Source organism: Neolamprologus multifasciatus, chromosome 14 (genome assembly GCF_963576455.1).
Source record: "Neolamprologus multifasciatus chromosome 14, fNeoMul1.2, whole genome shotgun sequence".
Taxonomy (NCBI): Eukaryota; Metazoa; Chordata; class Actinopteri; order Cichliformes; family Cichlidae; genus Neolamprologus; species Neolamprologus multifasciatus.
Genome location: NC_140452.1, coordinates 16654681 through 16798859, shown reverse-complemented (window position 1 = coordinate 16798859; position 144179 = coordinate 16654681). Strand labels below are relative to the sequence as shown.

The window sequence follows — 144179 nt, the reverse complement described above, 5'->3', positions numbered from 1 at the left end:
TGCGAAGTTGACTGTCACATGTAGACACAACACAGGTTCATCACTGGAGTTTGGTTCTTGTAAAAATGTTTTAATGATTCATTGGTTAGCGTGCATTGGCTTAACGAACAAAACAACAAAACAACATTCCCCTGGAAATTGTCAGGTACAAGGACTGGACTGAAAATGAGTGAACAAGCAGCCAAATGTCTAAACAACTATTATTCAAGAGCAGTTTAAGACTGAGGAGAAAGTCTGGCCCCTTGGAGGCAAAATGTAAAGAAATGAGGGGTGGCTTGAGAACTTTGGACAGAACTGTAAGGTGTTTATAATAACAAAACAATTTCAAACCTGGCTCACTATTTAATATGAATATTCACTCTAGTAACAATATAAAGATAACAGAAAATAAGGAAAAGCTTGATAAAATAACTTTAAATGGAAATAGGTCATCTAAAAGCTTCAGTAATGTTCATATCTGTTCCCAGATTTTAGGATTTGTCTGTTTTCATGCAACTGACAGATATTGAGCTGCTGTTTGTTTAGCTTTAATTATCACCTTACAATGATTTCATACTGCCTTTAAGGTCTAAAGATAAAGACTGTCTGCAGGCTTATTAGCTTAAAGCTAATACATAAAGGGTGCCGAGGTGTGTACGTTGGCAGATGCTCACTTAATTCTCTCTCGTGGTGATGTAATGTAAGAAAATACATTTAAAGCTAATAATAAATCCGTTTAAATAACCAGCGTCTGTCTGATATGCGCACTAATATTAGCAGGAAGCCCAGCTGGAAGCTTGTAGTTTCATTTTGATTTGTGGGATGACATCACTCTGGTGATACAGGCGAGGACAGCAGCACCGTTTTAGGATGTTGTTCATCAGATGTTTACAGATGTTGGCGCTCTGTGGCTCTGCGTGACAGCGGGTGGTGTTCATCACATCTGGAGCAGATTAGCAGACATGAGGTCGAGACGCTCGCTGCTCACAGACACACCACAAGTGTTTACAGTGATTATCAATGCAACAATCTGACACAAGATCAGGACTGAAATACGTACGCAGGCACATGTTTGGGGGCTTCTAAAGAGGCCATGTGTGACTCCTCTGTCATTTAATGTTTACTCTGAGATATTGATAACAGATTCTCTATCTCATTTACTTCATCAGTTATCAGTTTTAGGATTGTTTGCTGTGTGGTTGATTCATTTTTAAAAATGTAATAAAGTGCAATTTTTCTCTAGACTTTCTCTTCAGTGCAGTGTTGATGTAACGGGCTAGCTTTAGTTAAAGAAGAGTGTGTAAACTCAGTGCATGAGAAAAATAAAAGCCATTTTATTTATAGAAACCTTATTTTATTTAACCATTATTTAAGTCATATTTAAAGACAAAGGAAAAATAAAATAAGAGACAACACATCCATCTGATTTCTGGGCGCTGGAGCCTCTCCTGGCTCTCTGTATGTTAGTCCTTGTGATTGGCTGGCGGCCTGTCCAGGCTGTATTCACCTGGACTGGGATAGCTCATGTGGTAGGTGCTACATTAGGGCTGTTGGTCCACAACAGTTGGTTTCAGATCCACTGTTCAGTTTGTTTGTTTGTTCCCTGTGTGCACTCCAGCTTCCTCCCACAGTCTAAAGACATGCAATTAACTGCTAAAAGAGTTCTGGTGAGCCTTTACACTGTTCTCAGCCACACTAACACTGGAAGCCACGATGACTGAAACAATGTTTATGACACTCCTAATTATTGATTTAAGCGTAATTCTTTATATTTCCGTGAATCTTTTGGCAAAGTTTCATATTCAGATAACAAATTCAGAAAATTCAGTGTACACAAACACAACAATAATAACTGCATCAGTGATACTGAGCAAGGAGGTTGTTTCAAGTTTCAAGTCTAATGAAAAATATAAAGATGCTTGTATTAAACACGACCAGTTCGAAGTAATGATTTCAGCGTATGACGTACCACATTTTTCTGTTAAATCAAGATATTTTAAGGTTGTTAAGCCGTCCTGTGGAACATTAGGACATGTTTCATCAATTTCTGAGACTAAATGGATAATATATATATATATATATTTGGGCGATTAACTGGAATTAGAAATTACTGTTAGTTGGAGCCTTGATACATTTTACATAATCCACAAAAACTGCTGAGCTCACACACACACACACACACACACACACACACACACACACACTGTCTGTTACTGAGTCAACAGGCAGCACTGGAACTAGATAGCCTCACTAAAACTGCTCAGCACAAAGAGCCAATCATTTAGCTCTGAGAGTAAAACTCGGGATGTGATTGGCTGCCACAATAGGCACTTGGTTTTTGCTGCTAAGTGGAGGGAGGCCGAAACAGAGAGAGTGACCACACAGCAGGAGCACCGGGCTGGGATTTAACTGTCTGTGTGTGTGTGTGTGTGTGTGTGTGGGGGGGGGGGGGGGGGGGGGGGGGGGGGGGGGGGGGGGGGGGGGGGGGGGGAGGAGAAGAAGGAGAAGAAGAAAAAGAAGAAAAAGAAGAAGGGGGAGGAGGAGGAGGAGGAGAGGACAGAAAAAGGAGGCTGAGAGAAGAAGGGGATGGAGAGAAAGAGATAAAGTGCAGTGGAGTCAGCATGTAGTCCTGAGAGCACGGAGAGTGAAATGAATGTGTGTGTTGGTAGATAAGAGTTTAGGTTTAATTAAAGGGGCAGAATGAGCTTAAAGGGACCTTCCATAATTAATCTGCTTTGCTAATCCCAGGAAAAGAGCAGCACCCCGTGCTGCCTAATCGCCCCTCTGGTTTCATCACAAGGCTCGGCTTGTTTTGGTGCTCTAGCCTCAATCAGACAAAAACACGACACCACTCAAAAGTACACGGAGTTACTCCACATGTGGGTATTTTTCCGCACCCGGACTCAACCTCGTTCTCTTTTCATTCTCCTCGTTCTGCGTTGAACTTGCAGTGAACCCCGTGTGTGAATAGACCCGGTCCCATCTTAATTTAAAAATATGTTCATTTCTGGAGCCAAGAACAAGTGTGAGTCAAGGGATAGAAATATCTCAGTCTTGAGTTGTGACAGAATCAGACTAATACCAATTTGACATGACGGCTTTTATGTGGGGAAAGTTACAGCTGCCCGAGATTCTTGTTTACTTTTTCATAAAACCCCTTTGAATGAGTGTAGAGCTGTTCTACAAACGCAGATACAAGTCCCACATTAGTCTCACTGTAAAATACCTTCAAAATACACTTTCCTTTACAGGATTTGTGTAAATCTTACACAACAAATTACAGTGAACTCGGTGGTTTAAAAGTTTGGATGTTCAGCCACAACATTAACTCTTTACCCATTGAAGCTTTCCTTTAAGACCTTCCCACAAAATGACTGGGTTCACATCAGACGTTAGTGAGGCCGATCTCTACGATTCTAATAGTCATCAAACCACAACTTCAATGATATATGATAAGGTATCAAAACTCATCTTTAAGAGTACAACAGAGGTTGTCAGATGTCGTCTTTATGTGCGAAAGAGTATTTTGGGTATTTTACAGGAAAGGAGACACAAATGAAACTGTAAATAATTTTAAGTAGTGTTTTGCAGAAAAACACCATTTCCCAATCTTACATCATAAGTGTGCTGTGCCTTTTTGGGGTGCAGGCCATATTGAGTGAATTACCCTTTTATTGTTTTTAAACCTTTATTTATTTATTTTTTACACAATAGATTTTCTATTATTTAGTTGAGGTTAGACAAGGTTAAGACACTCCATAACACAACCCACGTCTCAAAAAGTACTTTACAGCATACTGCAAGATGAGGAAATATTGTTTGTTTTTCCTGCTAAATTACCTTAAAAATATTTAAGATATAATTATTTGTTTGTTTTCTGTAAAAACCTGACTTGTTATTCCCTTGTTCTAATGTACCTATCTTTAGGTATTTGTATGTAATTTCAAATAAAATACACTGGAATTCTTTTTAATTACTGAGGAATTATGCCCCTTAGTCAGAGGCTGTATTAGAAAGACGAGGACGAGCCTGACGTAACTTTCACTCTTTATGATTTAAACAAGACTTTACATTATATTTGCTTTAAAATAAGAAAGGTCATGTATCGCAGACCATGTCTGACAGCCTCGTTTGCATGCAAAGTTTCACAGTATCATGATGATGTGCACTTATCTGGTGAACGTGCTGCATCAGTTATAATCTGCACTGCTTTCAGAGATCACCGACATGCAGCAGTCAGCACTCGCCGAGGTGAGCCAAGATCAAAACATAGGTCACTTTTTCCACTGAGCATCAGGTTTCACAGGTATGAGGGCAGCAACATAAACACCACACCTGATGTAATGATGCTGCCTTTCTGTGCTAATGCTGTTGTTGCTGCCCTGTTTTGGGGCACAAGAGAGGAAATGCTGTGATGCTGTTTATGTCACGTCTCATTTGAATGGCAGCCACCGCCCTTTCCTATTTCTTTGCTGATGAGTCACATGTCAGGTGATGGGAGGCTATGACCAAATACAGTCATACACTCTGCAAGACATCATGTGTTGTTGGTTGTCTCTCCCCTTCAGATAAACCACACTGATATCAGCCCTGAATCTAGCCTGCGTGTGATTTCTCTCTCACTGAAACACTGCAGCTCAAGTCTGGACTTTAAAATGTCCCCAGCAGCAAAGGAAGGAGAATCATCAGTACAGTTTGGTGGAAGATTTAATAAAAAGCAGACACGAGAAGCTGAAACATTTTACTACACAATGTTTTATTAACAAATGTAAAAAAAACAAAAAAACTTCCGGCTGTTCTTGTATCAGATTTTGGGGCGAAATGGATCCAACTGTGAAAAAAAAAAAAGAAAGAAAGAAAAGAAACTGAACGAGTAGAACAAGCGCTGCCATAAATAATCAGACAGGACAAACTGAAGTTTGCCTGTAAGCCGGCGTAGCCTGACACGTTCAGTTTGGTCCAAAGTAGTCCACCACGCCGTTGCCTTTACGACCATCGAAGAAGAAGAAGTTGCGGTGAGGAGCGTCTCTCTGAGAGAGAGCCTGAAGACAAAGAGGGGAGAAAAATGTTATGTTATTTAAAGAGGAACTACAGTGGCTGCTTGTAAAAGTTTGGCCTCTCGTCGAATCTGTGAGAAATAAAACCTCCACGTGCTTCGTCAGCAGGATGAAATACTCTACTGCAGCTAACCAAGTTTCAATGCCGGAGTTTAACTTGACTAGAGCCTGTCACACTTCTGTCAGTTCATAAATGGACTTAATGTTTCTGTGTACAAGAGAAATCAGTCAGATTCACTGTGAGAGACATCAGTCTGGCTGTTGCAGCAGGTTTCATCATCATCATCATCATCCAGACAGCAGGTTGGCCTTGTGCCAATATAACGCAGCCTGATTCTGAACTGTCTGTCCTCTCTTCCCCCCCCGGCCTGTCTCACACACTCACCCTGAAATGAACTCGCCCATTTGTGTCAGCCGGAGGTCGCCCTGCGCTCACCCCAGAAAAAAAAAAAAAAAAACAGGTTTCTAATCTTAACTGCGCCTATCCGAAATGTTTTTAGGTCAAAAAACAGGCAACATGTTGACTGCTGGGTTTAACCACAAGAGTTGCTGGTAAGCAAAAATCACACTAAAGACTTAGAAAGCTCCCTGACTTCACTTATAAAAAATAAAATACAATATCAATTGAAATCCAGCTGATCTTCCCTTAAAGGCTGTCGCTTTGAGCAGCCCTGCAACTCTTTCGGCTGTCCTTCCCTCCATGCCCCGGATTTGCTTTTTGCGTTTGATCTCCTCCCAGGCGTCAAAATGGGGATTCTCTGAGTCGACTTTTGAGTTTGGGAATAGGACAAAGTCACAGAGAGTCAAATCTGGCAACTAGGGCATCTGACGAGTGGAGACTGACACAGTTCAGGAGCTTTAGCCTGAACGTCACCATCGGGATGTGACAGCAGAACTCCCAGATTCTGATCTGGATGTTATATTAGAAAGATGCAGGCATCAAATCACAATAGCATCATTCACTATAACATTATTCCCATAATCCCTCCAAATTATGGAGGAAGTATGGGAGTTTGACCATCCAATCTACACATTTTTTGGGAACTTCAGGAATGCTGAAAACTGGGCGACCCCTGGGACACTTGTGGGCTGTACTGTACGAAGTTTGAGAGCTGATCCGAATTTGTTACGAGCCGTTGGGTCCCTGTATACTCAAAGTGAGAGCTGAGAACATCTGGTGCACAGTCAAGCACATTTTCAGTGAGTTTTGGACTCCTTGAGCTGCCCTTTGTCCTCAGATTTGTTCGTTATATATATGGACAGGACCTTAAGGCGTAGCTTGAGTGATCAGTGTGTGTAGTACTTCAGCTTGTGTTCTGTTGATTAATTCTGAAGGTCACTGTCTGGATGAGTCTGCATCTCCACATCTGGCGGCATGGTTCTCTGTCAAAAAACTCACTGTTCTGTCAGAGAGTGGGTTACAGAGGAAGGTGGACCAGTGTGATGTCAGCAGAGAAACATGAAAGTCAGGTCAGTTTCCAATATTCCATAAATTTTTTCCACATATCCAATTCTGGGGCAGGAGGACTAGATCCTATCCCAGCTGCCATAGGGCGAGAAGCGCGGTACACCCTGGACAGATGGGCAGTCTGACTCAGGGCGAACACAGAGAGACAGACAACCATTCCCAGCTCTGGGCAATTTAGAATCACCTATGAAGCTAACCTCACCAACTGCATGTCTTTGGACTGTGGATGGGAGCCAGAGCACCTCAGTGCTGCAGTTTGAGGTTGAAGTCTGAGAGTTCACAGAACAAGACTTCCACAGACGGATCTAAACATGGAGGCTGTACTGCCCAAGGAGGAGGGGTTGAAGAGGAGATCAGCTGAATTTATGTTAAGTATTGTTGATTATCAGCAAACTGATTCATGTAGAAACAAAGAAAAGAGTGATTGCTCTCTAAGATATTTCGCTGCATAGATTTTGGTACAATTTCAAGGAGCTTTTATTATTTTTAATAAACTGATTAGCCTGAGGGAATTAAAACAACAGAACAGGTTTGATTGTTACCCTGAGATTACAGCATGTAGGAAAGGTGTTGGTGTCACCGTTCAGTCGCTTTTCTTCCCATTAACAGCTTTCATTAGGCTCTTTTATGAATGGGGTTATTACGGCGTTCAGCTTGAGAACAGTACAAATCATCTCTCCATTTAAACGGCTGCTGCCAGAGCGTCACGCCGAGCTGCACCGTGGTCACAGCGAAAATCGCTTCTGCTCCGAGCAGAGCTGCCGCCGCTTCTCTGGATCCAACCCAGCGACCAGCCGAGTGGCCACATGTCAGCTGACACACCAGACCTGCCGTCTTCATCACAAAGTCACCGACTGAATACCGTTAGACGCTTCAGAGGGGATGACATCAGCCCTTTCACGACGTTTCCTGAAGCTGCAAGATTCATACAATTCTGTGTGCAATTTGCACACTGCCCCAAAAATCTTCATGTTTACATCCTCACCTTAACAACTTCCTGTCCCAGAACTCCTCCCACGACTGCACACACTGGAGACATCTCAGAGAAGCAGTAGCTGAGGATAAACAGTGCAAGGAAACATTAACCACTAAATAGAAAGTGTAACGCTAAGGAAGTGACTAACTTAAGTAACTAAAAAAAGAGCACAAGAGCCACAAAACAAAGAAAAAAAAAAGTTCCATAGTCTCATCTGCCAGCTGATTTATTTGTCTTGCTGGCTGATGTGAACTAAATAAACGTCTTTTCACTGACACTAGAAGCACGTGTGTTTGGGTAAATCGGTTTGCCATCGCCTCCTCACCCAGGTGATGTTATTTTGTCTCAAAACACTGGTGAGAAATTGATTAGAGAGACTTTGAGAAAAGCTAACATTAATGTGCTTCTTCCTGCCATCAGGGTGGATGTGAGGGTGTAGTAGTGGATTAATGAGCTTGTGTTCATAAGCCAAAAACTGGCAACCCACCGTGTCGAAAATCAAAAGCAGTGAAGGTGAAATTACAGCCAGGAAACTCATCTGCAGACTGAGAGCAGCTAACAGTCGGCCTTTAATCAGAGCCAGCTGCTGAGTCTTGATCGGCCCTCGTGCCCGTGTGTGCTACGTTTTTTAAAGTTGAATTTTCCTGTTAGAACAGCTGATAACAGCCATGCAAGCCATCAACAAGACCTGACATTAAAATCACTGCTGTGTGTGTACATGTATGCTGTCTGGGATTGTCTGGGTTGGAGTCTGAAGACTTTGAAAGCTTGGCTAACACTTCAGACTTTTTTCTGGGATCAGTAACGTGAACTTCTTATTGCGATTTCCAGCTCAGTAATTTTATCCTTGAACTACTAGACTAGCTTCTCATGAACACTGGGCCTTGGTGGCTTCTGAAAAGCATTTTTTATAGCAGACAAATTTCACAGGGATTCTACATACAGTGAGCTCATTATTTGAAATTTTGATCATCTTTAATATGAACATCCACCCATGTGGCAGCAAATATGGAAAAGCAAACACCTTCAACGTTATTCAGACATTTTATGTTGTGGTAGATCGCTGTTTATGCTGACATTAAACTGCACCTAGTGCCTCAAATTCTCTGATCTCTGCAGAGATCACACATTACTGTAAAGGAATAAAGGAATAAATAAATAAAGGAATAAAGGCTGCATGCGCAGTTATGGTCCTGTTTAAAGATTTAACTTTCCTTAAGGTCACAGAAGAGATGCATGGAGAGGCATTATGGCCAACAAGAGGGTCAAAGTGAGGAAGGTGGCTTCGACCTTCTAAAAAAGTACATTCATCTTGATTATATAAAATAATGTCTATCAGGGGAAGTTTGGTGTGTTTGTGTTTGAAAGAGCAGATGATCTATTCTGAATCGACGAGTGTAAATTTAAAGTCACCTGATGAAGTCGTCATTCAGGAGGTCGCTGTTCAATGACAGGGACTCGAGGACGTCGTCACGGATTTGCCTCAAGAGTTGACTGTCTTCTGGAAAGGACTGCGGGTCGGGGTCACGGCCTTTGTCTGTACGAAACTTCAGCAGAACTGTGGAGAGCAGCAGACGGGAGGAAAGAAATGACAGTTGAGACGCAGGAAAGAAGTTTAAACCATTTAACTAAGGCAATATTTTCCACATAATCTATTGCACTATTGCCATTTATAATTACATCACGCTTTTAAGTGACTTCCACAGTGAATTATCATCTTATGGAAAGACAACATCTCCCCTGCTGCTCCCTTTGAACCAGGATAACATCAGTATGTGGTTGCACCATCAACCATTTCATCCGATTAGGCCCACGTTTCCCCCACATCAAATTAAGAGCGCAGTCACAGACTCCTGCGTGCAACACACATCCACCTGCACAGGATCACAGAGGAAGTATTAAGTCTGCCTCTCAGAGCGAGAAAGATGAAAAAAAAAAACCTCAAACCTTTCCTGTGTCGGCTTCAGGACCGATTGAGAAATTAAAAATCAAAAGCACAAACTATTTGGTCATGTGCAATATTTCAAACAACAACCGACTTCTCCAGCTGCACCACACAGATGCACACATCAACACCTCGCCCCCATATTTCCTGTTCGTCCATTAACTTAAAACCACATGAGGAAGTCAAGTCCTCCCACGGCCATTTCCACCAGCGTGGCACACCGCGCACACAGTACATGCTCACATGTAGCAGCGATGAATCATTCTCACACCTCGGCTCTGCCCTTTATCAGTGAAACTTTGTTAGTAGAAAGTTACAGGCTGGTACAAATGGCATCACGCTCGGGAAGGAAATCAAACTGAATTTCATAACACGATATAATAATGTGAACATGGATGGAACAAAGATACCATCTCTGAACATGCACAGGCAGCGGTGATATCATCGCAGATTAGAGTGGAGGGGAAATGCTCGAGATGGTCCTTAATGCCAAATCCTGCACATTCAGATCAAAAACAATGGACAGAGTGAGAATCATATTCATCTTGCAGAGGTAGGCAGGTGGATATTTATTAGCACAACTAAATCTTTCCTTTATTACATGTACACCTTAGATTTAAGACACGTAAAATGTGTGTTATCTCCATATTAGCACCTACAACTAAACCTGTTTGTGTCCACGCCACACCAAACACATTAAAACAAAATATCGGTCGCATTATCTACGTAAAACAGCCTCGACATTGTCCAACAAGCTCTTCTTTTATTCATTGGATTTTACTTTTGCAGCAAGTGAAAGTGAAAAATAACATTTCCACTCTGAAATTGACTAAAACAAATAAATTAGACTGTTTTAACAAACAAACCACAAACAGAGCACATCAGTTTAGTTTACATGAAACTCCAGAAATCCCTCCATCATCAGGACCTCTAACACAAAAACTGGTGAGGTTTGATTGTAACATCCATGTAGGTATTCTAATACCCTCAGACAGTTTCTCAGCAGGAAAAGGCTGAAGTGCTCACTAGGGCTGCACGATTAATCGTTAGAAAATCGCGATCTCAATTCATACTTATGTGCGATCTCATTTCCAAATGACAACGATTTAAAAAAAAAAAAAAAAAAAAAAAAAAGACGACGATTGCACCGCATTTTGATCCGGGACGTAATCTGCATGAAAACAAGCGCTCACTCTTCCTGCTCAACAAATGACAAGGGCGGAGCCTTATACCACGTGATACAGAAGCTGGCTGCTAAAATTGGCAGGGAAAAAACAACGGAGAACACATCAGGGATGACGAGAAAGTGACTGGAGAAAATCCGTCCCGGTCAACCACCCGAACATCAATAACGTGAACCTTATACAGCGCTTCCCTATACCCGTCGAACTCCCGCAGGCACAAAGAAATTACAGAGGCTATTACTTATCACCTGACCAAAGATATGGCTCCCATCAACACTGTGCAAAACGAGGGATTTAGGAAAATGATCAACACCCTAGACAAACGCTACACAGAGCCGTCCCGCAACTATTTTTCTATTGTTGCACTACCTGCTCTATACACGCAGTGTCGAGCAACGGTGGAGACGGAATTTCAAGCAGTACAACATTTTGCGGCAACGACAAAATGTGAGACATTTGTTGTTTTTATGTTTATTTATTGTTTTTATGTTCAGTCTCAACTGTTACGAAGTTGATGTGCAGTTAATAAGCGCAATAAATATTTATACTGGAAAAGAAAATCGTGAGAGAATCGTGATCTCAATTCTAAGCAAAAAAATCGTGCAGCCCTAGTGCTCACGTTGACTCAGGGATGAGTTGCTGCCCTAAGTGGAGGACTTCATAAGTGAGGGGAGCAGGATACCGACAGGTGGGGAGCGTCAACAGTGATGAGGATGTTGTGGTGAAAACAGAGCTGGAAAAAAAGTAAAAGCAAAGCTGCTGATTGGTCGGCAGTCTACGTTACTTTCCTGACCACGAGCTCTGGGTAGTGACCGAAGACAGGGACCACGGAAACGAGCTTTCTGATTGGTTTGGGCCTCTCCCGAATAGATAGGGTGATGAGGAGATCACATTAAAGAGAGCTAGCTGAGGTGGTTCTGGGGATGTCTCCTGGGCACCTAAGGTGTTTGAGGCATATCTTACCACACATGGAGGACACACTGGGGTGATTATCTGTCAAGTGTGGATAGATGGTGGTTTTCTAATGGTGCTAAATCAAACAGCACTCTGCAGAAGGAAAAGTACTTGTATTTATTTATTTATCTTTTGCACCCACACCACTAATATATTCTTTGCCTCCTGTGAAATCTCTTGAAAACGTCCTCTTATAAGGGGCATTTGGTTTCCACGTGCCTCTTTACCTTGATTGACACATTGTTTTGCATTAGCTAATGATCCAACAGACAACATACTTGGGTGGAGCGCTACTGACATCCTTGCTTCAGCTGAAATCATAAGACATTTAGAATTTATGACACATTTTCTATTGTCTTTAGTTTGCTCATCACAAGAAAGCAATGCCTTTTCCCGTTATTAACCTCCCTGCTGTCAGTTGGGGCCTTTGATGTGTCACACAGTCGACAGTTGTGCAAACCGACAAGTTCTCGATGACAGGAGCTTTTTAAAGGATTGCGTTAGAGTACTTTGTATGAGTCCATATAAAGTACTGATACCCTTTGTGCTGTTATGTTGTGCATTCACGATGCACCGCTGTCACAAAATTCCACGGCACAGTCTCTATTTGAGAACCACTGAGCTAACTTAATGAAACAGCTTACACTGGAGCTTGAATTTAAAATTGCATCCTTTGAAGTCTGAAATACTTTCTGCACAAAATACAAAATGCCTCACACACATTTGTAGTACAAGTTTCAGCCATGTTGCAAAAATCTTGGCTGAATGCCCAATTTTATTTGAATTTATGCTTCTCCCAGTTCTTGGATGCATGGGGCTGATATTTAAATGATAATTTTAGGAAAGAAAAACAATTCAGAAATCTCTGTGAGGCTGATTTTAATAGTAATTAAAGTCTTAGTTTCAGATAAAAAAATTTTTTTAAAAGGGAGGAAACGCTTGTGTTCAAGTGTCATCTTCTCTTCTGCTGGTCATTTTTTTCCCTCTGACTACATCTTAAATAAAAAGAGGAATTAAAGAGATCATAAAAGCAAAGACAAAGGCATACACCCTACACACGGTTCACATCTCTTGACTGTTCCTAGTGAGACAGGAAGCAGTTATAACAGAGGAAGAGCCACTTCCTCATTGGTGGTACCAAACAACCACCACAACTTCCAATTATAGCAACAGCAGACGAATAATAACACTACCTCCCATCTCGCCTTCACAAAACAAAAAAAACAACAACTAGGTGGTGTTTCCACTCAGAAATTAGCCTGAAACTCAGCAGACTGAAGACAGGGTGAGGCTGCAGCAGGTAGGTGGGTTTCAGATGGGGTGTTATTGGACTAAAGGCCATGACGGCTGGCAAAAATTAAAATTAACCAGACAAGACTGCCTCAATGTAAAATCCACTGGAACGAGATGAGAAACTGAGGAGCACGTTGACTGTTTAGTAAGCAAATAAAGCAGACAGCCATTGCACATGACTGCATCTGGCTGCTGTGAGTGGGTGTGAAACCGTCTTAAAGGAATACTCTAATGATCTTTTTCAGAATTTTATTTTTATTTTTGGGCTCTAACAGAGTAGCTTTGCATGATTCACTGATCAAAGTAGTTATCCTATACCAGTCCTTAGTGTCGGCTTGGCCAACTTCAGGCCTCGAGGGCCGGTGTCCTCCAGGTCGTAGATCTCACCCTGGGTCTACACACCTGAATCAAATGATTAGTTCATTACCAGCCTCTGGAGAGCTGCAAGATATGTTGAGGAGGTAAATTAGCCATTTAAATCAGCTGTGATGGACACATCGAAAACCTGCAGGACACCAGCCCTCGAGGCCTGGGTTTGGACACCACTGCCTTAGAGGATGCGTTGAGGAGCTGCACTGCCTGAAACGAGCCACTTTAGCCCCTCCCTCTTTAAGTCAACTTTCTTCTGATTGGCTGTCCAACACAAGGTGGTGGAGCTTTTGCACTCACGGTCAGAACTGTGTGCCTGAGATGATCAAATTAGAGATTATGATCTTTGAAACAATAGATCATGAGCTCAAATCCCAGCCAGGCTATGCATCCAGTAAAGATCCCCAAGCTGAGATGCAGTGCTAAAGTCTACCTCAGAACATGAGCAAGATATACATAACTGAAGCAGCTCAGATATCATCCAACTTAAAGTCTGCGTCAGGTTTTGAGGTACCTACATATCGATGTAGGGCGGGCTACTGGACAAAGGTATGCACAGATGAGGCCTGATGATTCAACAACTACAAAGGCCAGAGCTCCCCAACCCCCGACAGTAACCTCAAACTCCAGAGGAGCTCTTTGCTTGGTTTGAGACCTCCCCTCCCCCTTCACCCACCTCACCACCCCCTCCCTAAAGGAACATGAGGTCAGGAGGAGACTGAACGCGGTGAACCCCAGGAGAGGTTTCTCAGAGGGTGTGGTTAAAGCCTGTGCACACAAACTGGCAGGGATCCTCACCAGGCTGTTCAGCCTCTCCCTGATTCACCCTTCCTACCTGTCTGTAGGCCTCCATCACACACAAAAAGACAGGTATAGACAATGCCTACAGACCTGTAGCCCTCACGTCTGTAGTCATGAAGTATTTCGAGCAGATAGTGTCTCAGCCCCCCTCGGCCCTCACCAGTTTGCTTACAGTGCAAATCGGTCAACAGTTGATGGCAACACCATCACCCTTCACAGAACGCTGAGGAAGAACTACGTGAGGATACTCTTTGTGGACTACAGCTCAGCGTTCAACACCATAATCCCAGACATCTTCACCACCAAACTGGACCACCTTCAGATCGCACCCTGCCGCTTGCTCCCGGATCAAAGACTTCCTCACATACCGGCGTCAATCGGTCTGACTCAGCCCCCGTCAATTCCATCAAAATGGAACTGATGTAATGAGAGGGGTTAATAATAGGTTTGTCCTTTATGCTTTGAGTAAAACTGTTCTACAGCTTGAATATGAAAGCATTATGTGTGTATTCCACTTAAAAACGTCTTTGATTAAAACACACTTAGATGTTTAAACTCTGAAATCATTCCAGGTCAGTATTTAAAAGCTTATCAATAAAATACCAGTTGTATTAATTTTATTTAGTCTATGACAGCATTAGTCAACAATGTTAACTGACTTGTGCAAAAAATAAAATGAATACAAATAAAATGCTGATAATAGAGGGTAACTGCAAACTCTATAACTCTCAGCAGCTCCCTTATTCACAGGGGATCTCCACAGCAGGTAGCTCAGCATATTTGATTTGGCACATTTTTAACGCTGCATGCCCTTATCGACGCAGCCCCATGGGGAAATTCTACGAAGCGTTTTGAACGTAGCGCATTGTGGTTAATATTTGTGATCAGTTCATCCAGTGAAATTTACCATAAACTGTGGTTTAGCGTATTTATGCACACAAGTGTTTTCTGAGTTAACACCTTTAATAGTTGTCTTTGCATTTCCTGTTCTGATATGCTTGCTGTCGTGCGGTGTAGGTGTCGGGCCGCTCTCTGTTCTACGCTCAGTGCACATGACTGGCCATGGACAGCTTGTGATGGAAACTAGCGTGCAGAGTGTGGGAATGGTGCAGGGCCAGGTGACAGGAGGGACAATAACAACTCTGTGGAGAAGGTCATCAGACACACATAAATAACCTGAAAAACAGGAAGGTAAATTTATCTCATGGATCAAAATTTGGGCCCACGGTTACGGAGCATTTAACAGAAATGATTCCAATATATCATTTGGAGCAGTATACCATCGCTGTGTTTTAAGAATACTCTTTATTTTCCAACAGTTACCGAATATATTTGACAAAATCTAAAGCTACTGTGTTTTATCTAGAAGACAATCTTGCTCAAATCCCACTGGCGTTTATATTTAGATGACATTTACCACGCTTTACGGACATGACTTTCCACGCGTGTGCGGTGATATTTCATCAGCTAAACTGGAACAGTGATTTTTGCATGTTCATGGTATGTGTTTCAGTCTAGCTGCAGGACCCTACGCTTTTTCAGTTTCCATTTTCTATACTTTTTTTTTTTTTTTTTTGAAAATATTTTTATTGAAAAAAGAAAACAACAGTACTTGCAGTTACCGAAATACAATCAACCTTTCTTCATTTTTCTAAGTAAATAAACTTATATATATATATATATGAAAAAAAACAACGCATTCTAAAAGAAAGACCCCCCCCCCCCCCCCCCGTCCCACACAGATCAACACAACCATCAAACATATTAGAGGAATATAACAGTGACAGAAGTACATTTAAACAGGCAATACCTCTAGACTAGCAAAATAAGAGATAAAGGGTTGCCACTTGTGAAAAAATTTGGCTGTGCAACCTCTCAACGTATATTTAATTTTTTCAAGTTTTAAAAAAAACATGACATCTTTAAGCCACCGGGTAATAGTAGGATACTTAACAGACTTCCAATGCAACAATATTAGACGTCTGGCTAATAGGGATGTGAAGGCTATAATATCCTTTTGTGTGGAATCAAGTGTAAGTGAGCGAACAGGAATCCCAAATACAGCAATCAGAGGACAAGGACGAAGAGTTACCCCAAGAACAGTTGACATAATAGCAAAATACCCTGTCCAGAAACCTTGTAGCTCAGGACATAGAAAAAACATGTGGCTAAGGTGACAAGGAGAACCATGGCATTTATCACATTTATTTTCCACTTCTGGATACAATTCAGAAAGTCTAGACTTAGAGAAATGCACCCTGTGTATGACCTTAAATTGAATAAGTCCAAGACGAGCACAGGAGGTGGAAGATCGTACCCTCGCTATAGCCTGTTCCCAAGACTCCTCATGTATTTGAATTCCTAGTTCTCCTTCCCACGTACACTTAAGCTTAACATTAGAGTGGTTACTAAAAGACAGAATAGCATCATAGAGTTTCGAAATGGTTCCTCTGTGATGAGGAATAAATGATAACGTAGTTTCCCACTGCTGTTCTGGAGGTAAAGAGGGGAAATTTGGGAAACACTTGGCAACAAAATTTCGAATTTGAAAATAGCGAAACAAATGGGTAATAGGGAGATCATAACGAGAGGACAAGTTGGGAAAACTATCGAAAACACCATCCACATATAAATGTTTGAACTGTTTTATACCCTTGTCACACCACACTGAGAATGTCGAGTCCAAAAGTGAAGGGGGAAACAAATGGTTGTCACTTAGAGGACCCGAGGAAGACGGCATTACAAAATTAAAGTGACGTCTAAACTGAAACCAGATTTTGAGTGTGTTAAGAACCACCTGATTATCAGTGTACAGAGAGGGTTTTACGGGTAAAGAGGAATAGAGCAAAGCCGGTAAAGAAGAGCCCTTACATGATGATAGCTCCAATTTACACCACGAGGAACCAGAAGATTTTAGCCAGTAGCAAAGTTTATGGATGTGAGCGGCCCAGTAGTAGGCTAAAAAATTAGGTAATGCAAGTCCTCCACTAAATCTGCATCGCTGCAGCAAAGTTTTAGAAACCCTAGGTGGCTTCCCTCCCCAAATGAAGGAACCAATAATCTTGTCCAGTGAAACAAAAAAATGTTTCGGCAAAAATAAGGGAATTGACTGAAATAAAAATAAAAATTTTGGTAAGATGTTCATTTTAACAACATTAATCTTACCGATTAAAGAAAGGGGGAGATTACCCCATCTTTGAATATCAGATGTGATCCTTGATATAAGAGGAGACAAATTTGCTGATTTAAGGCCAGCTAGAGAGCGAGTCACGTTAATCCCTAAGTACTTAAACCCAGATGGACTGAGACGAAAGGGTAGATCGGACTGTTGAAGTCGACGTGCTGCCGTATTAACAGGAAAACACTCACTTTTCCCCAAATTTAATTTATAACCTGAAAACGAACTGAAGTTCTCCAGAATACTTAAAACAGCAGGGATGGAGCATGCAGGGTCAGTCACATATAATAACAATAATAATAATGATTCCCCTGAATACAGAAGAAGATCTCAATGTAATAGACAGAGGCTCGATGGCAATGGCAAAGAGTAAGGGAGACAAAGGGCAACCTTGACGACAACCACGACCCAGCGCAAAATAATCAGAGTAAACATCATTAGTATGAACACTAGCTTTAGGGGACGAATAAAGAAGCCGAATCCAGGAAATAAATTTATCGCCAAAACCAAATTTCTCTAAAACTGCAAACAAGTACTCCCACTCCACCCTATCAAAAGCCTTTTCAGCATCTAAAGAAATCACAAGTTCAGGAAGTTCAGATAGACGCTTTGAGTAAATAACATTAAAGAGTGTACGGGTATTAAAAAACAATTGCCGTCCCTTTATAAAGCCATTCTGCTCTTCAGATATACATTTTCTATACTTTTTTAAACCCTTCAGGATTCTTTATGTTATTTGCCCAAATCGATGCATGGGAAATCTTGCCTGCAACAAATATTCAGCTCTTTTATGCAATTCACATGTATAAAAGCTAATGAAACAACATCACCTAAAGGAGAATTAAAATTAAATTAAATTTTAAAAAAAAGTTTGCAACTTCTTCACAAACTCTTTAAAGGCTAAAACTTAAAAAAAGTATTCATACACATGAGAAATAATTATACAGAATTAAAATGGTCATTTTTAAAGACAAAGTTTAAAAGTAGTACATGCCAGAAATGGTTAAACAGACTTCGAAAAAATCTTTATAATTTTCTGTTGATATTCTGCTCCTCCGTGAATCGCAACCTTATCGTGGTGGAGGGGTTTGTGTGTCCCAGGGATCCCAGGGGCTATGTTGTCTGGGGGCTTTTGCCCCCTGGTAGGGTCTCCCATGGCAAATTGGTCCTGGGTGAGGGACCAGACAAAGAGCGATTCAGAAGACCCTTATGAAAAGAACACCGAGGGAACAGTTTACCCTGCCCGGGATAGGGTTACCGGGGCCCCGCCCTGGAGCCAGGCCCGGGAAGGGTGCCCGAGGGCGAGCGTCTGGTGGCCGGGCCTTAGTCCATGGGGCCCGGCCGGGCACAGCCCGAAGAGGAGACATGGGCCCATCCTCCCGCAGGCCCACCACCCGCAGGAGGTGCCATAGGGGTCGGGTGCATTGTGTGCCGGGTGGCGGCCAGGAGCGGAGGCCCTGGCGGACTGACCCCCGGCTGCCAAGACTGGCAATAGGGACATGGAATGTCACCTCTCTGGTGGGGAAGGAGCCTGAGTTAGTGCGTGAGGTTGAGAGGTACCAGCTAGATATAGTCGGGCTCACCTCTACGCATGGCTCGGGCTCTGGAACCAGTCTCCTGGAGAGGGGCTGGACTCTGTCTCAGTCTGGAGTTGCCCCTGGTGAGAGGCGGCGGGCTGGGGTGGGTATTCTAATATCCCCTCGGCTTGCTGCCGGTACGTTGGGGTTTTTCCCGGTGGACGAGAGGGTTTGTTCCCTGCGCCTTAGGGTCGGGGAACGGGTCCTGACTGTCATGTGCGCTTATGTGCCGAGTGGCAGTTCGGAGTACCCAGCCTTCTTAGAGTCCCTGGGGGGGGTGCTGGAAGGTGCTCCACCTGGAGACTCTGTTGTCCTGCTGGGAGACTTCAATGCTCACGTGGGTAACGACAGCGAGACCTGGAGGGGCGTGATTGGGAGGAACGGCCTCCCTGATCTGAACCCGAGTGGTGCTTTGTTATTGGACTTCTGTGCTAATCACAGTTTGGCCATAACGAACACCTTGTTCGAACATAAGAGTGTCCATAAGTGCACGTGGCACCAGGACGCTCTAGGCCGTAGGTCGATGATCGATTTTGTAATCGTATCACCAGACCTGCGACCATATGTTCTGGACACTCGGGTAAAGAGAGGGGCTGAGCTGTCAACTGATCACCACCTGGTGGTGAGTTGGATCAGGTGGCGGGGGAGGACGCTGGACAGACCTGGTGCACCTAAACGCGTAGTGAGGGTGTGCTGGGAACGACTAGCAGAGGCCCCAGTCCGCGAGATCTTCAACGCACACCTCCGGCAGAGCTTCAACAGCATTCCGAGGGAGGCGGGGGACATTGAGTCCGAATGGACCATGTTCAGCGTCTCCATTGCCGAAGCTGCTGCATTGAGCTGCGGCCGCAAGGTGGTTGGTGCCTGCCGTGGTGGTAATCCCCGAACCAAATGGTGGACACCAGAGGTGAAGGGAGCCACCAGGCTGAAGAAGGAGTCCTATCGGGCTTGGTTAGCCTGTGGGACTCCGGAGGCAACCGACAGGTATCGACAGGCCAAGCGGAATGCGGCTCGGGCAGTGGCTGAAGCAAAATCTCGGGTGTGGGAGGAGTTCGGAAAGGCCATGGAAAAAGACTTTCGGACTGCCTTGAAGAGATTCTGGCAAACCGTCAGGCGTCTCAGGAGGGGAAAGCGGTGCTCTACCTGCACTGTGTATAGTGCTGGCGGAGCACTGCTGACGTCGACTGAGAAAATTGTCAGGCGGTGGAAGGAATACTTCGAGGACCTCCTTAATCCCACTGACGCGTCTTCCGAGGAGGAAGCAGAGTCTGGGGATGAGGGGAATGACCCGCCAATTTCCGGGGGCGAGGTCACTGAGGCAGTTAAACAACTCCTTGGTGGCAGAGCCCCTGGTGTTGATGAGGTCCAGCCGAGTTCCTGAAGGCTCTGGACGTTGTAGGGCTGTCCTGGTTGACACGCCTCTGCAATGTTGTGTGGAGATCAGGGGCAGTACCCGTGGACTGGCAGACCGGGGTGGTGGTCCCCATCTTTAAGAAGGGGGACCGGAGGGTGTGTTCCAACTACAGGGGGATCACACTCCTCAGCCTCCCCGGGAAAGTCTATGCCAGAGTGCTGGAAAGGAGAGTTCATCCGCTAGTCGAACCTCGGATACAGGAGGAACAATGCAGTTTTCGTCCTGGTCGCGGAACACTGGACCAGCTCTTCATCCTCTCGAGGATACTTGAGGGTGCATGGGAGTTTGCCCAACCAGTCTACATGTGTTTTGTGGACTTGGAGAAGGCATTCGACCGTGTCCCTCGGGGTGTCCTGTGGGAGGTGTTGCGGGAGTATGGGGTGTCTGGCCCATTGCTACGGGCCATTCGATCCCTATACAACCGTTGCAAGAGCTTGGTTCGCATTGCCGGCAATAAGTCGGACTCGTTCCCGGTGGGTGATGGGCTCCGCCAGGGCTGCCCTTTGTCTCCGGTTCTGTTCATAATTTTCATGGACAGGATTTCTAGGCGCAGCCAAGTGGCGGAGGGCTTTCGATTTGGTGGCCTCAGAATCTCATCTCTGATTTTTGCGGATGATGTGGTTCTGTTGGCTTCATCGGGTGAGGGCCTCCAGCTCGCACTGAAGCGGTTCGCAGCCGAGTGTGAAGCAGCGGGAATGAGGATCAGCACCTCCAAATCTGAGGCCATGGTTCTCAGCCGGAAAAGGGTGGAGTGCCCACTCCGGGTCGGGATGAGTTACTGCCCCAAGTGGAGGAGTTCAAGTATCTCGGGGTCTTGTTCGCGAGTGATGGGAGAAGGGAGCCGGAGATCGACAGACGGATTGGGGCTGCAGCTGCAGTAATGCAGACGCTGCACCGGTCCGTCGTGGTGAAGAGGGAGCTGAGTGTAAAAGCGAAGCTCTCAATTTACCGGTCAATCTACGTCCCTACCCTCACCTATGGCCACGAGCTGTGGGTAGTGACCGAAAGAACGAGATCGCGGATACAAGCGGCGGAAATGAGCTTCCTCCGAAGGGTGGCTGGCCTTTCCCTTAGAGATAGGGTGAGAAGTTCGGCCATCCGGGAGGGGCTCAGAGTAGAGCCGCTGCTGCTCCACATCGAAAGGAGCCAGCTGAGGTGGTTTGGGCATCTGACAAGGATGCCCCCTGGGCGCCTCCTGGGTGAGGTGTTCCAGGCATGTCCCACCGGGAGGAGGCCCCGGGGCAGACCCAGGACATGCTGGAGAGATTATATCTCTCGGCTGGCCTGGGAACGCCTTGGTGTTCCCCCGGATAAGCTGGAGGAGGTGGCTGGGGAGAGGGAGGTCTGGGCCTCTTTGCTTAGGATGCTGCCCCCGCGACCCGGCCTCGGATAAAGCGGATGAAGATGGATGGATGGATGGATGTTGATATTCTGATTATAATTTCACTTAATTCACAAACTGAAAAATTATCAGCTGTTACTACAACAGATTTTCTAAAAATCAGGGCTCGCAAAATCGCTAGCCTGACGTCCCGGGGCTAGCGATTTTTCCAGTCGGGCTACCAAAATCTAACTCAGCCCTGCCATTCGGGCTATCGTAGGAAGGAAAATATATGTCTATGCTTTTGCATTCTTTCGCCAATGTAGCTGAGTAATTATGTCATTGGCATTGATGAGCCACTGTCAATATGTGACATATTGAAATCGCGTTTGAATTTGCGCTTGCTTTTTGCTTTCACTTTCATTTTGCGATTGCACGAACGGTGTGTAGAGAGCAGCAGCACTGATTGGTGAGTGACGATTAATTGCGCACCAATTCCTCTGACATTGTCTTATCACTCATTAGCTTACTATTCAAACGCGACAAGTGAAATCTCTCGCAGCAAGCTTAAACATGTGAGAGGTTGAGTGCGCAAAGAATCGCTGACCGTTATGTGAGTGTGTGTGTAAAAGCAGCAGGATTTAAGCCGGTATTTTAGTTCTGCTCAGCCAAATTAGACAGGTCATGGTGAAGAAGGGGCAGCCAAAGAAAAGCCTACCGCAAAACGGAAAAGTTATGACAAATCAGATTATGAGGCAAAAAGAAAGCGCAGCTTTTTTGGTTTCATGGACAAAAGAATTTCTGTGGCTGGAATATGACGAGCTAAAGAACATGATGTTCTGCCAGGTGTGTTGTGAGTTTCATTTGATTTCTGAGTCGACAAGCGCCTTTGTTACTGGGACCAGTAATTTTAAGAAAGACCCCATCAGAACCCATGAGAAATGCATTATTGCCCAGTCTGCAGTATCTTTCCCAGAACAAACAGCAATTGCAGAAAAAAAAAAAACTAAAAATAAACCAAGCACAACAAGAACTCCTGAAAAAGCTGTTTAGAACAGCGTGCTATATTGCAAAGAGTGAACTACCTTTGGCAAAATTTATCAGTCTTTGCAAACTTCAAAAAGCAAATGGCCTAGATCTTGGTTCCACTTGCCTCTTACCCGTGACTTCAGTGGAAATTTCAGATTCAGGATCTGACACAGACTGATTCATGTCCTACACAGTTCTTACAAGTTCATAGAAATTTCTGTTCAAGTTGAACCAAGTATTTGAGTTGATGGTTGTAATTTTTATACAGTTGTTGTGATTTGTATTTTAACAATTTTTTTGATTAACTTTTGTTTCCGTTACAATATTATACTTTAATGTATAATGTATAATACAATATTATACTTTAATGTATAATATTGTAAAGGAAACAAAACATAAAAAAATAGCTTTCTTTTTTATTCGGGCTACTTAAATTTATTTTGGGCTACCAAAAACTGAAGAATGCCTGCCCAAAGGGCTACCAGAGATTTTGAAATTTTGCGAGCCTTGAAAATGATGCTGGAAAGTTTATTTTTACATTCAAAAACTCAATCATCCCATATTTGGAAACAAAAAATGGCTTTATGTACCTTGGAGCAGGAAGTAGTCCACTGGTGTTCGCTTGAGACTGGCTTTGGCCTTCTCGCTTGTCCAGTCGACCGCCAGAGCCTCCTTCAGAGTGCAAAAACTGGCCGTCTGATTGGTTGGAGAAGATCAATATGGAGTGAATAGGTTTTGAACTGATTTGTTCGTTCCTTGATTTTAGGACAAATAAAAAGCAATTTATATCTGACATTTATATATATATATGACATTTTGTCAGGAAAAGCCATTTATTTGCATTTGTTATTATTAAAGCCAAATAAAGACAAACCGTAAACGCTTTAAAATGGGACTGTGATGACAACCTCCTATTTAATAGAACACTGATTTTAAACATTTAACATCAATAATGTGCCAGTAATAGAAATATCATCTCATAAGTGACTATTAAATAGCGTATAACAGTTCTTTTTCTATGTTTTTTTCCAGTTACAAGTTTAATTCCTCAAAAAACAAGTAATGAATTTGTCTGATACTGTTATTGCTAATGTGATATCATAAAAGCCCTTTCTAAAAACATAAATTAGAAAGAGAATACAAAAGAAAGATCGATTTTAGTTTGAACCTTTGAGAAAGAAAGAACTAAAAATGAGTGCTGTTATATTCAATATTCCTTCTCTTCACTAAAGGCAAGATTGCTAATACATCTCCTTGTTTAAGTTAAAAAATATCTTTGTTTATGTCAGTTCTTTCAGTCTACACAGTTAGACGAATAAACCTGTGATACGGTGAAAGCTGATAATTGCGCACGTACTTTTTTCACCATGGTGGTCTCGTTGGGGTCGACTTTGGCTTTCTTTGCCTTCGGGCCGTCGTTGGACTCACCACTGGGTTTTACTACTTTGGGTTTCTCCCTTTAAAGAAGAAACAAGAAGAAGAAAGTAAAAATGAAGGTTTCTTAATATCTCTGAGGCTGTGTTACAATACACAAAACACACAACGACCAGCTTTATTCTCAACAACTGGGAATATAACCTGCCCCCATCGCACTTACTCGACATAGTTGTGTGCCTGTCCCAGGTTGCAGAACATGTAACCGTAGTAACCGTGGACATCTCCACAGAACACTTTGATGTTGTGTTTGGAGCAGAGCTGGTCAACGCGTATCATCAGGTCTCTGGAGCAGCCTGTCAGACACACCTGAGGGACAAAAAATTCCCAAACAAACACAAAAACAAAGTGTTAAAGGCTCGTTAGGGATTCAGATATTGAAATAATTTAATTCAATTCAATTCAGTTGTATTTATACAGCACCAAATCACAACAACAGTCGTGTTAAGGCGCTTTATATTGTAAGTTAATCATATGACCCCCTATGAGCAAGCACTTTGGTGACAGTGGGAAGGAAAAACTCCCTTTTAACAGGAAGAAACCTCCGGCAGAACCAGGCTCAGGGAGGGGCGGGGCCATCTGCCGGGACCGGTTGGGGTGAGAGAAGGAAGACAGGATAAAGACATGCTCTGGAAGAGAGCCATAATGAGATCAACATATGTACAATTAATCCCAGTGAGTAAAAAGGTTTATCTAAATGCTCTGTTTCAGACAGTTTTTTCTACCCATGGCTCTGTGTGATGACACTGAGTGCAGATATCCCTAATAAGGTCATCTCGAGCATATTTAAACCATCTGTTTGTGAGGGGCAGCCAATCAGAATAGAGGTTGTTTAAAGGGGAAGGAGTTGGAACAGATTGTTTTAGACAGACAACTGGAGGCTGCACCAGTATAAGGATTAGGATTATTATGATCTTTGAGTCATGCAAAGATACTTTAGTAAACATACTGCAGTGGAAATGAGCATGATAGGTCCCCTTTAATACAAATCCTACAGTTTGCAAACATGAGGTTGAAAGTGTAGACTCCTTTTCATGTGACCTTTTATTATTATTATTTTTAAATCCCGTTCTACTAATATCAAGTCTTTTCTCCCACTCAAAAAAATTCTCGTTTTCCCAGTCTTATCTTTATCTCAATCATCCAAACCTGAAGGCTAACGAGCAAATCTTTCCAGCTACAGATAACAAAGCAGTTTTTCTTCAGGGCCGACTGAGCAGTTTCGTAACACTCTCAGACGGAGACACAAACAACTTTCAAGTCGTATGATCATGGTTACTGTTATATTTTATTGAAAATTTGACATTTACTCTAAAATCTCGACACTTTTTTTGCACTGGTTGAAACATATGACTTTAACTCCCACTCCTCAGTCGTTGGGAGTTTTGTCTTTGCACTGTTAATTATTTTTATTCCGTCCTAGAAAAGCTCCTCTGTGACGGTATACCTTTAAACAAACGTGAATATTTATGAGAGATTAAAGAAAATATTTGTTTTATTAAAATGAGACACACAGGCTGAGCAGAATAAAGGAAAATTCTTAAAGTTACTTTATATTCAGCATGAACTTCTACCCTCTTTTGCATCCTGTTTGGCTGTTTTTGTTTTTTGTGCACTTCTTTCCTTAACGGGTGCAACTTGCACACCATAAATTCAGACTTATGCCCCAGTAAGCTGCTCTGGAAAAAACATGACACCACGTCAGCTGCTTATTCCTTTCTACACCGGGCTTTCAAAAGAAATACGCTGGATTTCCCATTGATATAAACATTCTATGAAAAACATCTAATAATCCCAGAATTAAAAGATTCTTTGTGTACAAGACTGTCACTATATTTAATTAATTTGTGTCAAATTTGACCTTCATACTATAAATACTTTCTGAGGTTCAGGCTCTTGAAGAACACAGGGGTGCGTGGAAATTTTTGTCGTAAGTCATCTTATTTTCTTCCTCATTTTTTAGGCTTCATAAGCCCACACAACTTCATCTCTATGTCAGACATTAAATTACTGTAGTTGTAGATAAAATCTTACAGTAATTCGATTGTGACACTTGGAGCAAGTTAAAAAACGTTAATTAAGAAACTAAATTCTGACCCAACCATATGCACTTCAAGGGTTTACAACTCTCGCAATTTTCATTGTGTGAAGGTAAAATTTAAATGATGAAGCTGTTATACAATAAATAAATTAAATAAAATCAGCTGATTCTGAGGACATTTCTCAGATTTACTGGTTTTACGTGGAAAGACTCAACTGCTTAGAAACGTTTGGTCCCAAAAGAAGTTATTTTACTTTTACTCTAATCTCCCTTTAAAAAACAAAAAAAGCAAAAAACTGAAACTTTCACTGCATGATCATTCTTGGAACAACAGAGATGCTGAACAGCAGCTGGTGAGCTGCCAAAACACTCGAGACACACCTACTGCAGCAGTTTAATCTCGTTTCACTCGGTGGTAAAGTCATTAAAGTGACACAGTGTACTATATTAAAGCCAGGCTGACTGATGGTGTTTTTGATGTCTTTGTGTCGGTGTTGCTACGGGATCATCGCTGAACTGACCAATCACGTTGATGCGACACCACAGAGGCATCCTTAGGGAAAAAAATACTAAAGCAGGCACTTACCTGCACTTTATAGTAATAATATCCAGCACCACCTTTAATACTGAATGAATATAAAACACTGCATGTAACTCAAGCCCTGGTTGTTTGTTTGGCGTATTTTTTTATTTATTTAGTCATTAATTTTTTTTATGGTTAACTGGATTTTATGTTTTAGGCACCTCATTATTTGAGTCTTGTGGCTACTCTTGCAGCAGAGAAAGTGTAGGTTGTGGTGGGTGAAAGGGTTAAACAAATGATTTTCACCCACAACACTTGAGTTGGTGTCCCTTGTGAAACCAGAAGCAAAATCAGAATTATTATTTTAGACCCAGTGGAATCATAAAAAATATTTTCAGTTTTAGGTTTTGGTTTGGGTGGCTCAAAAAACAAAAACACCACCTTTTTACAGTGTTAATCATGTATTAAAATGTCTTTTTGTGTTTGAAGCACCAAAGCCAAACTTTCTGCAGCGATGATGATATGAAGTTGCTGAAGTTGTAGAAAAAACACCAACATGAGGATATGTGTGGCGAGAGACGCAGTGGGCTATGATATAACCAGAGTGGGCTCATGTATGACTGTAAACAACTGACCGGTGGGCAGGGTCTACCTTATCCAACTGACCCAGTCCAGAACACCCAAAACACCCTAAACCCACAGATAAGACAGCTGCCGACACCCCCCCATCGCACCGGGCAGACCGGGGCTCCAGGACCAGTGTTTTTAAAACACTCTCTGGAGATTTGAGGAGTCTCGAGATAACAAATAATTGTTATCATTTACACACCCACACTATGACAAGCTGTACAGTACAACACATTATCTGCGAGACAGCCGATAGCTGAAAACACAACCCAGCAATTAAAACGAAATGTCCCCATTTCACCTCTAATAGAAAGAGCAACAACAGACGCGAGCAGCTGCACAAACTGCTTTCATAATGGGAATCTTCGTATGAGTAACCTGGCATGTTAGTCAAATGTTAATCAAGAAACCTGCCGAGTCTTCTAGATATTCGGTGTAGTGTTGTGTCAAAAAACGGAGGTGAAAATAAACGAACGTAGTCAGAAAATATGCAAAAACTTCAGCTTCAAACTGCAAAAAAACAAAAACAATTTCAATAAACCTGAGAAAAAAAAGAGACAAAAGCGCCCCCTGGGGGTCGAGCCATAGACAAACAAAATCAAACCCAAACACACACACGCTCTCGTGAGCCATTGTATGGAAACATACAGCGTTTTTGAATACTTCCAGCATTAATTACTTTTCAGTGTTTAACTGAGGCATAATGATAGCAGTTATACATTTCACAGTATGCACTGTTGCACAGGTCAGAGTGCTTTTACAAAGTGAAACGCCCCACACTAGCCTGGATATCCTTTTCAGGATAAATGGCAGATAAATTCTGAGGAGCTAAAGAAAAGTTAAATCAAATGCCAACGATAGCTGGTGGTTTCCAGGTTTCAGCAAATGCACGACCTCTTACTGCTCACAAACAAGCTGCATGCAACCAAACCAGTGTCCAAAGAAGACGTTTATGTTTTTCATATTAGATAACCACGGTTATTTTAATGTGTGTCTGTGTTTTCACTGTAACAGCATCATTTAAGAGGACCTTTGTTCACATCCAAATACAGAAAATGTAGAAAAATGAAGTTACGAGCAGAGACGCATGCAGGACCAAACACATAGCTATTAAAAGCGTCTTTGTGGAATAATAACAGGGAGGTAAAAATAAGAACTTCTGACAACACGACTGGGTTTGTTCTGCCTCGTAATTGGCCTTTGGGAAATGAAGCATGATTCATTGGCATACAGATTAGGCAGTGAGTCTAAGCCAGTGTTTTACCTTTACATTAATCAAAGACCATTTCACGCTTAAGTACATTTAAGTCCACTTAAATAAAAAATAAAATAGTTACAGATTCTCCTTTGAGTTACATATAAAGTTACATACAAACATATAAATGTTTTATATATAAGAGCAGCTTCAGAAATAACCACGAGAGGCTCGCTGCAGCCAGATGTTTCAGTTCGGCTGAACACTGAAGAGTTTGAGCCACTGGGAGAGGAAACACCCCAAAGAAAAACCTCTTGCACGCTTGGAAAACCTTGGATTACATTTCAAAGGTCAGTGTTTGAGGAGGTTTTTTAAAGCAAGAAACTTTGGTGAATTTTGGTGCCTGCCCCAAACCGAGCCAGAGGGAAATGACCAGCATCTATCTTTTAACCATTCTGTTAATTGTGAGTTTTATTTAGTCGTGCACAACGCTGCGTTTTATTGATCAAACTGTCAGATATAACAGGAAAACCCTGTAAAATTAGCAGCACAGATTTATTGTCTTTAAAGGAAAAAAATGCAGATAATTATATTTTTTTAGCAATACATAAATAAAAAAAGGGGTAAAAGGATACATTTCAGATTTATCAGCGTGTTTGTTAGTTATGACGTGCAATTTTTTCCTTTTCTTTCCTACTTGAAACCAAAGAGTCTGAATTGTAAACACTGTCGGCAGCTCTCTGCAGGCACACAGATGGACACTGTGTGCTTTTCTATTGTATTCATCCCTCAGTAATTGGGCTTCTCAGATGAAAACTGCAACCACACTCCAACTGCTTCGCTTTAATCACCCTCCATCTTCCCGCTGAGCCACACACAGACACATCAGTGGAAGCAGATAAAAGCAGCAGAGACCCCCTTCTGTTTTCCACCTCTTTTTAATCATTTCTTTCTATTTTTTGTTTCACCTTCTCTTCTTTAAAAGTTTCGTCCTCCCTCCATTTGTCCTACTAACATCCTTCTCAACCTGTCCTCACTCTTTTTTGTCTTACTGCTCCCACCCTCGTCTTCCTCCTGTACTACTTTCCCTCCTCCTGACACTCTTTTAGCACCCCCAGAGGGAGGAAGACTGCCGACAATTCTGGCTCAACGGGAGGGGGAAAAAATCTGTTATTCTTCTGATGGTGTTCAAATGAATTCTCGCCGTCAGCTGACAAAACTTAGATCACGCATAAGCAATGAAACCGAATGTAAAATGCAATCATTCATTTGTTTTTCCTGACAACAACACAAAAATACTGTCATGGTATTTAGCACCAGCTACTCACTACATCATATTTTACACGATGAACTCAAAGAGGGAAGTAAATTTCTATTACAAGGAAAACAGAAATGTAATATCTTAATCCTGAGCTCCTACACTATGAAAAAGGTCATTATTATTACTCCCTTGTTAAAAGTATCTCCTGATCCTGGTGATGCAGTCAGAAAATTCAACTAGGTCTTGATCTGGAACCAGTTTTCATGATCTCCTGGTAATGGCGTGTGCGCCAGAGCCCACCTAGCATAGGGTGAAAGGCACCCAGGACAAGTAGCAATCAGGAAGACAACCAGGAAGCTGGACGACCCGGAGAAACTCACACAGTAAAAAGGAAGAACATGCAAACTCCACACAGAAGTGCCCGAGCCAGCCAGCTGCCGGATTCAAACCCACAACCTCCATGCTGCACCGCTGCGTCACCGCTCCGACACTCTAAATGAAAACACTGAACTGAAATAAAATAAAGACTCCAAGAAATCAAAAGCTAATAAAAAAAGAAAACAACTGTAAGAACTCCTCCTTTAAGTGAAATAAATATGCGTGACAATATTTAGGGCTCCATTCCAAACGCCATTAAACCATCACAGGTGACTCAGACTAAATAAACAGGAATGAGCCGCACCACCTGATCTTATGTTATGTATTATGCAATAACGTGTCCTGTGCTGCTTTCTGATTAGAGACTTTGATTTTCTTCACACCCAAATCAGCAAAGAGACAGACTCGCTGACCCGGACATCATTCTGTCGATTCACTGAGTGCACGACGCTGTTAAATAATCCGTTCACTTAGTTTAGTCTTTTTATCCCTTGTTTGCCCTTTTCCCTAAAGCTTCAGGGCTTCCCCTGTTACCCCCATGTTTAATGTTGCAACAGTCTGAAGTGTGGGTAATTCCCTCAGGCAAAGTCTACACAAACAGGGAAAGTCTGCTCACTGTGGTTTGACAGGTGGATGCTTTAAGTCAGTGTGGTCTTAGTGAAAGGTGGGTTATGGTTGGGGGGGGGGTAATGTGGCCCTTCTTCCTTCCAGCCTCTCGGGGTTTAAGTTGTTCAGTTTCAGGTTTAATCTCCTCACATACACAGCAGCATGGCTGTGTTTATAATCTGCATATAATTATATATTAATTATATCAGTGTAGCATCTAATTCTAAACGTCACTATTTTCACTGGCTGGACAATGAAGCTCATGTCATTACCACACCTTGCAGACATTATCTCACCGCAGGTGTTTCAGTGCACCACATGGTCTGCTAGCGCCACCTAGTGGTCAACCTGTGAGGTACAGTCACTGCTGAAAAATGTAACAGGACATTTTTTAATCAGAGTTCTTCTTCTGGGATATCGATCTGGTCGGTTAAGCAGCAGGGCGGGTTTTTAATCAGTTTCAGCTATTTCAGGGTCACTGAAATTAACAGCAGGTGCACTAGAGGGGCAACAATGAGACGATCCTCAAAACAGGAATGGTTTTACAGGTGGAGAAGTTTTCTCCCTCCTCATCTTTTCTGACTGTTTTGCATTTGGTTAGGGTCAGTGTGAAGACTGGTAGCATGAGGCGATACTGGACGCCTATAGAGGTTGCACAGGTAGGCCACCTCCTCCAGGATTACTTATTGTTACTGCTGTGTGTTATTGCTGTGTCTCCCAGCACAGTCTCAAGAACATGGAGGACATTCCGGGAGACAAACAGTTATTCTAAGAGAGCTGCACAGGACCGTAGAAAGCCCGTAACCAAGAAGCAGGATCGGTATCTGTTCCTTTAGGTGAGGAGGAAGAGGATGAGCACTGTCAGAGCTATAAAGTGACCTCCAATGGGCCACTGGTGTGAATTCTGAACAAACAGACAAAAACAGACTTCAAGAGGCTGGCCTGAGGCCTCTCTTCAGCCCTGTGCTCACTGCCCGGCACCTTGTAGCCATTTTCCCCGTGTTGAGATCTGATTCTTTTTCAAAGTGTTTAATTTTTTTTAGGAGTGTATTTGATCTGGACAAGACTTGATGTACTAGACTTGACGTGTCTTCCGGCCTGTGGCTCAGAAGTCGGTTAATAAGCTATGAATCAAGAAAGCACAGTGGGAGGTGAAACAACAACCAAATGCTCCTTTCATTCATAAGTTGTTTTATTTATTTAAGACGATAAAATATTTGATGAAACTTTCCACCTTTTACATTTAGTGCGTTAAAAAGTTCAATCTTTTCACAATGGGCTTCACTATCAATTTAAATAAAACCAGACATAAATATAAAAGCTCTCATGAACACTGTTGTGCCTGCACTGCGCATGAGATGGTAAAATAACCTAGTAAGCAACAACAAAACAATGACAGTGACAACCGGCTGTCATTTTTAACTGGAATTTACTTTAAAACATCAGCTCTGAGGTAAGCATGTCTCACTGGTTTAAATTTCTGTCGCCTCACCTCTTTATCTTGCACCTCTGGTGACGAGAGGGGAGTCAGCGAAGAAAGGAGTCAGCGTGTTAAACTCACCGCATCGAACTGGAGGAAGAAGTCGTCCGGTTTGTCTTCGATTCTGTCTGGGTCAGCGTGCACTTTCACCATTGGGTTGAGGTTCTGCGCTCGCTCCAGAGAGGCCTTGGCACGATTCTGACCCTGAGCCGTGACTGGAACCAAGAACTGAGCTCGGCATGACTCCTCCGACACCTGGAAGACACCCCGACAGGGAGCGCACAGCTGGATGAGGCTCTTACTGCAACTGTTACTGCTGTTGTGCTCACATTACAGATCTCCTTTTAGACTAAATACACACAGACAGGTGTTAATTTATGATCATATATTATCTATCATATTTTTACTCCACTTTTACCTCATGTAGTGTCAGAGAACAAGGACCAAGAAGACAGAAGTGTGTAAATTTTATTATAAAATTATCACAGAACAGCTAAATTACAATGTTCAGTTTTACTTTCACACAAAATGTGAATTCCCGCTGACAGATTGCACATTGGTGTTTGATGTAATTTGATACAAACACGCTTAATAATACAAGCCTGTCGTCAGATTATCAGAGGAACATTTTTTATATGAATTTTGATATTTTTAAAAGAAACAACAACAAAAACTGCTTAAATAAACCCTGATCAGTCTCGTCTTATTGGCCTTGAACTGGAAAAATGCACAGAGTGGGGTTGAGGTTGGAGGGTATCAGACAAATACTGAACAGAAGATATCTTCTATGGCAAGATGTGGAAATGTTCAAAGTGAATATTAGTTATTTACATCCTTTCTGTCAAGAACTAAACTTTGCTTTCCTCAAAAACTAATTCAGTTTCTCTGGATGCAACATTTCAGTGGGAGAAACAAGTCCTAAAGCAACTGTTCTTTTTCTATCTTGGGATTACCTGTATAAAAAAAAGGTTTGCATTTTGACGCACTGTATTTCATCTTTTGTTGTACTTAAACCATTTTTCATTTGTTGTTATTTTAATACTTAAATGTACTTTTTATCAATAGCTTTGAAAAGATCTACTGGAACCACCTAGTGTGCATTTTTAGTACTGCAAAGGTCTCACATACTATTCCACTGTTTTATTGGATTTGAGTAAATGTGTTTTATTTGAAAAATGTGTAAAAGAATTCCTGCTGCTCTTGATGTGACATCTCTAATCAGGGATAATGATAAAGAGTGCTTACCTGTTCATGGTCCAGCAAGGTGAGTCCTTTAACGCCAGCTAAGATTAAGTTCTTGGCCACTTCAGCCCCGAGACCGCCCAAACCTGCCAGGAGCACTCGAGACCCTCGCAACCTGGAATACAGACAGAATTTAAAAACCAGTTTAAGTACCGCTCACTGTGTGGTTTCAGAAGTAATTGTGTGCTGATTGGAAGACAATCATAATGAAATGTTCTGTAAACATTTTGACTACATTAAAGAGATTCTTAAAAAAAACATTCAGACAGAATAAAACGAGCAGCTGTTACAAATAACGCATATTGAGCCGTGTAAGAGTGAAACTAAAGTTTGATTTTGTGAGAATCAGCAGCCTTTTTGAAGCGTTAATATAACGTGAGCATTAACTGAAATATATCCTTAAACAGTTAATTCACGTGTAATAATTCCAGTTTTAACAAGGAGAAGTCTGTGCCGATATTATTTAAGTCATCTGTTTGAATGAAACAATCACAGAAATTACCTACTCAGCTAATTATCAATATTTTCAAGTAAGATCACATAACACATTTATTATTCATTAGTAAATTATATAATTTAATTATGGCTTAAAGATTTCTTTAACGATGTACTCTGCTGAAAATCGGTGCAGAGTAAGTACAGCAAGTCAAAGCTCCGGCTGCACCGATTAGCCTCCCGAGCTAACTGACCTCTTCTGGGCATCCAGTCCCCACAGTCGGATCTGGCGGTCGTACTGTGCCGCTTCCTCCTCACTAATAACCGGGTCCTCCTTCTCGATCATATCGATCACTTCAATTCGTTCCAATGAAGGTAAATCCGGGGTAAATGAATATTTTGGGCAGCTACAGATGGAGCTGTTTCAAATGCCGCGACGGTCCCGCTGAACAGGCGCTAGCTGATGACGTCGACAGAACAAAACAATAGATGACTTTTTTTAACGAAGTCCTTTTCTAACGAACTTTTTTTTGAGGATATGTATTTTTTCTTATTCTTAGTTTCACATGTTGTAAATAGAATGCTATATTTATATTAATGTCACTTAATAATAATAATAATAATTAATATCGCTTTAACTTTTAATGAGTTCAGTATTAGAAATATAGATATAGAAACATATACATATACTTATATCGCCGTGCTGCGATTTAACGTATGCATTGGTCACTGAGCCCTTAAATTTTAAACTTGAAAGCGTACGTAATTAAGTAAGTTTCAGCTTTGTCACGTAACTGTGCAGGAGAATGGGGCTGATTTTTCCCTGGGTATTGCCTTATAATCAGACTGCCCGCAGAGTGTCGAGAATTTAAGAACATATTGAGCCTTTGTGTTATAATGACCCTAACAAGTACGAGGTCACGGGAGAAAATGAGATGTAGAATGACCAATCTTTTATTCACTAACACGAAATATTATACGAAAGATAATACAGCGACCTAAGAATAAAATACAGTGAATGAAATTGACTTCAAGCCAACGTAAATAACAGGGAGAAATACATCGATCTAGTACGAACATTAAAAAATATATATACGTTTTGAAATCGTTAATAATCGAATAAGATTACTTGGGGGAGACGGTTTACCTGCAAGTCAATATCCAGGCTTCATTTCCCCCTGTAAATTTGCCATTCGTTGATTTCCGTGAGGAGCGTACGCTATTCGTCATGATGTCACTCTCGGGAAGGCCAGCCCCTTTTCTCCTTGGAGAAGACGGTCGGCCATTTTAGGTTCATCAGTCGTCATTTCACATCGCTACAGTAGGACGGAGAACGTCAGGACTCAATATTTCTCTTACAACTGTAGTGGAGAATTGCCTACTATGAACTGAAACTCTTCCTAAAATCAAAACAATTAGATCCTAGTGTGAAGTGACGCATAAGCCAGTAGTTTCCAGTGTCGAGTTGTAATTTTTTGCACCTCAATGTAGCTAGAGGAAATGGCTGTGGAAAGCATGACTGTCCATCCAAACTCCCCAACTACCAACCACGAACACAACAGTCTCCTGACTGACGAAAGGTCGAGTAATTCTACAGTCATATTTAAATGAAATTATTTATTTGTCCTGTGCTTTTACACAAAAAGCCCGGGGTTTCTTTTTCCTTTTTTTCTGTCAGAGGGATTAAATTCGCCTTTTCTGGAAAACGAGTACAGAGGTAACGCCATGTTGATACGACAACGCCAACTGGGAGGCCAAAAAAACTTCTGGGATAACGTTGTTCCCTGTGTTTTATTTACGTTTATCACAATCAACGAGCAATCGACTCGAGCCAGCCTGTCTCAAGGAAAAGAGATGAGGTTGAAACGGCAGATAAATCATACTTTAAGCGACCATACTTAACAATTCGACGATTGATCACGGCGCCTTGGTTAACTAATCACCCTCTCTTAAAAACTTAACTAATTAGTTCAATTAATCGTGTGTGTTTGGTATCAGTAGCGATCACAGCGGTAAAAGGAAAAAAACAAACATTAAACTGGTGGGTTTTTTGCTAACGGTGAGGCCTACTCTCAGGCTAGCAGCGTTAGCATGTTAGCTGGTGTTACCAACGTATGCTGTTGGCAACAACAGAGAAAGGCTAAGCTAAGGGCTAATACTTATGTTGACTGTGATTTTTAAGGTCGTCGATATTTCTAATGGCTGCTGTTTTTTAAGTAGCCCAACTTTAAGTTATTTGATCACTATCGTCGATTATTATCGGTTCAAATGCATTTGTGCCGTTGGCGGAGCGTAGCACTTAATTGCACCCTTGGCGTTACGCACTTAAAATTGTCATCGTCTCATTAATTGTAAATAACTCAAATAAGAAAACCCCTGTAGCTCCCCTTATGAACGCCCTTAAACATTTAAGTTTAATTGTCGTTAAAGTTAGATTTTTTTCGTTTTACTGTAGTTATGGATGTATTTTAACTAACATGCCATTTTTATTCACAGTCGTGCCCACACTGACTCGTCCCCAACATCCCCCCGAAGTCCCCCCCACCTCCCCCAAAATGTGTAAAACGTCTGCAAAGCATCCCAAAAGTGTTTAAAGTCAAACACAAAAGTTCCCTTCTCCACTGTCTCCAGTTGGCAAAATTTGCTGTACCCGGTTGGTCCCCCACTTTCCAATCCCCACAAACTCCCACTTAGTGTCCCCAAAAGTTTAGCGAGAAGCTTTATTTTTTTGTTGTTTTGAGTGCAAAATGTGAAGAAAGCCCGTCACAGTAAGTATTCCCCATTTTAATCGTGGCCCTTTGTGCTTATAGAGTTAAGTTATGGAGTCGAATATTGAGCTAATAATGTGCCATAATGCATGGTAAACCATTTGATCCGGAATAATCATGTGCTCTGCTAAACCTAAGCTGTCTGGTAGGAGGTTTGTTTGGAGATTTTACACTTTGGATATAAATGGAAACTGTCTGGTGTAACTAACATGGCAAACTGATCATGCACAGGACTGGACTTTATTATGCTCAGCTTATAAATAACAGTTTTTCCTCTCCACAGCTCTGTACAGCTAAGCTTGTTTTGGTAGTATAGAGTATGCTTGAATGGGGTTTGCTGTTTTATGTTATTCCCTAAATTAGGAAGCAGCAGGTGATATGTGTGTGTGTGTATGGGGGTATTTCAGAATTGCAGGGGGGCCAACAGCTTGTGCCCATAGCGATTCCCAGCCACCCCCTATTCACAACAACCTGCCTCCACAATACAGCCAAATCCCTGTGCTATGAAAGGGAGCCCTCCTTTGTAACAGGTCTGTGCAATAATGCCAGTCATAAAGTAGCGGACTGAGTTTGTGGTGTTTGATTAAAAGCTGATAGCTTTTTTAGGACAAATCATCTTATAGAGTCTGTTAACGTGTTTTAGATAATATGTCAAAAATGGACTGAACTGGGTTAGTTGGTATCTGATACTGCGGGTCTTTCTACATATTTCCAGAGAGAATAAGTGTAGTTTAATTCTGGCTCATGGTCCCGAGTACCAAATATGAAGACAGATTTTGTAGTTTATTCTGGATTGTGTCTTGTGAGCAATTAGAGATAACTGAATTTTTTCTGGGAGTGAGTCCAGCTTTTATAAGCCCAATTTTTAATAAAAGTGAGAGTTTACTAGGTCATCTGTGGATATCTTTGCACTGTAAAACCTAAAAATCAGTCAAATCTGGAACAGCTACTAATGAAAGATGACCTTTGTACTCCTTGAAGCAGTCCCTTGGCAGGCTACATCTTGGTAGCAGCCAGAATTTGTGGTGGAAGTTGGACTTTGCTGGAGGTCGTTTTCATTCTTTAAGCTAACGTGTTTGTGGCATTCTCTCTTTATTAATAATATATTTGCTGTTTTGAGGGGAGAAATTGGGCTCTGATGATTAAGGCTGATTAATTTGCTTCCCCTGAGAAAGCCGGTGAGCTGAGGATGTGGTGCAGACTACACGTACAGGGAGTTGACATTTTGCCTCAAAAGCAGATCAACTGTCTTCCACCACCTGCTCCATCTTAGCTCCCTGTGGGCTCAGAGGAGGACAAAACCTGCCTTTGAGAGTCTGATACTGAATGGCAGTAGTCTTCTCAGTGAATCCGTTAACTCCTGTTCACATCATCCAGAGCTCAGACCTCTCCCTGACTGCTGAACACAGTGCTTGTCAGCCTACTTTGGGTGTTGGCCTTTGCAGGAGAGACACAAGCGTCTTACTCAAATAGGGAGGTACTAATATTTTTTCTTTTCTTTGTTACTAACATTTTTGTGTCAACATTTTATGACGTGTGTCTTGCACAGTTTTGACGTAACAGAGTGCCACAGGGTTTTTCTTTTCCTTTTGTGGGCCGGCCCAGAAGTTGGCATCGATCTGGCTCCCTCAGCTAAGAGCCAGTAGGATGTTTCCACGGGCTTCTAGATTGTGGCAGGAAATGTGCTCTGTGGGAAATAAAAGTTTATGATAAATACATATTTTGTTCGGCAATTTAATCTGAGATTAAGACTCATTACTGCAGCACTCTGTTGCAAGTTTTTGTTGTTGTTTTGAGAGATGGCCAAACATAAACACGTTAAAGTACTCAACCTTCTCTGAGATCATCCTCAGTTACAGCAGACATCAAACAGCAGGAACTGTCTCTGTTTATTTATTTTTTCTACACCAGATGGATGTCCTTCATATTAGAAGTTAAAATACATTCAAAAGAAAGAAAAAGGCCTTATAGGGTATTTTTTTTTACCTCTGGATCCTTTTACTCTGGCAGTGTTCCAGCTGTGGTGGCTAAAATCTGTCTGCATACAGACAAAAACACAATCACTTGGCATATTGCGCAGACTTCCTTTGTGGTTACTTCTGCTGCTGTAGGAGTGATGATTGCATTTTATCTGTGTATGATAACACACGCACAGAGGCTCACAAGGTGAAAACACACCAGTATTGCTGTCGTGAGTGTTAATAATAGGAGCACAGTATTACATATACACATGACCTAATTTGAAGTCTGAAATTGTTCGTGCTCGTCACGTTATGAGATTAAATCCAAAGGAAAGGTGTTGATGCTTTCTGGAAGCTGTGTAGACGATGTAGAAAGTTCGCCTTGAATACACAGTATTTTAGTTCACCATTCAGCGTGTTTTTATCTCCTTCTGTTTGGATGACCTAGATAATATGTCAATAAGCAGCTGTGCAGTCTGACCTCACTGCAGGAGCGTTTGAGTTTGTTTTTTTAATCTTGAGTGCGATTATATATCCCTCCCAGTGTATGCATAAAGTGTTGTGTTTGACATTTTAGTGTTGCCTTCACCTGACTTATACGATTGAAAGGTCATCCTGGGCTGATTCTTATGGCAGTCCCAGATACTTATTATGTGCAGTCTTTACAGGAATGCATGTGTATACAAATACAAAACCATTAACTTTAACAACAACCTGCCATAGATTTCAAATTCTGCAGTTAAATTTATATTTACCCATCTAACGGTGTGATAGACGGTCCATCAGAATACACAGTATAACCTTCAGCATCAGAAATTTTCCTGGCAGAAAGTGGTACGTGCTACAGATTAATAGTCTCTTTTAGAATTATATACAACCATCAGCTCGTGTTTCATATCACAGTCACACGGCAGCAGTGTAAGCAGAGACCCCCAGACCCCCCCAGCCAGATCCTCCAGCTCTCCAAGGGGACACGGAGGGGTTCCTGAGCCAGTTGAGAGACATGATCTCTCCAGGATGTCCTGTATCTATCCCAGGGTCTCCTCTCAGCGGCATACCCAGGATACAAAAATACAACACACAGTAAACAAGGATCTAGATTAATTTGACCGATAATTTTCTGAAAAGTCTGAAATCGCAACGGCTCAATTGTGAAAAAATGGCACCATCTATGATATTAGCAGCAGATTATGATCGATGACTCGTTCTTGAATTGTGCATGTATTCCTGTATCTTCAATTTTCAAATTCGCCGAGCCTCTGTACTCGTTTTCGCCGATTTCCCCCCAGCTGCGTGTATAAAGTCGTTCTTGCTTCCTCCTCTTTGTTTGTATAATTTTATTGTGCATTTATCGTTGTAAAATTTTGTGACCATAATATTAAAGATGGCTTTCTTTTCATATACAGGGCAGAAGATGGAGAGCTGGAGGAGGGTGAGTTGGAAGATGATGGGGGAGAAATGGAGGAGGAAGAAATGGCAGGAGGTGTGTCAGCAGTCGGTCCAGGTGGAGACGGTGAAGAAGTGGGTGGAGGTGAAGGAGGCCACGAAGGGTCGGCGGAGCGGCCTCGGCGAAGTAGGGAGCGCCACGCTAGCAGCGATTCAGACGACGAGAGAGCCCACCGTCGTAAGAGGAAGAGGAAGAAGGAGCGGGAAAGAGAAAAGAGGAGGTCCAAGAAGAAACGCAAATCACGACATAAAGTAAGAATTGTGGTTAATGCAGAGATGAAAACACCCTTGTTTTCTGGCTTAACCCAAAAATATCGTCTCTAACATTTGTCCCTTTTTCTCTCAGCGTCATGCGTCCTCGGATGATGACCACTCAGACTACAGCGATGAGTCTGACTACAGTCCCAGTGAGAAAAGGAAATATAGAGAGTACAGCCCCCAGTACGGTTCTGTAAGTCTGAAAAGAAAACTTTCCCAACACACATGTTACGTGTGCATAATATAATATGAACATTATGAAAGTATTCTCTGTTTATCAATGTCTTATCTCTCTCTAGTCTCGTGGGAGCTACGGTGGCTCAAAGAGGGGTGGTTACATGAAGATGGAGAAACAGGGTTACGGAGGTTACGATGACTACGAAGATGACAATTTTGAGGGAGAGGAAGAGGAAGACATGGGGGATGATGACTACGATGACTTCACCAAGGAGCTCAACCAGTACCGAAAGGCCAAGGAGGGAGGAGGCGGCCGTGGTGGGCGAGGTAATTTCACGGCAGTTTGAAAAATAGACTTTTTAAACATATTCTGCTGTATGTTAAATATTTGCTCAGCTGACAAGTCAACACGGTTTCATAGCAAGACTGTACGCGGAAAAATCAAACCTAAGATCCAACGTTGTGACAAGGCCAGCCGTCTTTTCTGGGGATGTTTTCAAACAAGGAAAGAGAAAAACGTATCACTGTGTTATCAAAGTTCACTATTTTACCTGCACCACAGTTGAATTTGCACTCGAGCATATTTGCATACATACATACAAGTTCTCTTGTCAATACAAATTTCAGATAAGTTGCTGACAGGTGGTGTCACACTTTTGTAGCTTATTCTTACTTCACTTCTCTCTTTGTCTTCGTGCAGGGGCCAGAGGTCGTATGAAGAACCAGAGAGGCCGTGGATTAATGAGAGGAGGGAGGAGGGGAAGAGGAGGAGGCAGAGGAAGAGGAGGGCGAGGTGGAGGAGGAAAGATGGGAGGAGATGATGATGGAGACGGCTACGGAGATGAAATGGAGGTGAGGATTAGAGCTCAGAATAAAACCCATTGTCTTTTGCTTTGGTCAAAGTTTAGAAGGCAAAAATGTTTCCCTCCTACATTTCCTGTGTTTTGTGTGTGTGCGCAGTTGTTTAAATATACTGGAAGTGTGCCAGTAAACAAAGACCACGTGGAGCAATAATTGACTTCAGAAAACGAGCCTGATCTGGCTTAGACAAACATACAACTTCTGTTCTATTTATATTTTGCTCCAAGTTCACGAAGAGTCAGTTAAATTACAATAATAATCCCCGTCCTTACAGTATGGAGATGATGACTACGACATGGGTGATGATGACTATGATGACTACTCGAAAGAGCTCAACCAGTACAAGAAGTCCAAAGACAGAGGCAGAGGTTTGTTTTTCGTCTCTTCCTTCCATTTCCTTTTATTTAAATTTGACCTTCGTTGTTTGTTTTTTCCTGTTTTCATATATTATTGAGATAATTGTGTGTGCACATATTAAATATGGACAAAGACTCAAATAATGCCATCAGTGTATGTGCAAGTGTTTCTGTGAGCCAAAAACTGAGGTACCAGACTGTTCTAAACACTCAGTTTCAGTATTTCTTTTAAAATCTTTCATCCTGTTGATGTCATAGAAGCTAGATGTCCATACTACGGCACACAGCTCTAGCTGAGCACTGAAGCCCCGCATGCTGTTCAAACCTGTTTGTGAGGCCAATCAGCAGAAAGTTGCATTAAAGGGAGGGTTAAGGGAACTAAAATGGCTAAAACTATGATTTATGCAAAATTAATGGGGAAATATATCCTTTTGTCACTCACACTGTCTCTTGATTTCTCCACCAGGTGGTAAAGGGGGCCGCGGGCGAGGCAGAGGTAAAGGAGGACGGGGTATGATTAGAGGAGCAAAGGGTCGAAACAGAGGGAGAGGAAGAGGAGACATGGGGAATGATGATGACAACGGAGACATGGACAACGGGGTAAAACTTTCATAATTATTATGAGCTCAGCCTAAAGAGCCCTGATCTGGTAACAAACTTGACAGTACAGCTAATTTGTATTTGCTTGTTGTGTGCGGTGGATTCAGGATGGTGTTGGAGGTGATGGACCGGGAATGGGGAGGAGGAATCAGAATGAAAAGCACCAGGACAAGAAAGGAAAGGCCATCTGCAAGTACTACATCGAGGGGAGATGCACTTGGGTAGGATGGCACAAATATCATTAATATGTATTATTAATGATCTTTTATTATATACATACAGGTCAGTTCACTTTTCAAAGTGCACATATACAAATTTTGTATTACATTAGTTCCAATCGGACATGTGCTCATCTCCTTTGAGGTTGCATTAGGAAGGGCATTCGGCGCACATCTCTGCCAAATCAAACATGCAGAGTTGCCCGCTGTGCTGAAAGTAACTTTCTAATAGTTTTTCATGATTTCATACCTCAATCGCAAACACATTTTTAAAATAGTATTTTAGAGTTTTAGAAAGATGTTTTAGAAACAAATTTACACTCAACTACACTGTTTGAGCACACTAGCTACCTCCTGACTGGATAAAAATACAACTGTTTCCCGTGGAAATTTCAACGTTTGGTGAAAGGAATCTATAGCTAAATGCAAATATTATAAAAGGCTTTATACTAACATAAACTCTTACAGCAGCATGTAATAACCACAGCTGCAAGATGCAGAGGAAATGTCTGATGTGTTGTTTATTTTGGTCTGCAAATTATCTGTAGGCTGCTGTCTCAGCCCTGACATCCATAACACACACTTTTTCCCCATACAACAGGGCGACCACTGTAACTTCAGCCATGACATTGAGCTGCCAAAGAAGAAGGAGTTGTGCAAGTTCTACATCACTGGATTCTGTGCCCGAGCTGACCACTGTCCTTACATGCATGATATCCTTTGCTGTTGACCACATGGAGAGCCTATTTATCAGTATAGATAAGGCAGTCTGGAGTTGTGGAGCAGAACCAGTTTTTCCAATCAAATTAAACTTGAATCTCTGACTAGTAAGTCAAGTTAAGAGTCAAGCTGGCAATATTTACCAGTGTGAAGTTGCATAAGTGAAATCAATCCAGGGTTTACACCAGTTTATTCTGATCCAAGCGGGCCATCAGGCCAAAGTTGACCCCTTGCTCGATATGTGCACCAGTGTTTTGTTTCAGGGTTTGTTTGTTTTTTAAAAGCTCCAATCGTTAAAATGACCATTTAGTTTTCATATTAGTTTTAACAACCATTAACACTATGAAGCAAAGATGAACTAGCAAATTGTTATATCCAATAATCAGGGTAAATGATGTACTGCTGTATGTGAGTGAGGTTAAATGTGATGCAGTGCTGTATCAGTCGTCGTACCCACTTTGTCTGATAACTATGTTGACACAACTGATAATGTGACACGAGTGTTCCTCCTTGACTCCCGTGCTACGTGAATTCCCCTGTAAGCTGTTCCACACCACAGGGAAGTGTGTCAATGGTGACGAGTGTATGTTCTCCCACGAGGAACTCAATGATGATACTCGGGAGCTGCTTAACAAGGTAGGAACCTCCGACCTCGAAGACAGTCACCTCGTTTATTTTCTGTAAACTGTCACAATATTAAGTGTATATAAGTTAAATTTTTGTCACTCGCACAGTCAGATTCACCCAGCAGAGTATTTTTTCTTGGTTTTGTAGATGCTGGCAGAGGATGCAGAAGCTGGAGCTGAGGATGAAAAAGAGGTGGAGGAGCTGAAGAAGCAAGGAATTAACCCGCTTCCTAAGCCCCCTCCTGGAGTCGGCCTCCTTCCAACCCCTCCCCGGCCCGTTCCTGTTGAAACCAACACAGGTGGTGTGGATTTCGCTGGGCCTCCAGCTGGGGACTTTGGGGGTCTTCCTGGACCTAATCAGGTGCCCATAGCTGTCAAAGGTCCCCCAGGACCAGGGCCTGTTTCTGTCCCTGGTCCCTGCGCTGGTCCACCTGTCCACGGTCCTGATGGAAGTCCCTTCCAAGGTGGCCCGCCGAATCCCCCTGGCCTTCCTCCTCCTCCCCACATGGGTCCCCCACCTCCTGCTGGTGGAGGAGGAGGAGGAGGAGGCATGGGGAAGAAGATCCCCTCATTGTTTGAGATTAAAGTTCAGCCCACAGGACAGCTGGCCCAGAAACTCGCAGTTAGGTAAGAGATCGGAAATGCAAAGAATTAAAGAGAGTATTTGTATAATCCGCATCCTGACTTTGTCTGTAGGAAGATCCAAGTTCTCAGTTTTTGCAATGTAGGAATACCGTCTGAGGTTTTTACTCTGAGAACTGAAAACGTTTTCTGAACATCTGTGAAACTGCTTTAAGGCTGAGAAGCAGCTGCTTAGATTCACAACAGCTCAAAGGTTCCTCCCAAAACCTGCGGGCCCTGAGTGTTGAGTAGACAAAGGATTTTCAGTGCAATAATTATTTTAGTGTTTGGTTATTGGTTTTGTCAGACTTCTAGGAAATGCACAACTAGCAGAGAGAATAATGTGTAACATGAACTAGTATCTTCATTTTTTTAATTAACTCTAAATAATTTTAAAAAAAAAATGTTTGCTTTGAGAGTCACTATCCGAATTCTAAATCACACTCCCGCTTTTGTATTAGAAGCCAGGCCCCCAGTACCAACCAGGGTCAGACCCCAACACCTGGACCTCAAGGGCCCCCTGGTGCCCCTCCTCCCAGATTCCCTGCCCCTCCAGGTATGATGCCCCCTGACATGCAGAACATGGGCCCCAACCTTGGAATGAACCAGGGCCCTCCCAACATGGGACCCGGTGGACCACCAATGATGGGAGGATTTCCACCAGGAGAGGGCCCTCCACATGGAGGTGCTATGCCTCCAGGTCCTCCTCAGGGAGGAGGAAACTTCTACAATAATTTCTACAATCAGCAAGAGGGTATGAAGATGGAGGGTGTGGTTCAAGAAGGTGAGATCATTTTATACTAAATACCAAAATAGAGTTTGAGCCGCTTACTTCAAACAATAGTGGCTCTTAAGCTTATGAGAATGTTGTCTGTTCCCTATCAGGTGACAGTTACCAGGGTTTTTCCGGTATGGACGAGAGAGGAGGCACAGGAACATTTGGAAATCAGTCAGGCAACCAGGAAGGCCCTGCTAATGGAGCCACAGCCAATCAGGGGGGGATTTCTGTGCCTGACTTTCTGCCACCTGCTCAGCGCGTCCTCTTCATGAGGATCCAACAGAAGCAGCAAGAGGAAGAGGAAAGAGCTCGCAGGATGGCTGAGGGAGGAGCAGAAAAAAGCAGAGACACTGAAGGTAGAGGAACAGCACCTGCATCTGTGTATAAATGATCCCTGTGGCATAGTGAGATGTAGCATCCTTTGCAAGTATTCCTCTTTCCGTATGACTGTCTAAAAACAGGAGAAACCTGTAAAACCAAAGACTTAAGACTTAAAACCATTTTGTGTGTAACAGAAATGAGACGGAGGTGACCCTTTCAGTGATTGCTTAGATTTGACCAAAATGTCAAATCCCTCTTTTCCTAGGTGACTCAGGGAACTGGTATTCTAGTGAGGATGAGGATGGCGGTGGTAGCGTGACTTCCATCCTGAAGACCCTCCGTCAGCAGACCCAGGCTCCTCAAAAATCTGACGGGCATCCGAGCGACCCACGCCTTGTGAAAGCCTCTCCTTCCCATCCTCCGGCTCGCCCAGCAGACCCCCGCTTAGCTCGGGATCCACGCTTGGCACGTGCTGCTGAGTCAGCTCAAATCTCTGACCCCACCCACTCCACACTCGCTCCATCGTCATCTGGACCACCTGCAGACCCCAGGCTAGCTAGGCTAGCTGCTGCTGCCTCAGCAGGATCTGCCTCCCATTCGCCTCCAGCTGCTAAGCCTGAACCTCCCCTGGTCTATAAACCCCCTCCGCTCACGACCCCGGCAGTGGATGAGGAGGAGACTGAGCGGGTTCTACGGGACAAGCCCGTACCGATTCCTCTGGATCCGCTCATGGGTATGGCTCTGAAAGACCCACGTTCCCAGTTGCAGCAGTTCAGCCACATCAAGAAGGATATTGTTCTTCACATGCCAGCCTTCGCTAAAACCATCACCTGGTCTCCTGAAGATCTGCTTCCGCTCCCTATTCCCAAGCAGGATCTGCTTCCTCTACCCCCAGGCATCCCTCCCGTGTCCACCCTTGACTCACGTCTGTCCCGCGGTCAGCAGCAGCAGTTACACACGCCACTCTCTCACTCGCAACCTCCTTCCGTACAGCCTCCTCCTTCCTTAGACGCCCCTGCTCCCTCCTCCTCAGCTTCTACCCTCCCAGAATTTGAATTTCTGTCTCGCATCCTGAAGAATGTTAACTCCAGCACGTCCCAGACTCCTTCTCCTCCTCATTTACCCACACCCCCTACCACTATGCCAGTTATGGGTCAACCTCAGCCCATGCCTGCAGCTTCTATAGAAAAGCCCGTTGACCCCCGTGTTGCCCGCAAAGTCCCCTCTGATCCCCGTCTCCAGCCACCAAAGTCGGCACTGAAGCAGCCATCAGAACCTGTGCCCCCTCCGTCCACATCTCCTGCACCAACATCTAGTTCTTCTCCACCTGCCATCGCTCCCTACGACCCACGGCTGCTCTCCTCAGTTGGGGCAGGGCGCAGTGTAGGGGCCGGGACACCAGGGGGTGCCAGTGTGCTGAGCAGCATTAGTCTGTATGACCCTCGGACAAACAAACCAGGCAGCCCTGGTACCAGCAGTGGCTCTAACAACTCGCCTAACTCAGCCAGCCAAACTGAGTCCAAACTCAGTGACCCCACAACGAGTAAACCTAAATCCAAGGAGCCCCTCTTTGTTCGGAAGTCTGCATTGGACCAACCTGAGCCAGAGAAAAGTACAGAGCAAGGCACGGATAGATACAACAGCTATAACAGGCCCCGGCCCAAACCTGCACCCTCACCTAACTCCACAGCTCAGGGCGGGGCTGCTGCAGCTGGGGTGGCTGCAGCTGGAGGTCAGGGTGCTCCTGGATCTGCTGCAGACCAGGGGCCCGCAGGGGTCCATAACCTACCAGTATCCTCTTTATTTGGTGTTGTGAAGCAGGCTAGTAAGCCTGGCGGGACAAGCAGCCCCTTTGGGGGAAACAGCCCTGCACAGTCTGATCAGGCGGCCACAGAGCAGGACAACGGCTCCCTGAAGGAAGTTTTCAAAGGCTTTGACCCCACAGCCTCTCCCTTCTGCCAGTGACACTGATCCTGGGACCCTGACGCCCCAGATGTGGCAGCTGGGTGTGGGTTGTTTCAGGTTTTTGGACACTGAAAATGTCAGTGAAAAGAGAAACGTGCACTGCAGCAACTGCCTGTAAGACGAGTTTTGATAAGATTGGCAGCAGACATATTACACACAGACACACACACCCAACCACAGTGTTTCAGATTCTATAAAAGACTCTCGGGTAGCGTTTAAAGTGAAATCTCTATTTTAAACAGACTTATTGATGTATAAATAGATGTATTCTCTCATCTCAGTGCTTAATGAAAATGATTATCCTGACAACAGAACACATTTATATGGAATGAAACTTTAAGCATCACATATGTTTAAATCTCCTTTTATTTAAGTTTCTCACATCCTTCTGTTTCATATTTCTTCTCTTCTTAAAGCTGATGTGCTCGTGTATATATGAATATTTTCTGGTTAGTTACAGATGGCTGTGCTCTTTGTAACAAATTAAAAGCTTCTTTTATATCTGATTTTCCCAACAATATATTGTTTATTTTTGGTGTTTCTTTAAACAGAATTAAGAGCACTGAGGCAACTTACTTTACACCTGTCAAAAACTAAATGCCCTCCATATCACTGCCTTTGCTTTCATCCACTGTCCTCTGTCTTTGGCGTTATATCGAACTAAAGCATATTTTTTTCTTTCCATGTTACTTTTTTTTTCTGCAGAAATGACTGAAATGGTCTTTATTCTACTTAAATGCTTTTTTAAGTATTTTTCTACTCCTTTGCACTGTCAGCTTGTGTCTCTGAGGCTTGTATTTATATTTTGAGTGGCTGTAACCCTTCAGGCTGTTCATGTACAGCTCCATTTCAGGTGTTTAGCGCTTACAGGTGACAGGCTCTTTAACCACTACACAACCGTCGAAGCCCCTAATTCTCACAGATTTTGCCTTTTCTCCAGTCTTGTTGCTGTGAGGAGAAACAGACTTTAACTTGAACATTTATTTTTATCGGTTTGTGAATATGGAGAGCACTTAAGCTCTAGTTTCCGTAAAGCTTAGGGGGGGCGTTAGGAAAAAGCAGGAAACAGGTTTAGCTGCTCAGACTGATGACTGACTCTGTCACTTCGCTCTCCACTGGCACATTTAGGTAGCGGTTAGTTATCCATTGAATCATGTCCTTTTATCTCTGCTGCCAAAACTGGTTTTGTCAAAGTTATTTCCATGTATTTCCTCCTAATTACATTCGAATTTGGACCACTGAATTAAAAGTCATCTACATCTCAGCGTTTAGTTTCTTTGTTTTGTTTTATTAGCTGTTTTGAACAGAGAAGTTTTCTGCCTGGCATTCTCAATTGAAACGCTTGGCTGGTGGCACCATGACAATCATAAACTACATTTGGACCTAAAATTCAGATGACTTGTACGTGTCTCATTCATCTGTGCTCCCTCTGCTTTTCATCTGAACCATGCCAACCAAAATAAATGAAACAAACTAAAAAAATGTTTGAAAAAGTGGACGTGTAATTGTGGAAATGTTCACGGTTTGGACTCGCAGCTTAGATGAGAGTGCAAGTCTTCTCTCCAGAACATCTGCCATAAACACCATGAACTGTGTGAATTAGAAGTGAATCCAGCGTCTGAATCAGGGTGAGGGAAAGCGGTTGTTCCTGTTTGTTGTAAGGATAGAGCGCTTTCATTGCCAGTCTCGTTGGTGAATCTGTACGTGTGCGCTCAGTTGTGGCGGGTTCAGATGTTTTTGACCTCCAGAAAGTGAAGATTGTACAACAGCTCTCAGGATCGTGTTCGTCCGTCTTGTGTATAAACGTTTTAATTTATTTTTTTATACTTGAGTAAATATACTTCCTCACTTGTAAATTTTGAGCTGAATCATTTTGTATGTCAGAGATTACCACTCACTTCAGTGGGGCGTCAGCGCGCTGCAGCAGTGTGAGGAGAGGAAAGACGTTCACGTCTGGTTTTGTGTATGAAGATTCAGATAAGAAAAATTTACTATTATGTCCTCCTCCCTGCCAGTCCATTTAAAAGCCTGTCAGGAGGCCGAGTGTCAGCTATAGCAAGTGTGAAAGTTGTTTGTTTTTTCCTTTATGGATTTCTTTTTATTGTTTTGTTCCTTTTTTCCCTCACTATGTAAATTTGACCAGTATCCAGTTCCCGTCTTTGGAGGAGTGGAGTTTTCTAACTGTACACTGTAGGTGAGGTTGTAAGTATTTAAATAAAATTAATACATGATCAACCAGTTTCAAGTATTTCCTGTGTTGTCAGTACCTCGGATGATTCATTTGACGCATTTTTGTTTTCTGTCAAAGTCTCTAAGTAATTCATTGAAGTCACGATTGTTCAGTCGGATGAAGGTTGTGACCGCTGAGCTGTCTGTCTGCGTCTCCAGTCAGATCACAGATTATCTAAAAACGCCCTTTGGCCTGCTTTTCAGATGTATTTCTCACAAGCAGGCTGTCATTTTTTTTTTTTTTGTTCTTTTATATATTTAGACCTGAATCGTGCAGTTCTTGGCTCGGCCCCTGTGGATTTGGATTGGTACCTCAGCAGCACACAGGCTGTTTCCTGGTTAAGTACGATCCACTACTGACACACTTCCTGCTACCCTCCCATCCTGCAGCGCTTGGCTCCAGGAAGACAAACTATTCATCCCGAACCTCAAAGGTTTCCTATCACACACGTGAGCGCACGTTCTCCTCTGCCAGTTTGGTTCTATGTGTTGTACCCGCCTGTGACCTTCAGCACAGCACAACACAATGTTATACAAGGTTATCCAATAGCTAATTAAAATGATTATTACCTTTATTTAATTAGGAAGTCTCAGACATTAAATCTCATATGTCTTTCTTGGCCAAACGAAGTAACGTAAAACACCAAATCTACAACATCATAAACAAAACAGAGAACACCCTCTTTAAATTCTAAGGTTTTAGAAATTGGAAAATATTAGTATTGTCTAAAGATTGGGTAGAAACAAAGTATGACATTACAAAATTATTTAACAAAAACTACAGGGCAGTGATTATCAGTTGTACACTACTTTTTGTAAGGCGTTGGACATACATGGAGTCCATTGTATAGAGTATAATGGTTAACTGTGGTCTTAGGTGTGTGTTGAAACAAGAAGAAATGAGCTCAGCAATGATGTTAGAGAAGTAATCGTTGTTGCCCATCAGCAAATGTCTCAGCAAATTCACCCCACGGTGATGTTCAGGCCTTGGCTGGCATGTCAGTTTGAAAGTTCATGACAACAAAGTTAGAAAAAGAATGAACAAGTGGGGCTTGCTTAGATGTGTTTCCAGCTCACATTTGCAAAGTTGTATCTGAACAAACCAAAAGACTTCAGGAGCAGACCAAAGTGGAGATGTTTGACAATGATGCACAGCATCAATGAAAGAACCCAGAACATCAGCACAAACACCTCAAGCCAACTGCCAGCACGCTGTTGGAGGGGTGATGATTTGGGCTGGTTTTGCAGCCACGAGGCTTAAGCACCTTACAGTCACCGAGTCGACAGTGAACTACTCTGTTTACCAAATTAATCTAAACCAGCGGTCCCCAACCCCCGGTCCTCGGTCCGGGCCGCGAGAGTTGAGGCTCAGGTGTGAAATGTATCGTTTTCAGGGTTTTTATCGGTTTTCAGCGTTATTTTGTTATCGTTTTTATCGTTAACTCGGTTTCCCTGGGTCTTTTCACGTGTGTTATGAATAAACCACCTTTTTTTTGGTACCGGTACTAGTTTTATTTTGTTGTATTTATCCGCGACACCTTAATGGCCAGTCCATGAAAATATTGTCGGGCATAAAGGTTGGGGACCGCTGAACTAAAGAACCCAGAACATCAGCACAAACACCTCAAGCCAACTGCCAGCACGCTGTTGGAGGGGTGATGATTTGGGCTGGTTTTGCAGCCACGAGGCTTAAGCACCTTACAGTCACCGAGTCGACAGTGAAATACTCTGTTTACCAAAGTAATCTAGAGTGAAATGTGAGGCCGTCTGACATGTTGGTTGCTCTGCTCTGCAGAAGGACAATGATCCCAAGTGTGTGCAGACCCCTGTGGAACAATGTTTTAGAAGTCAAGATTTTTCATTCTTGACAATAAAATATATTTCATGGTAAGACAGTTATGATTTAAACCATTGTATTGTTTTATCAGAAAATATTTTAGCATGGTTATAAATAAAAATATCATAATTTAATGTGACAAAGTGCTTTTAAAACTCTGTAAAGACTGCCCTGATTAGGTCACATTTATCTTTGACTTGGCTCTTTCTTAATTTGGCCTGAGGAGGCTGTGGTGCAGATGTTTATCAAAATTTGGGACATCTGCACGTGAACTGCCTTCAATAAACTTTGGTTTGTATTGTAATATTTATTCTCAATTTCTTCTCCATTATAATTTATTTATAAAACATTAAAACAGCCAAATAGGTTTACATTTTTAGTAATGACAAAACTGAAAGTAAAGTAAAGACAGTCTGGAAAATACACTAAATTTAAAACAAACAAAAAAAAGAAATCACAAAAACGTTCTTCACTCTTCAGCACAGCTGAAGTTTTCCAGATAAGATCCATGGAATGGAATATGGTGATCCAGACTTCCGAGAACATGCAACCTCATTGCTGAAATAGGGAAATGTGGAGCGCTGTCATCTGCTTTTAGTATGATGCATTGGGGTTTTTTTTGTATTGTTAAGTAGATGACCTGTACTGATAGTGGTGTTTTCCCAGAGTTCCCTCACACTCTGAGTTGTGCGTTCGGCGTATCTGTTATCAGTAATCTGCTTAGCTCCCTGTTCGGGGAAACTACCTGTGGTGAGAGTATATTTAGAAGACGTGATCCTCTTAGAGGACGACTTCAGCTTGGATTTGGACTCTGATGGTCTGTGAGCCGCAGTGCTCGCAGTGCTGGTCCTGCGCCTGTGGGGGCGCAGTGTGAGAAGGGTGGCGTTGGTGGCCAGGCTGAACTTTCAATCTCCATTCACAAGATCTCTTTTGTGCCCGTCTGTCTCGCTATCATGAGAGTCTCTAAAAAATTCCCACATGCTGCACGCTGAAGAGTGGAGGACACAGATGTTAAAGGACTAAAGGAATTTATTGCACACAGAGGACTGGGAATTACTATTAAAGAGCTTCTTCGCTTAAACAATTAACCAACTAATCCCATCATCTGCGTCAAATAAAAGTAAAGAACATATTACTGTCCTGTGGTCGTTTTCCCTCCCAGGCGCCCACGCTCTCCAGACAGGGAGTCTGTCTGTCTCTGTGAGCTGCTTGTTGCAAGCTGATTCAGATAAGAGTGTCTGTTAACGTCAGAAATACACAAATGTAAACTCCACCTCTCATTTCTCCTCTTTGTCTTATTATTATGTTGGGACAGCCAAGCTGATCATTTGAACACAACTGCCAGAAAGTCTTTCTGAACTCTGTGAAAACTGCAACCGAAACCTGCAGCAGATCCAGCTCAGACACTTACTAGACGTTATTAGGCTTATTTTTAATCCTCGTGTTTGGAAGGAAAGTAGGAACTGTGTGCGCTGAACCGAACAGAGCAGCAAAGAAAATGCCACATACATACATAGTTCTGTTATAACTTCATTACCGTTAGTAGCACACGGTAGTAGTTTTTATCCACAATACACACAAAAAACCCCTCAGATGCTGTGTTGTAACCTCATTAAAGCTTATTTTATTAAATAACAGACTCAAACTTTGACCTGATTCCTAGCCGTCTTAACTGAAATCCTAATCCCGCTGGATATTACTTTGTTGTTTTGATTGTTGTGTAAACAAGCAAACAATTCAAAGACACTGGATAATCTGAGGTGTCGCATGGACCAAAACATAACGTCCCTGAGGTGTTCTATTGGATTTAGGCCAGACATTGTCGTGGACCAGGAGGAACCCTCTGCACAGCTTCTCTAGAGCCTTTAATGTTTGTCACGTGTGCTCAAGGTAACCCTGCTGTCATCTGTGAAAAGCACAGGACGCCAGTGGTGCACCTGGTAATTCTGGTATTCTGTGCCAAATGCAAGTCGGGCTCGATGGTGCTGGGCAGTGAGCACAGGGTCCACCCTCGTGAAGTACGCTTCTGATTGTTTGGTCAGAGACATTCACACCAGCTGCATTTTGTAGCTCTGGCAGTGCTCATCCTGTTCCTCCTGTCACTAAGAAGCAGATACTGGTCCCGCTGACTGGTTAAGGATCTTCTACGGCTCTGCCCAGCTCTCATAGAGTAAGCACCTGTCTCCTGGAATCTCCTCCATGCTATTGAGCTTGGAGACACAGCAAGTCTTCTGGCATCGCCTTGTATTTATGTGCCATCCTGGAGGAGTTGGACTACCTGTGCATCCTCAGCAAGCATGTGCCTGTAGGGTCCAGTAGTGACCATGACCCGAGTCAAATGCAAATCAAGTGAAATAACAGTCAGAAAAGATGAGAAGGGAGGAAATTTCTGTGGCCTCCACCTGTAAAATCATTTGTTCCATTGTTGCCCGTCTGGTGCAGCTGAAACTGATTAACAGTGCCCTCTGCTACTTACCGACCAGATCGGTATCCCAGAAGTTTAACTGACGCTGATTAAAACCTGTTCCTTTAATTTTTTTGAGCTAATGTTAATGCTATGTGGTCCGTGTGATCAGTAGTGTAACAGCCAGTTGGGAATGTTTCAGACTGACCATATTAGGCCTCATGTAATGCGTTTGTGGGAGAAAATGTACAGAAAATGCAGGAAATGATAAAAAGTTCAAACGGGTGGAATGTCCCTTTAATGTTATTTTTATGTGCTGAGGAAAAATACATAAAATCAAATGTTTAATTTGTTAAAGAATCAAGTTCAGGTTTGATGACACTGTCTCTGTGGGAACATCAGGACTCTTTATTGTGCTTTGGGTAGAAATGGTGAGAAACCCTGAAGGTGAGCCATGAATCTGTTTCTGCTCCTACTGAGGCATGTTGCCAGTTTGTGACCTCTACACAAACTGGCAACATGCCTCAGCAAACTGCACCTGGTGGGATACAGCAAATTGTTATCCAACTGTTTTCTGCTGATGCTTTCTGCAAACATCAGCTATTTTAAAAACACATTTTTGTTTACAGTAATTAAAAGTCTGAATCCTTCTTGAGGGAATCAGACTTATAATGTATCAAATCATATGATAGATCACTTAAAGTTTTACGTATTTGATCCACCAGGAATCAGATTAACACGAGTTCTGCAACGACTTTTTTGATGGAGTTGGTGAAGGAATCGTGACCGGTTCTCCTGCATGAGAAGAAAAGTCGAGAACAGGACGCTCCCTTCTGTGTCAGCTCCACCTGCTGCGTCAGAAGGATTTTCTTTAAAACTCGCCTGGTGCCACTTCTTGCATCTTCTGTTACTGTGCTGACTCCACCCATCTGGTGCTCCAGAAAATGTAAGCGCACAGCTACACCTGATGAGTTTCACACGGCCTATCGTGACGTCAGAAGACCCTAAGAACAAATGATTTCTGAGAGACTCTGATAGCTAAAAGACTTGGCAGTGTTCACTGTGGCCTTCAGCTGCAGAGTTTCTGATGAATAGATCAGCAGTGTGAGGTTGGGATGAACAAACTGACATCACTGTGCTGGTATGTATCTGTTCAACATGTGACTGGAGCCTTTGTGGAAGACACATGCTTGTGCCTGTGCACATAAGTGCCTGTGTGTGTTCCTATAGATCAGCCTCACAGCTCAGTATCTGTGTTGTATCGGCCTTCGTGTGTGTGGCTGTTTGTATTAATCATCATTTCACTTACAGTAAATACAACCCTGAGATCATTTTTTGTGACAGTGTAGCAAAGGGTGAGTTTGATATCAAACTCATCTGGATTAGATAATCCTGACCAGAATGAACCCTTAGACTCACTCTCCCTTTGGTTATCTGCATTAAGCCTTGGCTGCTGGGGGCTTCCCATGATGCACCGAGTGGTTCTTCTTCAATCTCCTATTTGTTTATACACCTTGTTGTATTCGATCATTAGTTATTACTAATCTCTGACTCTCTTCCACACTGTTTGTGTTGCCCTTTTGCCCTCTCTCACCTTCGATCGTTCACTGTAGATGGCCCCTCCCCTCCCCGAGCCTGGTTCTGCTGGAGGTTTCTTCCTGTTAAAAGGGAGTTTTTCCTTCCCACTCTTACAGGGGTTTGGTTGAATATTGGTTTTTTTTAATTATTATTAAAGGGTCTTTAACTTACAGTACAAAGAACCTTGAGTGCTGGAAATACTCACTGTATGTTCTGATTGAATTACCTTGAATGAACGTGACATGTGGACGAAAGAAACCCTGCAATTCTGCATGTTTTCATGCAGAATTGTGTTACTTCTGGACCACACCGTCCATTTCAGCCAATTCCTACCAACATCAGCTGATGGCTCAGCTGATACTCTTCAACATATCCAATTGGTAGACATCATACAGGTGGAGCTGTTCAAGCTGCTTTAAGCGTAATTTATGGTTCCACAAATGTGTCTGTCTGCATAAGTGTGTCTGTTTGTATAGTGAACGTGAAGCTACTTTGCAACCCACCTCTCCCTGGATGCCATATCTGACTTGTTGCCACTGAGGCCTGCTCTGTTCGGTGCTGGGATCTTAATGTTACTTTTGGACTCACGCTTTCCACATGTGCACATGGAAAAACAGAATCATGTATATGCAGATGGAAATAACGATGTCCCTTTGACTACAGTGGTCCTGATGTTTTGGTTGCTTCTGTATCTGTCTGTGAAGCCTCCACTTAGATGTTTTTAAAGACTGCTGGATTATTATGGAGACCTTTAGACCCCCCAGAGTGTCGTGGGAACTCTGCTCCTGATGCTGTCAGGGATATCTAACTGGACTTGGACTTTACAGGCGGATAATGTGAGATGATGAAATCAACAGCTGATTGATTTAACACATTATCTGAAAAACAAACCAACAAACCAACCAACCAACCAATAAACAAACAAACAAACGATCAGACTTCAAGGAGAACTGAGAGCCTGAGCACATGTATGTTATGTTGTTTTGCATAAGGGTGAGAGAGTGTGCGAGATAACAGCATTTAGCCCCCACTTCATCAAACTAAGAGTCTGGGATTGTCAAGTTTGCAGTTCCCACGAGGCCTTGATGCATGCACACACACAGACACACACAGACACACACACATACAGAGGCAGTCATACTGCATTCCCTCGGCTCTTCTAGCCTCTTATCCTAACTCTCCACAATTACATGCCTGACCCAAACCTTTACCCTAAGCCTGACCTAAAACTCTTTCTTACCTGAACCCAGGAACCAGGTCCTAACCCTCAAACAGCAGTTTGAAGGCAGAAAGTGGGAAGCCTTCCAAAGGTCTATAACTCCAAACTGGTCCCCACAAGATAAACATTTACGCCGCTTCCTGTGCCTGGTGTAAAAAAAAAAATTCCTCCCATTGCTGCTCCCATCCTGGGAAGACTCCTCCTTTCTTTTCCTTTTTAAAAATGTACTTTCCTCCCTTGTCCTTTTTATTTCCCTCATTTTCTTTCCTTTCTCTCTTTCTTTCCTTTCTCTTTCTTTCCTTGTGCTCAGGTTACTACAGTTCATGGTTTGATGGTCACTGTCCTTGCTGCCATCAAAACAAACTCTTTTCATATCTCCTTCCGTTTTCCTCTTCATCCTCTGTACTGGTCCCATTCCTCCTCCATGATGGATCGCTTGTGCAACTAAACAATGCTGTGCTTTCCTGTCAGAGCCAAAAGGAACATCACATTCTCAGCCAGGCCAGAGTCTGAAAAAAGAAAAACGTTTTCCTCTCTACACTGATAACCATCCTGAAACTGACATTTAATGTCATTCTTCAAATGCTGTGCGAATTTTGGGAGAGAGCTCTTAGAGATATAAAATCCTGGAGTATATTTTCAGCAAATATGTAAACATCTAAAAGTTATTAAGCCAAAACCCTGAGTGTAATCGGAGATAGTTTATTAGACTGCGATGCTGGTGTTCAGGCTGCGCTGTTTATTTAGAAAGGGACAGTCAACAGAGTCTGTGCAGTGCAGCACAGATGTCTTGAGAATGAGAAAGATCCTGTTTTTAATGTAGACTTTTCCTCATGATGTCCTAAAATTTAAGCCTGTGATACAAACTGTCTGAAAGTGTGTCACCATGCACCTCGGCTGAAACAGAAGGAAAGTTAACCGAGTATGGTCTTTCATCTGGACCTTCGTGGCTAAAGTAAATCACCCCGTCAGTGCAAAAACAGAATTTTATACCTGCTGACCTGTTATCGTTGGCATTTTTCATGGATTCAGCAGGAGGAAAGGGAACAAATGTTTTCATGACAAAGTAACAAAGTGTCTAAATATACAGTTTAAAATTGGTTCTTTATGTTCGGTGTCTTTTTTTAAACCTTAAATGATTCATAGATCAGTGTTGAGTGGCTTAATAAGCAAGAGAAACATTCACCTGAAAATGGTCGGGTACAAGGACTACTAAACGTCACCTTCATAAAAGCTGCGGAAGAAAAACTGGAAAACAGGGAAAACAACCTTTGTTACTTCCAGTGCAGGACGTGTCACTGCCTGAAACAGTTTAAATGTGCTATTTTTCCCAGTGTCATCTTGTCTGGGCTGCTGTGGCTCAGGATGATGAATGCTTTGTCAAATCACAGGTATGATGGTTTGACCCTCGCATGGAGGTGAGGGAAGCCAAAGTATGGATGGAGCAGACTTCAGCAGGTCAGGCCACCAACTTGCTGCCATTCTAGGCTGTATATAGTTGCCGTATACGTGTGAATCACCGAAGGAGAAAAAGCTCGTAAATAAATACACCCACTTACCGACTGTATATGTAAGATGGCTATCGCCACGGTGACGTCACCATTGGTTTTAGACTCAGTGTTTGTGTTTTTGCTGCTACGGTGTTAGTTATCGGAAGTCGAAGGTGCTATATTTGGACAAAAGGGTGGCGTGTGAAGCTAACAGGTAACGCTAGCAAACTTGGTTAGCAAGCAGCAGCCCTCCACAGATGGATGCACAGATACACACCTCTGTTAATCAGCAGAGAACTACGCCTTCTTGGATCAAAACACTTGTCACTTGACAGCCTAGATCAGCGGTCCCCAACCCCCGGGCCTCGGACCGGTACCGGTCCGTGAGTCGTTTGGTACCGGCCCGCGAGAGTTGAGGCTCAGGTGTGAAATGTATAGTTTTCAGGGTTTTTATCGGTTTTCAGCGTTATTTTGTTATCGTTTTTATCGTTTACTCGGTTTTCCTGGGTCTTTTCACATGTGTTATGAATAAATTTTCTTTTTTTCGGTACCGGTACTAGTTTTATTTTGTTGTATTTATCCGCGACACCTTAAAGGCCAGTCCATGAAAATATTGTCGGGCGCCAGTCCGTGGCGCAAAAAAGGTTGGGGACCGCTGGCCTAGATGAGTTATAAAAATATTTGCACTGCACAGTTTTTATGAAGGAAGAAACATTTTTTCCAGCAGAATATAAACATATTTATTTCAGCTGTAAAGTAGTATTTCAACATGGGCGTCATCACACGTTGGAAGTCAGCCTCAAAGAGGAAGTGCTGTTTTTGGCCCTTCCACGCTGGCCTTATTTTTCAAGCCTAGAGGTTCATTAAATCATTTTAAGACCCAAAACATAGAAATATCAATGATTCTCATCTGCTTAAGATTTATTTGTAGTAATTATTACATTAAAATCTTAAATTACATTTGTGAAAAATGTCCCATGTCTCTGACTGGGAATATAAAACGGATAGCTGATGTTATTTTTTTTTCACCCAAGTGTTCATGACTCTAGTTTGTCTGATTGCGCTATCAGGAAGATATTGCCTGAGCAAAGAATGCCTCTGCGTTGTTAAAGCATGCCGCAGCATGCCGATGGAAAATACACACAGTAGCTTTGAATGACACTAAACCATTTAACACAATCATCTTCAGCTACGTTTGCTGGTAAGAGCAGGAAAACGAACCAATTAAAATATTTTTTAAGTGAAGATGACAGCACGACCTGCCATTCAGAAAGCTGCCAAAGCTACGTGAACACATTTCAGAGGCTTGAACACACATTCCTCAAACGGAGCTGCAGCTCACCGACTTTTATTAAACTCCGGGGAATCGTTTCAGATGACGTCGGCACAGCTTGTAGTGTTGCACGAGGCCTCCGTTCCCAGAGACTCCCAACATCAACATCTCAACTTCCTGTTGTGGAGCAAACTGAACCGGTCCACAGGCCAAATTTAAAAGTAGCTATCCACAGCTGGCGTGTTCCCAGAACCGCGCTCACTCACGCAGAAATACACACATACAAACACACACTTAAACACACAGTGCAGTAAACATTGGCACCAGACTTTGGACTCGCCTCTGTTGGATGTTTCTTAAGAATGGAGATACACACTTCTTAATCCAAATGACACAAACACACACGGACATGCACACACATACGCTGGATTTAGCACATGCACATAAGCACCGGTTGCTTCTCAGTCCTGATGTTTTACAAGATAAACATTGGTGAGTGTTTTAAAGCTTCCATCTGTTAAGCTTCCTCTGCTTTTCCTACGCTTCACACACAAACACACACCTTAGTTGCCCTGGAAACGTTCCAGGACCAACAAAGCATGCTGAATGTTTGTTTGTCTTGTATTTCAACTATTGAGGTTCCCAGGTTTATGCTCTCTGTCAATCACTCGCATATAAACACACGTGTTTGGACTGTAAACTCGACTACACTTCATATAGCCCCTGAACCTGCCGCTAACATGAAGCTAATTGACCTTAACCCTTGAACTGAACCTCAAAGGAAACGTTTGATATTTTGGGAAATCCACCTATTTATTTTTCAGCAGAACGTTAGATGAGAAAACTGATATCCCTTTTAGGCCTCCACTGTAAATATGATGCTACACCTTGTGTTTAGCCAACCTAAGTTGGCACAGAAAATCTGACTGTGTCCAAAGTAAACCTGCCAGCTCGCTAATTCACTCATACAGTTCATATGTTGTTTTTTAAAGTTGCTGGAAACTTTTTTTTTGCATCGATAGATTGAAAATCTGTAAGTTCTGTAAAAAATGAGGCTACTTCAGAATTCCAGTTCCTCTAATGGCCACATAAGGCTGACTCCAAAACTCCGTAATGGTAAAAATCCCAGAAATAAACAACTGCAGTTTTGGTCTCTAGTGAATGTCCCCCTTCATGATACCTGCTGGTGAGGGAGATTTTTTTTTTAACTGTATAACTCACTTATTTAATTTACATTAAGGCTTGAACCTATGCATTAGTCTGCTTTGATGAATGCTTCAGGTGTAGAGATTAGTAAAGACTGCCTACAGGAGAGCGCCGTCTAGGCCGCAAGGCAAACAGCGAATACGGTTGATACTGGTGAACGCTCACAGGAACTGTGATGTCACCGCAGCCCCATAAACGATTTTAATGGCACCTCAGAACCAGACTTACTGCAGCAAACGGCTCATGATTGCAACAAAGAAAAAACATCTTCAGTGCTGGTTTAGGAAAAAAAGGGAAAACAGCAACAACTGTCTTGATGATTGAGGTGCACGAGGCAAAACGGCCGCACATGTCAGCTGTGATGTCACTTTTAACCCCTGTGTGCCAGTGTGATAAGCTCAAGCATAAACTCATTTTAAAATCTGAACTGTGTCTATCAGCCGTCTTTGTGGTGTTTGTTCCTTTAATGTAATTAAACGCATGCCTCCCTGAGCCTGGTTCTGCTGGAGGTTTCCTTCCTGTTAAAAGAGTTTTTCCTTCCCACTGTCACCAAATGCTTGGTTATCAGTGGTTGTTGGGGGTTTCTCTCTACTAGGTTCTTTATCTCACCTTTTTTTGGCCTTTTACAACTGTATTTGACAGATACAGTGGAGAAAGGACAGGAAAGCGAGGGCAGAGAGAGAGAGGGGAAGACATGCAGCAAGAGGCCGCAGGTCAGACTCGAACCCGGGCTTTTATCTTATCTTATCTTATCTTACCATAAAGCATCTCGAGGTGACTGTTGTTGCGATTTGGTGATATATATGAATAAAAATGAAATAATAGGACTTTTGTGTGTTTGTACCAACAGACCTCCAGTTTTGTTGAGTGCACTTCCAGTATTTTAAACGTGTGTTGACACTAGCGGGCAAGCTTTCTTCTGCCAGCTCATCTGAACTGCACTTCGACCCTGAAACACCCCTGTGAGGAAGTGAGTACCATGCTACACGTCCTCACCTTCGAGATTTCAAAATGAATTTCTGGACGCATACATACTGCCTGTTTCCCTGCTTCGTTCAAGCACAGCGATAAGTAGAAAAGCAATCATCCGGCCGCTTCCCTTCCTCTCTTTCTCTGCTGCTATTTATTTCGGTGTGTTTGTTCCAGGAGGGCGGGGGCTCTGATCCTCCACATGACCTCTGAGCCTTGACAGAGGAGGGTGAAAAGAGGAAGGAGTGCAGGGAGAGAGGGAGGAACGCAGGGAGACCAAAGAAGAGGAGAGCATTGTGGTAAAGGAAGGAGGCTGAAGAGGCTGGAGGAGCAACTCATAGTGTGTTTAATACACTGTTTTGAGGTAGATGGTATAAGAAAGATATGGAGTAGGTTTATGTCTAATGCAACGACACACTGCAGTTGAACGTATGTATTTGTGTAAGCGTGCACATCTCTGTCAAGCATTTATGTTAACAGTTGAATATTTTAAGGCCACAGTGACACATTTACAGTGTCCTGTGTTTTCATGCCCTGAGTCCTCTTACATCATTCATTGTTTTGGTTTCCACCGCCGGGCGACTCTCTGGGAAACCCAGCTGGAAAAATGGCGTGACATTTACAGTGTCAATCTGCAGGGAAGCCCAGTGGCACATGAAGCACTTTAACTTAACTCCCCACAGTTCAAAGCCACGCCAGCTGATTTTATCTGGCTAATTTGATCCATGTGGTTATTTTTAAAGGAGCGGTGTATTGTTCACTGCTGAATTTACTTGTTCTCTGATATTTGTGGATACAAGTCACTACATGACGAGCAGGCAGTGACCTCACATCCAGCCCTCATGTCAGCATTTGGTTGTACTAAACACATTTTAAAGCATCCAGTTTTTCCAGTATTGTTTTGTTTTACACGCGATGACCGATTCGCTGCAAAAACCAGACTTACATTTACTGTGATATGATGGTTCGTAACAGATGCTGGATAAATATGGCAATGACCAAAATCCCAAACAAAAGGCTCTCAAATTGTCTACAACACAGCCGGTGACGTCACAGTGGCTGAGTCAACCTTTTTTTCATGCATTCTACATGTTATTAGTTTCACAAAGCTCCCTCCAATAGCATATGAGAGACTACTTTAATTATCAGGGCAGTTATTTTGGAGCTGAAAATAATCTTCAACAATCACTGGTACATAAAAACCGCATCTATAAGCTCAGCTGGCACATTTCATTTTAAATAAATGAATAAAGCTTAAAAACTTTCTTAGCTTTGCCCAAAAAAAGGTTTGAAAAAGCTTTTATCTCCTCGAAGTTAAATTTCTACCAACATTCTACCGTTGGAGCGTCTGCCTATCCGGTCGTTAAGTGATGACGTGACGAATGCTACTTCCGGGCCTAAAGTAGTCTGCGTTTAATATGGCTTTTGTGTTGTTAACATGTTTAATGTTTTGTATTTTCTTCTATTTAATCTCAAAAAGCTCCTAAAACAGTCAGTGATCACTGTTGACCTCCCTCGGCTTTTATTACCGCTAATCATTTATTTAAGCTCAGTTTTTAAAACCTTAGGATGTAACTACAGCCCTATGGAACGCCAGGACTGCCATAATGAATTAATTAAATACACCATTAAATAATTAATTAAATGTGTCAATAATTAATTAAAATGGGAAATAATTAATTAAATAAATAGTTATGACACATGTAATTAATTAATTATTGACACATTTAATTAATTATTTATGTATTTCACATTTTAATTAATTATTGACACATTTAATTAATTATTGACACATTTAATTAATTATTTATTGACACATTTAATTAATTATTTATGTATTTCACATTTTTATTAATTATTGACACATTTAATTAATTATTTAATGATATATTTATTTATTTCATTTTGGCAGTCCTGGCGCCTGGCTCTCATCATGAAATAATTTTATCTGTCAACCTCACCCATCAAACGCAGGGGGCGGGGTTAACGCTGCCCATGCAGCTTCTCTAACATTTGATTGGTTGCCGTGCAAAGTAAGTCAAAACAGGTCGATCCTAGATAATCGATTGCTTGTGTAGACTTGGGGCAGCCAGGTATCCCAGAATGCATTTCAAATCACAGGCAGCAATGTTGGTGGTGTAGTTTTAAAATACCCCGTTTTTCTGTCACCAACTACACTTTTAACTGTGTTTTAGCTGCGAATGTCGCGCTGTAATCTTCACATGGGTCAGGTTGTCAACATAGAACATGTTTGCAAAGGTGCTCAGATGTTTTCAGAGATTTCAGTAGCTCTGCTAACAGTCAGCATGCAGAGTGCACCGAGGGGGTTACGTTAACCGGTTTGTTTACATATTCCACTCTCCGTGTTCCATGTGTTGCATTCGCAGATTCTCATTTTCACCGAACGATCGTCTCTTTCCACCTGGTCTTGTGTCTCTGTGCTTCTGTAACATAAAGGACGAGCTGACATTTTTCTCACGAAACCAGCGATCAGCTCAACAGGCCCTCAGTTTACCTGCATGCATCCTCCTCCTCACCTGTCAGCTGTTTAACACCTGCTGCTAATTCAAGAAACACGCCCACGTTACCTGGTGATAGTCACAGTTTAACTGGGCAGCCGGTGCTCGATATTACGCAACCTCAGCACATTTTTCTGCACAAGATAAGTAAATATAGTTTTTCCCGAGCGCAGAGCTGCTGGAGCTTGTTTCCCAACAGAGCACGAACCCACTTTATCAGCGGCTGATGTCCAATCACCGGCACACAGCTTTGAAACCTGAGCTGAGTTTTAGCTCTCAGTGTTAAACGCTGGACTTAATTCACTCAGGTTTTGTCTGTCGGGTCACGTTTACTTCGCTGTTTTATTTACAACTGAGCAAATCGGTTTGGCTGAGGTTAAAGTTACGTTTCAGAACTGCACAGTTTTACAGACGTTTAATGGTTCACTGTGTTAGACTGAACCATTCGCTTTTCTTTATCTGGTGTGTTTTGGATTTAACAGTAAATTTTGAGATTAAACTGACTTTTAAAATGTTTTTATACAAAGAGGAAAGAGAAGGCGCATTTCCACCGAGAGGAGCAGAGTTTCCAACTACATGTTCATAATGCAGACTGCAACCTGGACAGAAATATTATATCATCTGTTTTTTAATAGGTTTTCTAAGCACCAGCGATCTGTTAGAATTTTTAGAGTTTACTTAACTAAAAATAAATGAGGTTAACATATAATTTGTGTGATTTTTTTTCTCTCTCTCTCTCTTTTTATTCATTTTTTTGCTTTTTCGGTCATGTTATGTTTAACTGTCAAAGGTTTGTTACAAACTATGAAACACATGGTGCAGACTTCTGGATGTTAGAAGAAAACTAATACTGCTAATAAGGCAGGAAGGTGTCCTTTAAAACTAAACATGTTAGTAGGACTTTACATCATAGTTTATGAAATAGCACGTGTATTTCAGTAATAGCCTACTGATTTCAGTGTAGTAGTGAACAGTCACACAGCTCACGTGGGTGTTATCTGTGATACTCCTTAACTATAATTTATCCAGGTTAACTTCAGTTAACTCTGAGCGGCTGGATCGACGGAGGTCAGACAACAATTTTACATGTATGATCTTAAAACAGGACACAGCCATTATCCGTCCTGGCCTCATATCAAATGTGAACGCAGACTGAGTCTATGTTTGACGATTGCTTTATATCTAATCTTCCTCTCAAACATTTAAACAGTCTGCAGCTGAGGGAACACAAACTCAAATTGTCGGAACAGGGTTGCTCGTTTCTTGCGTTCATTTGGTAATTTATTAAATGTATAACTGTTATTCTAATCTGCTGCTGAGTCTCTTACGCTGATGAAAATGCAGAAAACACAGATCACGAACACCTGTTCAACCAATCGCTTTCATTCCACTTTGACAAACTGACGGTTCATCTACAGTGTTGCGTTAGACTGCTATATTTTTGTGTTCTTTATGCTGTAGATTTTCACGTCTCTGGAATAGTTGGCAGTATTAAGGATGCTTTTCTGTAAAATCATATTGATATGACCCGTGAATTATTCGTAGATGACAGTTAGATTAGTCAGCTGGGAAACTCTGTGTTACCTCAGAGAGCTGAAGATATCGTGGATATGCTGACCTCGCTCTGTGGTGTACAGGTCCGTTTACCCTCATGATTAATATTCACAATAAAAATATTAGCCGAACATCATGAAGTCTGTATGTGTGTCATAGTTTCGAACAACCTTTGTACAGTTAAAGCCAGCAGTTACTACATGAGGAAACACCAACGTTATCTCTTTTATGCGTTTATACGCAGGTCACGCTGATTACTGAACAAAAACCCAAAGATCAGCTGTTAATCGAATTTATTTGCTCTCTCTCCTCCTTAAACATGTTTTTAATGTTAGTTATAATTCAGAATTGGCGACTGAAACACGTAGGACACATAAGAACATCAGGAAATAAAACCCTGATAAATATAACCTCCATAAAGAAGTCCGTGTCAGCGGGGGTTATTACAGCTGTGTACCGGGGCCTGAGCCTTTTCGGTGGTAATAACAGCTCGATTGCTTGCGAGGCGAGCGGGTCTATCCACGCTTTGCCGTGAGACTGGGCAGACATCTCCGAAATCATCGAAGCACTTTTGCAAAGAGGCTGTATCTTGAGAAACCGACCAGACACATGAAGATTAAACCACTACATTCTCGGCTAAAAAAATATTAAAACTGTATTTGGTGACACACACAAACAGGGTTTTTCAAAGTTCAGTTCTGTTAGTTTCCACATGCTGGTTGTTGTGTTCTAAAAACAATGGCCACCAGGCCAAAGCAATGGTTTTGAGTCGATCAGCGTTAACCCCGCCCCCTGAGTTTGATGGGTGAGGTTGACAGATAAAATTATTTCATGATGAGAGCCAGGCGCCAGGACTGCCAAAATGAAATAAATAAATATATCATTAAATAATTAATTAAATGTGTCAATAATTAATTAAAATGTGAAATACATAAATAATTAATTAAATGTGTCAATAAATAATTAATTAAATGTGTCAATAATTAATTAAATGTGTCAATAATTAATTAAAATGTGAAATACATAAATAATTAATTAAATGTGTCAATAATTAATTAATTACATGTGTCATAACTATTTATTTAATTAATTATTTCCCATTTTAATTAATTATTGACACATTTAATTAATTATTTAATGGTGTATTTAATTAATTCATTATGGCAGTCCTGGCGTTCCATACAGCCCAGCCCATGCAGCAGTATATGAATGACTAACCTCGTATTGTGGATGGATTATCTCAGTTGTTCTCCTGGCTGAAGTTTGGTCCTTTTACAGCATCCTGCCATGCCATTACATTTGTTCCTGACCACCGAGAACACTCACGTTAACTTTTATCGAGTGGAAAAAAAGTTAGCTTGTTAATATTATGCTAACATAGCTGTGTCGCTAGCGGTCACGTAGCACATAATTATACAGGCTAGCCAAACTTCAGTAACCCTACAAATGTCACTGCTGTTTAGTTTTCTGTCTTCATTTATGTTGGAAGTGATAGCAGAGCTGTACGTTTTCATTTGTTTCCAAAACCCCGCAGTCAGGACATGCTATATTGTATTTAGATAGAAGCTAGCGAGCTAACTTCCTGCTAACTTCTAACTCCGTTAAATGTCATAAATTCCGTTTTCATGGATGCCTGGATGTTAAACTCAATTGTTACACCTGGTAGAGCAGAACGCTGATCATTTTATTAAAGATGAAAGACTTTAGACAGTTTTTCAACTCTCAGTAATGCCATAGTGATCGTTTGATATATGGACCTGCAGCGGAGTTTAGGCCTAGACACGGCTAGTGACGTCAGACTTAACGACCGGATAGATTCAGTCCATCCACCTGTGACGCTGGGTGTAAACTAGCGTGTATTGATTTTTAAAATGAAGTTTAACGGTGAACCTTCAGACAAATTAAAAGTAAAAAAGAAACAAAATATCAATTTGCAAATATCAGTTTTAATTTGTATCATTTTTGTTACATCCAGTATTTTATGCAGGTAATCAAATGAATGATGTAGAGGTCTCAAAAGCTTGCATATCAAAGATGATAGACTTGGTGATACAGGGTTAACAACCACAGGCATTTTTGTTGTTGCCGGGAAGAATATAAGAAAGAATTGAATTGTAATAAAGAGAAACCAGCATCATTAAATGCTTTGAGTGTTATAGATGTTACCCAGGTGGCTGTAAAGTGGTTTTTGACCTAATAAATGCAACATAAATGCAAATTCTGTCCTGTGTTTGGAGCTAGAGGAACAAAATATTTTATTGGATTAATCGGGAACATGACTGTTTATATAAAATCTCAAACCCTGTAGTTTCTGAGATATTTTCTGTCACCTTACCCAGAGACACAGGACCACAAAGAGACATGAAATGGCCAGTCTGCAGGTCCTTACAGTGGACGTGTCTTTGTCAAGGACCGAAACTCACTGCTGAAACTCAGAGGGCTTGTTTATGTCTCTTGTGTTTGTGTTTATGAATGTGTACTTGTGTTTTTCTTTAAAAAATTCCAGTTTGTTGTTAGATTACCATTAAATTATTAAGGCTTGATAAAATTTCCAAAGAAATTTGTAAATATAATCTGAAATTGACTCCTCTAACTTCCAACCAAGTCAGTATTACTAACTTCCTTTACCTCATTTCAAAGCTGGTGTCTTTCTTCCTCTTCTCTTTGTCTTTCCTCGTCTGTTTTCCAGCATTCGTTTCCCTCTTTTTCTCCCTCTTCCTTCGGCCAATCACCCCCGAGGAGCAGCAGTTTGCTTCAATCACTGCAAACTAAATGGAAACACATGGAGGCTCATTTACTCACAGATTCCCAGAATTCCTGCCTATGAGGTCACTTTGTGTCTCCGTTGTATGTTGTTTGTGACTCTCGCTGCTCGGAAATGGAAGTACACGCCTACGCTCACCAAGAGCCACTGCAGGGCTGCATGCTGGACTGTGTGGGTTAAGACCAGTGAGGCTACAGCATTTTTGAGATTTATGGCTTTCTGGGTTTATCTGAAGTACTTTAGGAAGCTAATACAGATAAAAAAGACACACTGACTCAAGCGCTAATAAGACAAGAATAAATGAGCAGATGTTAAGTAGCACTGTTCATTTCACATCAATACAAACTTAAATAATGAACTTGAAACTAACCATGAAAGCTAAATTTTATACTGTAGACTAAAAATATTGTGTAACTTCAGCAGATATGGAGTATTTATACTAAATGATCGGAATCTACATTTAAATGAGTTTTACGGAGGTTTAATTGTGTGTAACAGAAAGTAATCTTCCTGGGAAGTGAGTCTTGAGATGACTCAACACTGGAACTTAATCTCAGGTCTTTTATTATGAAATCTGTGTCTCGTGGGGACAGATTAATTCCACCTTGCTGAGTTAGCCTCTTGCATAATAACCAACAATAAGAGAGGACAGACTGGCCCTGACTATGATCCTGCCTGCCAGCATCGCCTTCCAGGACCAACGTGGTGCCATGTTCCAGAGCGTGAGGAAATGCAACCTTTTTCCTTCTTCCTGCAATTCTGCTTCTTTTTTCTCTTCCCTCTCTTAACGAACTGCAGGCAAAAAACAAAGCAGAACACCTCATATGAAAGCAATTCATAGTTTTAGATTTAATAGCCTTCTTGTTTTTGTTCTCACATGAATAACTTAAACAGACCTTACACTCCTCCTTGCTTTGGGGTTAAGCTCTGTTATTGAATGCAAACACAAACCTCCACCCCCGACTTTGTGTTTAAGAAGTGGAGAAACACCAACCTCTCAGGGGGTCTCTGCATGGGGCAGCACCTGGGGGGCCTGGCGGCCTGTGCGTTTGTATGTGTGTGTGTGTGTGTGTCAGGGAGAGACAAATGATAGTGGTCTCATGGATCTGCAGATGGACCCACCCCATACTGCCCTGATTACATCTTGAATTACTTAGGTGATGTCATAAATCTGTGTGTGTGTTTGCGATTCAGTGATCTAACCACATCTTGTGTAATTCTTTGCTTATCTAGTTTACACATTCCACACGCCTTCAAACACTTGCAGATACCGAGTGAGAGTAATACAGTGGGCAAGCGAGATAAAGCGAGCGTCGTTTTGGTCTTGCTTTGAGGAATTCCACGGGAAACTTTTAGATTTAACTGCTGCTGAACTTCTGGGACCCTTTTTGCTTCCCTGTGTGTCACAGAAGAAGATGAAGCGCTTCCAGAAACGCACACAATGAAACCTCAAATCCCCAAAGTAACATCTCCTGCACTTTGGAGGTCGTTCTGCACGTGTGCAGTTTTATTGTGTGATGCTGCTTCAGCGGAAAAGACGCCAGCGTTTCTTTGCAGAAGGGCTCAAAGCACACTCGAGTGGATGAGCAAAGAGGGAATGGGTTTAATTTGCCTTGCAGGCGTCCTTCAGGAGCTGTAAACAAGATGTGTCTGCAATCTGACCTGCGAACAGCAAATGTCTGCATTCTCCATTTGTTGAGTCCTCATTACTTTGCGGCAATTATGCCCAGCAACAATGCTGTTGGGAGCACCAGACTGTGCCTCCAAATTTTGTGCTCCAGCAGTAAAATAAAGTGAAGGCCAATTAAAATGCACAATTATTCCCTGTAATGCTGAGACTTTATAGCTCTGTGGAGACAACAGGATAAATGTTTATTTCACTGACCTAGATACAACAGAAGGATATATGACATTAACATAACCGTTAGCCGTCGGTATATGAAGTCAGGTACACAAAAACTCTGTGATAACTTCATATACTACAGAACCAAGTTCAGCAGAAGCAAAATGTTTTTCTGTCGTGATATTTTTAAGTGATTCACATTCCTTGAGTCAGATATATTTCCTAACCTAACAGTGCAATGATGTCTAAACAGATTAATAAAGACAGCATTTATCTTCTGTGCTCAACTAAAAAAAAGAAACTGCAGGGTGAATTGCTGAGATTTTGAATGCAGCTCACAGCTCTCCAAACGTCTCACCATATTTTTCTTTATGAACACTAAACAAAGTCTGGTGAGGCCTGCTCTCTGTTTTCTGAATCATTCTGCATCAGGCTGACTGCTGACTGCAAAGCAGCAGGTCTGTGGTTTCGCGCCTGCTGCTAATCAAATTAAAGAACAGTACTCTCATCACCTCCACACAGTCTGTCACATCAGGAGATCAACAGTAAGAGAGCTCTGTAATTGGCTGGTTAAAGTGAACAGATGGTCAGTAAACTGCTCAGTTTCACTCGGGGTCAGTGGTGATGATTTAATTACTGATCAATTAAATATGAACGAGTTCATTCTGCAGTAAAGAAGTCATAAACTGAGATCTACGTCCTGATAGTAGGCTAATTCTCACCTTGTCACCTGTGACCTTTTATGGTTTCGCACCTGTAGATCAAAGAGACTCGCAGAGGTGCTTCATCACCTCAGTGTCTCGGCGGCTTCGCTGCTCTTTCACGGTCACTTGTATGATTAACATTGTCGCTCGTGTGTTATCTGAGAAGTTCTGGTGGTTTCAGTCCCACGTGCTCATGTAACAGTTTATTAACCAGAGCGTCTGCGCCTTCAGTGCCTGTGAGGCAAAGTGACACCGGAAGCTGAACTTTACCTTCAAAAAATAAAAGCCCATACTCGTTTTTGCCAAAATGAGTTGTTCTGTGTTGATTAAAAGACATTAAATGGGTTCATTATCAAAGTGATTCTCAAAGACAGGGCTAAAGGATACGTATTTATTTTTATATTTACATTGTATAAAACAAGTAACAAATATTTAAAAAAAAATGTTCAAGATTAAATATCACGTTTAAGGTTATTTATACTGCCTTAGTTTTATTTATTTATTTAGTGTCCCCACTGAGTCCAAGGATGGTGGGTGATACAAAATGCGACAGCGCTCTAGAGGAGGATTATCTTATTTTGAAAACCCTGACCGGAAGCATTCCCTGCTCAGTGCTGCAGACTTGACTCCTCTAAGTGAAGAAGAGGTGACCAGTTTGCTTTCTCCGCTCAGAGCGCTCAAGAGACAGTAATCAGCCGTCACTAAGAGGTTTACCTGCCCTGCACCTCAGCCCTGTATCGGTGGATTTTACAACCAAACTAGAAGAGTGGGTTTATTTCCCGGAGAATGACGGAACTGTAGGTAAATATCAGAGAAATCACTTTATTTTATCTTTTTTTGTGTGTGGTCAGCTGTTGATTTGTGGTTATAGATTACAGTTTGAGGAGATTTGTAGTTTTGTGTAACAAAAATAAGAAGAATGAAGCAGTGTGTGATTTTATTTATAAACGTGTGTGTGTGTTTTCTGAGAGGCACTCCCTTTAGTTTCAGTGTGCGCTGCCTGCGCAGTTTGGCTCAACGAGCAGACAAATCTGAAGGAACGCAGTGTTTAAAAATAAAGGTTTCAGCCCGTGTCCCCGACTCCTGACGTCATAAACAACGTAAAGCTATGCTTGTATAAAGAATTAAATTTCTAAAATACTTTTTTTTTCTGGTGACACAATACAGCCAGACTCTTATTTCACCCACCAGCCATCGCTGACTCACCGCGCAGTGACAGAATAGGCGATGTTGGACAATCGCTCCCCATCTGGGCTCGTGATGATCTAATTTCTAAGAAGATTAAGTGTTGCAGAAGAAGCGCCTTAGACATCCCCCCCCCCCCCCCCCCCCAGACGGGGGAGGCTGGCATATTACTCCATTTTATAGCACGTCACTGTTACATGTGCTGCTTCAGGAGCAAACTACTACCCAAGAGTGGAGGTCACAGCCAGGAGACACTCGCTGTAAGAGTCTGATGTTTTGTTTTTGTAAAAAATATGTATGTATATCGGCTAAAGTTTATTAATACTTAAAAACAAAAGCCTTGTGGGTCAGTCAGAGCTGACTGGACCTGTATCTGTGGCTGCATGTGTCGATGAGACTTCAAAGATTTGCTCCAATGGTACCAATCAGTCAGCTGCAGGAAGGCTTCAGGAGGACATGGGATGTTCTGAGAGGCTGCAGTTACATAACACGCACGGAGGGAAGAGGGGACGTTAACTAGAGTTCGCCTTCATTCAGTTTGGCAGCATTTTAGAATAGAATAGAAAAATAGAATATTTTTGATTATTATCCTCCAGACATTTATGAGCGGGTGGGGGAGAAACAGTAACGTTAAACCTAAAGCCTGAAAAAAAGGGTTTGTTCAACATTAAAGACTCATTAGAGCGCACATTGCGTCACCTGGGGTTTCACATGAAGTCTGCTTTACTGTACTTAACAATAATCGCTGTGAGTTATCAGCCAAGGAGAAGCAGGCTGGATGTACACCCACGGCACGAATGATAGATGGAAAATTAGTCACCATTAACTCTCAGACACAAACTGCATTAGCGTGAAACCACCTTGTGGGAAAACAGCCAGATAACAGACGGAGTAAGCTCTGTTTTTATGGCAAAAATAAACGGATTAATGGAGGAGAAAAAAATGCTTTTGTCAACAGTCGCCTGCTGAGCGCAATTACGCGCCACTCTGCGGAGAATAACAACAATGAAAGCAGCCGCAGAGTCGCGCGTTCAGGCGTGCAGTACGTGTTTGTCCCAGGAGATGACAGGACTCATGGGTGGCTCCGGTCCGTTTCGGTGGAGAGACTTTAAACAAACTGGGTCTGAGAGCAGAAACAGATGTTAGTTCGGCCTCCTCTGTGGTTGATTGCATCATCAGCAGTGGCCCAAATTCCAGCTTCCAGGAAAGGTGATGCAAAGAAATACCAACCAGCCGTCTGAGAGAGTTTCTCCCTCCGTTCGTATTTAGGCTGATAGGGCGAATAGGAGGAGTACACATGTATGTAATGCCCACCTCGGTGTGTCACAGTGAGGCTCAGAGGTCAGTCAGTTTTATGTTGATGTTGTGGTTGAGACAGAATTGCGCTGGGAACCCACGCTTGAGCTCAAGGACAACAAACATTGGAGTCACGCTTCATCGACACTACAAAGCTCCCAGTAGGGGTTCGTGCGTATAAGCGTGTATTCATATCTTTGTGGGTACCAAAAATTGAAAGTTTACCACTTTTGGGGCCCAATATCCTGGTCCCCACAAGTTTGAAGGCATTTTGAGACTCAAAATGTCATTTTGGTGACAGGGTTATAGGGTTATAGTCAGGTTTAGGGTGAGGGTTAGCCATTCATTTTTCATGGTTAGGGTAAGGGGCTAGGGAAAGCATTATGTCAATTAGATGTCCCCACAAGACAGGAATACCCGACGTGTGTGTGTTTTTAGCAGTGTTGGGTAAGTTACTTTAAAATAGTAACTAAGTTACATTACTAGTTACTTCTATCAAAAGTAACTCAGTTACTTCAAGTTACTCGTTACTTTCAAAGTAACTAGTTACTAGGGAAAGTAACTTTGGTTTTACTCAGAATTCTCTTGTTAATGTGTTGCTTCCATAACTTTGCCAGTCTTCTAGCTTGCTTACTTGCCACAAGTGCACTGTGCCACCTACCAATAGAAAGGAAAAGATAATGTGCATATTTCCACGAGAGAAATCCCACGCCTGGACCGTCATTGACTGCTGCCATGATTCTAGCCTACGTCACAGTGTCATGTGCGCCTTTTACATCCAACACAAAAACTGCAGTCGTGGTGCTTTGATTGTACTCAGAACTCGGAAATTCTGCCTTCTGAATAGGAAGATGTAAGTAACACCAGACTGCAGATGAGCTGCATACAGGGCTGGACTGGGACAGAAAATTGGCCCGGGCATTTTGACTAGAGACTGGCCCACCATTATAGGAAAAATCATAAAGCCTTTGAATGAAAACAAACGCTGTTGTGACAGTGATGTACACTGTCTTGATGGTATATATGCATCAATCTATCAATCGTTTGTTGTAAGATTCAGATAATTATTTTTTAAAAGCTAGATATTTTAAATGAGAATAAGAAAGAAAAGTATTTCCTTGTGCCCACCTATCCCTGTTAATGCCCTACCTGGCCCCCCTGGCAAAAACTTTGCTAGATCCGCCCCTGCACAGTTACCAGCTGTCAGCTACATAAAAAAAGGATCCTGGTGTTATTTGTCTCTCAGAAACAGTTCATAACTTCCCTTCAACTCATTCATGTCACCTAAAAGGTAAACCTGTTTCTCCATCACCTGTTCAGCTCTGATGATTCAGTAAGGACATCTCCTGGTTTCATCTTCATGTTTCCCTCTCACCAGATAACCAAACCGATATCATGACCAGCAGCTTTTTTGCAGCTGTGGCTCCAGCAAACATCAGCTGATAGTAGAAATTAATATTAAATAAATTATAACAACACCTGATCAAGCTTAAACGTGCTGCTGTTGTTTAACGCGACATCGGCTGGTTTCCTCTCTCTGGCGCAAAGTGACCATAAACAAACAAGAGAGAAAAGCCGATCAGCTGATCACTGATCAGTTTTCATGATTGAAGTAGAAACAGGAGAGGGAGGGGAGAGAATGAAAGAAGAAGAGGCAGCTGTGCAGCAAAGACACAGAATAACTCCAGCTTTGTGTCTTTTTCATTGTAGCTGAATTACGGGACAAACTGTTCCTTTTCACCTCAAAACGCTTAATATTTTCTCTTAATACCAGACGGGACGGTTGGCAACTCTAATAACTTATGAACAAAATAAAGTTCAACATGATTAACTTCATAGCACCCACCCAGCTGTATAGAAACTCCGTCATGCTAGCTAGTACGCAGTACGGAAAAAGTCAGAATAACGAAAATAAACTCCACCTAAACTTGGTTTATATCTGACCCAGATAGACTGCAGGTCATAACTTGTTACCTGAAGTTCAGTTCACACTCGGACCGGCGGCTGCCTCGGGTCTCTTTTCCTTCTGCGTCCCCTTTCTCTCATCCACCTGCTGGCCTCCACCACTTGCTAATGTTACTGAATCTGTCGAAGCTCCGCGATAGCCACCACACGAAGTAACGAGTAACGACCCTATCTAAATCCCAGTAACGACTAACGCGTTCCTGATTTTGGCATAATAACTAGTTACCGTGCTCGTTACCACAAAAATAACGTAGTTACTGTAACGCGTTACTTAATAACGCGTTAGTCCCAACACTGGTTTTTAGAAACGGTGGTAAAAGCCAGGGATAAGAAATTTGTTTTAGAGAGATCTACTAAAAAATGAGAAGCGCTGCGATTGGTTGTCTGATCTTTTGGGAACTGGCTGCATAATTAATTGCACTCCTTGTGATCTTGTATTAAGTAATTCAAGTCTGTCCCAGCCATCAGTGTGAGCGTCTCTGTGTGTGATCGTGATGACTTCAGTGATTGAATTTCCTCACTAATAACATTACACAACAGTCTCCTCTCTGTCACTTAGATGCAGGCTAAGTTTGTAGCTCTGCGACTCCTTCTACACAAAACTGCCTTCGCTGCGGGAATATGACCACGTTTTCTCCTACAAATGGGTGACAAATTAAAATAAAAGGAAAGAAAACTCAGGGCCAGAACAGCTTGATTACTTTGAGGCATGATTTTCCAGAGGAGAAAAGGAGTGCCATTCTTCCTCATTCGGTTTTGATGATGGTGGTGGGGAGCACTGGTCCAAAGATACTTCAATTAGGTCAAGATGACTGTGACTGAATAGAATATGATTCATATCATTTTCTAACTAATCAGACTAGTTACTGAACCTTCAGGCTCTATGGATCAGACTGTTTTCATCCCAGAAGAAACCTCCCCCATTATTTCATCACCGGATAAAAGCAGTCACTCAGGAGGCCAGCCAGCCATGCCCATCCCACAAAACTAATAATGAAGCCTGTTAGTTAGAAATTGAGTTATATCTGATACTAGTTTTTAAAAGCGTCTTACACGTTTTTTTTCATGAATTAACTGGAATAACTCGAGTAACTCTTTGAGAGTGAGTGGACAAACATGACTTTTTCTGTTACAGTATTTTTGCCAGAGTAAAAATAAACGACATGACAGATTCTCTGCTTCCCAAACACACGTCTCAGTCTCCACCTTTCCACAAAAGTTGACCAGCTTTGTTGGTGTGACCCTTCCTCCAAATTTACAAGAGTGCCCGGACATGCAAGCAAACCCCCCCCCCCCCCCCCCCCCCCAGCAAAAAGAGAGGCCCAGCAGTTTGTTTGCCGCTCTCAGCTGTTCCTGAGTCTGTAGGTGTTGTAATTGTAGATGCATATTGAGATTGTTAGACCATGAAGCTGCTGGAGATGCGTTTTGATGGCCACGTTATTAAAAGTTTAGTTGGCAAATGTGAAAATAACAAATAAGTAGCATAAAAAGCTTTGCCACGTAGAGATCCATTAAAAATATGTGTAAAAATAAAGCATTTTGTCTTCTTTTCCAGGCCTTTTGAGTCAAATTTAGCAAATTTAACCATAAAACTCATAAAAACCCAAAGAAACTGTTTCTCCAGCACCTGAAGATGCCTCCACCCTTCTGTACCAGTTCTGACTGGTCCATTATTCCTGTTTGTCTTTGCACTGTCGTGGTCAGTCTCATTATATTTTTTTTTAGTTCATCAGGCGTGGTGTTTCTTTGCCTGGACTTGTGCTGCATAAATATAAATGGTATTTTTTTGCCCCCTTTGTGTTAAAATGAACGCTGACAAGTTAATGTCTCTTTCTTTATGAGTCTCAGAGGCTCAAATTAGACGGAGCTGTTTATGATGTCACCTTAATGTTCTCGCTGTCAGAGAGCGGAGAGAGTTGCTGCTCTGCTCGGTTCCTTTGCTGCTCGTAGCTGTTTGTGCAAAGTGTTGTTGGAGGAGCAGAGAGAGAAATGGAGGAAATGAGGGTGTAAATCACATTTGGTACAATAGGCAATAAAAGATGCCATAATGTCATCTATGGGATGGTGAAGTCATATTTTGAAGTCTTGTTTTGTCCCTAATCATAGGCTTCAATTTCACCCATCAGAACTGGAGCTTCTTGGATGGGCTCATAGAACAAATATCCACATAACAACCCACATTATTTATCATTCAAAAAGCTCCAAAAATTCTACTCAAGACGTTAGGGCTGCCACAAACGATTATTTTGATAGTCGACTAGTCACCGATTAGTCAACTAATCAGATCATCATCCATTGGACATAAAACGTACAGCTTATTGCACCAGCAGCATCTGCTCTTATATAACTATCATTAGCTTACAGCTTTAAGTGTTTAAGGTATGTGCTAACTAAAAATAAAGACAAGATGATAGTTTATTAAATTTTAATGAAATTTGCAGATTGTTTCGGTGAAGTTTAATAAACTCCTTGCTATCTAAACTATAACTTTTGAAATAGCTTTTGAAAATATGTGGTGTCTTGATAAACTGAGCAGATATTTGAGGTTTATACAGTTACATTCTAGCCTGAAAATATGTTAACCGTTTATTTTGTGACCCAGAAAGAATAATAAGAGTAATATTAAAACTAACTAGCTGCCGCCATTGTTGTAAACTGAGCTGGGCTGCGCTATGAATTCTGGGACAGAGCTACTTCTTCTTCGGGGTTTAACGGCAGCTGGCATCCTTGTACATGCAGTGCTGCCATCTTCTGTTTCAGTCCGTTATTACACTCTTAAATCCTACTACTGATTCCTGCGTCTTTTGTGATCTTACAAAGCTTCAAATGTTGTGTCGACTATTAAATCAGTCGTCGACGATTTTGATAGTTGACGTAATCGTGACTAGTCGACTAATCGTGGCGACCCTACAAGACGTGCAATTCAGTGAGGTGAGTTAGTGGAGAGGCAGCCTACGCCAGTGCATGCATCCACTTGTCATTCAGATAATAATTTCAAGCTCAGAGCCTGAAAACAGGTTAAATGGGTGATTTATACCTTAAACCGGCATTTACTTGTCCAGCAGGGGGCGACTTGTCGTTAGTCTGGATATATAGAAAACGTCCCCTTCGCTCTATGACGTTGGTAGACACCTTCCCAATGAGTTTGTTGTGTCAGTTGCTTGTTTGAAGTGATACTGAACACAGGGCAATGTTTATTTTTGGAAATTTTGATTGTCAGCCCAACAAGGGACAATTGTTGAAAATTAGCAATAGCTATAAACTTATGTGCGTTACATCAGTTTCATGTTTGTACTTGGACTATGTTAAACTGCACTGTTGGTCTGCATTAGAGTCACAAAGAAGGATAAAGCATGTTTCATAGCTGGCCTTAGTTGGGATATGAGTATGCAGTAACCCTCGTTTCAAAGTTGGATAAAAAACGCTCAGTTCGAGGCTTCATCAGAGGACTTTACCGGTGGGTGACGTCACTGCGGCTACATCAAGAGGTCGTTCATGGAACTGCAGTTTTTGGCACTTCCACGTTGGTTTAGGATGTTTCAGTTGTTGTTACAGATCAGGCCTGTATTGGCTCTTATTGACTCGTGATTATCTGTGACTTCAATTGTGTCTTTTTCTTTAAATAGTCTTGTTGGAGTTTAGCCACATTCTTACGACTCAGGAGGAACCATTTCACTTTTTACTACACTGTGTTTATCCTGCAGTAATTGTTGTCGTGCAGGATAAGATCTGACATCTGAAACATGATGATGATGATGAAGAAGCATGGATGTCACTAGTGTAACGTCACCCATCAGTGGGCTTTTGAAGCCTTTTACCATTTTGACTTTTTTCAGCTGGGGGTGGAACTGATGAAGAAACCGCTCGTGATGACTTGTGAATCACAAAATAGCCACACCCTAACTCATACTCTGCTTCATCTTCCTTGTTGGTCTAATTCCTGGAAATCAAAATTTTGAGTGAATATCATATTGTGTTAATTGAGACTTCAAACTCGTGATTTAAACCATAAACTCATTAAGAAAGTCTTTAGGCCTCAATAGAGGCCTGACACTAACTGGGCTGAAATCACCTGGAGTGTTAATAATAAGTGGAAAGTTACCCTTTCATGTCTTTGCCAGTATTGGGGGAAGGGTTTGGGTGTTTTCACCCGTCAGACACCGTCTGAACTTCCGATTGCTCATCACAGAAGAGAGCCGTGTGTCTTCATCCTGGAGATTTGAGTTCATCAGACCATCGTGTGTCAGAGCTGAGCTAATTAAAACAGACGGTACAACAAATGATTCAGGTCTGCTTAACTGGAGCCACTTTATTTAACTGCCCGGACCGTTTCTCTGCACCATCCTTCAATACAGACAGTAATTTAATTTTATACTGTTCACATGCTCATTAGTGCAACTCTCGACATGATCAAGACGACCTGTTAAAAGTCAAACTGAGCATCAGAAAAAGGAAGAAAGGTGATTTAAGTGGTGATTTAAACGGGTTGGTTTGAGTGTTGCAGAAGCTGCTGATCTGCTGAGATTTTCTTACACAAACATCCGTAGGATTTATAGGGAAGGGTCCAAAAAAGAGAAAATGAGTGTCGGTTTTCTAGGCAAGAATGCTTTGTTTATGTCAAAGGTCACAGGAGAAGACCAGACTGCGCTGAGCTGACAGGAAGGCAGCACTAACTCAAATAGCTGTGCAGAAAAGCATCACTGAGCATGCAGCACATCAAACCTTGAAGGAGATGTGTTATGGCAGCAGAAGACCACAGTGCGCACTCCTGTCAGCTTTTCTTGGCACACTTTGGGCTCCTTAGTACCAACAAGTCCTCAGTCCACCTGAGTGTTGCTGCTGACCATGTCCATCTCTTTACAGCCATGCTGATCTTCTGATAACTGCTTCCAGTAGGATAACACACTGTGTCACACACCTCAAATCATCTCAGACAGTTACTCAAGTGGCCTCAATCCAATCGAGCACCTTTGTGATGTACTGGAACAGGAGATTCACATCATGGATGTGCAGCTGATAAATCTGCAGTAACTGTGTGATGCTGTCAACTAAATATGTACCAAAATCTTAGAGGGAAGCTTGCAGCACCTTGTTGAACCTGTGCTATGAAGAATTAACGCAGTTCTGAACGAGAAACCAGTACTAGCAAGCTGTACCTAATGTACCTAATCATAGTTGTTTTTAGCAGCTTTTAAATAAGATTTCACTTTTTTTTTTCACTCAGATATCTAAAAACCACCAATGCTCAGTGGGCTCTGTTGTGACAGAGAGGATAACTACTTGTAATGTTATTAAAACGCATCCAGTCGGTTTGATTAAAAGAATAAATGAGAGCTGCATAGTTTCTAATCATTTATCAGCACAGTGAAGTTTGACCTCAGTCTTAAATGAACCTGAACCCAAAGCCACACTCTCTGTTTTCACACTCTGAATGCTGGTTAAAGAAACCTCCTCCTCTCCTTCTGTTTACTGAATTTGAGAAAAGCAAATTTCACTTGTGTTGCATGTGTTCGCTCCTGTTCGTTTGACTGTTTTTATTCCAGGGTGTAACCTGTGAGGAATCTTTTTTTCCACATAGCAATGTTCTGAAACTTCAGGCCTCATTAAAGCGTGTCCCCGGGGTGGCCTGCATGTGTCGCAGGATACATGTTGCAACGCGAAAAGACTCCACCAAAACTAAAGTTCTCCCGTTTGTGCCGGCGGTTTCCCAAGAACTCCGTTTGACGGGGCAGCTGGAAAATACGAAAAGACGGAAATAAAATCCTGATGAACTGATGAGAGTTTGTCCCAGAGCAAAATCACAGGAGGACTGAGAATTTCTGAAGAAGTGAAGCAACTTGTATAAAAGAAGCCAACAGTTCAATCTCAAACTGAACTCAAAGTTTACTCATTTCAGATTTCAAGCCGCATGTTTTTTGTACTCTAACCTGACCTCAGTCTGACCCCAGTGTGAGATTCACAGGTCCCCTTCAGATGCCTCTGTGGTGTGCTGGAAACTCTGAAGCTGAGCTAAAAATCAAATTCTGGTATTTTTAATGTTTATTACGTATTTAAAAAGCTAAAACAAATAACCACGACTGAGTCAGAACTGATAACAGTCATCAGAAATACAAAGATTTAACACCGGGACAGTAACGATTCAGAGCTGCACAAATCAACCCTGCTGATAAACAGTTTTTTCACTCAGACTGAGGCACGAATATGACTCAAGACAGCAGATTTTATTTGTTGAAAGAGATCTGTTTAAGCAATCCAAAGTATTCTCAATGTACTTCCTCAGTAAACACACCCAGTGAGGGTCGGGCAGTCACAAGAAACACATGACGGCTGTGCGATTTAAAGAAAAATGTTTTTATGCTCATTGCGAGCGTGCTTCTCTCATTTCTAAACATGGGGACCGCACACAAAGCAGCAATTTGACTCACAAGATCTGAAAATTATACAAGAAAACAAACTATTCAAGACCAAATTCTTCCAAAGGTTGACCAAAAGTGGGTCAACTGGTTTTTAACATATGACCAGATGGCTCTGAACTGGTTCTGCTGTTTCTCTGTTTTTCTAAACGATGCATGGAAAGCTTTTCTCTAATTCGCCTATTAAATGATGGAGGCTTGTCTGAATGCAAGTCTTTGGGTCACTGAAGAAGCAAAAGCAACAGCTCTGTGCAGCAGAGACGGTGTCAAAAATGAGAGCGAGAGAGCGAGTGTAGCTTTTACCAAGGGAAGTACTGCCGTTTCCAGGGTTACTAAACTAACCTTAAATAAACTAAAATCAAAAACTGAAACAGTTTGGGTGATGATCTAAAAAAACAAACAATCTAAGGTTTATGCCTCAGCTGCCCTAAATGAACAGAACTGGTAATTACCAAAAATTAGCTATTATATTTGTCTAATGGTGATTTACTCTTTAAATTATATTTTTAATATTAAATTATAATAATTGTTGTTATCTGTGAATTTTCAAATGTACTTTTACCAAAAATACTGAAAAAATATTAAAACATTTTTTTAATTAAGGCACAAAATTACAGTTTTTTTGCAAACACAAACAAAAAATTAGTTATAGCGGTTGAATGCTTGATTAATTTCTCACTTCTCAGACTTCAGGTTGCCGGCTCAGATTTGGGTATCTAAACGTAAATTCAGTCATTTTTTTTCTGACAGATATCTAAATTATTTGTGTACTTGTCTTTATGACAGATGCTCTAATACATTTTTTTAAGCACTGTAGGTGTAAAAACTGGACTTAAGTGAGTAAAAGGACTGGCACTTTACTCTTTTCTGCTCTTACTGAGCACACAAACTGCTTTTTACTACTGGCCTCTTTCAGCCATTCACACTAGCTGTTTTTTTCCATTCCTAAGCAATTTAACACAGATGCATAAGGTCAGCGTGTTTCTGAGCACAGAACAAATTCACACCTCAGACACTTTGTCAGTATCGGATATTTCCCTGTTTTTTCATCCCTTTATTGTTTTCTAACCATTGGTGAGGCGACTCTGTGTTAGTAGGTTTAATCTGCTATGACTGAAGTAAAAGAGTGGAAACTGAAGAGCTGTGGATAAACTGTAATAACTGTGGTCCTGAAAAACCTGCACTTCTACATGTTTAACCAGTTAAATAACTGGAGTTCTGATCTCGAGGCTTCGGGTGTTCCCTGCGTCTTTCTCGGGAAAGACACTTTATTTCCTGATGAGATGCTGTGATTAAGCACGAGGTGTTTTGAAACAGACAGTTTCGGTGTGGTAATTTGTGTTTCCACTGACGAGGCTGAAGGGTCTTTGGGAATGCAAGACTAATGCGTGACTCTGTAAGAGCAGCCCGAGGACCTCCAGTCACACATTTTCACACAGTGTGGGGCAGGCAGGGCCCTCTGAGCAAACACTGTGGATTCTTGGAGTGTTTTCCTTCAAGTGTCCTCTGGCTCTCTGAAAAAGTGCTTGTAAATCTCCCCCCTGGCTTCATTCCTCACTCTGTCCCATCTATCTGCTTTTCCTCTCCCCCTCGATCTCTTTCAGCCTCTTTTTGACTCCCTTTTCGCTCTGATTTCTCCTCACAGATCTCCAGTGTTTTGATGCCACATTCCTGAAGTTTCTGAGGAACTTGGAGGACCGACCGGGCAGCAGACGGCGAGGCAGCCAGAGATCCCACTCTTGATCCCCTGCGTGCTCTTTGCCTGAGCCCGGATAAAGACGAGAGTTTGAGGAGACGAGGGCTCGGCGTTCGCTTTGATATGGATTTTCTGCGTAGGAGGGGAAGACAGAGGGAGCTGATCTGAGATCAAGGCCTTTCTCCTCTCCCTTCCTGAGTCACATGTCAGTGTGAGGCTCAACCGCCGGGTTGCTATCGCTACTCTGACCGACCTAAATACTTGTTTACTCGCTTGGAGAAGCAGCACAGACTGAATATCTGAGCTGAGAGTGGGAAAAACAGCCAAGAGAGCTTCTTATCAACTCAGCACTGTTTGCTTCCCCCTGAATTTCTCCTGCTGGAGCTCAAACGGCCCGAGGAACCCAACAGTCACATCAAGATGCCTGCAAAGACGCCCATGTACCTAAAAACAACGACTCCCAAGAAGGGAAAGAAGCTGAAGCTCCGGGACGTCCTCTCAGGTGATATGATCAGCCCCCCGCTGGGCGACGTGCGTCACAGCGCACACGTAGGGCCCGAAGGCGAGGGCGACATGTTTGGAGACGTGGGATTCCTCCAGGGTAAGATGGACATGCTGCCACCCATGAGCCGGACGCAGAACGGCCACGCCCGCTCGCACAGCGTGGAGAGAGACTTGGGAGAGGGCCTCACCGCGAAAGATGACGTGCACAGCTACGCCTTTAACGGCTTCCATTACCAGCACTCGTCCAGCGGCCTGCTGAAGAACACCATCTCCATGCCTGTGTTCATCGCTCACGAACAGGCTCCACCCAAACCGCCGCGCCTCCATCTGGATGGTCCCTCCCACCACCATCAGCAGCCTCCTGCGGCTAGCCCCAAACAGAACAATGGCTGCAGCCAGACAGACGGTCAGCGCCAGCAGCACCCGACTGTGTCGCTCTGTGAGAACGGCGTGGTGGGTCGCTTGGCGTCCGAGCCTTGCCGTGACATCTCCCTCTCCCCAGCCATCCGCAGACTTGTCCCCTCCTCCGGCTCCCTCTCTGAGGGCTCCTCCGAGGACTCCATGTCAGAGATCTGTGGGCCACAGGACGTTCGCCGGGGCCTCAGCCTGGACTCCGACACCTACCTGAGCAACGAGGATCTTCGGAGCGAACGCAGCGAGTCGCCCTGCACCGTCTTCCACCACGCTGGCCTCACAAAGCCCTCTGGTGTGTCGCGCTCTGACTCCATTGCGGGATTGAACCTGGATCTGGGCCCATCCATCCTGGAGGATGTGTTGAGCATCATGGACCGCTACAAAGCTGAGGACAACCACTGCGAGCTGTGATTGAGATTAATGAGACAAAAAGATATATTTATACATGGTTTAATATATCCTTTATAACTCTGAACAGACTGATGGAGACAAAAGATGGAGGGACTGACAGAGGAGGGAGGAGAACTTTTTTTTATTTTCACCAACTCCTGAGAACCGAGTCTGAAGGTGATAAGACTTCAAGAAGCTTGAAATGCAGGACATTGCTGCTCGAGCCTTCAAAGCTGAACCTCATGCACATAGACATTTAAAGTATAACACGGGGTTGCCAACGGTTACATGCACACCATCATTCTCACGGTGTCCAAACAAACCTGCAGACCCTCTTTTATTTAAAACAAATACACCCATTTGCATCTATTTTTGGGCAGGTGTTTTCTGCCCATTTTAGAACCAAAACGGGTCCATAAACATCCTGTTGCTTTCAGCTGATGGGGGAAGTCTTTCCTGTGAGTGTATTAAATACCTGCAGCTTCACAAGGATACATGTCGGAGTCCCCACAGCGAAACAGCTGCACATATTTAACCAAACAATCCAACAGAGCTAACTGTATTAGTTATTTAGAACTATTAATTAACCCTGCAACAAAGCTTTTCAAAAAAACTTTTCAACTTACAGTGTTTATGGATGTTTACCGTAACAGCAGGCTGTATAGGAGGATGACACCTTTAATCGTTAATTTAACCAATAAAATAAGCCAAGAGGTGTTTAGAATTTTACCAGCAAAACAAATTTGGCAGATTTATCCTGAAAATTACCTAAAATACGTCGCGGCTCCTCTTTCTAGGTTATTTAAAGCGAGGAGGCATCCAAAAGTGGCACACAAAAAGATCGTTCCACATTCTGAGACAGCTTCCCACATTTTTAATGGACCTAGTATAGAAAAGTAAAATAGCTGCGCTGATCCACAAGTACATCCCAGCTGAGAGCGTGGGATAGAGAAGTGTGCAAAACAAACAAGTTATCAGAGGAAATACAAGCTGTCCCACATAAACATCACCACCCTCATCTCACCCCAACTGAGAGCAGAAAATTGGCAGCCCTGCTCCAAGTTAACCAGCACAGTTGCAGTAACATCACCACTGCTCCCTTTAATCTGTATCGCCTGTTAATCTGACTCTCACTGAGGATTTCCTGCTCACTTCTCTGCAGAGTCAAATATACTTGTCTCCAGATCGGCTTGGGAAAACAGGAGGAATCTCCAGCTGCACAGCTATTAATTCTTTCAGGATAAATGTGTATTTATGCAGCAGAGTTAACGTTGCGTACATAGACTAAGCTACAAACTGCTAATACTACTAGTTTAATGCTGCAGGTTAAATTCTTCATCTTGGCTTTCTAAGGTGTGATTTGGGGCTGAAATGTTGACATCTTCACTCTTTTACATCAACTTTGCTGCTGCTGACTTTACTGTCATCCTCTAATATGATTGTATCCCATTTAATCAACATTTCACTGGCAGGTTTAACCTTGATTTTTTTATATCATCAGAGAGAAGCTGGGTATGCTTAATGTTGGTGTTGTTTAAAAGCTTTAAGGGTAAGAATAAGAAAAGGTGCTGCTTTGAGTTTTGAGATATGTCTTTATACATGCTGTGGCTCACTCTGCCTCCCTGACGTTCACTGTCTGCATGTTCACAGTAGCCTATTATTCAAATGTCATCTATGGTGTATGATTAATCTGTAAATGTACGAATAAAATGTTTCCTACTGCAAAAACTTTGCGGTTGCTTCTTCACAGACACACACTTTATAAACATTAACACTAGTAGGCATACTTTATGGGTGTTTTTCACATGCAGCTATGAGGTGAATAAAGATTTCCAAACCTCTGAACCACAGTGATGTAATTACAAAAAAAATACAAAAAAAAGATTCATTTTTAATAGTTTTCAGATTAAATTTCAAACCACTAAAAACTAGTTTTCAATTCAGTGCAGATGCAGTAATAGTGTAAATCTGTATAATAAATGTTAATATGTGTGAAACTGAAGAACCTGGAAAGCAAAAAACAACAAAGGACTGTAATTTTGTTAACGGTCTATTTAAAATTATTTATTAATATATTCTGAGAATTCAGATTGCTTTGTTTTGGTAGCGGATGAAAAACTCATCCTAATAGGAGTATTTTGAAAGGACTCGTGTGCACAAGGGCGATTTTATTGCTATGTGCTGCCCCCGTGTGGTCACTCTTTGGAATGGCAACTCTTTAAAATGACTAAAATCTCATTAATGCAGCTGACTTAGAACTACTTCCGGAAAAGCCTGTGAAAATAAAGTTATATAATAGGGTATTCCAAATAACACAAAAAATATAATGAAATTACCCAACACATGCATGCCTTTGCTGTAGACGCTGAAGCCCAAATACTGAACGAAAGTATGGAGAAAGCACAGCTGTGCATTATAACTACAAGCAAGACGACCGAAAAGTCACATTTACCGCTACACAGTAAGATGTAACAGCTGTTTGTGTCGATGTTTGGCAACACACAGTATACCATTTATGTTAGCGTTTCTTTTTCAAACTATTCACCAGAAATGAAATTGTTATATGACTCGAATGTGGTCAAAGTTAGCGTCGATAGCAGCAGGCTAATGCTTTAAGTTGAAGTAGTCGTAGTCAAATCTAAATATAAATACATAAATAAAATAAATAAAAGGAGATAATAACTATAAACAGATTAAATAAAGGGTTTTAAAATGTAACTTCGAAGCATTACAGAGGACTATTTAGTTTTCCTTTTGGCCTGCAGGGGGCGGTAATCCGTCTGATAGCGTTTAAACGATAAACGAAGAAGAATTACATGCCGTAGCAGGCTGTGGCGTTGCTAATGCGGCGTTTTGTTTTGTGTTTTTGGCGCACATTCAAATTTTAATGACTGTTTTAAAATAACACAAGTTACGTAAAAAGAAGAGGAGCTGCCGCTAAACGTGCTGTGACGATGAAGTGAGTGTTTTACTGAGTACAAACAGACAACATGGGCTTTCAGTGTTAGCTCGTTTCCAGCAACTGTGACATACCTGAGCCAAGTCCACATAAAATCAGAGTTTTGTGGCTCTAGTTTATCCATATCATTGTTTTAAGTTTTATTTTAGATGTCTCGCACTCATTCACACATACTTGGCTTAAATATAGTCCAATATGAAGCCTGTACAGCTGCTGTGCACTGTTAGCATCGTTGCTGTTTCCTTGCAGGCTCAACATTGAGGGTCTGCTGGTGTATTTTCCCTATGACTACATCTACCCCGAGCAGTACTCCTACATGCTGGAGCTGAAGAGGACGCTGGATGCCAAGGTGGGTGGCGTTAGAGGTTAATCTGAAGGTGTGGTTTTCATGCACAAACTCACCTGTACTCCTATCTACACAAATACCCTGGGTTGGATGACACGTGTGAACGAGAGTAATGAACAGTGGAGATGAGAGGTGGATTGCATGGAGATGAGTGTTACGAGTGTTTTGTGACAGAATGATATCAGCAAGAGTGAAAGGCAAGGTTTACAAGATGGTAGAGACTTGGTATGATGTTTAGTTTGAAGACTGTGGCACTGTAAAAAAGACAGGAGGCTGAACTGAGGATGTTGAGATTTTCATTGTGAGTGACCAGGCTGGTTAGATTACAGTTGAATACATCAGAGGGTTGAGATTGTTTGTAGACAAAGTTAGAGAGGCTGGGATGGTTTGGACGTGTGCAGAGGAGGGATAGTGGATATATTGGTCAGAGGGTGTTGAAGATGGAGCTGCCAGGCAGGAGAGAAGAGGAAGGACTCAGAGAAATGGATGTGGTGAAGGAGGACATGTGATATATGAAGCCTGTACAGCTGCTGTTGGGGACAGAGGAGGAAGCGATGCGATACATTCACTTTGGTCTGAAGAAGATGGAAGACGAGTCATCTTTTTTATCCAGTTGTTATTTCAGTTATTTAGGATGATCATATTTTCTGCTCTTTGCTGTTTCCAGTTAAAGAAAAGTTCAGATTTTCTTCCAGTCATGCATGTATGTATTTTGAAATTTGAGTTACCTTTTTCCTTCTTTTCTTCCTTGGAGGTGAAGAGATGATTCCTAAAGTTACAGTGTTTACTCCAGATTTTACCTTTTGTGTCATTGTGTCGTATTGTGTTGCTCCTTCAGGGAAGTTCAGTGTGTCCATCTCAAATTTCACTAACACACAAACACACACACACGTGTTTAAAAGTGTTTACTTTCAGCTGCTGCTTTCTGTGTTAACCGAACCTGTTCCTGTTCAGGGTCATGGAGTCTTGGAGATGCCATCAGGAACAGGGAAGACCATCTCTCTATTGTCCCTCATTGTGGCCTACCAAAGGGTGAGTTCAGCCTCTCTCATAAACGGTTCATACTAACAGCTGGTGGCAGATTAGCATGTAAATATGTTTTCTCTCTCTCTCTCTCTCTCTCTCTCTCAGGCTTTCCCTCTGGAGGTCACCAAGTTAATTTACTGCTCTAGAACAGTTCCAGAGATTGAGAAGGTGAGTGGACGTCAAATCAGTCGTCAGTGAAGCGTGTTTCTACTGTGTAACTTTCTTTTTGAGTTAAACAAGAAGAAGCTTTCAAAGCCCCGACGTCTCAGACTGTGTTTGATTCTTTCCGATGAGGTTGTGGAGGAGCTGAGGAAGCTGATGGAGTTTTACACTAAAGAAACAGGAGAGAGCAACAACTTCCTGGCTCTTGCTCTTTCCTCCAGGAAGAACCTCTGCATCCACCCTGAGGTATGAACACCTGCATCCCACAAAGCCAGAGGAGCGATTCAGGATTCAGCTTTCTCCTTTCAAAAGTGACCGACACGCTTGTCTTCACACAGGTGAGCTCTCTGCGCTACGGTAAGGAAGTCGATGGGAAGTGCCACAGTCTGACAGCATCGTACATCCGCGCACAACATCACAGCAACCCCAACCTGCCCGTCTGTCGCTTCTACGAGGTAAGAACTCACATCAGATGGTGTTTTTCAACAGAAGCAGAAGTTATTTTTTGTTTTGTTTTGTGTAATGGCTGATGACAGGACAGCATCAGGCTTCAACATAACGGGTAGGGTTTGATCTTTATGGATTAAAAGTTTAAAAACAAGTTCAGGTTTCTATTCTTTAGTAATCTTTTCATTTCTGTGCTGGATGATTACAACGTACTGGCTCGACATGATTAGTTAGGAGCATTTAATCAGTCTGAAAATCTAAATCCAGCCACTTCTCGACACCATCAGATATGCAGATTAGAAAAGTGTTTTTGGTTTCTGGCTGTCACCTACATGAACTCAGGAACTGATAAAGTTTTATGAGTCTCAGATACAAACGGTGTAGGTTTGCAATGCCTGAAGACTGGGAAACAGAGGAAAACCTGGTTTGTGTTGCAGGAGTTCGATTCAGTCGGCCGACAGGTGCCTCTTCCTGCTGGCATCTACAACCTTGATGACCTCAAGGCCTTTGGCAGGAGGAAGGGCTGGTGTCCTTACTATCTGGCTCGCTATTCAGTGAGTTACTGGGAAAACCTTTACTATGAAAATGCCAAATCCGTGACCATGTAATGTATATGAACATGAATGAGATTTTGAGTGTTTTATTACATGTAAAATGCTGTTTGCATGCTTTTATAGGAAAAACATTTTTCTCACTGGCTGCTCTAATTGGAAAATAAATGATAACATGTCAGCTGCTCATTACTGAATAATCCAGAGTTTAATGTTGTATCTTGAAGCTTGTTTCCTGTTGATTTCTCTCAGATCCTGCATGCCAACATTGTGGTCTACAGCTACCACTACCTGCTGGACCCCAAGATAGCTGATCTGGTGTCTAAAGAGCTGGCAAAGAAATCTGTAGTGGTATTTGATGAGGCTCATAATATTGGTGAGCAATTAATCTGAGTCTAATATGCACATTCGGTGCATTTAACTGAATGTATTTGTCTATTTTAGGAATTTGTTTTACAGCAATTATTTAAAATAATTCATACTTTCTTTCACTCTCTCCTCAGACAACGTGTGCATCGACTCCATGAGCGTAAATATCACCAGGCGAACGCTGGACCGCTGTCAGAACAACGTGGACACTCTCCAGAACACCATACACAAGTAATGCTTGCATCATTACTTGCAACATGGAAATGCATCCATGTTTTCCTGAACGAATGAAAGATTGCACCAATAATCGGAACGTCTTTGCTCCTCTCACTGGCTGTAATTTTGCAGAACAGATTAAAGAGACAGAAAATAAGGAAATCTTACGAATGAGTATTAATCTAAGCTACTGTAATCTGCCTCTTCTGCTGTGTTTATAGGATAAAGGAGACGGATGCTGCTAAGCTGAGGGAGGAGTACAGACGCTTGGTGGAGGGGCTGAAGGAAGCCAATGTGGCGAGAGAAACCGACATCTACCTCGCAAATCCGGTGTTGCCTGATGAAATCCTTCAAGGTTTTTCCTTTAATTGTTCTCTCAGCTCAGAGTTAATTTTGAAGCGCTGGTTTAGAAGCAGAGTTTGGTAGTAAGCATCTCTATTAAGTCCTCTGTCCGCATCAAACTCCAGACATTGGAACTGTAATCTTTCTGGACAGGTTTAGATGAAGAGCCGAATCTTATTGTAGACATGAGCACAAACTGTCCTCCTCTCTTTCTGTCAGAGGCGGTGCCTGGCTCTATTCGTACAGCCGAGCACTTTGTAGGTTTCATGAGACGCTTCCTGGAGTATCTGAAGTCTCGTCTGAGGGTCCAACACGTTGTACAGGAGAGCGCGCCGCAGTTCCTTAAAGACATTTTCGAAAAAGTCTGCATCGACCGCAAGCCTCTAAGGTCAGTTTCAGCTTCTTTTCTGCTCTAATGCGAATGCGAACAGCCTCGCTTAGTGTCTCGCTTGTTTCTGTTTCCCGTCTCTTTATCACCGATCCATCCTCCTTGTATCTCCAGGTTTTGTGCAGAGCGGTTGCAGTCGTTGCTTCGAGCTCTGGAGATCGCCGACATCGCAGACTTCTCAGCTGTTACTCTCATCTCGAACTTCGCCACTCTCGTCAGCACCTACAGCCAAGGTAGTAAAAAGTCCCGCCTCTGTTCAACTCCAAGTAACACGGTGGCATTAATAAACGTAGATGCTGTTGGATTATGATCTGTAGTATCTCTCTGTGTCTAAAAAGGCTTCACCATCATCATCGAACCCTTTGAAGACAGAACTCCGACCATCGCCAACCCCGTGCTGCATTTCAGGTGAGCTGCACAAGGAATTCTGAACGAGTTCATGTGCCGCCGTCTGCAGAGGAGATTACCTGTGACTGTCATTTAGTTTCATTCTTTTACACAAAGCGTTTTAACACAAGTAAAAAGAGATGCCAGGTTGATATCTGTGTATCACAGGTCAGTGTGTTTGTCTGTTCCCCTCTCAGCTGCATGGACCCGTCGATAGCCATCAAACCAGTTTTCCAAAGATTCCAGTCAGTCGTCATCACCTCAGGGGTGCGTACTTCCTTTCTGCTCATTTCAGTCTGGTGACATTTAATTTACAATTTTTATTCATTAAAGGTACAAAAACAATCTGGTGACGTGCGCACAGTGAGTGAAGTAATCAAGCAAAGTTTCCTTTTTATTCTTTGAAACAAAATTAGGTGAAGTTCTTGCTTCATTTTTCCCTGCAGACCTCCGATAATAACATCATAATACTGTAAAACTTCCATTCAACACGTTCTGTATTGAAATATAATCCTGCTGTTTATTCAACGACATGTGTGACTGCTGAGTTTTTCTTACATGTGCAGGAGTCTGAATTCCTTCTTGCAGTGTCTTGTTCTTAGTTTTAAACGTCTAAGTAAAGCTGTTAGAAGCACCTCGTTTGTTCCTGAGTCAACAGACATCAGGGCATCGCCTCTTTGAAGCCTTTGAAATGAAAGATCTGATTCAAAGGATCTAAATGAAAGCCTGATCTAATGTCACCGTCTTACCCCTGATGTTTCTCCTCTCTTCAGACACTTTCCCCCCTGGACATCTATCCCCGCATCCTTGACTTTCGCCCGGTTACCATGGCGTCCTTCACCATGACACTGGCGCGCACCTGCCTCTGCCCTCTGGTCTGTAACAACACTTAATATGAAGGGGAAAAAAACAACAACTGTGGTCCTGGGTGGAGTCACAAAAGCAGCACCACCTTGGAGACATGAACAAAAAGAGGAGAGAAACATAATCAGCTGGATCATTTCCATCACTTTGTTTCTGTCTTTCACAGATTGTTGGCAGAGGAAACGACCAGGTGGCCCTGAGCTCCAAGTTTGAGACCAGAGAAGATTTTGGTTAGTAAAAATAACTTGTGCTATTTGAACGTGACCTCTCAAATCAAAGGCTGTACAACTACAAATTACAACGCTGTGTTTTCATCAACATGTAACGAGATAATTTTCATGTTTTCTTCTCCAGCTGTGATTCGGAATTATGGTAACCTGCTTCTGGAGATGTCTGCGGTCGTTCCTGATGGGATTGTGGCGTTTTTCACCAGCTACGTCTACATGGAGAACATTGTGGCGTCCTGGTATGAACAGGTCAGTGTGTGTGTAATCCACAAGCATCTGAGTAACTGAAACAACTGCAGTTTTTCTTTCGTGAAGCTGTAGAAATCTGACATCTTTCTGTAATCTGTGAAGTGGCTTTATTTTAAACATGTAAAAAAATAGAACAATGAAGGAAAAAAACACAAACAAAATATAACGAGAAAAATAATCACAATAAATAACTTTACATGTTCAAAAATGAGTAGGAAGAAGCATTCTCTTATTTAATCCCAGTCCGTTTAGTAACTAATATATTAATAATAAATTAATTTTGTGTGTTTTTGTTGTTTCTGGGGTCACGTTCGCTTGCAGGGTATCCTGGAGAATATCCAGAGAAACAAGCTGATCTTCATCGAGACTCAGGATGCTGCAGAGACGAGCATGGCCCTGGAGAAATACCAAGAGGTCAGACCGATTATTGTAGTAGTATGTAACTAACAGAGAGAACAAAGAGACCAAAATCATAAATTGAGCCGTGAACAAACAAACAGATGTTCAGGTCTTTTGTGTTGACAGACTTTGACCTTTGATCTTTCTGTCTCTGCTGTTTAGGCGTGTGAGAACGGCCGAGGAGCCATCCTCCTGTCTGTGGCCAGAGGAAAAGTGTCTGAAGGGATCGATTTCGGTAAGTCATCGAGTTACTCCAGCAGGACAAATTAAAGCAAACAGCAGAAGAAGAATCCTGCGTGGCTGGAGACGATAAGGTGAAGCAAACATGCGTTTTGTCGCTGACTCTGAGTCTCGTTGTGTTTTCTGTTCAGTGCACCATTATGGCCGTGCTGTCATCATGTTTGGAGTGCCGTATGTTTATACGCAGAGCCGCATCCTAAAGGTCAGAATCACCTCTGTGTGGGGTCAAAGCTCAGAAAGCTAAATCTATTCATATTTTGTATTTGAGCTGTGATGTTTGATATTTAAGGATTTATTTTATCAAACGAGGAACAAAACCACACATTTTAGTTTGTGTTCTTTCCCTTTTCTCAGTCTGGATAGTTTTGTCATGATTCCCTAAGGGTTTTTCTCTCTCTGTGACTCGACTCAGGCTCGGCTGGAGTACCTTCGGGATCAGTTTCAGATCAGGGAGAACGACTTTCTGACATTTGACGCCATGCGCCACGCGGCTCAGTGCGTAGGCAGAGCCATCCGAGGCAAAACTGACTATGGACTCATGATTTTTGCTGACAAGGTGTGTCTGAATATTTGTCTGATCCTGCCGCAGTACTCCAGCAGCAGTCCTTTGAGTTTAACGCTGAAGTAGCTGAGCGAAGCCTGTACTAACCTCCTCTGTGCTCTGCAGCGTTACGCACGAGCAGACAAACGTGGGAAGCTACCCCGCTGGATTCAGGAGCACATCAACGACGGCAGTCTGAACCTCACCGTGGACGAGGCCGTGCAGCTTTCCAAGCACTTCCTGCGGCAGATGGCTCAGCCTTTCAGACAGGTACGACCCGCCAAGCATCACAAGCACCACTGCAACGAGTAAACGAACACAGGACAACACACTGGCTTTAAAAGGAGCAAAGCAGTGGGTTTAGTGATCTTCTCCCCGTGATTGGCTCAAACATCTGTCCTCTTGTCTAAGAGTCTGCTTCATTTCTGTCAATGTAAATTAAACTTAATGTTATAATTTAATACCTTAAATGGGGAAAAGTTTTATAATCTAGCAAATTAATCTTAAAGTGTCTGACGAGTTGTTGGAGTCATTGTTTTCTGGCACAAAAAATAAATCCACTGCCATCGAGATCATGAGCCACCTGACTTTGTTGATCAGATGAATAAATGCTGCTGTAAAGCAGTTTGAATTGCACGGAGCTGCACAGCTCTTATGAGCGCTGACGTTTCCGGACAACAGCTGACCAGGCAGCCATGCTTGCTTCTCTCTTTCTCTCCAGGAGGACCAGTTGGGTTTGTCTCTGCTGACTCTCGAGCAGCTGGAGTCAGAGGAAATGCTGCAGAAAATCACTCAGATTGCTCATCAGACCTGAAGGTGACACGAACCGTATGACATTGTTACCACAGCAGCACCATAAACAGAGTCATCAGCTGTCACCAGACTAGGGTTAAATATGGGTCGGCTCTAAAAGGGCAGGTCCGCCTTAACTTTAGGAAGGTTTTTGGCACTAAGCAAAAACTCAGAATTACGTTTTAAGTGTCTGTTTTCCCCCAAGTGGTAAAAATACTGTAAAAGTATTTAAAGTATTTTCAGCTCTGCTGGTGACAGTAATGACTTCTGACAGGAGAGCCGCTCCCACACCAACAATGTGAACCTCAGTCAAAGCCGCTCATGGGTCAGCCAGTATTTAAGGTTGCAACCACTTAAGTACATATTTAAGTACTCTGTTCAGCTTTTCACTGAAGTACGGAGCAGTAAACTGCTGCCATGAAACTTATTTTCCCCTTTATTAATCAAAGGAAGAAGCCTTTGCTTGTGCAGACGCACTTGTTACAGAAAATCCAGCAACACTAAGTTCTAAATGTGCGTTTCAGTCTTCAGCATTACTGTAATGCAGAAGTTTCAATTCATTTAGTTTTTTTTTAAATTTCTTTTGATTGGTGAAATGTTTTTGAGTGAGGCAAGAAAAATGTGTCAGTAGGTCAGCGTGTTGCATCAGAGATGTGACACTAACACTGGTGTCTGTGCAGCGTCTGTCATACAGACAAGAATACTGTCAGGTTCCTTTTCTACTGCAGCTGTACATAAATGCTGTTTTATACTGTTTTCCAACCAGGAAGCTGGAATATAAATGTTTGTATTTAACAGCTGACTTGTGTTTTTCTTCTGTGGGAAGTGTTTGAATTTAACCCTTGTGATGTCCACGGGTCATTTTTGTCCTCTAAAGAAATCTTTTGCTATCAAAAATGTGTTTTTTATTCATTAAATGGTCTGAAAATAACAGAAGTTATTCATTACTATACTATGCGTGATTGGAATAAGTTTTAAGTAATTTGATTTATTTATGGGGTTTTTATTGGATTTTATAACAGCTGCTGTCCTCAGGGGTCAAAAATGACCCCAAAGTACAAAGTGTTGCAAAGAGCCGTATTTTCACAACATACTGCTTTCAAACATCTTTGATCTTGGATCACTGATGTGTGGGGTCAAGCACTGGTCATAACAACCAAAACAACAACAACAACAGGCAGCACAATGAGGAGGCAGGTGCTCTATATTCAATGAAAGTTTATTTACACAGCACCGAATCACAACAACAGTCGCATCAAAGTGCTTCGTATTGTAAGGTCGACCCTACAATAATACATACACAGAAAGTAGCTCACAAGCCTCCATTGCACTAGAGATTTGCATACTTTGATGAGCATACATTTTTTTACCATGTTGTGCAAAGCAATGAGCAGCAGGACAAAGCACATATTGTCCTCTAGTATAATGAGGAGGGAGAATCAATGTTCAGGAAGATCCAGGGTTAGAAGATAATGAAAATATAGCCAATATTTAGAGCACATGTTAACCTTTCTCTGAAAAAGCACATCACCCACCTGCAGAAGTGGAAGAAGGCTATGAAGTGAAGGAAAGTGATGAAGAATCTGAACTATGTTCAAGTAGGTTCTCAGGCCTCCAGGGCTTGGTAGTCTGAGGAGCTTGGAAAGAAAGTGACTGGGCTTCTTGAAGTTTCTTGAATTTTCAGGATGTGAAACTGAAATAGAAGATGTGTCAGAGGACTGCACATCTTCTATTTTAATTATGATGAAGACAAAGAATCAAGCAGGAAAGAGGAGTCAGCTGAGACAGAGGAATATTTGCAGTAATGTGAGGAAACATTGATCTGGTCTTCTATCCTTCCCAGTGTCAGACGATGCATGACTCTCTCATGTGCCTCAGAGAAAGACGATCTACCACAGTCCAAGCACATGTGCCAGGTCCCATACTCCTTCAGTTACTTTTCTACTCGAGTACTGAAAGCATTACACACAGTGTATTCTGCTTGTATTCTGCCTTTGAACGTTTACATGCCAATGGATGCATCAGAGACCAAGTTGGGGTTCAGTAACTTGCCCAAGGACACCTTGGTAAGAACTCCAGACTAGAGCACACAGAGATTGAACCAACAACCATCCAATCAGCAGATGACCTGCTCTACAGCCAACTCAATGACGAACAAGGAGGGACAACGAGAGAGGAAGAAAAATGGACCGAATGCAGCTGTAGGCGTATGTGTGTGTGTTGATTCTTACTGCCGAGCATCCAGTAGAGTCGCTACGGCCAGTTTATGACATCCTGAGTCTGGTAGAGTAGTTTTAAAGGTGACACAAGATTAATCATAGAAGCACAAAAAGGATATAATTTCTTGATAAAGACACAATAGATGATCATCGTTCATGACACAAACGTGCTCCCATTTGAGGTGTATGGAGCAAGTGGGCGTGTCTCCTGCTGTGATGTCAGACCCTGGTACTGATCTGACTGTATGAGCACCAAGTCCCCTTCAGAGGACTCTGTCCAACAGAACATCCAAGTAAACCAGGGATGAGATAAAAACATGGGCAGCATGTGATGCAGGTCCAGCTGTACATGGAACATGCTAGTGTACGATGGCAAACCGTCTCCTGCAGTCAGGACACGCCAGTTGTCCCTAACATTGCAGAAGGTTTCCAAAAGAAAACAATCACCTGTAACAACTTGTTTACTGTATATGACCCTTGGCCTGCAAGTGCAGAAAGAAAGCTGTCCATGATGGGACCAGTGCAGAGGAATAAACCTGAGCTTCCTCCTGATGGGACCAGTACAGAGGAATGAACCTGAGCTTCCTCCTGCACTTGGGTAAAACATGGACACGCCTTTGTTCTTGCTTCAGGCTCTCATGTGTTCACTCAGACTCATGCCCTGGTGTCCTATCATGCCAAAATATAGAAAACTGTCAGGTAATGAGTTGGAATAAAGTTGAATAAAACCTTGAAACACAGAGATGGATGATATTTTATACTTCTTGCTTTATAAACAGTCAAAGCAAACGGGGTCATTTTTGAGCCCAGAGGACAACAGATGTGATTATTTGCTGCCAGTAAAAAACTTTAAGTAGTTTAAAAACAGCTTTCTAAATTAACTTTGACATAAACCCGTCTGTGATCATCTGTTAAAGCAACCGACTCTGGTTGTGAAACGATAATCACGATAACTGATGATTTAATTTATTTTTTACCCAAAAACAAAGAAAAAAAATCATTTTTATGAGGTTTTTATCAGACTTAAATTTGAAATGGAATAAAAAAAAATGTTTAAAAATGTTTGAATTAAGTTTTAATTAAAAGTGGGGGAAAAAATCGACTTCATATTAATTAAGTATCAATCAAACCAGATGGGGACATTTTTGACCCCTGAGGACCACAGGTGTGATTATGTGCTGCCATATAAAATTTATAAATGGTTCAAAAAAAACTTTCTCACTAAAGTTCAACATACAGCACTCTGTAGTTATTCAGATAGTCAAAATTATCTGAACATTTAAATATTTTATTTTCTCAATTTGTTTTTGCTCAAAAACACAGTGTACTTTATGTAAACAAGGTGTGGTGGCCCTAAAATGTAAAATGTTGGGTAAATTTTGTGTTAATGTGTTGGTCTTAAATAAAACTAAGGTGTAACACTGAATTGATTGACAATTTATACTTTATATTTTAAAAAACACTCAAATGAAGTGGGGACATTTTTGACCCCTGAGGACCACAGGTGTTATTATGTGCTGCCATTTAAAATTTATAAACGCTTGAAAAAAAACTTTCTCACTAAAGTTCAACATACAGCACTCTTTAGTTAGACAAATAGTCAAAATTATCTAAACAATTAAATATTTTATTTTCTTGTTTTATTTACACTCGAAAACACAGTGTACTTTATGTAAACAAGGTGTGGTGGCCCTAAAATGTAAAATGTTGGGTAAATTTTGTGTTAATGTGTTGGTCTTAAGTAAAACTAAGATGTAACACTGAATTGATTGACAATTTATACTTTATATTTTAAAAAACAGTCAAATGAAGTGGGGACATTTTTGACCCCTGAGGACCACAGGTGTGATTATGTGCTGCCATTTAAAAAATTTAAATGGTTCAAAAAAAAAATTCTCACTAAAGTTCAACATACAGCACTCTGTAGTTAGTCAGATAGTCAAAATTATCTAAACAATTAAATATTTAATTTTCTTGTTTTATTTTCGCTTAAAAAACAGGGTGTATTTTTTGTAAACAAGGTGTGGTGGCCCTAAAATGTAAAATGTTGGGTAAATTTTGTGTTAATGTGTTGGTCTTAAGTAAAACTAAGATGTAACACTGAATTGATTGACAATTTATACTTTATATTTTAAAAAACACTCAAATGAAGCGGGGACAGTTTTGACCCCTGATCACCCCAGTTGTATGGAAATCGGGGGGACATTATGAGGGTTAAAGTGTCCATCCATCATTCGCTGATCTTAATATTTAAACAAAAAAGGGCTTTAATTTATGAAACAGACAAACAGCACAAACACAGAGAGGAAAGAAAACACATATACAAGGGTTACCAGTGTCTTAGTTTAATTTATTACAGCTCAAATTTGCAAATATAAAACAAATATTCATCTTTTCCACATTCTTACATGTGCTTCACTCAGCTTGTAACAGACTGTCGTTTAACAGCAGCTAACACGGTGCGACTTCAGCCCTTTAAACAGACTGCAGTGGCTTTCTTCTACCACTGCAAATGCAAAACAAGATTCCTACAAGGAGTCTCATAGAATAAAAATCTTCATGGATCAGGTGGTAATGCTGCTTTCAGGGACCCAATCTATTATCAGAATTCTCAGGTGTTTGTGTAAAACTTGTTATTCAAGCTCTTTGTAACAAATCTTCAGTTCAACTAGTTTAAAAAATATCTCTAATAAATATCAGAAAGTAGAATGACATTCCACATTATTTGAATCTTTTTGTAGTAGTAGATTTCAGGCATTTCAGTGAAAAGCATAGATGTAACATTAGAAGAATACCTCAATATCTAAACGTAGGCTACCTCAGTAGTTGATAATGCTACTTCTACCAGCGTGGAGTGAAAGCCTCGAATGCACCATCATATTCCCTTCATTGGCTTCCTGTTAAATCCAGAATTGAATTCAAAATCCTGCTCCTCACATACAAGGTCTTAAATAATCAGGCCCCATCTTATCTTAATGACCTTGTAGTACCATATCACCCTATTAGAGCACTTCGCTCCCGCTCTGCAGGCCTACTTGTTGTTCCTAGAGTATTTAAAAGTAGAATGGGAGGGAGAGCCTTCAGTTTTCAGGCCCCTCTTCTGTGGAACCAGCTTCCAGTTTGGATTCGGGACACAGACACTATCTCTACTTTTAGGATTAGGCTTAAAACTTTCCTTTTTGCTAAAGCATATAGTTAGGGCTGGACCAGGTGACCTTGAATCCTCCCTTAGTTATGCTGCAATAGATGTAGGCTGCCAGGGGATTCCCATGATGCATTGAGTTTTTCCTTTCCAGTCACCTTTCTCGCTTACTATGTATTAACAGACCTCTCTGCATTGAATCATATCTGTTATTAACCTCTGTCTCTCTTCCACAGCATGTCTTTTATCCTGTCTTCCTTCTCTCACCCCAACCGGTCGCAGCAGATGGCCGCCCCTCCCTGAGCCTGGTTCTGCCGGAGGTTTCTTCCTGTTAAAAGGGAGTTTTTCCTTCCCACTGTCGCCAAAGTGCTTGCTCATAGGGGGTCATATGATTGTTGGATTTTTCTCTGTATCTATGAAGCGCCTTGAGGCGACTTTTGTTGTGATTTGGCGCTATATAAATAAAATTGAATTGAATTGAATTGAATTGAATTAAATTAAATTGAATTGAATTGAATATTTATGTATCACCCGGCTGCTGAGCGATCCACCCGTCCCCTCCTTTGCTCTCTCATTGCTCGTTGGCTGTCTCATGTTTTGATTACTTTCCTGGTTAGACATCAGTGATGTTTGCCAGAAACATTTTCAACTTGGCTGCAAAGCTGTACCGCCGCTGCTATTTTTACTACTTGTTCTTGTGCTTTGCCTTGGAAACATTTTATAAATCTACACGGCGGCTTTTGGTAAAGACTTTCATCTCAACCTCAAAAACCAGTTTAAAATTATCAGGCCAAAGCTGACATTTGGGCACACAGCAACAAACCTAGGGAGACTTTTACACATCTGAAATTCAAAATGCAACAAACAGATAATCAATAAATACTGAACGTAGGCTACGTTCACACTACAGGTCTTAATGCTCAATTCTGATTTTTTTGATCAAATCTGATTTTTTTTGTCTGCTTGTTCACACTACAAATAAAATGCGACAGCAAAGGCGCTCTAGTGTGAACCCTCAAAGCGGCCCGCATGCGCAAAAGAAGACATCACACACAACGCGCTCTGTTTAGACCCAGACCAAACAGTATTGTTTGACTGATGGCCCTTAATATAAAGACTTCGGACTTTACGTTTCCCAATTTTTGCTTTAAGTTATTTTGTTATTTACATAATAATGTAGATGTATCGGATTCAGTACCACATACGAAAGTGACCCAGATCGGATTTGAAAATATTGGATTTGTGCCGTTCACACTGTCACACCATGATCGGATATGGGTCGCATAGGGTCAAAAAAAATCGGATTTGATGCGCTTTCGCCTGCAGTGTGAACGTAGCCTTAGAGAATGATTTACATCTAGAGCTGGGCAATATAAGATTTTTTCATATCACAATGTTTTTTTCATTTCCGGCGATAACGATATATATCACGATATAAGCCAAATAACTATATTTGTAAGATGTAAATGTGCAATTGCTCACAAGTAAAATGTGAAAGAATCAGCAGCTTGTTTTGATTTAAATATTTATTTCCAATAAGTTCAACAGGGTAGATGTACTTAAGGAACATGAGACTTTTTCAGATAAATAAAGGCAAATATTGCAAACTACACAAAAGGCAGCCGCTAAAGCGTTTAAGTTTCAAAATAGAACAAACAAAACAGGCTACTAAATTGTCAATTCCACTTAGAAACAAAATATTAATTCTAAAAATAAATCTTAGTTTGTTTTACAGAAGAACAGACAAAATTAACTTACTTTTGTCAATATCAAATAAACTGAGATCTAAAAGGAAATTCTCAATCTCTCCTTGTTGTATAGCTTAGCTTTTCAAATAGTTTTAACAGTTACTTTAGTCTGACAAAAGCCGTTCAGCCGTCATTTCCTCCATTACCCGGGCGGCACGGCGGCTGGCTGCTTCCCAAACAAATACACGTGTGCGGCTTGGCACTTGTGCTGTACGTAACAAGTCACCTGACGTGACGCTGCGGCTGTGATTGGTTCGGCTCTGCGCTAGTTAATTTGGATTGGCTGTTAGTTAATTTGGATTGGCTGTTTTTTGTTTTTTTTAAGAGGACAAGCGAGATGAGGCCTATCGCAATAGTTTAACTTTTCTATCGAGAAAAAGTTATTTCGCAATACATATCGTTATCGTTCTATCGCCCAGCTCTATTTACATCCATAAGCAGTTAGAAGATATTACCTATGTACATATGTGCAAAAGTACTGACTGTAAAAAGTACTAAGTTAAAAAGTCAAATATTTGCTTTTGTAAAGACAATTTGTTTTCACAAGGTGCAAACCAACAGCTGGAATCCTGAAACTGCTCCTACTTGTTTTTTTGTTTTTTTTAAAGTTGTTCCTTATCTTCATCATGTCCGAGCAGGACTTCTGGTCCAATAACGCAGCAGTCTAACAATATAAATTATACATGACCAGCACATTTTAAAGGCAAAATAAACGTACCATTTTTAAAAAAAATTTAAACAGTGTAAACTTTGATAGCTTATCATCTTCCTCGAACGTAAAATTACACTTTACATTCTGATCATTGTGTAAAGAACTTTAAATCCTTGCACTGCTTCTCAAATTACAAACAACTCCATTTAAAAAATATGATCTTTAGTATCAAAGCATCAAGTGAAGAGTCTTAAAATTCCCATAGTTCAAATGTTAACCTACAGACTGCTGTTTTCCTTAGTGTAACGTGGTCACGTTTGTGTAAGAACACAGTCTGCAGGGGAAATGCATTTGAACTAGATTAAAGTGATTTTAGCACAATTTAAAATTAACCTGCTAAGACCCGAACTCTTTCATGGCATGCATTTTTAATTTCTGTTTGCTATTTGAGCTGATTGGAAAAAAAATTTGTATTGTGGTCTAGACAACCCAAAATGTGATGTCCACATATGTGGACGCCAGGTCCCACAAGTTTAAGATCAAAAGTTAACTGGAAATCATAGAATTGAACCTAAAACCAGGAATGACGGGATTTAAAACTTCAAGTGATCTGGAAAAAAATGTCATAGTGCAATTCCGATAACGTCAAGTTAAAATTCATCACATGACCCAGCCCTCTATTTATGCTTTGTTGTTTTGTTTTGTTTTTTTAAATAAAAAACTGAAATTGTTTCATTCTAAAAACACACAAACTAATTTTAAAAGTCAGATTTTTGGAAGCATCTTAGTCGAGTCTCAGGCCTGATGTTCCCACACTGATTAAACACACTGCTCTGTGCCGATTGTCATCTTTGAAAGGTGTTGCGTTTTTAGGGGATATTCTTAGTTTTGCGTTAGCTGTTCCCACCCAGTGAGCCTCTTCTCATCAGACTCTGAGTGCTGGAGCTCAGGCCTCGAGTATCCGTCAGCTGACTCGACTGATCAACAAAAACACAAAATGTGTGTTAAGAGGTGACGTTTATCTTAAATGTGCATGAGATGCTTGCAGATTTCTGGTTTTCAGACTGTATGGTTAACAGTCTGCTCACCTCGCTGCCATCCTGACTTTCTCTGACGCCAACGTTCAAAACATTCAGCGAGTTTGCCCTCTTCATCCTGAAAACGGGGCAGAACAAACTGTTCATCAGGTGGCTTTTCAGCATTCAGCTGGAGCTAAAACTCCTTGTTTACAGAATATTACCCAGCATTCCTTGGAGTTGTTTCCTCCATTCCGACTCCTTTCAGCTTTCGGACCAGTTTCTCGCTGCTTCGCCTGATCGACTCTCTGAGTTTGGTGAAGGAGCCACTGCGCTTAAGTCCGTCCTGTGTGGACCCACCGTCCTCCACCACACCGGACCAGCTAGGACGCCCGTCACCTGCACAACAGACATAAAACAAGCAATTGTTTATATTGAAATTTGACGTTTCTTTCTTTTTTTTGGACAAAGTTGGACATTAATACGATAAGAACAATATAAAACTGTACAGTATACGAAAAAAATCTAAATAAAACTGTTTTTGCAGAAAGACTGAGACAGGCCTACATTTAAAAATATGAAAACTGCTGAAGTAAAACCACAAAAATGACAGATTTCCACTGAGTCTGACTGAGACTTATATGATGACATAGTGTATGAGGCAAAGAAGCTATTATGTGTCATGTATCTGCTGTCAGAGAAGCCTAAAGGACAAACTCCGGGGCTTATAGGGTAAATATAGGGTGCAGCCCCTATATTTGAATGCAAATCATGCAAACATTAAAAAAAGGCACATTAGCCAAATTCAACATGAATACACAAAGACAACACAGAAAGCTAAAACTGAGCAGAATGAATCACAGCTCATTTTAAAATGATAAAAATGCATGTGTTATGCCAGCGTTAGGTAGTTTTCTCAGTACTCAGTGGAACTGATCCCTTGTGGTTATCTCACCTCTTAAAATGTCATTGTGTCACGAGAACAATTACACAAACATGAGCAGTTACATGAAGTAATCTGTTTGTACCTTCAACAGACCCAAACTCCTTTTCATGCGCTCTGGTCAGGATCTCTTTGTAAAGAGCTTCAGCTTGTCTGTATTTCCCCTGCTTAAGATAACATGATGCCTGAGGGAGAGGGGGGAGGAGGGGTTTAAATGATGATTGAAAAAATACTAATATTGTAAACTAACAACAGCCTCAGTAATCCAGACAACGAGGTTTCCTCTCACCAGGTTGTTCTTGGTTTTAGCCACGTTGGCGTCGTCTGGTCCCAGCTTGCTCTGGTAGATGTGCAGAGCGCGCTCATAGTACTGCTCCACTTCCTGGTACTTCCCCTGGTTCTGACACAGCAGAGCCAGGTTGTTCAGCTGTTTGGCCACATCTGGATGGTCTGTACCGAGAACCTGAGGAGGCGACAAAAAAAAGGTGCACGGTGAGGGGCGATCAACCAGTTACTCTTTCCATAACACTTCCCGTATGTGATACAGGGGATGCCTGCTCACTCAGCTCTGTGACATCGAAGGATAGAGGACATATTTAGATGTTTAAGTAAATTAGCAAGGGCAGCACGGTGGCACAGTGGTTAGCACTGTTGCCTCTGCAGTTCAATTCCACCATCAGGCTGGGGTCTTTGCATGTGCTCCCTGTGCGTGGGTTCTCTCCGGGTACTCCGGCTTCCTCCCACAGTCCAAAGACATGCAGATAGGTTAATTGGAAACTTTAAATTGAGTGTGAATGGTTGTCTATGTGTTAGCCCTGCAACAGATTGGTGACCTGTCCAGGGTGTGCCCTGAATCTTGCCCTAAGACCCCCTCATGACCCTGAAAAGGATAAGCAGCAGAGAATGGATGGATGGAAGTAAATTAGCAAAACATTTAGTCTGTTATAAGTCCGGCATCCATAATCTAGGTTAGATTAAGGTTACAGTGAGTTATTAGTAGGAATTTGAGATATCTGTTGTAATACAAACGTGTTTTCTTACCTTCTCTCTGATCTCTAAGGCTCTTTTACAAAGCGGCTCTGCTTCCTTGTATTTTCCTCTTTTCCCATAAAGCACTGCCAGGTTGTTGAGTGTCGCTGCCACCTGCATACACACATGCACGCACACGCACACAAATACACACCAGCTCACTCACTAAAGTCTAAACCACATGAAATGACTACAAAGGGAGCAATGCCAATATTTGCAGGTCAGGCATGTCAGAAGCAACGAACAACAAATGAGGATCAAAATTCTTGTAACCCACAAGGTTTTATGTTTCATGTTTACGCTGAAACCAGATTTAGCCGCCTCATTATAAGTTTTCTTCCAGTGCAGCTGAGTAACTTACAGCCGGATGGTCCATCCCAAGAGTTTTCTCCCTGATGGCCAAAGCATCGTTCAGCAGGTTGGCGGCCTCTTTGTATTTGTTCTGGTCTCTGTAGGGAAACAACACAAACCACACTGTTCACCCAGTGAGAAGAGTTTGGCTTGTTAAGGACACTTCCTCTCTAAGAGTTTCAGATAATCTATCATCTATTACAAGAAACTTTTATTAAACCTCAAATTTGCCAGGTATCACAAGCCAGAGTGAAAGCCACAACCAGTCAGAGCAATATAATGCTGATGACAGAGAAGACGATCCGCTCAATTACTGCACGCCAATTAATCTGCTTACACGGGACGCTTGGCTCAAACCGGGCAGGAAAAGCATTTATACGCCTACCTCAACTGATACAAGCACAACAAACCATTTCTTTCCATCTAAAACTGAATAATAAATCACTTTATCTGCAGCATCATTACATCTTTAACATTTGAAGACATTTAACATTTAAAGTGCATCATTCTGCCGGCAGAGCTGAAGGAAAAGACGTGCACCTGCTGACTGTATGAAACCTGCACCGTATAAGACAAACGGCACTGATGCGTTAGACAAGACGAAAGCCGGGAGGACATTTCTGAACTGAAGGAGAGTCACATGACGTACTCGACCAGAACAAATAAAGCATGAACTCTGAGTCGTCTGGAAGACCTTGGATGGTTAACCCAGCTTTGATAGTGCCACCGCGGTAGCTGTAAATACCAATACAGACGCTTTTGCAATGGTAACTGACATCACCTGTACACCAGCGCCAGTATATTGAGCATGGTGGCTACGTCTGGGTGGGTGTGGCCAGAGGACTTTTCCAGGTCTTCCAAAGCCTACGGAGACACGATGAGGTCATTTTAAATGGTTGTCAGGCGATTTGTTTTGGTTAGCAACACTTAGGACAGTGGAAGCCCCTCCCACCTGTTTGCACAGCGGTACCGCGACCTCATATCGTCCCTGGGATGCGTACTGGATGACCAGGTTATGGAGCGTTCGAAGGCGGGCGGGGATCTCGTAGCCGCCCTGCTGGGCTGCAGCTGCTGCACTGCTGTGGTGCGGCTGGGACACTAAACGACAAACAAACAAATAAAAGCGAGACCATGCTGACTTTAGAAGGGCCCAGTTCCTGCTACGGAAACTCATTTTGGATCATTTTAACAGGTCTAACAGAGAGGACCAAAAACAAGGCAGGGTGGAACCTAATATTACATGAAAACTGGCTGCATAATTGCACTGCTATTTAGGCAATTAAGTAAAATTGATCATAATAGAAAAGTTTAAGCATAACAATAAATGCAGGCGAAAATTTTTATTTTCCCATTTCATCTTTTCGCCCTGGTCACTCACACTCAACCTGCAGTCGTCTAACCTCTAAAAACACTAAAGTTTATATCTTTAAGTTTTTGTCAGGCTTTAATGCTGTCAAAAAACAAAAGTCAAAGGAGGTAGTGATGCGTACTCATGTTTCACCATTTTCTAAAAGGAAGCCACTGTCCTAAAAGGTCGCTTCAGACTGGCGTCGTATTTCACACTACAGAGATTCACAGATCGCTTTCATGCTTCCACCTTCATGCGCTCTAAATTCATGTGTAAGCTGATAAAATGTGTTTGTTGTGTGTCAGCAGTTACTCAGATATCAGGATTAAAAGCAACAGTTACACCTTGAGCTTATCTATGCCCAGTGAAGATGTAAACCAGTATCTGCCTCCAGTTTCAACACTGACACTTCTTAAAGCACTCAAACTAAATCACGATGAGAGTGGTGCTCAATGTATTGACTAATTTAAATTAAAAACAGTTTGCATTTACTCAACACCTCCTCTGTATCCAAAAAACCCCCATCAAAAAAGGGTTTTGTCATTTTGGAGACAGAGAGGTGTTCAAAGCGATAATAAAAACACATTTCAAAGCCTAGAAGAGCCTCACTCGAAGACTGCTCCTCATCATCAGCAGGAAAGAGGTCATCCAGAGACTCTTTGTTGGAGGAAGTGTCTTTGTCATCCTGAAATAAGAAACACACACAGCACGACTTAGAAGACAGCAGTACTAACAGTAAGCTTAAAAGTGGTTCATCCGTTTCAGTAGCTGCTTTTTGTCAGCGAGCTCTGATAAACCTGCACCTGCACACTGTCCTACACGCTAATTGGCAATGACAGGAAGGCAGCTGAGTGAAGCTAAAGCACAGAGAGTGAAAACTGGTGGTACAGTCATCAGATGCAAACCAGCTGGAATCCAAATGAATGCTAATGTTGCTCTATGACATTAGAGTGCTTAAACCGTTTGCCAACACATCAGCAAAAACTTGCTAAGATGGGACATGACGTCTTTCTGCCCAGTATATAATTACAACAGCTTTAGTAAAGTCCTCCAAACCTCCAGCTGCAGACAAACTTTCAGTATATTAATTTGATGAATATACACACAAACACCATGGTTAAGATTCCTGTGCTGACACAGCGAAGCGCTGACTCTCCCTGTTACTCATCTTGAAGGGAAGGTTGTTTTTTGTTACTCAAACTCTCAGCTGGCTGGTAAATACCAACAGACTCTTCTGCAGACATATGTGGGTTAGCATGTTTTCTGTCCTCACCAGAGGCGGCTCATCCTGGTCATACTTGCGTATGGAGGACATGAACTGCAGGTGTCTGTTCTGCTCCTCGAGGGTGACCACCTCCTGCTCCGTGTCCTGAAGCCGCTGCTGAGCGCCAGCCAGCTCATCCCTCAACCACTGGTTCTCCTGACAGAGACGACGAACCTGAGAGGGAGGATGCAGAAATGAGAGCGAGGATGATACATAACAAAGAGAAGAGGAAGGAAACAGGCAAGAGAATGAAGGAGCCATGCAACAAAAACGCAGACACTGCCATATCTAAATGCTTAAAGTTACAGTGTGTAAAGTTTTCACCAGTAGATATCAGGAGAATGCAGATTGCAGCCAATTGAACCCTGTTTTCTTAGCGCTTCGAGTGCTAATCTAAGCTACGGTGGCCGCTGTGGGACAAACATGTTTTAGTCAGCCAAGAGAGATCAAAAACATTACAGTCAGCCACATCCCGCCAGCATATTTCTACCAGTTTTCATTACAAAAAAAAGTTTTTGTACACCTTCTATTTTAACATATTTGAAAAATATCAACAATAATCAATACATAAGAAACAAAAAACTAATATGTGCCATTTAAATATTTTGCAGTTATGTTTTCATCCAAGTCACTTCAAAAGCTCTTGCCGCTGTTCATCTGTAGCGAGTTTTCTACAGATAGCAAAGTGACCCCGGACTGCAGTTTTTCCCCCTTTGTGGCAGGTAGTCAGTCCACTGTTTACCTCAGCTGTCAATGCCGGGTGTGAAGCATGCTTTTCTACATACTGTGGTGGAGGGAGTAAAAGGAGTCTGACAAGACAAATCTGCTGACTAAAATAGGACTAGATTAGCATGTTTATGCGCATGTGTTAGAGCCCTGAGTGAGATGAGCAGGGAGAGGAAGACAATTTATTAAGACATCATTTCCTCCTTTGCATTTTGTTTCTTTGGTGAAGAGGACGTCTTCTTCTTCGGCAAGACATACGATGCTTCATATCTTGAATCTAAAGACGGATATATGAATTTGCCTCCACGACAGGTGAATGCTAACTTAGATGTTTGCTTTAACAAACATTTAAAAAGGGAGAGCAAATGAAGCAGCCTATGATGAGTGTCAACACAAGTATACAGGTCTTTTCGACAAACTCACCTGAGCTCGTAGCTTTTGTTTCTCTGCCTCCAGAGAACCGAGGTGAGCTGACAATGCCATCATCACCTGAAAGCAATTTAAAAAAGGTAAACCCAACAGAAACAGAAACAACAGAAAGAAGACTGCGTGTACCATGAAGTGAGATCAGTGACTTAACAACTATGCTTCAGTAAACGAGCTCAAAACCTGTCAACAGCCTGTGAAAAGGGGGTGTTTTACTGTTATTTTAGCATCAGCATTATTATTATATCAGAATCATATAACAAGCATTGCATTAAACATTGATTGAAGCTATTGACATTACATTAACATTTGTATTACAGTGATTGCTATAACCTTGTGTTAATCTTCTACTTACAGGTGTCAGAATAATCATGATTTCTCATTGCAGGTGTAAACATGATCACCTTATATATATTGCAGTTTGTTGCTCATTATAGAGTTGTGCTCGAGTTAATAAAGGTCAAAAGCTACAGTTAGCGTTATGACTGGCTGATCCATGGTGTGGGATGACTTTGGGCCCAGGAGGTCGCACGCGCTTACATAACACTGATATCATGTGATTCTTTGTGATTTTTTATTTAGTTATATCTTTTTATTAAGTTTTTAAGTAGTGGTAGTTAATTAAACCAACATTCATTTAATATTGCATGCCTGATTCAGAGTATTATACACAAGTCAACTTGATAATTTGCAAAACCTTGCAGCTGTAGTGTTGTGTCTCCATAAGGGACAGTTGGCTCTAAGGAGATAAGTGGGAGTCAGTGTCTGTCCTCGAGAAGAAGAGAATGTTCCTTTGCTGTGTCAAAAGTTGTCAATATTGACTGTATTGTACCACCTGTACGCATGAGGGGGCGTTCTAATACCCTGATTTTCATAAAACAATTGTTGTGTGGTGTCTGAGGCGAGATTTGATGCTGTCTGCTGTATGGTGTCCATCTCCCACGCGTGTATTCATTAAATCATCGTTTGACTTGACCCGGCCGGACCAGTGGGGTTATTTTTGGTTTTTCCTCTTGTATCCATCCCCAATATTTGAATCCGTAACAAGCCCGACTTCAGACAAAACAAATCAAAGGAAAAACAGTCATCAGTGCCTTGGAATAACAACAACAAAAAAAATCAATTAAAAATGACAGACATCAGATATTTTTATGTGTCAGTTAATTTAAGTTTGTCATCAACCACTCATGACAGAAATGCAAGTCTCAAAATTAATTTTTCTTTTTCAAAATAACTGCGCCTGGCAAGCTAAACATGTTTGTTTGTTAAGGTTTAAATAAAAACACAGTCAGTTAAAATAATTAAAACTAAACGTAAACTCAAAACTATTTCATAAAAAAATCACTTTGTTTAATATGTAAAGTACAAGAAGTTCAATTTTAGATTATCTGGGAATGTTATTTTCTTCCATTTCATCCTTAAAAAAAAGCTTGAAGACAAAGACGTGACGCAAGATTTCATTGTGACTAGGGCTGCCACAAACGATTATTTTGATAGTCGACTAGTCACCGATTAATTTTGCGATTAGTCGACTAATCAGATCATCATCCACTGGACGTAAAACGTACAGCTTATTGCACCAGCAGCATCTGCTCTTATTAACTATCATTAGCTTACAGCTTTAAGTGTTTAAGGTATGTGTTAACTTAAAATAAAGAGAAGATGAGAGTTTATTAAATTTTAATGAAGTTTGCAGATTGTTTCGGTGAAGTTTAATAAACTCCTTGCTATCTAAAATATAACAGGACACCGGAGTATATTCTCGAGCATCTCACACTTCTGATAATCAGTTGTCTGCTTGACGTTTATTCAGCTGTGTAAAAACTATAACTTTAATCTCAGCCAAACCGATTTACTCAGGAACAAATAAAATACTAAAAAAAGCCAAACAATAACATTTTGAAGTTATCTAAGTGACTTATATATCATGTTTAACCTGAGTAGCAAAAGACGGCAGTGGGTTTGAAAACGATTTGCCGGGAGTCCGGTGTTCTCACGGCTCTAGTGAGCCTTGCCCCCGGCTAGCTATCAAGCTAGTGGGTAACAGACGTCTCCGAAAACGTCGGAGTGCTTTTGAAAATATGTGATGTCTTGATAAACTGAGCAGATATTTGAGGTTTACACAGCTACATTCTCGCCTGAAAATATGTTGTACGTTTATTTTGTGACCCAGAAAGAATAATAAGAGTAATATTAAAACTAACTAGCTGCCGCCATTGTTGGAAACTGAGCTGGGCTGCACTATGAATTCTGGGACAGAGCTTCTTCTTCGGGGTTTAACGGCAGCTGGCATCCTTGTACATGCAGTGCTGCCATCTTCTGTTTCAGTCCGTTATTACACTCTTAAATCCTACTACTTATTCCTGCGTCTTTTGTGATCTTACAAAGCTTCAAACGGTGCGTCGACTATTAAATCAGACGTCGACGATTTTGATAGTCGACGTAATCGTGACTACTCGACTAATCGTGGCAGCCCTAATTGTGACTGCTTGCTTTTTTATTTCCTGGTGGTACCTGTGCCTCACCCAGCCCCAGCTCTATCCTCTCCAGTGACTGGTGGATGATGCTGGTCTTCTCCTGCTCAACGCTGCTGCTCTCTGGCACTGCCCGGCTCTCCAGCGCCTCCTGCAGGCTCTCCAGCAGGCTGCGGTTCTCCCCTCTCAGCGCCTCCAGCCCTGCGATCACCTGCTGCGTGCTACACAGAATCTCTTCCCCCGACAACATGGCTGCTGCTCCGATGTTCCTTTTCTCACTGCGACCGACCTGAGAACAGCATATCGTTACAGCATTATCTGCAGTGGGAGTTTATTATGCATTTATTTAGCAGTAATGGCAGCATGAGAGCTGTAGGGGGATCAGTGCTACATGTAGCTGAAATATTTATGAGTAAAAGTGATAACAGAAGCTGACAGCAGCAGTAACTGAAGCCGCTGAAGTACTAGTAGTAGAAGCAGCAGTGCAATAGTAAACACAGATGGATTTATTTTCTAAAATATGAAAGGTGGCTTAAAGCATAATTTAAAAGTGCTGTTGGTGAAGTGTATACGTAACACAGCTGGTGGATAGATAGACTACATGGAAGGTATGTGAAAAAAGCAAGCAAAAGTAAACTTTGATCATGTTTGTTTAATCTGAATCCAGCCCCATGAAGGGAGTGACTCTCTGATGAGTCAGCCTCATGCCTGCTGAAGGGTCCCTCAGTGCGAGGGCTGTGGCAGAACTACAACAACAAGCTTTGGGACCAACGGAAACAGGAACAACCACTCAGAAGCTGACTTATAGTGCAATAGATGGATTCATTAAGACCATGTCTGCTGCTTTTTCAGGAAACTTCAAGGGTCACATCACCCTGTAGGTCTCATTCATACCTACATGTTGACATGTGTTTCATCTTCTAGCTGAGATTCCTTCTGAGTCAAAATAGTTTCTGCTATAGTCATTTTTATAGAAAACAGTCTCAAAGAATCAAAACCACAATAACGCTGAGTGAGTGACCACTAGACATAAATACAGCAGGTACAAAGGTAAATTTAGCCTTTTGTGTCCACACAAAGACCTACTCGTTCTCAGTGAAAGGTCAGTAAGACTGAATAAAAGCAGATCCTGTGTTAACTTGGTCCACTTTAAGGCTTGCTGGTTTTAAACAGTATTAAATGTGATTAATTCTCAATGCAAAGTGTGTGAGGAGAGTTACCTTTCACAGGTAACTCCAACCTAAAACTACACAGAAGCAGATTTCTTATTGGTTTCACTGAATGCACTTTTTTCAATGTAAAGTGGATTTAAAATGTAAAGAACACTGTAATTCAGCACTGTCAGGGAGTACTTGGCTACTCCGCTACAAGAATGTTGCGGAGAAAACCCAGAAACACCCAGACACACCTTCAGCAACTTCACCACAAAGAAAAACTCATAGCTTTCAGTTTCCTCTTTTCTGATCTCTTCTGGGCACACACAGAAGCGAAGTGAGCCTCTGGAGCTAAATACGAGGGTTCACAAGCAAACAAACAACATGAAGGTCACTTTAGTCACTATTAAACACCTCTTTTTGCATGTCATGCCATCAACTGCATTAGTACAGGATCACACTTTTAAGACTTTTAAGATTAAGAAAAACAAATGTATAATAGAAACAAGTTGACAAGACACAAAATCCACTTCTACATGGACAAACAAGAGCTGCTTCTTCTTTTGGCGGCTCCTTTTATTGGGCACCAGTGTGTATCATGTGCCACCCTATCCCTCCACAGTGGCAGCCACTGGGGTTGTAGTTCCTCTGACAGTTCCTCTGGGGGGGCTCTGACATGTCTGTGCCCAGGGCCCCAGTATCTCATAATCCGCCCATGTGTTTATAACTGGATGTCTGACCATCTGTCCAAGCAGCCATGATGGATTTAAGTGTCTTTTCCAACCTTTATAAGGAAGCTGGTGATAATACAATGCTGCTGGACACAAACAGCGCTGCGTCACATTTCAACAGCACATTTCAGCTGTGTGTTTGTCAACAGTTTTAAAAGTGTCCACTGAGTCTAAACACCACCGGCTGCTGCAGCTACAAGACAGAAACATCTTCCTGCACAACAACACAATAAAAAAACAAAACAAAAGATGTCTCTCTCGCACAGACTGCTGCGCCTCATTTCAGATCCACAACAACCGACAGTTATTTATAGCCTACCTGCTAAGTCCAAACTCCCGCTGCGCGCTTTGGTGTTGATCCACAGTTTGAATGAAATAATGGTTTTTATGTGTAAACTGGAGCCCGTCAGTCACTGCGGAACATCTCCGCTCACAGTAACTTTCAGTTTATTTGTTTTTAAAGAGGAGGGACGGAGAAAAGTGAACGCTGTTAATCGTTCACCTGCCGCCTCCTCCTGTCATTAAGCAGCCGCTAGCATCAAGCTAGCTTTAGCAGAACTGAACTTCCGCTTATCGACTTCAAAATAAATGTTGTACAAAGGACCCTGTACTTCTTGATTTCACTTGTATTTCTGATTGTTGTTTAATCCATATATATTCTGAATCAATGGATATATTTTCAGTTTAAGAATGTTAAACTGCAATTATTAGTGATAAAAATAATTAATGACTGCATACCTCAACAGTGTGTTGGACAAAGGATGCTGAACATGGAGATGCCAGGCAGAAAGAAAAGAGAAGATATTGAGGAAGGACATGCAGAGTGTGTCATGTTGATGTGACAGAAGAGTATGCTAGTGGTAGGGTGAGAACGAGACAGATGATCCGCTATAGTGAGTCATAGATGGAGCAATCGAAAGAAGAAAAATAACTGGAACCACTGCGAAAAGCGAATTCCTGTCAGATGAGCTTGATTTCTGCATTCTGTCACTAGATGAATGGATGGATTAATATTTTTCCTCACAACTATTTTTAACACAGCTTGCATTTTATTTCTCCCTCAGGTAAAGTTATTAATCAGTTAGACTAAATTGGCACAAGGTGCTCGCCAATTCTGAAGAATATAATTTGTCTTTCTGTTCCTTGGTATCGTGTTCCATAAAACACATTTATGATGGGCATTTCTCAGCACAAGCAAAGAGACATAAAATGCTGTGTTTGACCCAAGGGTTCCACAGTACGATGGACAAATGAAGCTGTAATATGGCTCCACATTACTGTAGAAATTGCACATCAAGAAACTGTATTCCCTGATCCCTGATTCTAAAAACCCCAATATTAATCGTTTTAGGAAGAGAAATCCATAATGAAAGAAAGGCTTTAATTTTGAAGGTAAACTCGCATGATTTCCGGTATTTGTCTGTTTGTCGTGTCCGCTCTGCTGAACGACTTGCAGAAGCTTACCTGATCCCAAATTTCCCATCATACACCGCGACTGTGACGTCCTGTCCCAGGACAAAGCCTGCAGAAGAGACGAACTGCCTATCTATCTATCTATCTATCAATCTATCTATCTTTTTTTCACAGCTATTAATTGATTTTTTTTCAGCTAATATGAATTAGTCAAATATAATGGTAAAATATTGACAATAATGTGCATTTTAAAATTTGGTGTCTTTTTAAGTGATTATCTTTTGTCTTTAACTTTTAAACGATTATAAATTAAAGGTAAAGGTAAAGTGAGGATGAATGCACATCTGAGGCTAAGTTTAGCATCATAGTGTTATTTTTGAAGTAAAATCAGTCATATGTTCACATAACATTTCATTATATTTACGTCATCTGTTTGTTCTCTGGTCTTAACTTTCTCTTCTTATACCTTACAAGTGACAACTGTGGGTGTAAACTTATTTATTTAAATACACAAACAAACTTGGATCTTGGTTTCTTTATCATTTAAAATGCAGACTATTTGCTGCTTAAAACAGTCCTGTGTTTAAAAAGGTTGGTGGTTGTAGCTTTGCTATGTATCCATGGAGACGCAGTTATATTAACAGCCTGGCTCCCTTCGGTGCTGTGGTTTATTTAAGTTTCTGCTTGCTTCCTCTGTTTTCTCATTTTGTTGTATTGTTGCTGCGTTGTCAGAGATTAGCACGTCCTTTCAGTCAGATTAACTGGGTGGTCTGTGCGTGTGCCTGTGTGTGAGAGAGAGACCTAGAGGTCACTGTTGAACCAGCATTAGTCTTATTAAAGTCAAATGAGCATTACAGCAGGTCTAATGGGAGTCACCGGGGCTGCGGCTCAGCAGCTTAACAACAGACAACTGCAAACAAACAGGATCTGAAAAATGTGTATGTGTGGGTCTGTGTGTGTAGAGGGAAGTGTGAGACAATGTAAAATTCACACACCCTTGTTTACAGGAGCAAAGACAGACTGGGTGAGAATAACTAGAAGCAGTCTCTTTGTTTGTCTTCGCTGACATTTTGCAGGTAAACGCAGGTCATGTGTCTTAAAGTAGAGCTAGTCAGTTCCAGAATTAATTAAAATAGTTTTACTAACATCACTGGCTCCTAACATAACTTTAGGTTCAGTATTATGTGCAGCTGTAATAAAGAAATAAACTTTAATACAGGAAGCCCAGTAATCACTGAAGTCTGCAGTGCATCCTGGAAACTCATCAGCCTCAGAGGAACAGCTGTTACGGATTCAAATATTGGGAATGGATACAGGAGGAAAACCAAAATAACAACACTGGTCCGGCCGGGTCAAGTCAAACAATGATTTAATGAACACACGCGTGGGAGATGGACACCATACAGCAGACAGCATCAGATCTCAAAATGGTGGAGCCTTGATCAAACTTTTATAGCCTCTAGTGGCCCCCACCTAATCATAAAAGCCTAAACATTCACATTCTTTCTCTCACACAGCGCCTAAGCTACAACCTTGGCTCCCTGTTTATCTGCTCCTGCTGATGGGGCAGAATGCTCTGTTCTCTTCCAATCAGACAAATAAGGCGATGACTTTCTGTGAACAATATTTTCTTATAACTCAGCAGTATAATGCATCACAAAACAATATCATTCATTCACAATAAATCAACAGTCTAATGTACTGCAAATCAGTTTACCAAATGTAATAATTATCACCTTCTTCTAGTTCAGGAGCATAATGCAAACTAAAACTACATAATAATTCACAATCTTTAATTAGGGGTCTAACATGGCATAAAATAATATCATAATCCGACAATTCCCCCTGATGAGCTCTTTAGACATAAAGAGCTCACTTACACCCTGCAATCCAGTGTTGCCGGGTTCATTTCTCCTTACTCCTTAGGCCCTTTGTCCCCCTGTTGGGTGAACCATATGTGAGATGACCTCTGTGTTTGCGCAATTCAGATGCAAGAAAAACTTTTATTACAACAACAACACTAGGTACAGATGATACTCCCATCACTCCCCAGTTCTCCCACAGCTTTATTTCGGTGCTACCTTATACCCTCCAAACGTACTCAGACTAGAACCTCTGTCCGAGGAGCTTTTAACCTTTATTTTATTGCTGTAGGCACCAATGTCTTCCAGTCGGGTGATCCTCGGCTCTTGTTTCCTTCAACCTCAGGGGTTAGACAACCCTTCAGTCGTTGCACAGATCAGGGGATTATTCTGCCCCGATTTCAAACAATGATCTGTGTATTCTGGGATCACAGCTGTGTTCCCCAGGAAAAGGAACAGAAAGGTGTTCTCCTTATGACCAACAGCCTCTCGAACGTCGTTGGTGTGGTGTTCCTGGATTTCCGTCAACCCCTTCATGGTTATTGCTGTGTTTATGGGATCCATCCTTTTGAGGTGACTAACTGGAGCCCAAAATGCCATGACACTTGAACCCAGTTCATGTTTCCACAGTCACCGTGTCTGTCTCTGCTGCCCAGGATCCTCGTATATCTGTGACCTCGTCTGGTGTCTGTTCCTTTCTCTGTAAGAGACAGAAAACCAAAACACCTCTCTTCCTAGCTCTAATCTAATGTTGCTGTCTACTGATCTTTTGGTGATTCAGAATTGGTTTAGAACATTCAGAATGTCCCAAGGACTTATCCTAATTTAGTGTATGTGTGTGTAAGCGTGTTTGCATTTAGCCCGCTGCACTCAAGGCATTTCCTACACTTTATCAGTCCGGACTATCGCCGAACGAAGCTTATGACCTTCAAAAAACCGAGTGCCAACTCATTATAAGCACATTTGCAAGATATGTATAAAAATGATTAAAACCACTCATTCTAATAAAAGACATAAAAACAAATTAGCCATTTCTAATTCTAACATGTGTCCATTCAATGAAGCTAGAAAATTAAAAGAAAAGGTTAGTGACCTCATATCTTAGAAAGTATCAGACTTTCTCCTGTCCAGTGTCGTTGCTCCAGTCTTGTTATTCTGTGTTAGGGAATGAAATCAATTTAATTGTCATGTTAGATCTGTTCAACACCTGGCTCCGCCCAGAGCCTGCGTCTTCACAATCGTCTACAAACAAAACCTGTATTAATATGAACTTCACTTCAATATGAACTTGTTGACTACTTTTGACACCTGTAGATAGAAGATTAACATGGGGTTATAACAATCACTGTAATACAAATGTTAATATGTCAATAGCTTCAATAAATGTTCAATGCAATGCTTGTTATATGATTCTGATGTAACAATAATGCTGATGCTAAAATAACAGTAAAACACACCCTTTTTATCCCTTACTGACCACCGCAGGGGCCTCTATGTTTTAATTCAGCCATGAAGCTCACCTGATTCATCACTGAGCCCCACCGGCACTGGCATCTGACAGGGTGGCGCTGCATATTCTTCCTTTAATGTCACTATTTTCAATCTGTTAATTAGAGTGCTTAAACATGAAGTAGACTACGTCCACAACAAGTCAATACAACTGTGAATGTGGCCAATTATCAATCTATTACCAATCAATAACAAAAAATAGCTTTTATTTTATGCATGCTTTTAGTCAACCACTCACCCACAGGATCTCCAATCCCAGAAAATTCCTTCTCCTCATTTAATGAGTCTGTCCTCCTTCCATGCCCTGGTAACTGGTCCATCCAGAGCTGTATCATTATGAAATATACATACAACAAGCCAAACCACACCTTGGTCACACCAACCCTTTTCCGCCCTGAAGATGTCCAACGCCATCTTAGTCTGGACTGTCAAAGGTGATTTTAACGCTGATTGTTCCGACAATCCATTTATAACATTTCCTGGTCAGATTAGCCAATCCCTGCACTGGAATAAACATAATCAACATGATCAACATTTTTCCTGCGTGTTTTTTCACCATCTTATTGATTCCAATGCTCCATCCTTATCTGGTTTTTTCTGCATTATGTTTATCTAGAACTCCACTCTGTCTCTAAATGTTTTAAGAATTTTTCATGTTTGGGGTCAAGTTTTAAGAATTTGACCATACGTGAAATTAATGGTGTTATTGTAACATGGTAGACTAGTGTGCCTGTGTTAATTCAGCTCCATATTATTGTGTCAAGTTGCACTGGGTTGGGAGTGGTTTTTTGTACGTGTGTCACATTTTTAGTTAGCCAATGGCTGGAATGGGGTTGGACTAATTAGAGGCAGGTGTACTTGATTGCACTGATACACTGGTCTACTTATAGCCCACACTACAAACACTGCTGTGTCATTTTGTCTCTCTGTGCATGTATGTAATGTGATAATCTGATATGTTTGGGATGCATGGGTTTTGCGCTATGAATTTTATACTCAACGTGTCATTTTGTCTCTCTGTGCAGGCCAGGGCCTATTATATGCCACAGCCTAAAGGCAGCAGAGTTGCACAGGTTGGAGTGATCACTGGCTATATGCTTGCAGGGTAGTGGGTCTCCAAGGACAACTTCTACCCCTGTTAAAGGCAACATGTGGAGTGCCACTGGCCGTGTGGCATAGCTGGCTCTGGCCTTGGGACTGTGTGTTTTTATTTGATTCATCAATGGGACACTGGACTGTTTTATCTTTTATCTCTTGATATTTTTTGTCACTAAATTATCTTTTAGAATTTTATTGACTGTCATCGTTTTGCCCACGACTGAGACGGTTGGTCAGACCTAAAATCTTTCTTTGGGTGTGTTACATTATCACCCCCATCGGGGCTTACCTTTCCCACTTCTGATGATATTCCTCCCTATTCTTTGCAAGTACCCGCTTTTGGTGGCGAGAAACTGTTGGTGTGGTCAAGTGGGCGCTGTAAAAACAAAAGCTCAGGACAGAACAGTTATCAGTCACGTACTTCATACAAAATTAGCATATATTGAATTTCATATTGATCCTCTGAGTGTAATGGTACATTTTAATTTTTCTTTATTTTGCTCTTATTCTTGTGCAGCACCACATGCCCCTGTCTGTCGGTTCTATCTTACTTTTCTAAATTATTGACTATTTCAATGGAGAACCTAAATGACGTGGACCAAGGTTTGTCATTACATATCTCTATTTTGAAAGTGACAGTCTATGATTCCCCTGTTATTCATACACAGCAAATTCAAAAGTGTTAAATGTTTTGGTGTTAGTAGTCTTAGAGTTAATTTTACTCTAAGTAGAGTCACATTCTTTTAATGTAACTCTGAGGTGTAAAATGATAGTAGTTAAAATCGAGTGTCAAAAATTAGTGTTTCCATTTCAAATCTGGAGGTGTTACAATGGAAACATCAACTCTTGACCTCTTAACTCTGAACTCCTACAGGGGCTATGACACCAATAGAGTAAATTCACAGACTCCGCCCCCAGCACGGCTCCAATCGAAGCTGAAGTGAAGCCGTTTCAAAACATTTTGCTCTACATATTTGAGTTGTTTGCCATGCTTGGTAAGTCATGTTTTCAAAGATTGTTTCAATTATTGTTATTAGCTTTTACTTCTGTGGCTCTTTGGAGTTGAGACAAAGCTGTGTGAAAGGCATTAGCCATGTTGCTCGCTGATAGCATAATATTCTGTTTTAGCTAGCTGAAAGGTATTGTTTGCGGGCAAATACCACAGCCTTGAAAAAAAGCTTGCATGTGAATTTTAAGTCAAATTTCTTGGTCAAATACACTTAAAACAATGTCTAGAATGTGAAATGTTGATATAATGATGCTACTTGAAGCCTGAAAACGATCTCCCATAAAAAACGAGCAAACAGCAGTAGCAGATGTCCCGAGTCCCGACTGAGTTCTACGTTAGCACTTAGATTCCTCCAGAGTTTGTGCACATGGTTTTAGGTAAAAATGAAAAAGGTTGAGGTTTTACATTTAGTTCGGTATTACCTGTTGTCTGTGTCCTTGTCTTTTGGGAAAATACTTTACACAAGTAATGGCTCAAAAAGGATTCCCTTTTTTTTTTTTTTTTTTTTTTTTTTTTTACTGTGCTGCAATTGATTTGTACCATTAATTAGTGTCAACTAATTTTTATTCAATCTCCACATAGGATATGCTTGTGAAGATGGAATATGGGGGAGAGCAGAAGTGCGCTGAAGTTCCACAAAGTGATGAATGAAGGACATGCATATTGTATTTTGTATTTATTGAAATAAGTGATGAGAATGCTGTTATTTGCATTTACCAGCTCACCTATGTCAGACCTTTTGATAAACGAAATTCTAATGAAAGTGAGAACATGTACACTGTTACATCTTTCAGAAAATGTTTTGAAATTGTGGTGCCCAGTTCAGAATAAATGTTTTTCAAAAACCATTGCGTCTTTTTAGTAAATGTTTATTTCCAAAAGAAATTTCTAGAAGTTCAGAACAGTAAAATTCCTGCTTTTTAGAATTAATTAGAAGATAACTCCTACGTAGCTAAACTAAAATACTCTTTGAGAGTTAATATATAAACTCTTAACACCAAGTGTTAAATTATCAACTCCAGAGAGATTTGGCGTTCAACACTAAATCAGAGTTAACGTACCAACTCTCCAAAAACAGTCAAATCAACCCTCTCTGGTGTGGACCCATATAGACACTTTAAAAGTGTTGAAATCAAATCTGACAGTGTTAATTTGGACATGCTGGATTTGCTGTGTAGGTATCAATAGAGTTTTTTTCTTGCTTTTTCTATCAAAATTGATTGACTTTTTACAGTGGCCCGCTATGGTTAATAATAACATGTTCAGTCATGAGTGAAATCAAAGCTTCTCTTCACTTTAGCATTTAACATTCCCAACAATATAATGTGCTGCATTAATCGAAACACAGCTAATAAAACACAACTTTCTTGATGGAAACATCAGTAGCTCAAAATTAGCAACCAAAGGGTTAAGTCTGCAGTTCACACTCATGTGAAGCTACAGCCTTCCCCCCTAGTCTCTGTCCTCCTACTCCTGCAAAAACAAAACAAAGCGAGACAAAACATCCACCCTTCTTTTACAGGCGAGGTGAATTGTTTGTGGACATTTACTAATCCTAAAGTCGGTATCGTTTTTGTCTCAGTATCAAGTCAGTTAAAACTTTTAGTCGTCAGTCCATCACAGTCCAGTCACATGCATACATTCACACACATTCATACCAGATATTGCTGATAATGGAGTCTCACGCGGAACCTATTCGAGGCTCCATCACCAGCAAGATGACGTCATCATTTTAAAGGAAAACAGTTCCTTGTTTTTTTTTTTTTTTTTTGGACTGGATTGACTCGCTGCAATCCTTTTAGGTTCAGGACTTCTCATGTGATCAATGTCCCATATAAGTGAATTTCTCCAGAGCCCATTATAATTATGGAGAAAAATACTTTGCGACTGTTTCTAGTAATCATGTTTTATAGCGCTTTAAAGTTCAATCTCTCAGGCCTGGATTAAAGAGCTGATTTGTTAAATCAGGAACTCACAAAATACCAAAATATCACCACCGGTGGATCACTCCTCTCAGATGTTCTTATTTCAGTGCACTGTAACAAAAGCAAAGACAAACGTAACCAATAAAATACTCATATAATAACAAATACTGGGGCCCGTTGGAAACATGTCCAAGCATAAAACCATCTTTCTCTCTCTTAGAGGAAGAAAACAATCCAAACCTCACTGATAAAATCAACCTAGTGTTAAGCAAAACCCAAAATCAACCAAAACTTCACCAGAAAGTTTTTCTCTGTCCCAGGACAATATTGTGTAAGCATACAGGTACCGTAACTTCTTTTTGCACTGACAAAAACATGTTGGACTTATTTGTTTCAATAGTGGACACTAGTTGCACACAAATGTTTTGCTTTGGTAGAAACTTAAACAACTGAGTTAAATCAACACAACCTTTTCATATTCAGTAAACCTGTGCATTTTGAGTTCATATTACACGATTAAGACATGTTCAGATGGAGTAAGTTAAGCTCCTGGAATATTTTAATCCTTCACAATTCTGTCACTTTTTCAACACTATTCACTAACTTTTTATCCAAATTCTACTTGGTCCCTTAAATACTACATGTTGTCTTCATATTGCCTACGGTTCAACAAAGTCTAAATTCTGATTACCATAAAAATTGAATGGGTCTACAACAACTACCATCCTCCTATCTTTATCCTGATTGCACGAGGGCTGGGAAATAACTCTAAAGTGATCGGCTACGAGGCAGGGTGCACCCCGAACCGGTCACCAGTTTATCACCTAGAAACAAACAACCATTTACACTTACATTCACGGATAATTTAGAATCATCAATTAACCTAGCTCTACCAGCTGCATGACTTTTCACTGTGGCAGGAAACCAGAATACCCAGAGAGAAACCACTGCAAACTAACCAGACTGTGGACTTGCACCCAGGACCTTCTTACTGTGGAGCAACAGCACTCACCAGCATGCCAACAATGTAGGAAATACAGGGAAGCTATGATTTCCTGTTGAATTTTGTACAAATCTTTAAAGCCTGAGGCAATTGTGTTAAATACATGTAGGATGCTTACATAAATCCGAGGGCTGGCCCCCTTTTCTTCTTTTTATTTTATATTTTATTATTGTTATTATTTTTATTTTTATTTATTTATTTTTAGTGTGTTCCTCCTTCAATTAAATCTCAATCACAAAAATGTGGCGCTCCGAAGTAAGGCCCACACCATTAATTCACCATTTTCACTCTGTACCACTGCTCCTTATCAGGCTGTGTGAAGCACAGTAAACAATTCAGTTGAGGCCTTGAGCCATAAACAGACATCACTCACAGACATTGTTTTCATAACCAAACTGCTTTAGACCCTGTCCCCTAAATCTACACAAATGCCCTCTGGGTGACATGAAATGCATTTAACCAATTAACAATCAATGGCTTCTTGTTGTTGTAACAAATTCTGTATTTGGACGTTTGTGTGCAGCATTTTGCGTATCAGCATAGCATTTGTTAGTAAAGCATTCTTCATTGCAGCAGCATGTGTGTATCACTCTTCATTGCACCAACATGTGTATGTGTGTGTGTGGATCACTTCTCAGTGAATTGAATCAGCATTTCGATTTGTGTGTGTGTGTGTGTGTGTCATTTCTCAGTGAATTGAATCAGCATTTCGATTTGTGTGCGTGTGTGTGTGTCATTTCTCAGTCAATCAACGAGTGCATATGTGTTCATATGTGTGTTTCTCTTGATTCTGAGTCAGTGTATGTAGATGTGTGTGTTCGTGTGTGTGTGTTTGTGTTCATCACTTTCCTGTTCTGGTGTTCTGGGTAAACCATGGCCTGAAGCGTGCTCTGGGGTCCTGCTCTCCTCCTTTTCAGTCCGTTTGGGTCCATTGGTGCTGCTGCCCAAAGTTCTCTCCATACTGGTTCTGACCCCAATTGAGGCAGTCCTTTTCTCCAGTGTCCTGCATCTTCTCCTTGTCCAGCTCCTCCTTAACTTGACCCTTTTTGCTTCTGTAGGTCCTTCAGGGTTTGCTCCTGGTGTTGGAGCTTCTCGTCAGGTTTGACAACCTCCTGCTCCAGCAAGCTCCGGCCTGATTTTAAGTCCTGTATCTGGGACTCTAAGCCTGACTGATGGGTTCGATTAGCAGCCAGCTCCTCCTGAGCCATGCTCAGTTTCTGCTCTGATGTCTTGAGCTCTCACTGAGGGCAGAAACCTCAGAGTCTTTTCCGTACACGTCAGATTGAAGTTTTTTGATGTTTTCCTTGCTTTGCTCCACGGCCTTCTGCAGCTCTGCTGTTCGGCTCTTCTCAGAGGTCAGCTCCTGGCTGAACCCCGACACCTGTGCCTTCAGCTTATGTTCTTCTGCTGCTTTTGTCCAATCTGAGGTGCCTTCTGACCTCAGTCACTCCTCGTGTCTCTGGCACGCCCTTTTTGCTGCCCGATCCTCCGTGTTGGTCCATCACTGTCCTGCACAGTTTTAATGCAGAGTTGTTAAGGTCAGCATTCTTTTGCTCGGCCTCACTTATCATCAGGGCTTAATAGGCGTCTCGTCACAGCTCTGTCAGCTGAAGCTATCTGGAAATCTCCCCCGTGTAGTGAAACGGGCCTTGGATTTAACGTTCTCCGTCTCCGCTGCATGAGATCTCTTTCCTGCAGCACTGTTGACATTCTCAGGCTGTTGTTGTGAGTCCAGCTGCTGTAGCATTTGGTCAGGGTCACATCAAAGATGGTAGAAGGGAGAGCAAAGATGGTAGAGGGGAGAGCAGGAGTCCAGGTCAGCCTCGGCTTTCAGGGCCGACAAAGCAGCCTGTAATCAAGCATAAAGAGAAAAAACAAAAACAAAACAAAAACAGACGAACAGGAAAATGATGTTGTTTGAAAATGATGTTGTTTTGGCTATGTTATTCAGAGAGGGGCCAGGCCCTGTGTCAGCCTTCTCCCCCCCTTTTTTTGTTTTTTCTCACTATATAATCAACTCATAACCCACCAAGTTGACAGGACAACACAGGTACACGTTAAAATTCTTAAGATCATGTTTAATAATTCAAAAAAGGAATTTTATTTTATTCAGTAATCTCTTGTATTAATCAATCACCGGAACACATGTCACAATTTGACTCTTTTAACCACTAAATTTGTTGTTTCATCACTGGTTTGTGATTTACCAGTGTCTGTCTTTTTGAAGTCAAGTTGTTGTCCTGCAACCCAGAGAGTTTAATTGTTAGTAGTGGATAGACTTTATCATTTAACATCAGGTGTATGTTAAGTTTCGCTGCTTTAACCTTGCTTGAAAATTTTCACGTGTTCATGAGTGTAAGCTGTTTCTTCATTGCGTGTATGTGTGTTTGTGGGTGGGTTATTTTAACTTTTTTTTTTTTTTTTTTTTCTCAAGCAAGGCATTTCTCCAATTGTATGTGTTTTTAATTTTGTTTCCCAAATTTTGATTTCCCACCTTAAATAACAGCATTCCATGTCTTCAGCCAGGAATTAGAGCTTGCTTGTGAGATTCAGGGACACATGGTGCCAAAAACAATTCAGTGAAAAACTTGCCTGAAAATTTCCAGTGATGGTAACCGATAACTGGAGGAGAAGATGTCCTTTAAGCTTCTTTTTCGGTTATGGACAAAGTGAGAGGTCAAACTGTAAAATTTTGAGCCAGAGCTTGGCATGTGTGTCGTCCCAATTTTATTAATCTATCCTTTTGCTGCTGTACTCAGGTTTCCAGGTTGAGAGAAATCCACCTGTATTAAGAGACTAAAACATTCATTTACTATTTTTCTTACAACATCCATTTGGTTCATCTGCCTAGATTTTACTCTCTCTCTCGGTGCATAGTTCACACAGTCAGGCAGTTGCCTTTTATGGGTATGCAAATTTCCGGTCACTCACCCCCAGCAGCTGCGAAGCCGTCTCTCCCATATCAAAACTCAGCCAAACATTAAACATTCACCGTAGTCATTCAAAACTTTATTTATAATATTATAATCAGCAAAATCAGCGTTTTAATTACAGGCATGTATCATTGTTTGCAAATCATACTTATAAAACTCAATAACACGCTAAACAGGAAGTCCTCTGTGGGCTTCACAGCAGCCACCTCATTTGCATGTTCACACACTATCTAAAAATAGCTCGCAGCGCACTGTCGTCACACACAGCCTCGTTTCACACTCAACTCTCTATCTTATTTTACAAAGACGTCTTATATTTACAATCACTCTCAGGCCTGAAAGTTTTAGCGCCTACACAATTTTGACAAATTTAAGATAACGGGTCCAACCGAAGAAAGTCCAACTTTTTTGTAATCAATTAACCAGTATCAGACTCGAACTGTATCTGGCCTCATCTCTAAAGTCCCTACGTCAATTTACAGTGCCCAAAAAAGCGCAGATAAGGAGACTCGAACTCCTAGTTATTCTGGAGTGCCCCAAGCTCCACAGTGACCAACTGAACTAACCCTGTTCGCCGACAGGTCAAGGTCGCGCGTCCGCGGCCAGGAGGGAGCGTAACCTCCGGGCTATGCGCCTCTTAGTGGACTCTAACCACCGTTCTAACAAAATTTATAATACTTTTAAACCGCCGTCAACCCTCTAAAACAAGAGTATGACCGACGCAGATGCAACGTTATGGACAATGGAGCCTCTAACTCTCAACATGGCCAACACAGATGCAATCCTTTAAACCAATGGAGACTCTAACTCACAAAATGACCAATTCCCTATCCAACTACCTGAGACTCTAACTCAGTATTATTTTCCTTTACCTTGGGACTCTAACCCAGTATTATTACCTTTACCTGAGACTCTAACTCAGTATTATTACTTTATCTTGGGACTCTAACCCAGTATTATTACTTGTAACCTTACTTCAAGTTTCAAAACTCATGAGATTTTTCATCAAAATCAAAACAGACACTCACCGGCAACTTTTACTGAATAGACATTTAATTTTATCGTCCAATTCAGCACACTTCGGATAAAATCAACAGGCCTGTGCCTACCTCTTTTATAAAGGCGCCTGTCCACTCAGTTCGATTGCCGGATAATGTCTGCCCGTCTGACCACCTCGGACCGTCCAAGCCTCCAAAACTTCCATCCCAATACCACAGGACGAGCCCCCAAAACTGTTACGGATTCAAATATTGGGAATGGATACAGGAGGAAAACCAAAATAACAACACTGGTCCGGCCGGGTCAAGTCAAACAATGATTTAATGAACACACGCGTGGGAGATGGACACCATACAGCAGACAGCATCAGATCTCAAAATGGTGGAGCCTTGATCAAACTTTTATAGCCTCTAGTGGCCCCCACCTAATCATAAAAGCCTAAACATTCACATTCTTTCTCTCACACAGCGCCTAAGCTACAACCTTGGCTCCCTGTTTATCTGCTCCTGCTGATGGGGCAGAATGCTCTGTTCTCTTCCAATCAGACAAATAAGGCGATGACTTTCTGTGAACAATATTTTCTTATAACTCAGCAGTATAATGCATCACAAAACAATATCATTCATTCACAATAAATCAACAGTCTAATGTACTGCAAATCAGTTTACCAAATGTAATAATTATCACCTTCTTCTAGTTCAGGAGCATAATGCAAACTAAAACTACATAATAATTCACAATCTTTAATTAGGGGTCTAACATGGCATAAAATAATATCATAATCCGACACAGCAAAGACCGGAAATTTACTAAAACTCATTGATTTTATTAGTTACAATGGACTTTAAACCACATTTGGTGTTTGTCAAGGTGGAAATGATGTATGCAGACTGTTTACAGCTGATCATCTGCAGGCAGCACAGCTAAACTTAACCATAATATCACAAAACAATACAAGAATAACCACAGTAACATATTATGAAAAATAAAGCAAATGCTGATAAATTAAGGGATGTTGATGATGAGTTACATGTATATTACCACAGCTGTTTAGAAGAGTGATCAACCTTTAAAGTCACCCTCCAGAGACCAAAGAAATCCCTCAGAGGAGTTACACAATGGCCTTAATGATCGACACTATTTTGGTCTTTAGAAAGTTCCACTCAGCCTTAAACACAATAATAAAGAGCAAAGCTGTCCTGCCTCTGAGACTGAATCAGATCCGCCGCCCACCAGCTGATGGAGGAGTCAGACTGAGACGTTTAAGTGTCTTTTACTGTGTAATTCAAACTGTAGATTGTCACTGAGATTTACCATAACTCACAGGAGGACCTAATGGGCTTAGTCATGCACATCTGGAGCAGCAGAGGTAGAGAAGGATTGTGGGAAAGTGAATATTTTTATTAGGCCATATATTTTCACATTTGTAAGTCCCCAGGCAAGGGCTGGGGGTGAGGCAATAGTAAATGGCGTGAAAAGAAAGAAGTCAAATACAGCAGTTTGTATTAATAATATACTTTTATTACAAAGGTCCTCCAATAACTAAAAAAAAAACAATAATTTTAAAGTATATTCTTGAGAAACAATGAAAATGATTGCTTTATTTTCAGGGCAGCATGGTGGTTTGGTGGGTAGCACAGTTTCTTCCCAGGAAGAAGGTCCTGGGCTTGACTCCACCAGGTGATTGGAGCCTTTATGCATCTTTTCCCCATGGCTGTGTGGGTTCTGTCTGCATATCCCAGCTTCCTCCCACAGTCCAAAGACATGCATGTTAGGTTAAATCAGCTGTAGGTGTGAATGGTGTCTGTGTTAGACCCGTGATAGACTGGTGGTTTTCCAGTTTGTAGCCTGCTTCTTGCCCCGTGACAGCTGATGGTTGGTTAATTTTCTCTCCTTGGTTCATGGCTTATCTTATGAATATTAACTGTTCTCTGACTGTAACTGCACTGGAACCACTGGTGTTACCTTAAAACTATACACTGAGGACCTGTGGGGACAAGCACTGCAAAGGTTAAGCCCCACCGAATCAGTTCAGCCCTCTAGATCTTTCTATAAACCAAAATGACCTTCATAATAATGTGTTAAGACTTGGCTGCTGAGTCAGCGAAACGTAAAGTCATGGCAGCTTTAAGGCAGCAGTTTTTACTCATTGTCTAATTTCTTTAATGTTCTGCAAAGTGTTCCATTTCTAATTGGCATGTTTGAACACTTTGTATTTATTAAATCATTTAATATGTCAACGAAAGCTTTTTTATTGAGGGGCTTAATCTTCAAACATACTCATACGCACACATCTCTAATGAGACACACTTTACTTTCATGACTGGATATCCTATATCATTTCATTTTGCTGTCACCTCACTGTGACTCTGAGGACACATTAGCAGCACTGCCTATCATTACAGCCTCAACACTAAAAATACCAACATTAAAACTCTGCATCCTTAATTATTTTTCTACACTTTCTTAACGAACACATAACATGCTAAATATCACATGTATGACAGATATGGAGTCGAGGCGAGATAGATGAGAAACTGACAGAGTATAACATCTAAGATGGGATTACAGAGGTGCTGGTATTTTATGCTGGCGATCCAACTAGCAGCTGACAGGAAGGAAGTCCCTGCACCCTGTTTGCATGCACAGTCATGGACAAGGATACACATTAAAACACTTCAGGGATTCATTATGTAAACGAGCATGCTCAAAGAATTATGCAACGGACACACACACACACACACACACACACACACACACACACACACACACACACACACACACAGAGTTTAAATGTTACAGCGGTCTGGCCAACACTCTGCTGATTTAAAATGAGAAATAAATGATCGGGGAACAATGGCAAAACACACATACACTAAGGTAGAGGGGAAAAAAGTTCAGCATGCAGATATTCCACAGGTATTTGGTGTCTGTACATAAAAGATAACCTACATTCAACTCCAATTAGGGCAGTAGAGTTGTTTTCCTATGGACTTCTTTGTTCTTTTGCAGCCACAGCGACTGCCTCCTGCTGGTCATCAGAAATAGTGCAGGTTCATGGGGATTTTCCCAGCAGGACATAGCAAAAATGAAAAAAGTAATTCAATACCATACAATATACTTTATTGTCCCCCTCAGGGAAAGTTGTTGCTACTCAGACCATAAAAGTCCCAAAAGGTTCTGTCCATCTGGACGTAGCGTTTTCAGTGGGAGAAACATTTCGTCACTCATCCAAGTGACTTCTTCAGTCTCAGCGTGAACGAAGGTCAGGGCAGAGCTTTGTTCCCTCAGAGATTGCTATAGGAAGTCTTTTAGGAACCACATGTGTCGCCCCCTGATGGCCTTTAAAAATACAGCTTTAGAGCACTTTAAATTCCGGGCCCTAAACACACACACACCCGCCCTCTCACATCATCTATAATTGACTGAGACAGGACTCTCTTCCAGACACTAAACCCAGGCACAATGTACAATTCAAATGCCTTTAATTTTAAATATGTTTATATTGTCTATTCTGTAAAATAGTCAGATGTCTATTCTTATTAATGTACAGAATTCACCTGCTCGCTGCTACTACTGCACATTCACCTAATGTATATACTATATATATATAATGTTCTTCCTCTACCCCCCCCCCCCCCATTTTTGCACATGTCGAGGAGCGTGTCAGATTACATTTCACTGTGTGTTATACTTGTATAACTATGCATGTGACAAATAAAGAACCTTGAACCTTGAACCTTGAAATTAGCATCAATTTGCTGACTCAGAAACATCCATGTTTTTAGAAGCTACATCGCTCTTCCCCCCTTTCTTATTTTAGATGAATTTTTACTGATTTTTTGAAGTAGTTGATTATGCAAGAGCATAATGTATGAATTGTCTTTGAAAATTTTAAAAATTCTTAACCATAAGGGAGACGATCGTGGGCAAGGCCAGAACATATGTGTCAGATCTGCTCGCTCTACACTGAGGGCATGTTGAGGCCATATTCCTCATCTCATTTTAGTATGGTTGTATAATTTGTGTTTGTCAGTAAGCACTGGTAAGAAATATGTTTCATTTAGTTGGAAACCAAAGAGCTGGGCAGATGAAATGTAAAGGACAAGATCATCAAGGTCAACATGATTCATCTTCTGAATATCAAGTTTTACTGCAATCCATGAAGCAGGTGTGAACCAAAGAGGTGGCCTGCTCACCCAACAGGGCTATCCCTGTGCTGCTGGCATGGCTAAAAAAAACAACATGCAATTGCTTAAAAAGCCTTTGCAGGTTCATGATAGTAAATAAAGATATACATGTGAAGCTGAAAGGAAAATTATGAATAATAAATACTGTGAGTTAATCCCAGATAAAACGTGAATGCCTTTTACAACAAGACTGTTAAATATTAACTGTTTCCTGGTGTGTGTCTGTTAAACCGTCTTCTTCTCTGTCGACTCAACTGACGGCGAATGAATGAACAGAGCGAGGGAACGCGTGACTTACGGCTGAGTCAGTGCAATTCAATCAGGAGAACTGGCACTGGAGATCCGAGGGCCGGTCAAGCGGGGCTAAAGATAGACCTCCACGGATCACCCTCGAGCTCCCCTCACGAGCAGCTCGTGTTTCACTGAAGCTTCACCTCCACAGCCTCCACAGGATTCACACCAAGATCACAGACAGTCGCAAACTGGGATCTGAAAAGCGTATAAACTAGTTGCATGATGTTGTATTCAGAAAAACCCTCCCACTGTGTTCCTCGGGCTCACACAGAACACAAAAGTGATGCTGCAGTGATGGCTCATCATCTTCCTGTCATTCTTCAATAAATCTCCCTGCTCTGTGTCCATTCTCTGTTGGTTTTGATATCACTTACTGATCACTGAATGTGGACACTAGACTGACAAACACGCTCTGAGAACTGGTGATGCTGCACGAGGGCACATTCAACCCCTGATAGCAGTGACTTACATAATTTTTCAGGTTTTATTTTCCTGTGTGTATAAAGTTTAAGAAGGAAATCTTTTACTTTCTACTGTTAAATAAAATGAAAATACAAAGACATATATTTAATACATTAGCCACAGTGTCAGGTTGTACTATAAGGATTCACACTTCCAAACATCTGGACAGACTTTGATTTACAAACACAGAGGAGTCTCTTTTAAAATTAGGAAGAACTTTCTGAAAAATGTTCTAATTTCAACCAACCATACATTCAAATGGTAAATGCAAATCCTGTCCTTACTGAGAGTAAGTTAGTGCATTTGACTTTATTAAGTTTAATAAATTTTTACTTGATTCAAAATGTATTTACCTTTACTTCTCTCACCCCAACCGGTCACAGCAGATGGCCCCGCCCCTCCCTGAGCCTGGTTCTGCTGGAGGTTTCTTCCTGTTAAAAGGTAGTTTTTCCTTCCCACTGTCGCCAAAGTGCTCGCTTATAGGGAGTCATATGATTGTTGGGTTTTTCTCTGTATGTATTATTGTAGAGTCTACCTTACAACATAAAGCACCTTGAGGTGACTGCTGTTATGATTTGGCGCTATATAAATAAAATTTAAATGAATTGAAAAGTGAATTTATTGCGTTTTCTGCATTTTGCGGCCACATATGTATTAGTTTAGTTCAGCATCTCTACTTTTGTTTTTCAATTATGAAACATTTCTGCACTGATGTGTAAAAATTCATCACAGTTATTTCAAGAAAAATATTTTCTTTGTGATTGTGATGATTTTTTCCACTCATGTCGTGTTCAGGCATAGCGTGTGACTTGAATTCGTGTAAATGTGTCAGATAGTTTCTAATGCTTTTATTTTGGGGGTGGCTGTAGCTCAGGTGGCAGAGCAGGTCAGCCACTAATCAGAAGATGGGTGGTTTGATCCCATGCTGCCTCCTGGCTGCATGCCAAATATCCTTGGGCAAGATACTAACCCCACGTTTGCCTACTGGTGGTGGTCAGAGGGCCCGTTGGCGCCAGTGTCCGGCAGCCTCGTCTCTGTCAGTGCGCCCCAGGGCAGCTGTGGCTACAATGTAGCTTGCCATTGCCAGTGTGTCAACGTGTGTGTGAATGGGTGAATGACTGAATGTAGTGTAAAGCGCTTTGGGGTCCTTAGGGACTGAGTAAAGCGCTATACAAATGCAGGCCATTTACCATTTTACCATTTATTTTATTTTTGTAGGACAGCGTATTAACAGGCCACCATGAATGCAACTTCTGCACTGATCAGTGACTGTTCAGTGCTGCTCTTCAAATGTTAATAAAGCCAGTGTTCCTGTAAGTGTGCAGTCACTGGACACAAGGATAAAAGAAAAAACTAAGATCTCATCTCCTAACATATGGAGTAAATTCTGTACTTCCAGTTTATTTTAAAAAAGAGCTAAACTAAGATTATTAGTTATTACTAAGAGAAATTAAATTAAATTAAACATGAATTTTATGTGAACATAACACACACCTCGGAAGGTGACATTACTCACCTGCAGAACTTTTTAAAATAACCTAAGTGCACCTAGATAAAGAAAAGGCAGTTATTTTTCTTCAGTGCACATCTTGTTGTCCTCATCAGTGTTTTACCCTAAACTAAAACATACATACACATCATTCTTCTTCAGTGAGCCCGGCACTTTTCACTGTGTAACAGCCTTAACCTTCACACGATCCACACAGGTCCACAGAGTTGTCTTACAAATGCCCGAGTCTATTTGCAGGCGCCGCAAACTGCTAACATAATTTTTTGCTCCTCTGGCTCAGGACTTGTTAGTTCAAAGCTGTTAGTCCAGATCAGAAGCTAAGAAGGCACGAGCATCCCGAATCCTGGCTGCTGCCACTTCCTAAGATTACTAATATCTTTCATGAGAGACTTAATGAAGTTATCCCAGGGATTAAGAGGTGATTTTGTTTCAGGTTAAGTTTGAAACAACACCACGCCTTTGAAGCGTCACAAACTTTAAATCCTCTGGGTTTTATTTATCTCTCTTCTCTGAATACAAGTACCACAACAGCAAATTAAGAAGCTGTAAGTTGCTTAATAACGTAGAAAGAAATATCACAAACATGCATCAGGGGATGCCATTGGTGGCCTCGGCTGCCAGCTGTTCCTGGCAACACCCATGTGTGAATGTGTGAATGCATGTAGCCCTCAGCTGCTCCCTGAAGCCTTTGCTGTGAATAAGAATCTACTATCACGCTGAAGCCGACCCAAATAGAGTTTATGAAATACTCTGTGTCTCCTGTCTTTATGCTCAAAACAATATCTGGGAATCAGGAAGCATAACTGCTCAAAAGCACAAATAAACATGCAGTGCTAACAGATACATCAACATAATGGTAAAGGCCACATCCTTGATTGTTATGAGATCTTGCATGTTTGTATGAATGCTTCGCCCACAGCTGTTATATTTAGTGTTTTTTTTTTTATTATTTTTTATTTTATTTTCAGTTCAGTCCAGTTTCAGATGGATGGATGTTAAAAATGTTTACTTTTAATAAGTAAACCTTTAAGTGTTAGTCTAAAACAAGGCAAAAATATAAGCCTGTTGTAACAGATTATAATAAGTTATGCAACTATGCATGCACACGTTTGCACACACACAAACTGAATCTGTGCAGACTATTTTATCCTGTTGCTTCATGAGTGTCAGAGCTGATGTACAAATCTTTTAACAACACATCGCTTTAACATCAGGGGAAAAAAACGAACAAACTTGGATTATGTGCTCACGTCAATATCGTGTTATTCGGTATGTAAGTGCTTCTGAGTTTCAGATGAAAATCATTGCAAACGAGTCACACAATGTTCCTGGTTTACATAACTGTCCTTGGTGCCCGTTTCCCCCAAGGCAGCTGCATGGTTCTGGGGATGTGTTGGAGGGCGGAGAGGTGGAGTGCAGTATGGGCGAGTGCTGGGGGATAGGGTGACAGTCTAAACTGGGATGCTGGAGCTGTGCCTCAGTGGCAAACGAGCTACAGAACTAACCGTCTGAATGGGCTGAAGACACACACAGCAGATATCACACGTCAGTCAGCCTGACCTTTGAGTTTTATTGATGAGGATTTGTGTTGAAAGGATGCAGTGGAGGTTAAAACTGCACATTAAAATGTGAAATAGAGTTTAGAGACCAGTTATGGGATGCTAGATATTATATTATTCATGCAATTGAATCAGATGTGAACGGGTATCCCTTTGTTTTTCATGTTAGAGGTATGTAGGGGATACATTTATTTGTTTGCTGACTAATTAAAAGCTATGCATGAGTGTCGCTGTTTATATTAAAGAGCACACACTGACGTCCTGTTACTGGTTGTTATGGTAATAAGTGGGTGCACATTCATTCATGTGAGCGCATGTTAACATGTAGCGACATGAGGGGAAGACTAATTTGGAAAGCCATGTCTGTGGATGGTCAGGCCACAGCTGCGAAACTGGAGCCCGAGTGTTGATTTAGAGCAAAGGAGCAGAGACTCAGGGTGACTCTCTAAAGTCCTGCACTCATGAACACAACACTCTTGCAGAAATCTGAAGCCACAAATGTGCAGAAACGTGTTGTGTGAAGACAAAAGTTGTTCCACACTGACTGTGAAAGTACACTGAATCACAGATGATCCACTTATATTCAAGTGATAGCAAATTTTTAGAAAACTGGGCATTTAAATGACCGGTGGAGCGTTTAACCTGAACACAGTATGACGTCCCTGTGACGGTTCCTAAACAGAAACGTCTTTTGTTTTGTCTTTGGTTTTGTTTTCTCTACAGGTTTGAATGTCAAACTTGTTCTGCTACAAAATAAGCTGATTTAAATGCTCCACACTCTGGGCTCTATCGTGCATTCACTGCTACTCACAACGACTTCAGAAGCACAAGTTAAAGGTGACCTACTTTGCTCACTTCCACTTCCAAAGACACAGTGCCCAAGAAGACCATATAAGGAAATCTGTGTCGAGCTGACATCAGCTTGATGCAAAGGTAGCACAAAAAGTTGTCGCTTTCATCTGACAGGTATCACTTCTAACAACACAGACAGGGCAGTTAACACTTATAAGTGATTTGTAAATCTCACTTTACTACAGGAACCTCTCTCAGGACAACAAGAGCTGCTTCTAAAACATGGAGGTCAAAGAAAGTAATGCTAGAGATGTATACATAATCTACTCATCTTCTAAAACCCAGCCAGCAATGTCCGATTCTTCAAAGAGAATAAGAACACAGACAAGAAGACTGCAAGTATCACGCATTAAATTACACTTATTAACATTTATATACAGCACACAGTGTCCGGTTAGTTCACTGGGAAGATGGATATCCACAGGCGGGCTGTGCATTTGTCCTGCAGGCTGGAACACACTGCATGCTTACGCTTAAGCAACCATGGTACAAGTGACATACTTACAAGTATGCTACAAGTAATTTCTGTGAACAGTTAAAGCTGCAGCCAAAAAGAGTTTAGAGAAAGGAACGTGAGCTATGACTGCCACAGTCTCAGAGACGTCAGCAGAGCTGCGATTATTGTCAGATGCAGGGTCGGTGTTCCTGCTAACATGTAATCATGCTGATTCCAAACCGGTTCTGCAGCTTTGTACAATCTCCTTCTTTTGTACTAAAATTTCCTCCAGGCTTTTTTTTTGCACTTATCTGTTACATATGATTGACTTATTGCACCGATTTCTATTCCCATCACTCTGATTATTCATTTAGTTGAGAAGATAAGAGGTTTATTTGGTGAGATTGAAGGGATAATTGTAATCCATTTCTTGATATGAATGCATAGAAATATGTGAGATATGAAATGTGGCGTAATCTCAGTTATTGCTGTGCTTTGGGGAAACCTGGATCTTACGCGAGCCAATGTCTACTTTCTGTCACATGATGTGGATGATTTAGCATCTGTCTACGTGTAGATTACCCAGGTTTATCATATTACTGCTGGGAGGGTAATGATGCTGGCGCTTGTACATAACAGAGCAGGACCTGAGCAATCTGAACCACACGAGACAGGATACTGAGTGGAACTGGTTAAAATCCAGAGGAGAGAACAGGAAGCAGACAGACGCTTAACTTGTCACATCTTCAGAGATAAACATGTAAAGAGGCATTCAGGTTTTATCTTCTCTGACTTGCCAAATGTTTTGAGTTTGCACAGCCTGTCACTATGCATCCCTACATCACACAGGGAGCTGTACCCCATATCTAAAAGTCACACATGGAGACTCCTCCACTTAGCAAATTGTTCGATGAGAGGGCCACAGCTCAGTGAAATCCAAACTGTAATCCAGAATATTACGGTGATGTAATCCAAGACAAAGGTGGTTATTTTAGCTGCTAAATGTGATAACAGGGAGAATTCTGGTCACTCTGCTCTGAGAACACTTATGAAACACGAAAGCAGGGTTCAAATGTCCATCAGAGTCTCCCACTCTTACTGTAACAAGTGACCAAGTCAAACCAGATTAAAAGCTTCATGCATGATCGACACAAGGCTGCACAGTATTAGCCTGTTTAAAAAACATATTTGGTGACAACAAAAATTACTTTTTAGTATGTTTTTAATTAAAATCATTTATAAAAATGTATGTTCTTCCATATTTTTAAGGGTTGAACTAAGGAATTTCCTCCTCCCACTCTTCCCCCCCCCTTTTTTTTATTACTGTTTACAAAACAAGATATATTTTTAAGGACTGGTTAACATAAAAAAAGTTAAACATAAAAAATAAAACAACAGATGAGGCAAATGTTCTTCTAAATTAGTATTTCACAGTATCTTACTAAACGAGATACATATATTCCTTTGCATGACTTTGGGGATTTTGGGATTTTTGGGATTTTGACATTTGTACCTTTTATCTAAATTCAATTACAGTTACTCTGTAACCAGGTTAAATAACTTGGAACATGTGGACACAATTTCCCTGCTTTGCATGCATATAATACACAGATATTTCCAGATAACCGTGTCCTTTCCTGCAGGCTGCTATAAAACAGTTACATGCAGACAGAAGGTGAAGGGTTGGACCTCCCGCTGCAGCTGTTGCCTTGTCTGTCCCTTGTCTCCAGTGTTGCGTGATCTCGGTTCTTGCCTTTTAGAAACTCAGCCGGGCACGGAAAACCCTCTCTGCCCAATCAAATGAGGTGACCCCAAGTCCAGTCAGCCAATAGCAGCAGAGGTCTGAGTATAAATACTTTAGTCCATCACCTGGTAGAGCTGGGCGACCCCTATATTTGGTGGATAGGATCTGATCCCGGGATCTGTTACTTCTTTCTTTTCTCCTAAGCAGGTAAAAGAAAAAAACCCTGAATGCAATGTTTCAGTTTGACTTTTTGGTAAATGAAAGGGAAATATTCTGATGTTTTCCCCATTTAAATATGGATCAAACCTTTTGAGAACAAAATTGGTCTGAGAGGGCAACCAGAAAACTGAATGGTTCCGCACCGCTGGCGAACACTGAGCCGTGAAAACGTACTCCCCCTCTGCATTTCTGTCTTGGATTTTTGTGAAACGTTTTTTCTGGCACGGAAGCTACTAAAATAAACTTTAATCACTGTTCTACCGATGCACACTGTAGCCTGAAACGTAGGCATTTCTTTGAAAGACTGGACATTCTTGGATGTGAGCAGCAGTGTGGGGTTGAGGGCATATCCATTTGTAGTGCTGTAGTGTCGCGCCAGCAGTTGCGTCTATCTGTCATCTGTTGCTGACGCCTGCAGCACTGGCTTGAGGTATGTCTTTGAATAGTTTAGGAGCGCTTGATATAGTCATGGAACTTGCACAGCCGTCTGTGAGGCATGCAGGCTTTGACCTTTTCGCTGCACCAGGTGTCATCATCAGTTTTATGCACCTCCACTAACTGAGCTGCCTCAAGGAAAGAGACACTGACAGCAAACAGAAAAAGAAAGAAGTGAGGAGGAGTTGCATATTTATTCTTGACAACAACCTGATTGATTATGAAGCTGCAGCGCTGGTTGCCTTTTCAGATTCCTAAACTGTTATTGAATTAATTTCTGCAGAAGTTAAAAAGGTTATGTGACCAAAGTAGTTTTCTTCTTTCTTACTGCTTTTTCTCAGCTAAAAAGGAATTAAATGAAATAAACAAAATAGATCATAGAGCATAGAAAAATAAAACTGTGAACCTCATTTATTTCTGAGAATTAATATTTTCTGCTGTTTTCATTTTGTTAAAGCTATTTTAAAAGCTGAATTACTTCTGTGGAAAACTACTCCATGCAGGCTTTTGCCTCCCTTAGAAGCTGACGTTACGCTGAATTGAGTGAGATTGGAGAGAAAGCCATTCATCGTTATGAGCTTGAGGTGGGACGGGTGCAGTGGAGGAGGGGGCATGACTACGCTATTAATAATGTTTGCTGTGAGCGGGAGACAGGTGGTGAGACGTCAGAGAGAAAGGAAGAGCAGGGGGAAGAGGACATAGACAGCACAGCTGACAAAGGGGGGGGGGGGGGGGGCGTGAAGAAGACAGAAGGGAGAAGTTAAAAAGTAAAAAATAAAAGATCAAAGAGGACAGGATGAAGACTCATAGACGGGTGTTCACTGCTCTGTTAGCCTCTCTTCCAGTTTCTTTTCTTATATAATCGCACCAGATGGACACCAAGTGATAACTGGTGAATTAATTAAACACATTTTTTTCATGGATGCTTCTGTCACATTATTCTGATAAGGGAAACATTGCATGATCCCGCCTAAATAATTAAAACAGCACACTGTCCTCTCCTCCCCCCCCCCCCCCCCCTCCTCTCCTGTCAGGTGGAGTAAGAATCACAGCCATGACGAAGAACTGCCACAACGACTACAAAATGAAGTTCTCGGTGGACGACGAGTACCCCGATCTGACCCAGCACAATAACCACATGGCCAAGGTACAAACCCTGCTCCGACACGGTCTAAACATGGACACTTTACTGCCACACACATGGGCCCAGATGCTATTTAGTCATGATTCAGGGTTTTGTGAAGAGGCGTGTCACAAAAATGCTGTGATTACTTCTTTCGGGATCTCTTAGATTTCCCGGTAAAGACAGGTGAGTCGCATGGCTGACCTGCATGTGTTATCTGCTGTAGGTGCTGAGCAAGGAGATCTACGGCAAGCTGAGAAGCAAGTCCACCCCCAGCGGCTTCACCGTGGATGATGTCATCCAGACCGGTGTCGACAACCCTGGTAAGAAGCTAAGGCAAACAGGCACCACGAGACATGAATAACTGTAGCACAACCTGTAACCAAATACGACCTGTGATTAGGTTACTGACATTATAGGTTTTACTTTTATTTCATTCCTAGTTTGACATTTTTGTTGCTGGTTCAGGAACGATTCACTTAATTTTCAAAGGCATTTCAATTTTTGTTTACTTTTAATACGGGTGGTGTTAGCTAGGCTGTAAGATTTAAGAAGTTCACACCTGTACAACAACACAGCACAACATCCCAGACTCGTCAGCATCTGCTCGTCAGGCTGGTTGTGTTAATGAATTTGACCAAACGGAGATAGATTAAGAGTGAAGACATTTCCTGTATACTTTTTATTTTACTGTTACTTTATTTGATATACAGCATGGTTAAAATCTTTCCTAATCTCCTTCTTGTCCCAAGGTCACCCCTTCATCATGACTGTGGGCTGCGTTGCTGGTGATGAGGAGTCCTATGAGGTCTTCAAGGACCTGCTGGACCCAATCATCTCTGACCGTCATGGTGGATACAAGCCCACCGACAAGCACAAGACCGACCTGAACTTCGAGAACCTGAAGGTGAAGAGTTGTTCAATATTCCACATTTACACCAGCCTAGTCACATTCATTCCCTAAACTGTGTTAAAGCTGATGTACTTAAACTGGACTAACTTAGAAGTTAACTTCCACATCACTCAAAATGTGGGTCCACATTTAATTTCTTTAAGTTTGTCAATGAAAGACACATTCATTTATTATAGAAATGAAATCAAAATATATACTATAACATAATTATAATGTCTGTGTTGTGTTCCAGGGTGGTGATGACCTGGACCCCAACTATGTGCTCTCCAGCCGTGTCCGTACTGGCCGCAGCATCAAGGGATTCACCCTGCCCCCCCACAACAGCCGTGGAGAGCGCAGAGCCATCCAGAATCTGTCCATCGAGGGTAAACGCTAAATGTCAAACCTATAAGTGTTATGCTGAGTGAACGGACTCTATGGCAGAACACACAGAAGCGCAGAAAATGCAAGGAGTGCTCTTTATTTGTGGTGTCAAAATTATATGAAATTATACAGAGGGACAAACAGAGGGAAACCAGGGGAGGACGCTGACACGTATTCGGAGGGAAAGGGGTTACCCGCGCACGCAGGGTGGATCTATAAGAAAAAGAAAAACTAAACTTTAGAGGGAGATGCCAAACCACCGGTAAGAAACAGCAACAAACATGGGGAGAGTTGGAGAGCTCACTTGTCACACTGGCTGTACGGGCTCGGGCGGGGATTCTCGGGATGTGGGAGAAACGCTGTAATTGATCTCCGTAGTGATCCCGGAAATGCGGCTTCACAAACAGCTGATAGGTAAGCGGGTGATGGATCCGGCTGAGGATACAAGACAACAGGTAAGCAAACAAAATCCCAGACATAGGTTGGCCTTAATGCACACCGCGGAGAATTAAACACGTTACCACTCGAGGAGGTGGCAATACTCCGACACCAGACGTCAGTCGCGCTGCTCCTAAGTAACGCTCCATCAAATGACGTCTGATGCACCGCCGGTGTGTCAGCATCCCGTGACACACCACCCCGCCTACCTGAGCTGAAAACAGAAGCAGACCCCGTGACACCACACCAGAGAAACCCCACCAACTCCTAACAATAAGAATAACCCACATGTTTATAAAACTCAGGATTTTATTCACACACTGACATCTTTGTGCCACACACCTTCCTTCCTCAGCACTGGCCAGCCTGGAGGGTGAGTTCAAGGGAAAGTACTACCCCCTGGATGGCATGACTGATGCCGAGCAGGAGCAGCTGATCGCTGATCACTTCCTGTTTGACAAGCCTGTGTCCCCCCTGCTGACCTGCGCTGGTATGGCCCGCGACTGGCCTGACGCCAGAGGCATCTGGTGAGAAACAGAAATGGGAAATCAACCAATAAATCTGAAGACAATTACGTGCTGTAATCAGCCGAGACAGCAGCTTTTCTCCTAAACACAAACACATTAGAAACATCTGAGAGAAATTCTCCCATCTGCCCTTCCTCGGCAAATCTTTGACATCATTACCATCTGTCTGCATAATATGAAGAAAACACCAATTATTTCTTCTTTTAAACATCTCTTAAAGCATCTCATGTTTGCTGAAGCTGCAGTTTAAACTTACATCCTTTAAAGAATTTTTAAAGGATGTAAGTCATTTGACTACATCCACAGAGATCTTCAAGGTCAACTTAACAATTTATTGGTTGAATATAGAGAGAAAGCCTACAAGTGTGGCACAGATTTCTTTAAGAAGTGCTGCTTGTTGCCTGTAAATCAAATAAAACTGAGCTGGGTTTTATTCCTCTAGGCACAACGACAACAAGACCTTCCTGGTCTGGGTGAACGAGGAGGATCACCTGCGTGTCATCTCCATGCAGAAGGGAGGCAACATGAAGGAGGTCTTCAGACGCTTCTGTGTCGGCCTGCAGAAGGTAATACTCACAAACAGGACTTTCTATGGTTTCCTTTTTTGGACTCGCTGGGCTCTTAAACAACCGTAGGATGAATAATTTCTTACTCTTCACCTTTCAGATTGAGGAGATCTTCAAGAAGCACAACCACGGCTTCATGTGGAACGAGCATCTGGGCTACATCCTGACCTGCCC

At 41.7% G+C, this 144179-nt stretch overlaps 6 protein-coding genes and 1 long non-coding RNA gene across 14 annotated transcripts in view; 5 read left to right on the top strand and 2 right to left on the bottom strand.

Annotated features, from left to right (window-relative positions):
* Positions 1–4090: 4090 nt before the first annotated feature.
* sae1 (SUMO1 activating enzyme subunit 1) lies at positions 4091–34189 on the bottom strand. Its single transcript, XM_085184302.1, has 9 exons — positions 34022–34189; positions 33336–33447; positions 32172–32345; positions 24143–24288; positions 23903–24002; positions 23136–23241; positions 8894–9038; positions 7490–7559; positions 4091–5021 (listed from the first exon to the last, which is right to left on the bottom strand). Exons 1-9 carry the CDS (start codon positions 34111–34113, stop codon positions 4929–4931), a joined length of 1038 nt encoding a protein of 345 aa, XP_085040428.1. The 5' UTR covers positions 34114–34189; the 3' UTR covers positions 4091–4928.
* An 827-nt stretch (positions 34190–35016) lies between these two features.
* Positions 35017–47944, top strand: zc3h4 (zinc finger CCCH-type containing 4). Of its 3 annotated transcripts, none has more exons than XM_085184292.1 (14): positions 35017–36535; positions 39903–40194; positions 40289–40393; positions 40500–40704; positions 41078–41229; positions 41513–41606; positions 42061–42194; positions 42302–42415; positions 43014–43125; positions 43659–43768; positions 43907–44385; positions 44841–45163; positions 45265–45513; positions 45744–47944. In XM_085184292.1, exons 2-14 carry the CDS (start codon positions 39955–39957, stop codon positions 47441–47443), a joined length of 4017 nt encoding a protein of 1338 aa, XP_085040418.1. In that variant the 5' UTR covers positions 35017–36535; positions 39903–39954; the 3' UTR covers positions 47444–47944. The 3 variants fall into 3 exon arrangements, with proteins under 3 accessions (XP_085040418.1, XP_085040417.1, XP_085040416.1); XM_085184291.1 differs by having other exon boundaries at positions 35019–35347; positions 44844–45163; XM_085184290.1 differs by having other exon boundaries at positions 35019–35347.
* Positions 47945–68894: 20950 nt separating this feature from the next.
* Positions 68895–85734, top strand: LOC146503819 (cdc42 effector protein 3). Of its 5 annotated transcripts, none has more exons than XM_085184301.1 (2): positions 68895–69207; positions 83537–85734. In XM_085184301.1, the coding sequence occupies exon 2, from the start codon at positions 84008–84010 to the stop codon at positions 84914–84916; it is 909 nt and encodes a 302-aa protein (XP_085040427.1). In that variant the 5' UTR covers positions 68895–69207; positions 83537–84007; the 3' UTR covers positions 84917–85734. The 5 variants fall into 5 exon arrangements, with proteins under 5 accessions (XP_085040427.1, XP_085040424.1, XP_085040425.1 ...); XM_085184298.1 differs by lacking the exon at positions 68895–69207 and adding an exon at positions 71639–72477; XM_085184299.1 differs by lacking the exon at positions 68895–69207 and adding an exon at positions 71641–71829.
* A 1939-nt stretch (positions 85735–87673) lies between these two features.
* ercc2 (excision repair cross-complementation group 2) lies at positions 87674–95548 on the top strand. Its single transcript, XM_085184293.1, has 23 exons — positions 87674–87854; positions 88104–88203; positions 89155–89232; positions 89332–89394; positions 89521–89634; positions 89727–89843; positions 90273–90389; positions 90639–90762; positions 90890–90986; positions 91193–91326; positions 91533–91701; positions 91816–91934; positions 92040–92109; positions 92286–92355; positions 92862–92963; positions 93119–93182; positions 93307–93428; positions 93750–93842; positions 93990–94062; positions 94199–94269; positions 94480–94623; positions 94735–94878; positions 95330–95548. The coding sequence occupies exons 1-23, from the start codon at positions 87850–87852 to the stop codon at positions 95420–95422; spliced, it is 2283 nt and encodes a 760-aa protein (XP_085040419.1). The 5' UTR covers positions 87674–87849; the 3' UTR covers positions 95423–95548.
* A 7690-nt stretch (positions 95549–103238) lies between these two features.
* klc3 (kinesin light chain 3) lies at positions 103239–115178 on the bottom strand. 2 transcript variants are annotated; one of them, XM_085184295.1, is made up of 14 exons: positions 114943–115178; positions 112779–113027; positions 110262–110327; positions 109122–109286; positions 108458–108533; positions 107453–107598; positions 107282–107364; positions 106511–106598; positions 106162–106263; positions 105410–105583; positions 105206–105305; positions 104402–104576; positions 104250–104316; positions 103239–104138 (listed from the first exon to the last, which is right to left on the bottom strand). In XM_085184295.1, the coding sequence occupies exons 2-14, from the start codon at positions 112986–112988 to the stop codon at positions 104055–104057; spliced, it is 1536 nt and encodes a 511-aa protein (XP_085040421.1). In that variant the 5' UTR covers positions 112989–113027; positions 114943–115178; the 3' UTR covers positions 103239–104054. The 2 variants fall into 2 exon arrangements, with proteins under 2 accessions (XP_085040421.1, XP_085040422.1); XM_085184296.1 differs by lacking the exon at positions 114943–115178 and having other exon boundaries at positions 110262–110458; positions 111314–112895.
* Positions 115179–119996: 4818 nt separating this feature from the next.
* On the top strand, positions 119997–122362 carry LOC146503816 (uncharacterized). Its single transcript, XR_014868722.1, has 2 exons — positions 119997–121500; positions 122097–122362. It is a non-coding gene; the product is annotated as an uncharacterized LOC146503816 (long non-coding RNA).
* Positions 122363–139498: 17136 nt separating this feature from the next.
* Positions 139499–144179, top strand: part of ckmb (creatine kinase, muscle b) — a 5671-nt gene continuing 990 nt past the window's right edge. Inside the window, exons 1-8 of the mRNA XM_085183881.1 lie at positions 139499–139628; positions 141110–141222; positions 141425–141521; positions 141951–142105; positions 142344–142476; positions 143268–143439; positions 143882–144005; positions 144106–144179. The exon at positions 144106–144179 is cut by the window's right edge and continues 116 nt beyond it. Of these exons, the coding sequence (XP_085040007.1) occupies positions 141130–141222; positions 141425–141521; positions 141951–142105; positions 142344–142476; positions 143268–143439; positions 143882–144005; positions 144106–144179 (848 nt within the window). The 5' untranslated portion in view covers positions 139499–139628; positions 141110–141129. The remainder of the gene's footprint in view (positions 139629–141109; positions 141223–141424; positions 141522–141950; positions 142106–142343; positions 142477–143267; positions 143440–143881; positions 144006–144105) is intronic.

Excerpts from the sequence above, each read along its gene's own strand:
- LOC146503819 (XM_085184301.1), top strand. The coding sequence starts at position 84,008 with ATGCCTGCAAAGACGCCCATGTACCTAAAAACAACGACTCCCAAGAAG.
- zc3h4 (XM_085184290.1), top strand. The coding sequence starts at position 35,268 with ATGGCTGTGGAAAGCATGACTGTCCATCCAAACTCCCCAACTACCAAC. Across the intron at positions 40,195-40,288 it reads AACGCAAATCACGACATAAA|CGTCATGCGTCCTCGGATGA; the intron begins GTAAGAATTGTG and ends TTTTTCTCTCAG. Across the intron at positions 43,769-43,906 it reads CTCGGGAGCTGCTTAACAAG|ATGCTGGCAGAGGATGCAGA; the intron begins GTAGGAACCTCC and ends TTGGTTTTGTAG.
- sae1 (XM_085184302.1), bottom strand. The coding sequence starts at position 34,113 with ATGATCGAGAAGGAGGACCCGGTTATTAGTGAGGAGGAAGCGGCACAG. Across the intron at positions 32,346-33,335 it reads CCTTGCTGGACCATGAACAG|GTGTCGGAGGAGTCATGCCG; the intron begins GTAAGCACTCTT and ends GGTGTCTTCCAG. Across the intron at positions 23,242-23,902 it reads AGACCACCATGGTGAAAAAA|ACGGCCAGTTTTTGCACTCT; the intron begins GTACGTGCGCAA and ends CCAACCAATCAG.
- klc3 (XM_085184295.1), bottom strand. The coding sequence starts at position 112,988 with ATGTTGTCGGGGGAAGAGATTCTGTGTAGCACGCAGCAGGTGATCGCA. Across the intron at positions 104,577-105,205 it reads GGAGTTTGGGTCTGTTGAAG|GTGACGGGCGTCCTAGCTGG; the intron begins GTACAAACAGAT and ends TCTGTTGTGCAG. Across the intron at positions 104,317-104,401 it reads ACAACTCCAAGGAATGCTGG|GATGAAGAGGGCAAACTCGC; the intron begins GTAATATTCTGT and ends CCCCGTTTTCAG.
- ercc2 (XM_085184293.1), top strand. Across the intron at positions 89,233-89,331 it reads TCATTGTGGCCTACCAAAGG|GCTTTCCCTCTGGAGGTCAC; the intron begins GTGAGTTCAGCC and ends TCTCTCTCTCAG. Across the intron at positions 89,635-89,726 it reads ACCTCTGCATCCACCCTGAG|GTGAGCTCTCTGCGCTACGG; the intron begins GTATGAACACCT and ends GTCTTCACACAG.